The 144,179-nt window shown below is 28.5% G+C and overlaps 5 protein-coding genes and 1 non-coding gene across 8 annotated transcripts; 4 read left to right on the top strand and 2 right to left on the bottom strand.

Annotated features, from left to right (window-relative positions):
* The first annotated feature begins 20,224 nt into the window (after nucleotides 1–20,224).
* LOC123294637 (TBC1 domain family member 9) lies at nucleotides 20,225–29,584 on the top strand. The gene is made up of 13 exons (XM_044875733.1): nucleotides 20,225–20,372; nucleotides 20,476–20,642; nucleotides 20,927–21,097; nucleotides 22,025–22,121; nucleotides 22,201–22,464; nucleotides 22,973–23,029; nucleotides 23,206–23,410; nucleotides 23,906–24,482; nucleotides 24,852–25,483; nucleotides 26,296–26,667; nucleotides 26,764–27,283; nucleotides 27,980–28,104; nucleotides 28,166–29,584. The coding sequence occupies exons 1-13, from the start codon at nucleotides 20,329–20,331 to the stop codon at nucleotides 28,373–28,375; spliced, it is 3,441 nt and encodes a 1,146-aa protein (XP_044731668.1). The 5' UTR covers nucleotides 20,225–20,328; the 3' UTR covers nucleotides 28,376–29,584.
* An 8,827-nt stretch (nucleotides 29,585–38,411) lies between these two features.
* Nucleotides 38,412–41,736, bottom strand: LOC123295921 (polycomb group protein Pc). The gene is made up of 3 exons (XM_044877383.1): nucleotides 41,469–41,736; nucleotides 40,320–40,731; nucleotides 38,412–39,229 (listed from the first exon to the last, which is right to left on the bottom strand). The coding sequence occupies exons 1-3, from the start codon at nucleotides 41,529–41,531 to the stop codon at nucleotides 38,412–38,414; spliced, it is 1,293 nt and encodes a 430-aa protein (XP_044733318.1). The 5' UTR covers nucleotides 41,532–41,736.
* An 11,792-nt stretch (nucleotides 41,737–53,528) lies between these two features.
* On the top strand, nucleotides 53,529–53,689 carry LOC123297033. The gene has a single exon (XR_006535218.1). It is a non-coding gene; the product is annotated as a U12 minor spliceosomal RNA (small nuclear RNA).
* Nucleotides 53,690–55,527: 1,838 nt separating this feature from the next.
* LOC123294960 (ras-related protein Rab-37-like) lies at nucleotides 55,528–88,349 on the top strand. 3 transcript variants are annotated; one of them, XM_044876148.1, is made up of 8 exons: nucleotides 55,528–55,611; nucleotides 57,783–58,013; nucleotides 66,602–66,712; nucleotides 84,357–84,465; nucleotides 84,897–85,007; nucleotides 85,513–85,654; nucleotides 86,537–86,753; nucleotides 88,164–88,349. In XM_044876148.1, exons 2-7 carry the CDS (start codon nucleotides 57,795–57,797, stop codon nucleotides 86,643–86,645), a joined length of 801 nt encoding a protein of 266 aa, XP_044732083.1. In that variant the 5' UTR covers nucleotides 55,528–55,611; nucleotides 57,783–57,794; the 3' UTR covers nucleotides 86,646–86,753; nucleotides 88,164–88,349. The 3 variants fall into 3 exon arrangements, with proteins under 3 accessions (XP_044732083.1, XP_044732081.1, XP_044732084.1); XM_044876146.1 differs by lacking the exon at nucleotides 55,528–55,611 and adding an exon at nucleotides 55,806–55,921; XM_044876149.1 differs by lacking the exons at nucleotides 55,528–55,611; nucleotides 57,783–58,013; nucleotides 66,602–66,712 and adding exons at nucleotides 82,722–82,965; nucleotides 84,107–84,217.
* An 8,042-nt stretch (nucleotides 88,350–96,391) lies between these two features.
* Nucleotides 96,392–101,216, top strand: LOC123296878 (zinc finger protein 271-like). The gene is made up of 4 exons (XM_044878566.1): nucleotides 96,392–97,022; nucleotides 98,220–98,411; nucleotides 98,714–98,791; nucleotides 98,871–101,216. The coding sequence occupies exons 1-4, from the start codon at nucleotides 96,894–96,896 to the stop codon at nucleotides 101,127–101,129; spliced, it is 2,658 nt and encodes an 885-aa protein (XP_044734501.1). The 5' UTR covers nucleotides 96,392–96,893; the 3' UTR covers nucleotides 101,130–101,216.
* Nucleotides 101,217–115,857: 14,641 nt separating this feature from the next.
* On the bottom strand, nucleotides 115,858–132,046 carry LOC123295069 (protein Tob1-like). Its single transcript, XM_044876282.1, has 3 exons — nucleotides 131,902–132,046; nucleotides 116,876–117,814; nucleotides 115,858–116,602 (listed from the first exon to the last, which is right to left on the bottom strand). The coding sequence occupies exons 2-3, from the start codon at nucleotides 117,634–117,636 to the stop codon at nucleotides 116,110–116,112; spliced, it is 1,254 nt and encodes a 417-aa protein (XP_044732217.1). The 5' UTR covers nucleotides 117,637–117,814; nucleotides 131,902–132,046; the 3' UTR covers nucleotides 115,858–116,109.
* Between the last annotated feature and the right edge of the window lie 12,133 nt (nucleotides 132,047–144,179).

Here is a 144,179-nt window from a genome sequence, read left to right as displayed (position 1 = left end):
TTACTTAATTGCATGTTTATTAATTATAAATCTGAGTTCACGCTAATGTTATTTGGTACCTTGAGTCCGACCTTTTCTAGAAATAATTCAGTGTATTTCAAATAAAATCTTGTAATCATAAATACAATCAATTGATTAACACATACAAACGAAAATGAATTCTATCTCTTAATCGGACTTGACAATTCGCAAACCTTACAAGAATATTTTGTCGGGCATCACAGTATACAATTTCATAGTTTCGCTTGATGGAACAATTCTAAAATACTTCTTAAATGCGGAAAATTGACATATTTCCTTAGAAAACTTCTTTTTGCCATTTGCAATTATTATACATATAATTTTCGAATGCTACGTTTCAACGTAAAATTTTTTCAATAAATCTGCACGAAATTCTCGGATTTTTTTCCTCATTCTAGTCAAGCAAATTGGTATATTTTTCTGCTTCTTCCAAAGCAGAAGCGAATAAATGAGGCACCACGACGTTATTTTATGGATCTAACAACTTTTCAAAGAACTGGTCCTGTATTATATTAAAACAACAGATATGAGTGTAAAGCAAAAGAACGTCTTCTCTTGCAGCTTTTTCCATCAATGTGGAACTATTCACATTGTACTTACAAAGGTAACTGCATAAAAATATTGATGTAATGTTCTCTACTTGGAAATTCAATTGGAGTTTTCAACGGATCTTAGTCAGTAGAGGCTCAAAGATAGAAATTATTTTTAGTATGATAAAAGCTTTCCTCTTAAAAAGTATTCTTATAAAAATTTTCAAATTTTTGGGTTTCTAATCGGACAACCTTTTGCATGGGAATCAAACCCTATACTTATTAGATCATTGTTTCGATTAGAATAGTACAAATATTTCAAGATAGTATACAATTAAAAAAAATTCGATTTGGACACTTTTTTCCCGTAAGTTCCTTAAACGCCAATCGAACAATATGAAACATAATCCCAAAATGCATGATTGAGGATAACTGAGGATAAATTCGTCTCCTAAAGGGGTTAAAATGAGGGTTGAAAGTTTTCATGAAACTTGGTCAATTTTGAAGTAAGAAAAAATGATGTATGAAGTTTATGGTTCAAAACAAAAGTTTACTGTTTCAGTTTTTTTGTCATTCTTTACAGAAGGTCGTGTTATTTTTCAAGTGAGCGGAAGTCAAATTGATGTTTAGGAGGAGGACTAAGCGAAGACAAGCGGGTTGAAGGATACCATTCGAGTCTTTAAAGTCGGCGTAGCCTATAATGCGCGTGGTAATTTGGGGGAATAAATGAGGTAAGATAGGTTCTCTAAATGAATCATTAATATTTCTTTACGGTTACATCGATTATGATCGATTTGGCGTATATGTGATACCTAAGCAATGTGTGGTGTTCATATCATATTTAAAAAACAAAAATTATTAAATAAAAGTTTTGGTAAGACGTATAAAAATACTTAATGCGACAAAAACAATTCACATATTAACATAAACAGATTTTCATAATTTTGATTGATTTACATACAACCAAACACATATTTATACACTTTTAGAACGGATGATGATGAGACGTCTCTTTTTTTTTGACACACAAAACACATTTAATTATACATCAAATAAAACTCAATGTGAATAATACTTAGTATGAAGTAGTACCTACCTTCTAAAGTGTATCTATCTAATATAGTAGTATGTTAGTTCTTTGCTTCACTGCCTTTATTTTAGTGGACTGTAGAACGTACTTAACAAACGACAGACGCAATTATCTAAATGATGCAAATGATTTACGTATGCTTTCAACAAACTGACATATTCGTTGTGTGCGTAGTCATGGTAGGGATAATAAAATCGATGCCAGCGCTTTAAGTGAAAAATTTTGGAGATAAAGTGGGCTGTTATGACTAATTTGCAATTCTTTACATGTTAATGATATAGAAACTGTCAAATTAAAATGATTGAAAAACACTAATTAATTAAACTTAATGCATTAAAAATTGTGAAAATAAGAAATCAAATTGTACAAATATTATTTTTCAAATGTTAATTATCGTAATTATTTATTTAAATTTGTGAAACAAGAATATTAAATTTTAAATGTAAGTTTTCAATGCAATCCACACAATTATATATGCATCCATTAATTCTATAATTAAAGTAGTGTATCGTTGTCATGGAAACGAAATTCACGCTCGGAGCGAATATATTTCGTTTTTACACACATTTCTTGTAAATGTAACGACAACCAAATCACGACATTAAAATATGAAAAAAATATATAATATGTATTCTAGGTATGTTTTACTTTATTGAGTTTGTTATAGTTACCCATTGCCTGCGGGACAGCAACCCTTTTTGTAAAATGATTAATATAAACTTGGAACTTCGTGTGTGGTTTCCTTTTAGCGAATCTACCAAACTTTTTCTTTACGACTTTTTTCGAAACTATGTATCTTCGATCTACTATCTCAGAAACTATGCATCTAATCAATATAAAAACTCGACTTTTCTCTTCGCACCCTTTAAAAAAATTACAAAAAATCGAGATAAAATTGATTATGCAAGATAATTTTGAAAAAAATTCAAAAATCGGACATGAATAGCGATTTTCTCAGAAACTATGTATCCAATCGATACAAAAACCCGATTTTTGTATTTTTAGGGTCAAAATTACCTTATATATAGAGTTTTATCGAAATCTGAAACAAAAATTTGTTCCCGATTTTTTCTAGTACCCCTTAAAAAAATTTCAAAAAATCGAAAAAAAATGTTTGCCTCCGGTATCGATAAAATTCAATATATAAGGTAATTTTGACCCTAAAAATCCAAAAATCGGGTTTATTTAATGATTGGATGCGTGGCTTTTGAGGTATAATCCAAAACTGAGCACAAGGAGCGATTTTCTCAGAAACTATGCATCCAATCGATACAAAAACCCGATTTTTGTATTTTTTGGGTCAAAATTACCATATATACAGAGTTTGACCTATTTTGCCCCAGTTGACCTATTTTGCTCATTTACGCACTCACTGTTTACGTCTTGAGCACGATATGAAAATTTCGTTTTTGAGTTATCGTGTTGGCAGACAGACAGACAGACAGCCGAAAATGTACTAACAATTTATTTTATGCACACCCATATCAAAACTTTTGAAGTAGCATCAATATTTGTAAGCTTTAGTTACAAACTTGAGACTAAACTTAGTATACCTTGATATATTTCATATATCCATGGTATATAAAGAACAAACTGAAAAAAATTCACAAGAAATATATATTAAGATAATGTAGGTAAAATTGAATGAAGCCTCGGAAACTATTTTTTTTTCTTACTATATTTGCGTATCGGTCCGATCGATGTGATACATGGGCTATAGTTGAAACTAAATGTTTCGTTTGTTTCTATCATATCTTTTTAAAATATTTGAAAATATTTCTAAAGTGTCAAGAGGACAGCTGTTTCACCATCAAAGTCACAAACAAATAAATCATTTTGATTTACACCGTTGTAACACTGTTTAAAAATATATATACATTGAATTCTATAAATATTAAAAGTTTATCTGTAAAATTTATTACTTTGATACTCTTGTTTTTTTTAATTTTATTAAAGACCATTTTTAAAATAGAAATTTACTAGAATTAATTAATAAATTACAATTTAAAGATTAGTCTACTAATTACATGGATTTAAAATAAAAGTTATTAGTTATTTATGGTAAATAATAGAGATTTTTTATTGATCATTATTCAAGATCTTAAATTTCGATTTTAAAAAATTCTTTATCAGTAACTTTGTAGTTTATTTAAAAAAAAAAAATTGTATTTACTTGTTAACTTTTGAAGATAAATATTCCGATAGAGAGAATTTATGAAAACTAATCATTCTAAATTCCGAAGCAATTAATCGGATCAAAATTTAAATTCTCGAGGGTCATTATTTCCTACTAAAAACGTATACAATGTAGATTAGGAATGCCAAATTTTTGATCGATCATTTTTTTGAGCTTTCGTCATAGGATTGTAATAATCTTGAACGCTAGTATAACGCATATTATAGTATTTGAGATAATACTAGATAGATAAAAGATACAAAATAAATTTAGTTAACCCTGAAGCTACCAGAGACGATATGTTCAGTACGTCAGGTAATTAGACTTCGAACAGCTATGTTTTGAAGAAGATAAGTTTTTCTTCAGTATTGACCAAAAAATCATTAAGCAACGTAAGATTGTATCTCGAGTGGGAATATTTTCGATTACTATTCAATTTAGAGCAGAGCTCACGCGGTACCGAAGTCAATGCCTTAGGACTTCAAACCGACCAATCATACTCGAAGATTCGTTATTCTGATTCCGCGGTCATAACAACTTGGTCGTGAGAATAACTTGGTTTGTTTTAAGAAATGTAATGAAGCAAACCACATACGTTTCCCTTTAAAATATTTATACTGATGGTTTTTGCCATTTTTCGAAAGAAAAAAGTATTGAAACCTTATTTTATGCCCGTCTTGTTAACAACACAAAAAACAATGAATAAATACGCAGCAGCATGTGTATAATTTGTGTACGTTACAATGTCTTAGTACTATACACAAATTTTAATAGTGCACGAAAATAAAAGCACTTTTTGAAGCACTTCTTTAGGGACGTTGCAAACTTTTTGGTAGGGGAAAATGTTATTGGTTCGCATCACCGAAATGCTGTTCGCGCGCCGACATGCTTATAGCAGTATATCTGTAGCTATACAGCTGATGTATTGTGTAACATTACTGCTGCGTATATAAAATACTATCCACAAATCATATGATTGTATATTAATTATTATTTCAATTGAACTGTATTTATATTTTATCATAATCTTGTACAGCCCGTAATATATTTAAATAATAATAAGCCATATAAACATGCATATAATTGTTGCTCGGAGTGTCAATAGAAGTGAAACCAGATTGATGTTGATAATTTTAATTCAAATATTATGAAATTTCAAATGTTTCTACTAAAAGTTCTAAGTTTTCACTTCTATCGGCAGTCTCTATGACTGATAATTTTATTTTTTATGAACTTGATTATAACGGTCAAACTTTTAATATGATATGTAATATTACCTGAAAATTTTAATTGCTTATAAAGTGTGTGTAAAGGTTTGACCCTCATTTTTACCCGTATTTCCATCACATTATGGTTAAACGATTCAACTTATAGCCCAAGTTACCTTTTGTGAATATAATATACAAACAAATAAAATGCATATAAACGGCTTATTATTATTATTACCTACAAATACATATTTGTATATATAAATATAAATATTTAGTTGATTTTCCACACACACAACACACAAAACACAACAATTCAAGTAAACTTGTCTGACTATCACATATATAAGTAATGATCTCATAACAATTAATGTCTTTATTACAACAAATAAATTCTAAAAACTTTATACATTTTACGTTCTTATCAATATTGTAGGAATAAAATAGCACAACTTGAATATAAAATGTTATAGTTTCGTATTTCGTCATTATTTTGCACATGTATTTGTATATGTATATTTCACATTCCGTTTCAAATTTAAATATCGAAATTTGGTGAGGTAATCTTAAAGAGAAATTCAAAAGACCAGATTAGATACATCGGTATCCAAAATCTGACTATCCAAATATATCAGATTCAAAAGACCAGTTCAGATACATCGGTATCCAAAATCTGACTATAGGCGACTTCTCAATATGTTATTATACCATGTATATATGAAATCTATCAAGGTATACTAAGCTTAGTCTCTATAAATAATAATAAAATTTTGGTATAGGAGTTCATAAAATCACCTAATTAGTCCATTTCCAGTTGCTCGCCCGTCCAATAACTCAAAAACGAAAAGAGATATCTAGCTGAAATATTTTATAGCGTGCTCAGGACGTAAAAAGTGAAGTCGAGTTCGTAAATGAGCAGCACAGGTCTTGAGTCCGTAGGACCCATCTTGTAAGCCGTTAGAGATAGAATAAAAGTTTAAATATAAAATATGTTCTTTATAAAAAATAAACAACTTTTGTTTTAAACATTTTTTCGTGAACATCACTTTTTACCCGTGAGAGCGCAAATTATATAGTATGTATTATATGGAAATATCAGTTATATGTGTGTGATTTGTATGTATGTGTAGCTATCTTTCTGTATTTACAAGACGTAAAAAACAAACAATTGCTTAATCGACACTGTCTTTACATGGTATTTCAACAATTAATTCAATCAATTGTTTGTTTTCACTTGTTTTTATTTCAATTACAGTCAATTTTGACCGTAAGCAGTAAATGACATTATGTCTTTGTATACCTACTTATAAACCTTTTAAAATTAATGATTAAGACAGGAATAGTAGAAATTAATATTTCTTCTAAATTCTAATGTTTTGGCTTATTGCACGGTACATACATATAAACCAAGCACATGCTTTGTAGTCAAATAATTTGTAATTTTTAGCTTTACAATACCACGCAACTACAAAAATATATAATATATTGTGTGCAAGTGCGGCTTATAAATTTTATAATATAGATATGTCTCTTCAATCATCAATACTCTAATTATAGTCGTCTCTGTTCATCAAATGATGAATCTTCGATGAACTCATAACTAAATTTAAATTTTGTATCATCGACAACCTTATATTTTTATGGTATTATTATAAACTACAAGATTGTCTTAATATTTTAGATAGTTTTTAATCACACTCTCTAGATTTTTTGATATAGAAATATCCAATTGAAAAGGATCAAGTATATGATTCATCATTTTTTCAGCCAACTTTGAACGATAAAATAATAATAAAAAGCCCGATGACCTAGGAATTTTTTGTGATTTTTGGAAACTTTGTTAATCAAAAAAATGTATTTATAAAGTTTTATTGAAATCCCTAGTATTATTCAACCTTTGCAAATCTCCTTAAAACATGGTATGATTTCAAAGAGAAAAGTGCACACAAGTACTAACAACCTTTTATCAGTCTGCTCGGGTGAATTTTTAGTTTCTCAATCCTCAAAGTATGATATTACAGTATCATATAGGTAAAATAATTTTCCACACCTGTTCGATTTTTGTATATGATATGATATGCACTTTTATTGGTAGAGATACATGGCACCAACATTTCATTCTCTGAGTGAATAGTTGGTTGTTATATTCTTATAGTATATTGGTACTGGTTGTAGCAGATATGTATGTATTTACCAGACCTACAGTGAGAGATGCACAGCACAGCATACATACATACATATTATTATACAAAGAACATCTCATTTGCATTTTGTCTGTTGTACCCAAGTGTACTATTTATTTTATTACTTTTGAGTAACTAACGAAGTAACCTGTACTTATTATAATAACATTTTGTGCTCTTGACTTATTACCTATGCAAAGTACCTGTGCTCAACTTGTTGTGTTTTGTTTTTTTAATTTTATTTTTACTCATTTAAATAAATTATAATTACATTTTTGTTTTTTTATGTCATATAAATTTTAACAGATTTGCTTTTGAAGAAAAAGAAATTTCCAAACATGGATAATATTCAGGTCACACCAGTAAGTTTGGAGATTAATCTGAAATGTTATAACAATAAAATGTATAACACTCAGAGAAATTGTGCATATTGTAAAACTTTGGTGGTATCTGTAAATAGGAAAATACTCGTACACACTCATATAGGTAAAGAATACTTAGAAGGATGGAATAATACTAGGGATTTCAATAAACCTTTTTTAATACATTTTTTGATTAACAAATTTTCCAAAAATCACAAAAAATTCCTATGTTTTTATTATTATTTTATTATTCAAAGTTCGCTGAAAAAATGATCATATTGGTTATCCTTGTCTATTGGATATTTCTATATCAAAAAAAGAAGAGAGTGTGATAAAAAACTACCTTAAATATTTAGACAATCTTGTAGTTTATAATAATACCATACAAATATAAGATTGCTGAAGATATAACAACAAAATTTTAAATTGATTATGAGTTGATCGAAGATCCATCATTTGATGAACAGAGACGACTATAGCTAGAGTATTGATGATTGAAGAGCGATATCTATATTATCAAATTTATAAGCATCACTTGCACACAATATAATATATATTTTTGTAGTTGCATGGTATTGTAAAGCTAAAAATAACTCAAATTTCAGCTTGATGCCTATCTTCGTTTTTAGCCCCCGAACTAACAAAAGTTGTGTTATAAGTTTGACCGCTAAATGTGTGTGTCTGTCTGTGGCATCGTGGAACCGATTTTATTATTTTTGGTTTCTTTTGAAAGGTAATTTAATGGAGAGTGTTCTTATAATTGTTTCAAGTGCGAGTTTAGGGTTCCAAACAAAAAAAAATTGTCGGGGGCTTTTAAAATTTTGTAAATTTTACTTGTCGAGTTATCGTGCCAGAAATGGACTTTATGAACACCTATAGGCAGCCAGTGAAAATGTCTACCTTAATGTTACTAAATGAAAGAGCCGTTGAAAAAAGTGAAGTCGAAATTAATAATATAGAATTCGACAATCATTGTGATAGATCTCTCAGCTTGTGAACTAAATTCCTACAATATTTCTATAACATATACTCACTGTCAAAAAAAATGCAACAGTTAAAACATTCTAAGCGTACTCATCATATGTTATGATATAATAGTAACACTTAGAATGTTTTAAAACGAGCATTTTTTTTGATATTGAGATACTTACATAGGTATTTTATAAAATGATGACATTCAAAGGCCATTGATTCAATTTGTTTGTTAATTGAAAATTTTCATCTTAAAAATATTCCTTATTTATGAATATTGTTTATTTATTTATCAATCAGGTTTTGTTGTTGTTGTTGTTTTTAATAATTTCATTTATAAATGACCAGCCAATCTTTAGTTTGTTATTACATACCAGCCATTACAAGTTTAAATTTTAACAAGATTGAATGTCACGCTTAACTGAATGGATAATAAGATTATTAGCATAAATTATAAGTCTGAATTTTTATCATTTTGTACAATATTTATGTATTTAATTCAAATTATAGTAAAACCTCAATACTGACTGTATAATATTTTAGAAAAAATTTCTTTGGTTTTCTTTTCATAAATACTAATAGGAAATTTTTCACGTAGTTCAAACAATAGAGACTTTGAATTAAAATATTTCTCGAACTCGATGAGATAATTGGTTTATAAGTCGTTACTGGAATGCACAACAATAATATCAGTGACTCTGTGTCGTTAAACTGAGGGAAAAGATGAAAAAAAAAAACATCAAAAATCCCATATAAAGAAAGAAAAAAGTGTATTTTAGCTAAGACCAAGTGAAAACAAACAATTGACTGAGTTAATTGTTGAAATACCATGTACAGGCAGTATTGATTACGGAATCGTTTGTTTTTTCACGTCATTTAAGTAAAGAAAGATAGCCAGCCACACATAAATGTCACACACGCATGACTGATATTCCCTAATAACCTAATTTGTGCCCTCACGGGTAAACAGTGATTTTTATAAGGAACATTTTATAAGGAACATTTCTTATATTTAAACTTTTGTTCTATCTCTAACGGTTTACAAGACCGAATTGGCCTATGTTGCTCATTTACGAGCTCGGTCTCACTTTTTACGACCTGAGCACTCAACATTTCAACTTGATGTCTTTTTTCGTTTTTGTGTTATCGTGATAACAGGCGGATAGACAGACAGACAGACGGACAACCGCAAATTCACTAATTAGGTGATTTTATGCATCAATATTTTTAAGCGTTACAAACTTGGGACTAAATTTAGTATACCTTGATATATTGCTTATACATGGCATAAAAAATTGCATAAAAAAGTTTTAGTTGACATAGTTTTTCACATTTTCGTTTTTATTCGAAATTGGAGAAATCTTTTTGTCACAAAAACCTTCTGCAAACATTTTACTTTCGGTATGAAAAATGATAATACTTTTAGTTTAGAAGTGCTGAAAAGTAATATACATTTTAATTTGCTATACCCAACTGATCAACATTTTTATAGTTCATGAAATCCGTTGGAATTACTAATATTCATATAAATGAAATCGTTCTTTAAATAAAACAACTTAATTATTAAAATAAATTTCAACAAACACAGTCGTTCCATTATAAATTTAAATAAAACAACAGCATTAAAATAAATTTCAAAAAAAAACCCAGGCGTTCCATTTTATAATACCTGCAGATTAGTTTGATGTGTGCAGCTGTATGATAGACAAGTGTTGTATATTCATTTAAAAAAATACATATACAGTTTTACTGTACACAATTTATCACAGTGAAATAATATTATTATAATAGTGTAAAGATAACGTTTAAAAAGTACAACCATATTATATAAATATATCTCACATATACTCAAAGTTATAAAAGTCTATTCTGAATAAAAAGAATATTATGCCAATCGAGTAATAATCAAACAAGTAAAATTTACAAAATTTAAAAAACCCCCGACAAATGCGATATATTCCTTGTAAACCGATTTTTGGAAACTTAGCTATAAAATATTCTCAATCAAGTCGGTTCGATCGTTTAGGGGCTACTATGACAGTAAGCACCACACAGACGCACAGATAAACACTTTAAACTTATAACACTCCTTCTTAAATCAATATGAAAGTGATGGCCAAGGACATCGGATGAGCTGAAAAGAATACTTAGAGAGCTATCATTTTTTGGGACAAATTTTTGGAAATATTTTAACTGAAATTGAAATATTTGAGTTGACCTTGTTCTTTTGAATTATTGCTTTGAATTACCTAATTATTTTACCATTTCACTTTTCGAAATGAATTGAACCAGGTTTATTTGACCATCCATTTCCATAGATCGCACTTGAAACATAGCTAAGAATACTCTCCGTTTAATTACCTAGTCACGCTAGTTTTTTTACCTCTGATTTTTCACGGTTAAATTCTGTTTTTCTTAGTTCAAATTATACAGCTCAAGGAAAATGTTTTTGCCGTGAAATGTTTAGTTGGTCTCCAAACTTTTCCGACTTTCTAAAAGTGTAAGCAGCTACAAAGTTTTTAACAAAATTTTACTCGGAAAAATTGAGAGTTAAGCTAGCGTGGACAGTTTTAATTTAATCATAATTGGAAAAATTTAATTTCCAAATTTTCTTTAAAGCAACAAAGTAGCAACAAATTCACTCGCATTTACGTTAAGTGTATCACCCCTTTATTGATTTTTTTCACATTAGCTTAACGTTAAGCTAGATCTGTCGCCGATTTTTCTCAATCTGTTCGAGTAACAAAATCGTTTTTTCGCAACTAATTAGCAACTAATAAGCAATAAATTATGACTTTTTTTCATTTTCGCCAATTTTACATTACCAGTTTTACAGGAGTCTTGATCTTGGTGTTGCTACTGTGGATATAGTCTGTGTGCTGCAGTTTTAGCGAGACTTAGATTTTGCTCATCATTAGTCACATTATTTAAAAAACACTATATTATATACATTCTCTCTGGTTGCATTGCAGCTTTTTGTAGCAGAGTAATGTAAAACGAAGTCGTATTTATAAATGTATGTAATAAACTATGCCCCAATAATAATAATAATCAAAATTTATTTGCAAATAAAGTATTAAATGTATGAGTAGTTGGTATGTTAGTATGTATGTATGTATTTATAAAATGTATATTAGAGTTTGTTCGTGGTGTCTACTTCTTCTCATTATTATATTGTACCTACAAAACGATGAGACACAACAAACCTAAATTAAATGCACACACCGCACAGTGAACACAACACTACTTACTACCCCAGTAGTGACCTAACTATATGCAGGTTGTCCTATTTAACTTGAGACTTAATAATAGATACTCGAAAAGAAAATTGATTTTACAACAGTTTTTATACAAAAAGTTGTACTGAGATTGAATTTTTAGGCTAAAAGAATGAAAGAAATTGACCTAGGATTGCAACGTTATTTAATAGTCAACTTTTTCTCAAAAATGAAAAGATTTAGACTTTATAGCTTAAGGTTGTTCTTACCTACAACGTATACATTCACCAGAAATCTATTTTCTGTGTGACCAATAGCTAATTGTCCATTGTGTACGCCCAATTATAACTTATACAACTCGTTGCGGATTGTTTACTACACACACGAGTGATAAAATTACTCACATCATTGGCACTTCCAGTTCCATTCTCGTGTTCAATTGACTTATTGATTATTAACGGTTCTATTTTTTAAGGTCATTCTGGAGAAATTGTTTATTTATTTGCCCTTAAAAAATGATATCTAAGTATGTACCATCGGTTATTTCTTTAATAAGATTTGGAACAAAACGAACTGAGGAAATATTCTCGGAATTTTTATTTGAAATCTTTTCTTATTAATTATGACTTTTACATAAGCTGAAAAATAACAGTTGACTTTTACATGAACGGGATATTCATGGTCAATTTTATGAGGATTCTCGGTACAATTTTTTAAGCTCTAGAATTTTTGAAAAAGATAAATTTCTTTAGGTAAAATTATCTTTTTTGTGTAACAACTTCTCAAGTTAAGTCGGTCACCCTATATCAGTGGCGGATTTAGAGATTTGCCGCCCGTAGGCTATTCAATTTTTGCCGCCTCTAAATTTTGATATCTTAGTTCACAATCATATCAATTATCTATCAATAAAATTGCAACTTTATGATTTGTGCTCCATTATCCTCATTACATCAACTTTTCCCGTATGGTTAGTATCATCCGGAACTATGGTACCGTGTTAGATCCTTGATTATTTTTACAGCAAAGAATTATCAAAAAACAATATTTTATGCAAAAAATATCTCAAACATGTACCAATAATCGCTGAGCTCATAAAAATTATTTGTATTTTCTAAAAAAGTTGGCTTTGTGAAAAAGTTAACAAATGTAAACATTCAATTTAAATAATTCGTGTACGACATAAGCGCTTAAGGCATGATCATTTGGATTTTCCAAACTTTTTCTTACTACAAATAAAATAATTAATTGATAAAATGTATCCATTTTCTAATCCGCAAATTGTCTAACTTCATATTTAGTAGAGGGAATTTTTTTATTGTCATGTTGCAATCGTTCAAATATCAGTTATTCGATTGATTTAAACAAAAAGACTATACTTATTCTGAATCTCCATAAGATATCGAACTAGTTTTTTATTTAATAAAAATTAGTCAGTATTTTTTACGCATAAAGAAATAACTTTCTGGAATAGAATTTGACAATTTGCAAACTTGCTGCAGCAATCATGATTAGACCATCGATATTGTATCAAGATTGAATTGTGTAAGGAGATCTCATAATTATTAGGTACACGGAGAAAAAATTATAGTAATTATCAGTGAAGAAAATATGTAAAAATAACTAAATTTCGACTATAATATGGAATCGCTATTGCGATATTCTAAAAATTCATGATCATTACATTATAATCAAAAGCGTTTAGCAATTGTTTATGCAGAGATTTTGAGATATTTATTATTTAGCACTGTATATAGGACTATATTTCGGTTTTTGTTGAATATTTTAATTCCTCTATAATTTTTGAAATTCGTATTTTGTGTGTGTATTATAATTTTTTCTAAATTTTGTCAATCGAAATAAAAAATTTATGAACTAAATTTGCCGCCCCTTAAAATTTGCCGCCCTAGGCTCCAGCCTACTCAGCCTGCTGGTAAATCCGCCACTGCCCTATATGATATTTTGGTTTGATACCTACATGTATACTTGTTCATGAATAAAATAGTATGTAAAATAAAATGGGATGTTTAAAACTAAAGAGTTTTTAATTATTATTTTCAGATTAATTGTATGGAATAGCAACTCGAAATTTATATTAGTACAAAAACGTATCTAAAACTTGATACAGAAAGTTGATAAAACCGGGTGCTTATAAGTCTAGGCGCGTTTGTTATTGAAAATAATCAACGCATTCCGAAAACGGAACCCAGGGGGACAAATTGCTTAATCTTATATATATAGGAGACTTTCTATAGATATAGATAGATAGTCACTCATCACGATATCTCTGGAACTATAAGACCTAGAGACTTGAAATTTGGCAGGAATATTCCTTTTGCCAAGTAGAGGTCAGCTAAGAACGGATTTTACGAAATTCTACCCACAAGGGGGGTTGCGGGGGTGTTCATGACTAAAAAATTCATATTTTTAAATTATGGCTTTTAATAGTTCAAAACTTGGTCAGAATGTTTTAAATTACATTTAGAAATTTTTTTTACCTTCGGTGGGTAGAAAGTTGTAGCGAGAAAGTGGGAAGGAAATATCGAATATTTACAAATATACCTAAGTGGGGTATCAAATAAAAGAGCATGACGTGTACATTACAAAACTGTTATCCAACGCAAGGAAATGTGGAGGGAGGGGTGCAAGTGGGGATGTTGCCCAGCAAAGCGGGTATATTTTACGCCACGCAAAGCGGGCGGGTAACAGCTAGTATTTTATAAAAATATTTTTTTAAATATACTGAAAAGACCCAATCAGGACCCAATATTTTCTATAACTCTCGTTTTTGAATTCAAGGCGATAGATTAATGAGATATAATTAAATAACTGAGGATTTTATTTGATATATAAGAAAAAATGGTTTTAAGCTAAACTGAGTAACAAAAGTTGTAAACAAACAACTAACGGATCTTACGTAGACAAATTAACCAAATAGCCAATCAGAATCAAGTATTTTATCTTCCCGGCTATCAAAACGTAATGTATAAGAAATATGATTGGTTCAATATGCTTATGGTCTCCGCTTACGTCTTACGTCAACGTAAGACCCAAGAAACATGATTGATTCAATTTGCTTACGTTATCCGCTTACGCCTTACGTCAACGTTAGACATAAGAAATATGATTGTTCAATATGCATACGTTACAGCTCCAAATGGCTCATGGAGTAGTAGCCGGGGATGGGCCAATCCTTTTTTGGTATCACAACGAACCCTATGGTCTAAGTGTACCCCATCTCTAGGACAGCCACTCTAATCTAAAATAACCTAATATGCTTACGTTCTCCACTTTCACCTTACGATGATTGGTTCAATTTTCTTACGTTTTCCGCTTACGTTTTACGTTTTTTATATGCGATGGTCAAAAAAGTGCATTTTAGCAAAATTGTATATTCTTTTCCAAAAAAAATATCCAAATACCGCCCAACCCATGCTAATTCAACCTATCTTAATTAGTTATGTTTGCATGTGTTGAGATTTTTGAAAGCCTATTTTTCCATTTTGAACAGTACCTTTGGGGATTATTTTCTCCAATCTCTCATACCAATTTTTTCTCTATTTAATGAATTTGGATAAAAAATATCGTTATTATTACAATTTTAATTGTACGAAGTAAAACATTTCAACCAAATTCCAAATATCACGTATTATATGAATGTTAATCGGAAATTAAAAATAAAATCAATAGTTTTATCAAACCATAGCAAATAATTTATTTATTAATATAATAATTATAATTAAATAAGTCATAAAATAGAAAATAGAACAATAATTGATTGAAATTCATACACAAATCCTATATAAAATATGGTATGGTCCCTATACACAAGTGATTTGAGCTAGAACTAGATAAATATACAAAACTCACTCACCCCTCAACCTTTTACAAACAAAATATATATCAACTAAAATATTATATAATAATATAATTATTAAACAAAACAGCATTAATATGTCATAGTTATGTCGTCCTAAATATAATGTATAAGTGACATTAGACGTTCTCATCGAATATTGGTGTATATGTATATGTTAGTCCATCGGTATATATCACCATCACCATTGTATCGCCTGACGCCTTGCCTTATATTTTACTTGATTATTATCCATCGTTTTCGTATCCCTATAACATCTAATACTCATTCCAAATATGACAAACAATGGTGGATTTGACCATTAGTGGTCAAATAAATAAGAAATTTTGTGTTTTAGAATATGGTGGGAGCGCAAATAAATACATAGTATATAGTAAAATGTAATGTAATATATATTATATATGCGTTCCCACCATTTATTTCATGAGTTTTAATTTTTTTGTGGTTTTTGGTGCAGAACCCTCAAAAATACTTTGTAGTGGACCGAATTCTAAATCCAAACCATCCTTGTATTCACTTGAAAACACACAAGAAATTTCATCAGATACGGACTAAAATCTGAAATATTGCGATATCTCAGAAACTCTGCTTCCAATCATTAAATTAACCTGATTTTTATGCTTATTGAATTTAAATTACCCAATCCACCGAGTTTCATCAAATTCCAAAACAAAATTTTTTTGCGATTTTCTCGATTTTTTCAAAGGGGTACCCCTTAAAAAAATTGCAAAAAAACAGAAACAATTTTTTATCTCCAATTTCGATAAAACCCAATATATAAGATGATTTTGACCCAAAAAGTGCAAAAATCGGATTTATTTGACGACTGGTCGAATATTTTTTGAGATACGGACTAAAATCGATCCAAATATTACGATATCTCAGAAACCTAGCATCCAATCATTAAATTAATCCGATTTTTATACCTTTCGGATCAAAATTACCCCATCCACCAAGTTTCATTAAATTCCAAAACCAAATTTTTTTTTGTGTTTTTTCTATTTTTTCAAAGGGGTACTCCATAGATTCAAAACCATTTCTTCAAATATTTCGTACAACGATTAAATATAGTTTCAGATTTTCGATTTATAAAGAAGCAATTATATCATACCGCTTGGGAAAAGTATGGTTATTTTTTGAATATTGTAAAACGTTGATTTATATTTGTCTATAAAATTATTAACATGCAGTTCTCATATACAAAATTCGCATCCCCTTTTGAGCTTCTTAAGGGATGAATTTCCAAATTTTTCTTAATGCTCACTTACGTTACTTAAGGAACGTATGTACAGCTGTGCTTTTTTCGTTTTCGGGTGGAAAATAATAGCTTTCCATTAGAAAGTAAATAATATCAAATTTAACAAGGAGTTGATGTGCTGGTGTCGTTTGTTGTGTCCCTTTGTAAATATATACATGCAAGCAAGCCAAGCAGTAGCATTGAGACTATATTCTAATAAATGTAGACGCTCTCCTTAGAGACTGACCATCCATTAAAATTACGTAAACGCTGGCTGTTACTATACGTTTTACTTATACTTAGTACATGTATATTCAACGTATAAATAGTGGTTTAACATTAACACAGTATTACATATTTACTGTCCATCGTTAGTTTTCGTTTAGAGATATTTCAAATATTATTATTGTGTTATGTTTTCAAGACTTAAACGAAATTGTATATGTATGGTGAAAAATTGGCAGTACATAGTCGGTGTGGTACTGAAGTCGTGTGAGTGCGGCCCTTGTAGTCCACACGACTAACTTCCCAGAGAGGGAAAAATCATTAAAAAAAAGGTCTTGTTAGCCTTCATAGACTATTCTTCGAACATGTACTATAGGTTATGCTGGAACGATCATTATCTCCATAGATAAATGATGTTTTTGATCCATTTTTCAGATTTTCAGGGTTGAGATGTTCATTGGGTCAAGTTAGCATGGGTTATAGTAGTTTTTGGTCCTTTTTTGGATAACATAAATTTACAATCTTACTAGTTGGTACAATCTGACGTAAAAATAAAAATCTTATGATGACAAATTGAATCTAAAATACTATATAACTCCATTTGAAGCTGACTCCCGACTCACTCACTGACTAACTAACATACCGATACAAATTCTGAGTCTTTTCTAGGCGTGCTTAAAAAATGCGGTTTTTGGCATTCGACGTTAAATTACTTGAACCCTATAAGAAAAATCGAAAACTTCAACTTTTTCATTCACACCACTACAAAATTGGATAAAGCCAAAATTACGATGTTCTATTCTATACATGCTAGAAAGATGAGATTTTCAACAGTCGATACGAAATATAATCAAATTAAGAGAATTCATTGAAAACTACATTGCGACGGGGGTCAAGGAGCAAGCCCCCTTGCAAGTAAAGCGAGTATCAAATATAAACTATAAGCATAAAGAAATTAAAAAAATTTGATGTGTACAACTTTGATTTATAAATATGTAATTTTACAATTCATAACGCCTATCAACTAAGGATCCATTATTAATTCAAAATGTCACCTCCAAACGTCTAACTTTATATTAATGTCTCTTCTTTCAAATACCTCTACCCTCGTATATAATATTCAACTTCCTATATCACCAATGTCCTGTTATTATTGTGTTAACTTCAAAGGATAATTAAGGATTGGACGGGTATAATAACTGCTTTTAATGTCAGATTCATCATAATTTGTTGATTTACTTTCACATTACAAAAAAACCGACAACAACTTTCATTCTGAATTATTTAATTAACGAATAAGAAGAGATTATTTTTAAATTCTAATGTGTTTTATCATAAATTATTGTCTTATATTTCTACATACATAAATTATTCCAATTAGAAATAGGCTGTAGGAAAATATTTATTCACATTAAATAATTTTCTCGAAAATTCACAATCTAAAAGTTTATTTCTAACCGAATTACAAAATTTCCAAACAATTCCAAAACAGTTGCAGGGAAGCTTAATATCAGGTGTCCAGGCTTGTGTCTAATTAGGTCCAGTTATGCATAAGGAACTGATTAACCTCCAAAATCGAAATTTTGTTGATAATAAATAAAGTAAATAATACAGAGTAATACAAACAAAATTGGATTAAATATGCAATTATTATTAATGTATTCGTTGTTCATTAAAAGGTATTAAAAAGTATCATATTGGAAATTTTGATCAACTAAGTATGTGATCCTACTAAATTTGTGTCATACTTTTCAAATTTGTGATCAAAATTACTCTAGCTCTAATAAGTTTCAAGAATGTGGAGTCCTGGTCACGGAATTAAGCAAATCAGTGATAGCTAGAGAAAATTAGCATCACAGCTGAAAAGAATGACCCAAAATTAGTGGGTTTCAAAAAAAATTCAAATAAAATCGGATCAATTTTGCCTGTGTTATCAAAAAAATCGAATTTTTAACTTGATGACGTCATCAGAACTCAAAAAATTTTATTTTGCTCGGTCACATCCAAATTTTATCCAATTTTAATAAACGAAGTATGTATTCCTACTAAATTTGGGCCAATCTTTTCAAATTTGTGATCAAAATTACCCTAGCTCTAATTGGTTTCAAGAATGTGGAGTCCTGGTCCCGGAATTAAGCACATCAGTGATAGCTTATAGGGAAAAATTGACATCACAGCTGAAAAGAATGACCCAAAATTAGTGGATTTCAAAAAAAATTCCAATAAGATCGGATCAATTTTGCCTGTGTTATCAAGAAAATGGAATTTTTTAACTTCATGACATCATCAGAATCCTAAAAATTTAATTTTGCTCTATCACATTCAAATTTTATCCTATTTTAATAAACCAAGTATGTAATCCTACTAAATTTGGGTCATACTTTTCAAATTTGTGATCAAAATTACTCTAGCTCTAATAGGTTTCAGAAATGTGGAGTCCTGGTCCCGAAATTAGCACATCAGTGATAGCTAAGGAAAAATTGGCATCACAGCTGAAAAGAATGACCCAAAATTAGTAGGTTTCAAAAAAAATTCTAATAAAATTGTATCAAATTTGTCTGTGTTATCAAAAAAATCGAATTCTCTAACTTTAGCCAGTGGCGGGTATCTCCTTTGCCACGCCCTAGTTACGGACCAGTCAAATTCATCTATTATCAACATTGGATTAATAACTAACGTCAAGTGAAATCGCACCTTTAAAATTATTCATGATACGATCAAAATTTTGGTATTGATTCATAAAATCACTTAATTAGTCCATTTCCAACGCTATAAATGAGTTGAATTTTTAAACTTTTTTAATTTATAAAAATGATGCAGACACTGATATTCAACTCTATCTATACAGAATATTTTAACAATTAACTCAGTTAACTGTTTGTTTTCACTTGTTTTTAATAACATTAGTAGTGTCATCTATAGAGTGTATGTACAAGTAAAAATGAATATCAGTATAATACCAACTTTTTCTTCTCTCTCTCTGAGTACCCATCAAAGATGTGGGACTTTAAAAGAGACGATTACAGAGGTCAGCCAAATAGAAATAGAACCAAAAAAATATTTCTGTTATCACAGTTGCATTAGTAATACAATTTTAGTGACATAAAAATAATATATAACTAAACAAATAATAAATTATGTATAATAAATTGTGGAAATATTATTTAAAAATTTGCATAATGTAAACAAATAGAATTAAATATTTTTAAAAATTGTGTATATTTTGTATAAAATGTGGGTGAAACCAGAAGAAGTATTATTAGCAAATGCTCTTTGGTACGTAATTTGACATATTCCAGCTGATAATGACAATAGACACTGTAGTCCCATAATAATATGAATCGTAATAAAATTTTAAAATCATATTTTCTTATTTTAGGGAAACAGAGGAATCAACACTTTATTTTGTATTGCAACATCGTAAAGGGCATGGCAAATCAAAAAGTTTATCATCGCTTTTAGTTGGCACGATAGATAGTGTTTTTGATAAAAAACCACCACCGTATAGAATTTTACATCAAACACCATCCTCAGAAGTTTACTATGGTATTATATTTTTCACAGCTTTATATTCATTTCTATTAAATATTTTCTCCGATCACTATTATTTTTTATTTAATAGCTTTGTTTATGGCATGCAATGAAACTGATAACGTTTATTTTCAAGGACAGGCTTCAAATAAAATTTTATTGGTTTTATTCACTTTACTGATATATATCTCATTTACAATAGATATACATTAATATCAAAATACATTTTATCATTACCCCCAAACCAATATTAATTAACAAGTTTTATAAAATCTGTAATATCCGAATATTAATTCCAGTTATCGCTTGTGCATTACACAAAGATGAGATATTACGTGATTGGGAATGGCTCTTTAGTAATGTTTCGGAGACGTTACACTCATTTGATAGCGAAGATGAAATATCAGAATTTGTATTTTGTAAAATACGATCAATGATTGCAAATAATCAAGACCCAGCATGTATTGAAGGTTTGTTTTGTAAAAAAAATATAATAGGAAATATTCATGTATTTTTTTAATGTTTTTAATTCATTGTTTACACCGTTATAATAAAGTAAAAAATATAAATACTGCTTAAAAATGCTGTATTTAAGTGTAAACAAATATTTAAAATACATTATAATTTTGAGATATTTAAACGCAGTTTTTTTGCGCTCTCTGTTGATGACGTATAAGTACGTGATCTGTCAATTTTTGACAGTTCAATGTATAATTTACACTTTAAAAAAATGAATTTACAACACAGAATTTACACTCGTTATTATTAAATTTTCTAATAAAAAGCCGTAGAATAGTATACTTTAATGAAATACCATATAAAATGTAAGTAATTAATATCATACAATATGTCAACAAGTTTGACAAGCCCGTACTTTGTAGTCACGTCCGTAAAAAAATTTGAATTGCCGTTTTAAAAATTTTTAAATGCCCTCACTGAATTTGTACTTTCATCAATAAATTTTAAGTAATTAAAAAGATATTAATTACTAAAATAATGGTTTAGTTGAAATGTCCAGTCATTAAAGTTACGGAAGAAAAATATTTGAACCAAATTGAAATTTCATGAATATTCCCTATTATGGTACCAGAGTTGACTGTAAAATTTTGAACATATAAGGTTACTGTATAATTTTTTCCCCAGTTTTAATTTAAACACTGATTCCGGAAAAAATCATTTTGTATCCAAGCGCGAGCTGTACAATAAGTTATCAAAGTAATATCTTTCTTATATCTAAACAGACTTCCTCTAAACTAAAAAATTTATATCGGTTTTTTAGATACTCGAAATTTTTTCAAAAAATATGCTTTTATTTGAGCAAATCTCAAAATTTTTCGGTCAGCTCTTATTGTCTAATCAACAACAAAATTCATTTAACTGTTTGTTTGCATTTATAGATGAAGATACAGAAGAGTTTAAAAGTACATCCGAAAAATTTCATCGACTTTTTAATTTACCTGTTGATGAGAAGTTGGTAAATTATTATTCTTGCAGGTATATTGTAGAATAATATGTAATAATAATAATTGATAATGATTGATTAAAATTTTAAATTCATTATGATACCTTGTAGCTATTGGAAAAGTAAAGTGCCAAGACAAGGTTGGTTATATATGACTGTAAATCATGCATGTTTTCATTCATATATATTAGGTAAAGAAACAAAATTAGTAATACGATGGTCGGATGTAACACAACTAGAATCAACAAATAGTTTACTTTTTCCTGAATCAATACAAATTGCGACTCGTGATAAAGTACATTATTTTTCTATGTTTATGCACAAAAATGAAACTTTTCAGTTAATGCAACAAATTGTTAACTTAGCTATGAAACAGTAAGTTCGCAGATTTAAGTCTAATCATTTCAACTTTGGTATCAAAATTTTTCAGTTTAGTTGAGTTTATTAGTCGAAATCAATCCGGCCACCAAAAAATTAGATTTTCATTTCACAGTTGTAGTTTTCGAAAAAATATTCCCAAAATGAATTTAAGAGTAGTTTATTGTATTTTACCCTACCTTCAGGTCAGTGCCGGAATAACCTATGTCGGGGCCCTTAGAGCTCCTTTTTGTGATGCCCTTCTCATAAAAATTTGTCTTGTTTCCCCTTTTATTTCCTTTTTAGTCTTTCCCTTCTTCCTTTTTGTCTACGTAAATCAACTTGCAACGCCCTTGTGGTGCCCTTCTCGTACAAATTTACTTACATATGTAGTCGTTTAATCTGTCTAATACTTAGTCCGGTACTACTTTTGGCGATGGATAAATTACAACTTAACTGAAAATTTTAATTTCCAAGTTGAATTAATTAAAATTTGTATATAATATTGAAATGTTTTTTTTTTAAGGATAATTGATGACAAAGGCGGTTTTAGTGAAGACAGAGATTTACTAAATAAGCTCAGGTTTGTAATTTAAAATCAATATAAAAGATTGTGATTCATCAAAAACTTTCTATCGTATTTCTCATTAACATGAATCATACAAAAACAAATTATACCATCTTATATCACATGCGCATTAAAAAAAAATAATACAACATCATGATTGCATTAAATTATTTTAATTTAAATATTTTTAGTAAAAATGTTCCAAAGAAGCCTTCATTCCTAAAGCGTGATTTGGACGCGAAAAAACATTCCGAAACTTATAGAATAAAATTTCGTTTACCGTTTGTTGAAAAATTAGATGGAACTACAGAAGCAACATTGTGGACACCATATAATAGAAAGTATATATGGGGTTGTTTGTATTTGTCACAGAATTTCATATGTTTTGAAAGTCGGGTAAATATATTATTTTAAAAATTTATAAGTTTTCTAAATGAAAAGTGGTTTATTGCATAATTTATTGACGATTTGATTGTTTAATATTTTTAAAAGTTTTTAATTATTCCTGTTTGTCAGGATCGGATTAACCATGTCATGGCCCTTAGGCAATGTAATTTTCTGGGCCCCTTTTCAGCCGTTTGAAAATCATCAGCTCTTTTCAAGTTGATGAAGGGATGTGAGTGAAATGAGAAACGTTATTACTTCTATTGTCTAAACATAAACGAAACAAAATTCTAACAGAAATTTTAGACAAATATCTGAGAAAAATATCCCAAGTTAAACCACTTAAAGCCTTTGCACTCAAAAAATTTTCGGATTTTAAATGCTTGTTTTTTCCGCTTTGACAAAGTTGATTCTGCATCGAATAACTGCAAATGCTTAGAGAATTCGTTATGTACATTGGTATTGTATATTAAATATTTAAAACTTAAAATTAATTTTTTAACCTAGGTAAAAAAATTGGTATCTTTGGTAATTCCACTACGGGACGTACGTTTGGCTGAAAGTGTTCAAAATCGCAATACAAAATCAGAAAGTGACAATGCAATATTAATAACAACTTATGTCTCAAGCTTTCTATTTGCACAAATACATGATCGTGATTTTGTTGTACAAAAAATATCTGAATTATTATCACGAACAAAATTATCAACAATTCAACCACAATTGGGTGGTGATAATTTGAGTTTACGAAGTAGTGCCAGTAGTTCAAGTGTTATTAGTCATTGTGATGAAGTGAAACCATCTGAACCATGGAAATTACAACCGCCGTTAATGACATTGTATCCGTTAGATAATACGAAAGAATTATCTGAAATACAAGCTAAAAAAGAAAAATTGTGGATTGATCATTTTGAAGAATATGGCCGAGGTGTTAGTATTTATAGAACCACTGAGACAGCAAAATTAATACTGCAAGGTGTACCAGATCGATTACGAGGTGAAGTTTGGTTGTCGTTTTCAGGCGCTTTAAATGAAATGGCAATGAATCCAGGATTATATCAAACTTTAGTCGAACAGTCTTTAGGTATACAACATTTACTTAATATTTTGTTAACTGATGTTATAATTACTATATTCAGGTTCTAGATTGGACCATCCAGAACGTATTTCTTACTAACATATTTTGATGTTCTTAAAAATCGTATATTCCCCTAATTCAGTATCTTTACTAATGTGATTGGGTTTGATTGTCATTCAAAATTACTTACAACAAAACATTTCTTATTGGCTGATCATTGATCGCGTCAAAGTCGCGATCCATTATTTAAACGGACCCATTATTATCATACAGTTTTATTTGGGTTTTCAAGTGCCATAAGTTTCTTCGATGTGAAATATGGTTAAGAAAAAATTTAAAATCATTTAATTGAACTATGTTTTTTTTACCTTACAGGAAAGCAATCCATTGCTAATGATGAAATTGAAAGAGATCTACATCGTTCATTACCTGAACATCCAGCGTTTCAAACAAAAACTGGTATCGATGCATTACGACGAGTTCTATCCGCATACGCATGGCGTAATCCACAAATTGGTTATTGTCAAGCAATGAATATTGTTGCATCCGTATTATTAATATATTGTTCAGAAGAGGAAGCATTTTGGCAGCTAGCTTTCTTATGTGAGAACTTACTACCATATTATTATAATACACGTGTAATTGGCGCTCAAGTGGATCAAGGTGTTTTAAATGATTTAGTATCTGAACACTTAAAAGGACTTCATGATCGTTTAGATCAATTAGGTTTAATTAAAATGATATCGTTATCATGGTTTTTAACAATATTTTTAAGTGTGATGCCATATGAAAGTGCTGTAAATATTATGGATTGTTTCTTTTATGATGGTGCTAAAGTTATTTTTCAAGTAGCGTTAACAATTTTAGAATGGAATAAAACAAAATTATTAACATGTAGAGATGATGGTGAGGCTATGCAATTATTAGCTAATTTCTTAAGTGGTGTTTACAATGAAGAAGGTGGTGGTGCATTACGAAGTTGTTATGTTACCCAAAAATTTGTTAAAGTAAGTCAATAATTTTAATAATATTTTCATTAGTTTAATAAAAAACAAATTGGAAAAATTATAGTATGAAATTATAATTCTTTTAGAGTGTGCTTCATGTCAAGAAATTGTCATTTTGTTTTCATATTATTCTCATGTCATATGGGTGTGTGTGTGTCTTATAAAGAAAATGTTAAATACTACTGATATTAGTTCTTATTTTAGCCGTTTATTTTAAACAATACTTTTTTATAAGTTTGACCGCTATGTGCGTGTGTGTGTCTGTCTCATGGATATAGGAATATTTTAAAAGGGGTGGAGTATAACAGAGTGGGATGAGTCTCACTTAGGAGGAAGAGGCAGGGTATCATTTAGTTCTTAACTAAGTTTTAAGAAAATTGGTTCAGTTTGGTGAGAGCTTTTAAATTTCATTTGTATGCATAAATGGTATAGCACCTCCTTTCGTTATGAATTTTTAAAAAGTATAAGAGTATTATTTAAGCTTAAAAAACAAGTCGGAACACCGTTTACAGGATATATCTCAACAAATAATCAATAATCAAGGGGGTGGAGGAGTACATTGAGAGAAACATTTTAATATCTCTAACACGATTGCGATAAAATTTTATTATAATGTATTTTTTTTTAATTTTGGTTATACTTAAGCTTTGAAATTAGATGATTAGATGCAGATAGATATGATTAGATATTTTAATACGCTTGAAAACCTGTACTTCTTAACTATAAAATAATAAAAATTTTAAGCAATTTCTATGTTTGTTAGAATATCTTTACTTTGGCATTCTAAGTAATGTTTCCTTTTTTGGTTACAGAGTATTTCAATTCATACTTTAATATATGAAGCGTACAGTCGATTTGGATTTCTTGCAACAAGCACGATTGAACGACAAAGACTCAAACATAAACTATTGGTAGTACAAAATTTGGAGGAAGGCATTGAAAAAAATGCAATTCGAATTGTTGCTAATGATGGATACTTTACACAAGATGAACTAAAAGATTTACTAGGTCTTATACGTGAAGAATTATTAGCACAAAGACGACATAATACAGATAAACATGATCCACTGTATCCATATGAAGCGTATAAAGTTGATTTTGAATTTTTCCGTTTATTATTTTTGGGAATTTCACCGTGGGGCAAAGGAATACACTCTGAAACAATTGCTACTCGTTTATTCCGAGTAAGTGTTTTTTTTTTTTTTTTTACTTTTCTAAAAGAATCAAACTTTCAAATTTTATTTGTTTAGCCTTATCTGATATTTATTGATCTTTTTTAGTTAATGGATAGTGATAACGATGGATTTTTAAACTTCAGAGAAGTGGGTACAATTTTCGGAATAATTTGTGCAGCAGATATGACTCAAAGATTAAAACTACTATTTATTATTCATTTACCTCCATTACTTTCGGCATCAGATTTCGATTCGCCCACAAAGTCACCAAGTGAAGCTGAAGTAGCTGCTGAGGCTACAGATTTTTTCAATATTTCAACTACAGTGCCATTACAAGAGTCTCCAGAAAATGCAATAAGTGCAGGTGATATGCTTACACCAAGTACACCATTAATACCTTCGTTACCACAATCTTCTTGTACCACACCTTGTCAAGCAGGATCTGGTGAATGTTGGAATATGAAAAGTATTTGTGGCTTAAGAGCCATAGCTGAATCTCGAGAAAGTAAGATTGATCTGAAAACAGTACCAAAAATGTCACAAGTACATTTTAACATTTTATGGATGACATTGTATGACATGTTCCACGATCAAAGCGAAGAACAGGATAGCATTGCCACTGTCGGTATGATATTGGTTTTGTTTTTTATTTATATATCATAATATTAAGACCATTATATTTTTGATCTTTAAAGCCTAGTATACAATTGAAATTGTTTATTGGGTGGGAAGAGGAATAGGGTGAAAATTTGGTTAAGGCAAAGGGCCTGGGCAAAGGGCAAAGAGCTATTTTATACCGACGGATCTAAGTTACAGAGGAAGGTAGATTTTGGGTTTTCCCTGAAAATCTAGATTTACGGATATTATTCCGATTTGCCGAATTACTGTAGCTTGTATCAAAGCGTAAGTAACGGTTATTAACAGATTTATCGAATAGCGCATAAGACTCAACACTCTCATATATATGGGTACCAGGGCACAGAGACATTTCAGGGGATCGTGGAGTCGATAAAAAAGCCAATCTTAGAGGGAGATAGGAACACACTTGTGGTGCTACAAGACCTTCTGTTCTAAAACTGCTCCAAATGATTCATGGAGTAGTGGTCTAACCTAACCTTGGGTGGGAAATTTGAAAGTTTTCTATGCGTCCGACAAACAACATACGAATTTCATTGTCGAACAGGCTTAATGTTTAACGATTAATAGAAATAATGATTCAATCGTTTCATAAATAATCAGGATAACATTACCGTTGTCAAAAATATCATTTTGAGAACAATATAAAAATTTTGTTTATTTATTTATTCAAAATTTTTTGTAGGAACTTTATTGCTACAATTGGGAGACGTAGGTAAAAAATTTTCTTCAGAACGCGATGAATCCACTGATAGTTTATTCGCAGTGGCTACTGCAGCAAACAGCTGTATCGCAATATCACCAGAGGATGTAAGTTATTAACAACAAAAGTAAAATATTTGAATACATTTTAAATCTAATGGTATTTCAGATTCCCGATAAAAATGGAAATCCAAATTCAAAAGTCGAACCTCAATGGAATATCTCAGTTGAACAATTTTTAGCTACAGCTTTAACATCTGGTCCAATATCAGAATTTTTCTCAAAGCGGATCAATTTATCGGAAAGTATTCAACATTTTCGAAGTCATCGTTTTAATCGATTAAGTAGTATATCAGAAACACCTGTTTTGGTTGTTTAATCATTCTTTCTTGATTATGTATTCTACAGTAAATATTATCATTTTTTAAATTGTACTTTATACCTTTTAAGTTTTTTTTTCAATTTATAGTACCTAAACAATTTCAATATTGCTTAGTTGTTAGTCATTCACAAATGAAATTTACAAAATTTAAGAAACTCCCTGACTAATGCGGCCTCTTCCTCGTAGCTCTCTCCAAAGTGAGCCGATTTTCTCGAAACATAGATAAGAACACTCGATTAAATTATCTTTTAAACAAACAAAAAATCAAAATTGGTTCACCTGTTTAGGAGCTACGATGCCACAAACAGACACACACACATACCGACCAAACTTATAACACCCCTCTTTTTGCGTCGGAGGTTAAAAACTGAATTTTTAAAACTAGAATCTTAGATAAAGAATAAAAATATAAACATTTTATTATTATTTTATAAAGTCTCAGTATTTTTAGAGTTATGTACGGGCCATTCAAAAAATCGCACCAACCTACAAGAAACTCAATTTCGAATAGAGTATGTAGAAATTTTAATATATGTTGTTAGCTAATCTTTATAAAAAATCGGTGTTAACGTAGATAGTAAAATGGATATTATTAGAAACATTTTACTGAACACCCCTTATCAAAATCGATTTTTACATAAGTTTCTTGTAGTGTGGTGCGTTTTTTTGAACGGGAGATATGTACGAATTTCAACATAATTTTCTATGTACAATTGTCCTCATTTGATGAAAAACTGTGACAAATAAACTGTGTACTTTTCTTTAGTTACTTTTATCGTCTAAATAATTTTTATTTTATCATTTTCTATTAATAAATAATATTTCATAATTTTCTGTTTTCTTGAACGTCTTTAAAAAGTAACATTTACTCTTGAATAGTAATAATATCAGAGCCAGACGTATAAATATTCATGCATGGGATATATAGATAATCATGCGTTTGATAGTAATACTATTTTTGACCTTAAAAGCAGCCTTCTTGGGAACAAAAGTTGATTTTCCCGCAACATGAAAAATTAATTAAAACTAAGAACGGGACATACGGAGCGTTTTTTAAAGTAATAATAGAGGTAAATGTTTTTAAAATAATCTATAAATCCAATAGTTGTGCAATAATTAGTGGATAATGGGAGTAATTTTTGCTTATTTCAAAAATAGCCCATTTTAAGGAATGGAATTTTTTCAAAAAATATGTATACGCCTGACTCTCGGAATACAAATATAATATAACTGTTATGTATACTAAAAATTTGCAATATATTTTTTTTTTCTAAAAAAATAAATGTTACCTTACTTCCATTTTTATTTTAAATACAATAAAACTTTCCCAACTGATGAAAAATCTTATATAATAATCTACAAAAATAATTATAAATAAACTTCTATTAATTTTATTTTATAGTCTAAGAGACGGAATAAGATCGAACTTCACCCATCTGATAACCAGATGAGATATATTTTCTATGAAATTTTATTGATTGATAAACACGCCTATGATACCTTTTTCAAACAAAATATGTCTCACCTGGTTATCAGATGGGTGAAGGTCGATCTTATACTGTCTCCTGTACTATTAATTCTGGCATTGAAAAATTTTTCCTTTATTTGAAGACTTTACTGTACAATGTAATGCGCATAAAATTTACCTTAGATGCTCTAAATTACTTAAATTTTTAGGAATATAACAAAAAATTAAACTTATCTTTTAAATATACTTTTGGATATATAAATTTATAAAATATTTCTACATATTATCCATTAGAATTATTATTAAATCTTCAAAAAGAGGAGAACAGTTAGTGGGACCTAATATTTGTTTGTTTACGTTTTTTTAGATTTTAGATAATTCTTTCCTAAAGTTTTACCTAAACAAAATAAATCAAATATAAAAATCGAAATAAAAAGATAATAATTTCGTGTGAATACTACCAATTTGTATTTGATCGGACAATACGTTAAAAATCGATACAATGTAGCGGAATACGATTTTTTTTAGTAAATTCAACCGGGTTATGAGAGGTCAAACAGTTTTTAATTTATCCCACTTTCTATGTCTGATGATATTCAGAATCAGATGCCGGAGTAAAACAAATATTATAAATAAGAAAAATAAATATTTTTAATTAGAAAAATGTACCCAATTTTAAAACTATTTTCGTTTATTGTAAATATAAAAAAATTCATGTATTTGAATTAATAATATAATTCCTTGTTCATATAAAAAAAAATGTGTGCAATATTTTTAATTACGAAGAACTCAATTGTTCCAAGAAAAATTGTTAAAGTTGTTTATTTTGTGTGGCATTTGTACAGAACTATTGTAATAATTAATTAGCTTTTTAATAGTTGTATTTCAATATTTTTTAATAGCTTTTTATTAAATTAGTATTTTTAAAATAAAAAACTATAAAAATCAAGAACATGATGTGTAATTTTTTTTAACGTGAATAAAAGGTGTTGTATGTGAGATTTGGTTAAATTTTGAGGAGATACTATATATGCAAATTGTTTTTCTATTAGCATATTTAATGGTCGTATTTAAAAGGTACAAATGGCGACGACACCTTCAGCGCTCTCCCCATATATGATCTAAGCATACCTTTTATATTTATTCTTACTGTTTTATCGCTTAATTTACTTTTTATGTAAAATAATATATTATAATCGATATATGGATGGAGTACTAAAGGTATAAGAAAGAGCAATTAGAGCGTAGCTTTTGACCACGGACATTTTAATAACGTTGTTTTGACTTACTTGCCTTCGAATTTTAGTTTAATTGGCTCTGTTACTTACAGACCCCAAATTGACTTTAGTTCCAGAAAGTATATGATATGAGACCGTAAAAAGGGCTTCAAAATGACATTTCGACAATCGCTACAAAGCCGTTTTGTACGGAAACTAGAGCTACAAATACAGAAAAAACGAATTTCAAAATCTGGAATGTTTAGTTATGTTTTTTTTTTTTTTTTTTTCATTCAAGGCTCAGGATTCTTACTTGTGTGTTTAGTATACTTCGCACAGTGTTTCTAAAGTGGTTGAGTACTACGGCTTCCGTTTTCATTGAACACGTGCTGAATTGAAGGAGCCATAACTTGGTGTTGTCTTAAACTCTTTTATATTTTAAGATTAGTTTTGTGTAATTACACGTAAATGAGAAAATGAAAATCAATACTGATCTTCAAAAGTAGCAAATCTCATCCAAGGTTTTCATAAGGCGGTTGACCTCTGTGCCACAGATTTGTGACTGTAGCGTCTGTATTAAATGTAGACAAGGCGCTTATCAAAATAAAGAATTTTCCATTTAAAATGATAGAACTGAAATTGTGTAAGAGATGTCATAAAAATTTTATTTCAAAGTGTATTTTATGGCAACTTGTGTAATATGTATGATGCGAATGCGAAATTGTATTTGCAGTGTTGCTTAATGCCCAATTATTACTATCGATTTTATTGAATCCAATCTATTCGTAGTCGAATAATAAAAAAAAATGTAATTTCCGCACGTCTTTCATATTATATCACACAAACGTCATAAAATCAATTAATAAAAAAAAATTGCATATCTACACAAATTTTTTCAGTTGAATCATTTTAAATGGAAAATCCTTAAAATTTTAAGAAAAATATCTAATTCTAAATTTGTAGTTCAGGTTTATTTATAAAAATAAAAACATTCCAAATTCTACATACTATTTATAATTTTTATTTTACAAAAAATTTATATTACATATGTACACATTTAAACATCACTTACTTAAAAATGGGATCTTTAAAAATTCAATCGATTATGCAGAATACAGTGTGAGGGAAAATTTGAAGTTTTTCGTGATTTGTATTTAAAAAATACATAGGGGCAATATTAAACCAAATCGCAACGTTAACATTTACACATAAATTAAATTGTTAGAATTTTATTAGTGAACTTTGATTGCTAATCTTGAGAATTTTATTCTATTCGATAGAAAACTGATTTTCCTATTTATCGGAATTGAGATAATACAAAGAGTAGTTCAGTGTTTTTTTTATTCAACTTCAATAGAGTCAACATACATTTATATTGCTTTTACAAATTGCTTTCTTTTTAAGAAGTCACAGAAATATTAGATTGTATAGCGATTGTGGAACGTGAAAAATATCTGACGAGTATAAGTTGGGTGCATGAGCTGGATAGCTTACAGTGACCTCAAATACAGATGTCGTTAAACGAGTACGGTGGTTTACACGAACCACTCAGAATTATGCACCCATGGAGACTACACTCTGTACTATAACTCTCCCATTTTTCTCGAAAATAATCATTAGTAAGCAATCAATATGGTCTAAGAGTCAGTGGTCGGCAGACTTACGATATTTTATCAAACCTTATACTTGCCGTACATGAAATGGGGACCCATTTGTCTAACTAGTGATATGCCACTATTCTTTTCACTAACCATAATAGAATATCATAAAATATCCAATTGGTAGATTTGTTACTACAACATTGATATCAGTCGGAGTTTTACGCCATTCTAATGTGTTTTTCTCAACAGGTATCACCGATTCGAAAAATGAGTTACCATTTTATGAACGGCAATTGTACGAAAGTAACTGACGAAAATATAGATATTATTAAAATATCGTAAGTTTACCGGCCATTGGCTCTTAGACCAATACGAAAAAACTCCATATAAATTGTCGTATGTTGAACAGGTTTTGTCTAATTAGTCTTAAAATATCAGATGCGTTCTTTAAACAATAACAAAATCGAGTCAGACATTATAGTAGCAATCAACATAAACTTAATTTCAAATAGAAATACAATATTTTTATTAGACCGCTCCACTTTTAAATGGATGTAACTATATTAGCGTGAAGCGAAAACAAACAAGAATAAATTAAATAGTATTCATAATAGTATATTGTACAGAGAATGCAATGTTGTTAAATGTACACGAGAACGAAAAGGAACGAATGAAGTTGCCACTCTAGTGGGTGAGACACTTTTTTGGTATTTAAAAATAATATATTTCTTTTGGTTTTGGAGAAAAAAGCGATCAAATTTTACATATATTGAGGCAAATCAAGAATAAATAAATAAAAATATATAAATAAGTTTTTACTGAAGGAACAAATTTTTGTTTTCGCTTCACGGTATTTATACACATAAGGGAAAAATTACCTTAACGTTCATAGGTACGTAAAATTAACTGAGTATACTAAAAAATAACCCACGAGTAACTTCTTTATTAAATAACATTACGTAAACGATAATTTAAATCGTCTCGGTCACACACACACACAAAATTTTTCACAGCTCCACCCCTCTCTTTTTCTTATTACTCATATAAAATACGTACCAATCTGGGAATTTGTCTAATATCTGAATTTTCCTATTGATAATACAATATAAAAATAATCTATTACAAATATACAAACAGGATTTTAAAAAAATAGTTGGTCAATAAACATACATATTCGTTTGACAAAAACTTGAAAGTTTGTTTGATTTTATCAAAAAGTAAACTTTCTTATTAGATCTATAATATGCTTAATTGCAAGGTACTTGCAATAGTAAGTCACATTTCTAGTGTACTCATCACATTGTTAACCCTTATGTGAATGACAAAAAAAAAATTCATCGGAGTGACGAGGCACCTGGGTACCATCATATCGGTGATATAATATAAACAATCAAATTATGTTTATTAATAGTTAAGTAGTAAAGTGAAGGCACCCGGTTACCTTGCTATTACGGGAATGAAAATATTTTGGCTTCTTCAAAATATAGTAAATGGATTGACGGGACCAAACCATAAAAATATGATATACAAAAAGAGCTCTCAGGAAACCACAGCTATTTAAAATGCGTAAAAAATACTATTTCCTTTAATTGAAAATGCAAAAGGTACCCAGTAACTTGCCACTCTATTCTGGGGATAAAAAATGTTTTAGCTTCTTCAAAAAATTTTGAAGTTGTTGACGGGGTCAAATCATTAAAAAAATATATGGTTTATAAAAAGTTAAAAGTTCTTAGGAAACCACAACTATTTAAAATGCGTAAAATATACTATTTCCTTTAATTGAAAATGCAAAAGGTACCCGGGTGCCTCGTCACTCACATAAGGGTTAAAAAAACTCAACAAATTTTAACAAGAGCGTATCATCATACTTACTTAATTTTCCTATTTCTTAACCTCCGTCGCAAAAGAGGAGTGTTATAAGTTTGACTGCTATATATCTCTGCCTGTCTGTGGCACCGTAGCTCTTAAACGGGTAAACCGATTTGAATTTTTTTTAATATTTGAATGCAGGTTTTTTAGCGACGGTTCTTTAAATGTTTTATCAAAATCTGTTCAACCCCCGTTGCAGAAAGAGGGGTGTTATAAATTTATATTTATCAAAAAATAATATCTAATTGTAAAACAACTATATTACATTTGAAACTTGAACCAATAAATAATTATTTAAACTTTTAACAGAATTCCAAAAAAATTATCAATAATCTATTATTTTAAAATTCTTTAAAATTTACGTACTGTTTTCCTATAAACGCACATATCAAAACAGGTTGGCGAATGAACGTCCTTAAATATGTAGATTTTGAAACGTAAACGATCCGATCCATTTCTTGAACGATTTAAAAATGTATTTCGTTCATTTTATCTTCAAAATAAAAGATAAAAATAAAAAAACTTAAATCAAAATACGAATATGTATGTGACCAACCATTTTTTACACCCTGTATAAATTGTGTTTGTGTATGATTTTGTGTGTAATATATTAAAATTTCCAAAATACGATAATTTCAAAATATAAAATAATGGAATCGATTTACTGGATTCACAAAAACAAAAAGTATTTATAAATTAATACAAAAAATAATAATTCAGTACAATAAATATAAATAGTAAGTATGCATTTTTACAATTAAAATTTACAAATTTGGAAAAATATTTTCTGTTTAATTAAAACATTTGTTCAAATAAAATAATAATCAAAAAAAGCCCTCATGATTTACTTGTGTGTAGTTTTTTTCTTAATATTAGCACCATTATGATTTAGATGCAAATAAACGTTATTAAAATCTACCCTGTTGCAATTGAATTCACTTTCATTTGAAATAATAAAATAAAAATAATTCTTAATATTTTTAAAATAAATTTTTGTGATTGTTTTTAGAATAATTTCCAATAAAATACTGTCATTGTCAAATATAGCCGAGTAATAATTTTCTTATTTCGTTAGGAATTTAAGTATAAAAATCAAAATGATCACAATTTTTTGTTTTTTGATAAATATTTCGTCGTATTCTATTTCCGTTTTTCTTGCAGAATCTATAAAATTTTGCTCAAATTCAAAATAATTGTTCAGTCGGAATCAAAATGGTGTTGAAATTTTTGCACTAATCTTTGATTACGGTTAAAAATCTCCGATTTTTTCCATTTAATAAGAATCTAAGATACTTTTACAGTACCCATATAAATATATATTCGAAAATTCTATAAATTTCAATTTTCGACTGTAATATAAATAATTTTCCAATGTTATTTACGGTATAACTAATTGAGATTTTGAAAAATAAGAAGTTAAAAAATTGTGAAATTTTCAAATATTGAACGGTATTTTGCTATAAAGTCATTTTTTAAGAAAAATAATTAGATAAACATTATTGTAGACGAGAAAGCAGTGGCCAAATTCATTCAATTATACTTGATAATCCTTTAAAAAAATCGAGAAAATTAATATTAATTTTCAAAACATGATTTTGTAAATTTTTAAAACATGATTTTGTACTACAATAAATTTGTTGAAAAATCTATGAAAACTGTCTAACATAATTTTACCTGCCACGGACTGAAATTAAAATTCCCTGACAACGTTTTGTCTTACTTAACTAATAAAAATTCATTTTCGAGATATAAATAATTAGAATAGTTTCATGAATAATGTTCAATTAAAATAAATAATAATATTTCATTAACATTTTTTTGTGCTCCTATTCAAAGCATTATTTTTATTCTGGAAATTATTCAACGAAAAAATATTGAGAATTATCTTTAAAAATTGAAGATTTTGGTAAGATATTTTCCAAACCATTCTTTTCAGAAAAAAAAAAAAAAAACATCAGCCTGCTGATCATAATTTTATATATTAACATTGTATATACTTTTTAAATTAAATAATACAGTTATTTAAATAAATATTATTCAAACTTAATCAATTTTTGAAAAATAGAAAAATTGATTAAATTGAAATTGTTAATACCCTGACGAAAGTTTTAAATATATTAAATATCTGAAAATATAAGTCTCAAATTTACAAGAAAAAATGGCTTTCAATCTACCTAATTCTTCAATGGCCGATTAATTAAGGGAAACAATTGCACTTTTTAAATATTTTTTATTCCGTATATTTGTCAAATTTATACGGGGTGTCCCGTGTTTCGCTGGCCATAGTTTGAGGGCGTGCTTTTTTGGAAATTTAAAGACAAATTTTCTTATATACTTTTGTCCAAAACCAAATAGTTAAGGAGTTATGTGCAGTATTAAATTTAACAAATAAATTTAAGATATTGTGGCGCAAAGTAGTTTAATGCTTTATTAATTAAAAATTTTTGTATGACTAACACAAACGTAATTAAAGTTTTGGTTCAAAATATCCTCCCGCTGCCTCACAACAAATTATTGCTCTTCTTATGAATTGAAGACGTCTCTTGTTAGCCATAATATTTTTAATTAGCTCATCTCTGGTTTATGGTTTATTTGAAAACACTATACTTTTCATCTGTACCCAAGATAATAGTCAATACAAGCTAGTTCTGGTGACCTCGCAGCCCAACTTTATAAAAATAATTAACATTAAACTACGTTTTCAACAATGTCTTTACTTTATTGGTCAAATTTTAAAATGCACTTAGTTCCTCAACTATAGGATTTCGGGCAAAAGTATATAAGGCACTTTCGATTTAAAATTTTTAAAAGAATACGTCCTTAAATTATGGCCATCGAGTCACAGGACACACTGTATATTTTTATTTATACCTTTCTACAAATAAAGAAACTAATGCTGGATAATTGACCTAATTCGTAATTGTCAATAGAAGGCATTAATTGACATAGTATAATGAATTATTGTTGACTTCAAGAGAATACACGGTTATTCAAATAGCAGACCAAGTACTACAATATTTTCAATAAATTTCATTTCGAGTATCGAGATATTTGATCTAGTATTTAAATGAATATGGACATAGCTTTTAGAAGCTTTTGTTTAATACTAATGGTTTAAAATACAAAGTTTAGGCATGGAATTGAAAGTTACGAATTAGGTGAAGTGACATTGTGAATCTCTTAGTAATTAAATTTATATCAACAAATAGTCACAGATATTAGAGCATCTAATATATAATTTGTTTAATGATACGTCGAAAATTTTTAAAAAACTTTGTACACTAATTTTTAGAAAAGATAGATCGAATATCTGTGTTTATTTTTTTTTTTTTCAGTTCAATCACTTCAAATCTGTATTTAAAATTTTTATAATTCACTTGAAATCGAAGAAATTTAGAGAATTAATTGAAGCTTTTTATGGAAGTATCTTTCTACTTTTGTTTGTTTCTCATTTGATGCAGATTCTTGATTCGTAGGACAATATTTCTACAATTTTTATTTAAAATTTTACTTCATGATTCGTAATTTTCGATTAAATCTTCAAAACTTGATAATGTTTTTTTTTTTTTATCCTACACCAGTAATCAGAGTAGGGCCATAAATTTATATGGCTGCAAATTAAAAGTTTTAACTGAACTGAAAAATTTGTTGTGACTGAACCATTATTCAACTTTTTTTAAAATAAATATTAACATAAAATGAAAAATAAAAATGCAATTATTTCCCGAATTTTTTTTTTTAATTAAAAATATGAATGCAAGAGAAATTGACAACAGTATCCTGCATATTCTTACGCAATACCATACATATTATTAAGTAAAAAATAGAAAAAAAAACAATTTTTTTTTTAATATACAAAACAAATTTGTAAAAAAATGTCATATATCACTATTTTTTGTCAAGTCAGTGCGATCACGAAAAAATCCTTTTTCAGTTTTACATTCTCTAATTGTAACTGTTTCTGTATTTACAGTCACATCTGTAATAAATACTTGATCAGCTACTGGATTTCTAGCCAACCAATAATCTGAACCAGGACTTGTTAACATATGATTCACAATTGTTGGAGGACTCGGCGGATCCTTATCCTCACTTACCACTGTATTATTATTATTATTATTGTTATTATTATTACATACTACATGATGTCCGTTTATCGGAAGTTTTTCACTGGAAGCAGTTAATTTACTAACACTGTTTACACTGTTACTCTTTTCATCAATAGGTTTATCTGTATGCCCATTTGTTTCAGTTAACCTGGATTTAGCATTATCAGGTGTTTCTGTTGATACTGGACTTTTAGGTACGTTTTGTTGAAGTGATTCAGAATCAGCTTTTGTTGCGGAAGGCAACGGTAATGCTGCCGGTGAACTCACTGATCGTTTGTCACTATTAGAGCGAGGAGCTGTAGCTGTTAAAACTGCAGGAGGAGATGCTGCTGGAACTGCTTCACTGGCCTCTTCAGTTGGTTCTCTTTCTGACGCTGACCGAGAACTTGATGAAGAAGGCCTTCGACCATTGACTCGTTGATTAAATGTCGGTGATGTAGGTGATGATATGGGTGACTGTTTGACTGGAATTAATCGAGGAATTTTATTCGGTGGTGGACTGTGTGTTCCGCTAGGACTACTGGTAGTTATTGTTACACCAATTTTACCAGATTCTTTGGATAATACTTCTGCTTTACGTTTAGTACCTATAAAAAAGAAACAGTAGATATTTTAATATAAAATGATCTTATTTCGCGAGCCGCCATGAAATTAATAATGAATAGTAATGTTCCGTACACACGAGGTCAGTATTTCAAGCCAACAAAACAATAAAACTGACTTTGCGTAAAAAAAATTGGGTTAGTTATTAAGCCAGCAAGCTAGTAAAAAAATATCAAACCACCGCAGTAAAATAGAATGAGTTATATTTTTTAAATTGCTGGTTTACTCCCAACTAATTTACTAGACGTATATCACTGCAATCATACTGGTTTAAATTTGCACTAGCCTAATTTTAAGCTAGCAAAATAATACAAATCAGTATGATGGAATACTGGCTTGCTCTCTTCAAAAATTTTGCTCCTGTATCCGGAGCATAATTAATACATGAAAGATCATCGAGTTAAATCGTTGAAAAAAGTCGACGTTCCTGTGGCCAAAGTAAAAAATAAAAAAACTAAACACTCCAAAATCAAAGCAAGCTAATTCAGATACCCAAAACGCGAAATAAAAATTCAAAATATAAGTTCCCAAAATTCAAACCAACTGTGGTTGAATCACAGGATTGAATCACGAATTTTAAAACCTAGGATTGAATCACGAAAATGAAGTAATACATGTTTTGATGTATTTCAAGGCCAAAAAATAGCAAACCTGACCAAGTTAACCCAAGCTATGATAACCTGATCAACTCCTGTTTAATATTATATTTTATTATCCAAAATGCCAAATCATATATCAATTATTCAATCTACTTTTGGAAAAGTAACACAAAAATGAAGTAATAAATGTTTTGATGTATTTCAAGGTCAAATTACTCGTAAACCTGACTAAGTTATTCTAGGCTGTATTAACTCGACCAACTTGGGTTGAGTACAAAATTTTATTATTAAAAAATGTGTATTACATAATCTTTTTTTTTTGGAAGGGAAATTTTGTTTAGATCCTTCTCATTAATGTGATTAATCTCTGATGCAATTATAGTAAACATGTAAATTGTTAAAAAAAAATTATGACAGAGCTCGTGCATATCGCAAAATAAGAATATTATTTTTTTAAATTCATAATATCCATTACCTGCAGGTTCTATTCGTCGAACAATAGGTTGTTCATCGTCACTACTTCCACTATTACTATTTTCATCATCTCTCGTATCTGTTAATTCTGGTTTTTCATCAACAGACTCTTGACTTGTATCTTCGTCTTCAGGTTTAACAGTAGATTCCGCTTGAGAGACATTTGCGCTTTTAGTACTCTTTATTAACGGTTCATCCTGAGACGAATCTTCTTCTACTTGATCTTCCTCTACCTTAATCTGTACAGGTGGCCGTTCTTTCTTCTTTGGGCCCCTTTTTGCTGGAGGTCGATCTGCCCTTTGACTTTGCTCATAAATATCAATTAATCGTAAATCTAAAATATTCTCCTCTGGTTCCCAAGTACTATGTCGATAACTCCAACCCTTCCATTTTACAAAATACTCCACTTTGCCCTAAATTAAAAATAACAATAATAACTATCCCATAAAGTTACGATATTAAAATAATATTTACACAAATACATAATGTTAGACAAATCATTTTTTAACAAAACTATTTGATTAAATAAATTTTAAATTTAATTTAATGCAATACTAACAATTTAATGCAAATCAAATAAAAGATTTATTCGAAACATTGGAAACAGGTAATTTAAGTATACAATTTGAAGGTTATGTTTATATATACCAAGCTTGTACAAGTTTGTTTAATTATGAAAATGTTTAAGTTCTTGAATATTCCACAAAAATACTTAATTTTAATGTATTTAAAAATGATTTATAATAAAGAAAAAATTGAGTTGGTCAATGAACCAAAAGTATAACTTTCAAATCAAAACAATACCAATATAGAAAAATGCTTTGATAAAATTTATACATTATTTGCTAAATTAAAGGGCAATTAATTCATTTTTCGTTCTAATTTATCGCATGTTATGATTTTTTTTTTAAATTCTTCAAATAAACGTGTGTTTATATTGAAATTTCTAAAAAAATTATTGAAAATAAAAATATGATAAATAATTTATTGTTTTTATTTGAATATTCGTTTGGAAAACATCATAAATAAATCAGCTGACGTTTATACAAATATTTTTAAATAATCATAAAAATAAAAACAAAAAATTAAAAATAAGTAATAATATGTCATTGTATGTTTTCAAAGTTGGCAATCAGTAAATTTCACTTACTCGTTTCGCCCTTTTCTTCATAATCTTTTCTGCAGCATATACACGATCCATATTCGACTCCATGTTGGATATTTATATTAAAAATCACACTTTAGTTTTGTACAATTATAATACAGATTTGAATATTGAATTTTAATACACTTGTAATATTAACAAATACATGATTTTACATAAGAATTTATGCACCAAATAAATGGTACGCAAAACCGATATTTCGGTATAACACATAAGAGAATTCCGTCCATCTAGACGCAACTCTAGTAACTGGCTTTACTGGCCTTCGTTAACACTATCTATCTCTTTCTAACTAATTTCATCTCTAACATGCTCTTCCCCACTTTTAAAAATGATATTTATCAAACTAATATTCGTTAAAATAATATTTCTTATAAAATATTTTATATTAATTTAAATGTTAATATAATTTAAAAAATGAATCAATTTTAGTTTTCCTTAAAAAAAAACTTCATATATTTTTAAATAATTTAAATTTTAGTACTTCGTGTAACAGTTCGGGTATGATCGGAAAGTTTAGTTTTTTAATGTTGAATACACTTTTGTGTATAGTGTTTAGTGGATCACCCCTTCTAAATAATAGACTGTCCCAACATATTTTATTTTGTACTATAAAATACTAGGAAGAGGGATATAATTATTGTTTTTATAAAAATAGATAAGGGTGTTTTTTCATCCCTTAAAACACATTGCAAAACAATGTAGGATATTTATTTTATTTAGATATATATTACTTTAATAATTTGTTAATAAAATTCCATAGTTTTAGATAGGTTTTATGTTATTTTAATTTTTTTATGTTGTTAAAATTCGATGGCATTGTTTTATGTACAATTTATGTTGTAAATACTACATAGTAGTTTACAACATTAAATGCTTTGTCCTTCAAAGTGTATTAACGTTTATAAGTAGGCATATATAAATTGATACAGTGGCTGTTCCCCCGTAAAATATTTATCCAATGAAATACATAATGTTCCCTCTTGGACTTCCCACCTGGTCATTTCCCCTTTGAAAGGCGGAGTTGTATTGCGCACGCATTATTGTTTATTGCGCGCTAATATATAATGACACGTGTAACAACTGTTTTCTCTATACAAGTAGCGTTGTTATAATGTCCCTCTAAATTATGTTTTTTAATGTTTTACTTTTTTTTTTTCTCTAGTACATAAATTATTGTTGGAGATCATAAATTTTTTGTATGAGTCATGATGTCGGGCCGTATTTTAAGTTTATTATTTTGTATTTATTTATTCATATTTTTTTAAATTGTGACAAAATAAATATTTTTTTTTACCTTCGTAGTATTTGTTTTATACTTATGTTTCCAGAAATTTTGGGAAAATTTTTTTTTTATGACTTCAAAAAATGAAAAAAGGTTTTGGGTTACCAAAACTTTCGAAAGCATTTAGCAACAAGTTTCTGAAATGAACAACATAAACATTATGTACCCCTGTCAGTGTGAAATTTGCTTTCGAACAAAACAATGATTCGAAGCTTACGAGCGAACAAAATTGATTTTACCACAAAAACCTAATGTAGGTGTAGTAATAATTACCTAACCTTTGTTCAAAAAAAATGTAATTTTTCGTAAGCTTTATTTCAGTTAGTAGGTAAGAATATTTAAACAATTAACTACTTTAATTGTTAGGTCTTTTGTTTTACAATTCCGTAAATAATAAAACTGATGAGAAGGGTACTGAACATGGGTCACTTGCTTCTTTAGACCAAGAGGTCTTCTGTGCCCTTATCTACCATTATTGATAAAGATAAGTTTAGTACTTACCTAATACAAAAAAAGAGATTTTGTATTGTGACGCGAATGTCAATTTAATGGAAATCGAGTTTTACAATTTTCCTTTCCGACGCCCTTTTTTGCCTGTTTTATGCTAATCAGAGACAGCTTAATGGTAGTGCGTGTGCACAAAAATGAAGAAGGCCATGGACATTTATTTTAGTAATCGTGATCATACCCGCCATCCATAAGTTTAACCACTTTTAGAATATAATATAGGCAGAAATTTAAGATATTATTTTGAAATTTCTGCTAGAATTTTCTGTTAATTTGAGGATACTGGTAACTTATTTTAAATAAGCGTATTGTTGATAATGTGACATAATGAATCTAATTTAAAAAAAATTTAAGCCGTTTTATTTAAGAGCATTAAGTATCCATTTTTTTTAAATTTTCTGTTTAATTTGAGGATACAGGAATAGGTTTAACTTCTTTTAAAGTGAATAAGCGTAGGTATTGCTGATTTTGTGACATAAAGAATCTAATAATTTTTAAGAAATTTAAGCCGTTTTATTTGACTGCATTATGTATCCATTTCTTTTAGATTTTCTGTTTAATTTGAGGATACAAGAATAGGTTTAACTTCTTTTAAAGTGAATAAGCGTAGATATTGCTGATTTTGTGACATAATGAATCTAATAATCTTTAAGAAATTAAGCCGTTTTATTTGAATTCATTATGTTGTATCCATTTCTTTTAGTTTGTCTGTTAATTTGTGGATATAGTTTTAACTATTTTTAGAGTGCACGAGCCACGCATCCAATCATTAAATAAACCCGATTTTGGGATTTTTTGGGTCAAAATTATCTTATATAATGAATTTTATTGATATCGAAAGCAAAATTTTTTTTTCGATTTTTTGCAATTTTCTTAAAAATTTGTGTGTCCGATTTCGATAAAACTCTAAATAGATTTTACTTTTGACCCAAAAATACAAAAATCGGGTGTATGTATTGATTGGAGGCATAGTTTCTGAGAAAATCGCTATTTGTGTACAATTTTGGATTATATCTCAAAAGCCACGCATCTAATCATTAAATAAACTCCATTTTTGGATTTTTTGGGTCAAAATTATCTCATTTAAACAATTTTATCGATATTAAAGGCAACAAAATTTTTCGCAATTTTTCTAACGATTCCATAATCAACACTATCTTTACATGGTATTTCAATAATTAACTCAGTCAATTGTTTGTTGTCACTTATTATAAATAAAATAAGTTAGAAAAAATTCAGGTAGAATAAAATGGCGACCACTTTTTGAAAATACTACATTGAAAATTTAATATTATTGTCTCACAAATTTAAATACATAAATAATTATGATAATTTACATTTAAAAAATAATATTTATGCAATTTGATTTCTTATTTTCACAATTTTTAATGCATTAAGTTTAATTAATAAGTGTTTTTCACTAATTTTAATTTGACTTTTTCTATAACATTAACATGTAAAGGATTGCAAATTAGTGCTAACAGCCTCCTTTATCGCCAAAATTTTTCAGTGGAAGCGCTAGCATCGATTTGATTGTGCTTTCCATGACTATGCATACAACGAATAGAACAAACAGTCTTAAATAAAGCTTCGTTTGATCAGCTCTTGATCTGAAAAAAATAAAAATCTAAAGAAATCAATAATTTTCTTATATCATTTTTACATCGGTTTATTTCTGATTCATGCATTCATTGAATGATGAATCACGCTGATGAAGAAATTGCAGTCATTCATTTTCACTTAGTTATAATACATTGTGCAATTGAAAATATTTCATCTATTGTGAAATATTTTTACTTGATGCAGATATAGTATAACTAGCAGATACCCGCCCGCTTTGCTTGGCAATTTCTCCATTTTAAGGACGTTCATGCGTCAACCTGTTTTGCTATGTGCGTTCATAGGGAAACAGTATGTAAATTTTAAAGAATTTTAAATTAATAGAAAATATAAATTTTTTTTGAAATTCTATTAAAAGTTTAAATAATTATTAACTGGTAAAAGTTTCAAGTATGGTTATCGATAAAATTTTTGAAAAATATCGATTTATATTTTTCATTTAGTCCCATGTTAAAACTCACTTTTAGTCATTTTTTAAACTTTAAAAAAATTTAAATTAATTCGATAACATATTGTTTTTTATTTCTTTACTAATATTGTTGACGCATGAACGTCCTTAAAAGACTATCATCACGTTATAACCCTCACTTATCTTCCCTTTTGTTCACAATTTTATGGATTTTAATTTTTCGGTGGGGACCTCTAACTGTTTGAAAATGAAAAGTTTGCCCATGATACTCGCTGACATTGTAACTTTCTATAGGTCGAATCTTTAAATTAACCTGATTTTTATACTTTTTGGATCAAAATTACCCCAGCCACTGAGTTGCATAAAATTCCAAAACAAAAATTTGTTTTCCGATTTTCTCGATTTTTTTAAGTAGTTCAACTTCATATAAAAAGAAAACTCTTTTATTCAAAACTGCCCTGGCGCTCGTACTTCCTTAATATTTAATATTTAAAAAAATTTTGCGAACTGCATTTTGCACTACCTAATTACTTCTTCCGTTCTAAATATTGCTATCTTATGTTTACAAAATGCAAACTCTAAATTCTTAGAATAAGTCAATAGAAATATTTTATTTTCGAATTAAATTCTTAGAACATAATTTATTTAAGTTTTATAGTACGATTATTCATTAAACATTCCTACACTTCCATTCATACACTTAATTATATGTTCGAACGAAATTAATTTTCAGTGCAGATTATTTGTCTCGAAAAAAAAAGGTAGGTAAGCAAACTTTAGCTTTGTAATTACTTCTTATATTTTCATGAAAATGATCAAATTAAAAATTTTTTCACTGGCCTGAAGAGTGTTTTTTATTTATATAAAACTTTTATATGCAATATCATGAAAGTTATTTGAAAAAGTTTCGTGTCTTCATAAAAGAGTGAATCTCTAAAAAGGTTTTTATACCATGTATATATGAAATATACATAGTATATTAAGTTTAGACCCAAGTTTTTAACGCTTAAAAATATTGATGCTTCGAAAAAAATTTTGGTTTAGGTGTTCATAAAATCACCTAATTAGTCCATTTCCGTATGTCTGTCTGTCTGTCGTCTGTCCGTCTGTCAGCACAATTACTTAAAAACGGAAAGAGATATCAAGCTGAAATTTTTATAGTGTGCTTAAGACATAAAAAGTTAGGTCGAGTTCGTAAATGAGCAACATAGGCCAATTGGGTCCCTGGCGCTCGTACATTCTTAAACTAAAGACCTATAAACTAGTTAAAAGTATAACTTTGAAATGGCTCGCGAATGGTATCATATATAAAATATATATTTCTAAAATAAAATTATACTTCAATTATTGACAAATATTTTTTATTTAATTGTTCCTCAACAAACGTATATTCTTTAAAACATCATGTTGTAAATCAGGATCCATGTTATTATTCGCTGTGAAAATATTCAATTCATTTTTTATTTTAAATTTATGAGAAACACAACAAAACCCATCTTTATTAATTTGTAAATCAAACCAACGACGATGACATACATTACATACTTCAAAACTCAAATTCTTTTGAGCAATCTCAAAATTTTCTGCATAAATTTTAAAATTAATATCATCTCGATAAAGATATAATTCTTCTTGATCTTGTTTTCGTCGTTTCCGATCATCACCCATTAATGATCGATTACGATCACCCTCTTTACGACCCGTCAACGTACGACGTCGTGTCATTTTATTGCTTTAATAACAATTAATTAATAACTTTAAAATTATAATAACTATAATTAAAATTTTTTCATTACTTGTATTAATATCACTTAATTTTTTTAGTTATTCTACTGTAGAACTGCAAAAATTAATTGTTTATGTTTTGTTATCACGTTTTTTGTATTTTTCATTATGATGTATTTTAATACTTGAAAGAATCTACAGATGGCCGCTCAATTAAAATTAATATTAAATGTAGCCAATTATATATTAGTATTAGATGAAGCTCATAAATGGTGCCACTGTCTCTGCATATATATTGATATATACATTGTAATAAATAAAAAATACTGTTGTTTTTTATTATTTATTATTTATATAATTTTTTCTAAAAATAATGATTGATAACACATCTAGACATAAATAAGGAACTACAACATTTCATTTGATGTCTAAATCTTTTGTATTTTTTTAGTAAAGTTTACCACCAAAAAGTTACATTTTAACCTAGTAGAGGCTCGCTTCGCTCGCCTAAAAAAAGAATTTTGAAAACGATATTTATTTACAAATTTATGTAAAATTTACTAGATGCATACACTGATTGCAATGTAATGGGTAATGATTTAAATATAACCTACTTTCACTAAAACGTTCTTTTATAAAAACATTTATTATATATTGTTCATTATTAAATAAATCATTTAATAAAATACTTGCATATATGATATGAACATGTCATCGACATTTTGTGTGCGTTGAGCGATCCAGACTCAATAAAACATCTATATTAAGATAACTGACCACTTTTCGAAATTCTCCATACAACTTTACCATGTAGAGAATTTGCCTTTTTTTTATCCGTAAAATATTCGTGAGATTTTTTATTTTGCCGTTTAATTATTTTAAAAATATCGGAATGGTCCGTTAACTTAAAATTTAGTTATCACTATACGAAATAACACAAATAATTTTGACAGATATATTCATAGACATCTGATTATAATATAAATATTTATCTATGTATATATTACACCCAACTGTCTACACTGAACTAACTGATGGTCTATGACTCATACCGCTATGACATCACAGCAGGGCTTACCCGCGTTTTAAGTCACGTGATATACAGTTTAAAAATTACGGTTTTTGATTTTAATATTTTAAAAGAAAAAAGTGCTTTTATGACTCGAAATCAGAATATTTAAGTATATTTTTTACATAAATTTTAACTTTTTTCAAATTTATGTTTACGGACAAACAGACAAGCAGAAATGAGCTAATTAGTCAATTTTATGAACACCTACACCAAAATTTTGTTTGTACAATCAATATTTCTAAGTGTCACAAACTTGGGACTGAAATAAGTATACCACAGGGTAGGGCATAAACTTTTTTCATTAATACTTTGTTTGATTATAATATTGTTTAAGAATCATTAAAATTAAATAAATAATTATGAATGCAGCCATTTATGATTTAAATCAAGACGTATTTATTCAGATGATATATACGCGCCAAATGAAGAATGTCATTATTATTATTTTTATGTTGTTAGAATATTATTCAATAAATAATCAGTTATTTTAATACGTGAAAGACTACCTTAGATCATATATTTTAGTGAATTTTCAAAGAAGACTACTATCCGAAGAAAAATTGAATATGCAAAAAGCAAGTGATATTTATCATGTAATTGAACAAGTAAAAATACAATTAAGTACTATAAAAGAACCGGACGTAAAAGAAATATATGTTATACGTTCACAAAACCAAAAACAAAAGATGCGTAATAAAAATAATTCTAATAAAAATACCGAAAATAACAATGATAAGTATGATTGCAAAAGATGTTATATAAAACATGGGAAAAATGGGAAAAATCATGTCCAGCGTTTGGAAAAACGTGCAATAAATGTAAACGAAGAAAACATTTCACCGAATGCTACAAATCAAAACAAGTAACTTCGGTAGTAATAGATGAACAATGTACGTCTCATCATTGGAAACCGATATGCAGAAAAAATGTAATTGGTACGAAAATTTACTATTACCCGAAAACCAAAACATAAAATTCAAATTAGAAGCAGGTGCGTTATATCAGAGACAGTTGCAAGAACATAGAAATACAGCCATCCAAAATAAGAAAATTGATCGTGTTTTCAAACCACCAACTAAAGGTGATACTCGTGAACTTGGTGAAGCAAAAGTTAAAATAAAACATAGAAATAAAACAAAACATTTAATGTTTATTATCGTAAAAGAAAAAACACCACCTATTCTTGGTAAAAATAGTTGTGTAGAATTGGAATACATCAAACGTATAGACACATTGGAAGTTGAAGATTTGTATGAAGGTGTAGGTTGTCTGAAAGAGTTTCGAGTATGACATAGATTTAATAGATAAGCCAAAATTACCAATAGTTAACGCTAGAAGAATTCCACATAGTCTTCGAGATAAAGTGAAAAAAGAACTGGATAACATGACAAAAATGGGAGTAATTGAGCCAATTAATGGACTGGATAGTGCGGCCAGAAGTTTTCCAACAAATCATGTGTAGATTTGATTAATAAAATAATTCAAAAGTTTTGAATGGCACACGCCTGTCTAGGCTACCTACAAACATGTATGTATCCATAATTCCATACATTAACAACAAATTCAACCTATAAAGTCCTAAATCTATTATCTATTCACTTCTGCTTTGTTCATTGTATGTCAACGTTTTTATTGTCTATGTGATGTCTAGAGTAGTGAGTAGTGACTGACTGACTATTTACTATCTAGCTACATATCTTTGTCTGTACAACACCAACCTATTAGTACCATCATTATTTGACACTATTGAGTTCACACATACATACATTTACAATCGTTGAATGTCAACTAAAGTCCACATCATTTATATATGTATAGTTTAGTGCAATAGTATTCTATTAATAATAGTTTTAAAAAACTAAAAAACATGTCGTTGGATAAAATGCGCTCAGATTTATGGTTTTCAAGATATCAATCCTATAGTAACGAAACTCAAATCCAGAAAAATTGGCTGCCGTGATATTTTGAAATTAATAAGTCGGGCATTCAAATGGATGCGATTTTTGTAATATTTGGGTCAAAATGACCTTAGAAAATGATTTTCATGACTATCAGAAACAAATAATGTTTTTCGATTTTTCGAATTTTTCCAAAGGGGTACCCCTTAAAACGAAGAATTTCGAAAAATCGATTTTGTCTCCTATTTTGATAAAAACATGGATTTAAGCTAATTTGGATACGGCGAAAACGCTCCCGTTGGATAAAATGCGCTCAGATTTATGGTTTTCAAGATATCAATCCTATAGTAACGAAACTCAAATCCAGAAAAATTGGTTGTCGTGATATTTTGAAATTAATAAGTCGGGTCAAAATGACCTTAGAAAATGATTTTTCACCAGAAACAAGTAATTTTTTTAAGATTAATGTTGGTGACTCAAAAAAAATTACTTCAAATTACTCTTTGATTGAGATAATAGGTACACATTTGTATTTTAATTACGTATACTCCAATCATTTACTGTTTACATAAAATACAATCGAATAAATGAATGATTCCACATTCAGTGTCTACAATATATTGAGATAAATACAACGGTACACAAGTATTTATAACATAAGTACGTGCATTTGTGTGAGTGTGTATGTTATATCACGTCATTATAAAACCGAACATAAACGATTTGATAAACTTCGCTACGACGAAGTTCATGTATAACATAAGTTATATTATGAACTTATTAACATGTGGTGTAGTACGAGGTATTTGCTGAATTTATTGCATTGAAAAATCATCTTAAATTGCTTCTTAGTAAAATTTTTAAGTAATGTTTTATTTATTGATATTCATTCAATACGGCTACGACTAAGTCATTTTGTCAATACGACTGAGTTATTATTTCTATCAAATTCAATGAAATTTCATATGATTTACTGAAGTTTTCAAGACAACACCTATGCCAAGTTTAAGCTTTTTACCTGTAAAAAAATTTTTATTATGCGCAGGAAAGAAAGAGTTATTTTGGAAAAATCAACGATTATGAACTTATTTCCATAATTTTTTGCAATTTACTTGAAAACTATACATTTTAGAGAAAAAATATAGGTCAGTCTAAAGTTCGGGTGTATAATTTTTGATAGATTTGTATGTAAAAACTTTTCCTAATCTTTTATATTTTCTGAAAAACCTACATAAGGTAATATAGATTCTCGACTATAAGCCTATGCTAAAATTTTTCGGGTGAAATGACCCACCAGAAATTATGTTGAAAGAGATGTAAAAGTAAGTTTAAGCACCATTCCATCAGTTTCGCGTGGTACAGGTGAAAATTGCGGGGTCACAGGTACAAATGGGAAGTAACAAATACACAAATAAACATCCTTTCTTTCACATTTATAAAATAGAGGGATGACATATTATTAAAATTGACGGGTAGTGAGGGGAGTTGTGATGAACCCGGAAAAAATCAATTTCTTGTGTTAAAGCTGAGGTTAATCTTGTTGATTCTAAGAGTAATGTTTATCAGTGAAATCAAAGCAATGTATGCGAGATGGTAATCATGGATTTAAATGATCTTTGATCAATAAGATCAATAAGAAAGAAGAATCACCAGGACGTTACAGAGTCTTAGCTATAAAAACAAAGTGGCATCTTATTTTTAATGTTGAATGACTTTAAAAAACCGCACTGCTGTTCTCTTATGAAATTTACAAAATGTAAACTTTTTAAATTGTTTACATGTATTTGGTATAGTAAATTTCAAATAAAAATTATTGGTTAATAACCAATTAGGTAACCTTGTTGGATTAGAAATTGTTTGAAATTGCATAAATCATAATTTTTAAATATATACGAATCATATACTTATATTTCTTCATCATATCTTATTGTATTAATAAAGTACCTAATGTGTCATTACCATGGAAACTCTTGAAATAAAACTCATGCATGGTGCGAATATATAATTAATAATAAACTATGGTACAATAAAAAATTTTCAGTAGCTTTTGTTAGAACTTGTTTTAACCTGAACATCAACTCGTTAATCTCTGATTTTGTGTATACCTACGTATACTTAATAATTTGAATAACACTTCTATATTTGTTATTTTAAACAAGAAAATTTTATAAGTAAGAACTTCAAAGGATTACCATATCAAGTTATTGAAATAAATTAAATTTTAAATAAGCTATTTTGCTGAAGTAAGAGTAATAAACTTCCAAATATGAAAAAAAAAATCAAGGTTATCAATTTAGCAGTGATGAAGTCAAGTAAGTAATACACAATCATAGTGTAATATTGAACTTATCAAAAAAAAAAATTTGGTGTGAACGGCACATAATAATCTCTTTATATCACGAAGAAGACGTATTTTTGAGTGTATTTGAATTTCCATCGCTTCCAACAAAAACGGAAGTGTTTATTTTTAACCCCTGAACTAAAAAAAAGGGGGGTTATAAGTTAGATCGCTACGTGTGTGTCTGCCTGTCTGTGGCATCGTAGCGCCTAAACAGATGAACCGATTTTGATTTTTTTGTTTAGTTTGAAAGGTAATTTAATGGAGAGTGTCTTAGCTATGTTTGAAGTTCTAGTTTAGGTTTCCGTACTCGCAACAACTAAAAAATATGCAATATGATCTTCAAAATCGGTTCAGTTTGGAGAAGGCTTTGTAAATTTCACTTGTTAGAGGGTTAAAAATCAGTATGGGCTCAAGAATCGAGGGCTGGAGGAAGAGGCTACAGTTAAAATATAGCTTTGTTTCAAGTTTATTGAGTATTCAATGACTATATCGCTTTAGGCAAGCTGTGATATGGTGCCTATTTTTTAATATCGTTCCTGTTGTCTGGTTGTTAGATTTATTTTGTATGAATACAAAATTTGGAAAATGTTGATTGTATGCCGTTCTTGATTGTTATATTTGGGATCTGCGAAAAAAATGTAATGTAATCACATTAGATCCGTGAATTTTATTATCAAACTTAAAAAGAAATTTGCTTATTTTATTTCATAAAAAAAATTTCGTGTTCTAAAAATACTTTGTTTCAAGGTTAAAATAAAATTTACTTGCTTTTATATTAACGCATTCAAATATAATTTTACACAACAAAATTTTTCATGGAAATTAATATATTAAATAAATAATATTGTTTTCAAATAAGCAGTTTTTTAAAAGATTATGTTGAATGCAAAACAATTAAATAAACGCCTTAAAAAGTTAGACATATTATAAATAAACGAAGTTATTCTTGTATCTTTGAATTAAATACAAAAAAACTGAGTGTTATGTTAAATAAACAACTCCGATTCATGTTGTTTTGATACACGAAACACGATACTACTCTATTTGAAGTTATGTTATATGAATGATAGACAGAAAACACTACTCGCTACGGTATAGAAACGCATGCGTGTACGGTATATTGATGCTCTCACAAGTGGTACGATGAAGATCGTAGTATAAATAGCGTTATTTTATCATTCATTCTTCGTGCCTTAAACTAATGAGTAAGGAAAATATTAAGCCATGGTAACGCTTGGCTTTACCTGGCATATTTTGTCTAGGACTTAATAATTTTTGTAGAGGTCCAGGTCGTCCTCTAGAGTGGTCTATCTACTTTATAGACTATTCGAGTGATAGCGATCTGCCTCATTTAATATAATAAAGAACAAAAATTATGGGATATTACTGCCAGTAATGTTACCAAACCTACTGTTTAAACAGTAGATTTGCTGTTTTAACATTGATGCCCTTTTTATACCATGTATATATGAAATATACATAGTATATATTAAGTTTCGTCCCAAGTTTGTAACGCTTAAAAATATTGATGCTACGAAAAAAATTTTGGTATAGGTGTTCATAGAATCACCTATTTAATCCATTTCCGGTTGTCCGTCCGTCCGTCTGTGGACACAATAACTCAAAAACGAAAAAAGATACCGAGCTGAAATTTTTACAGCGTACTCAGGACGTAAAAAGTGAGCTCAAGTTCGTAAATGAGCATCATAGGTCAATTGGGTCTTGGGTCCGTAGGACCCATCTTGTAAACCGTTTGAGATAGAACAAAAGTTTAAATGTAAAAAATGTTCCTTATAAAAAAATAAAAAACTTTTGTTTGAAACATTTTTTTGTAAACATCACTGTTTACCCACGAGGGCGTTAATTAGGTGCAAATTTTATAGTATGTATTAATATAGGAATATCAGTTGTGTGTGTGTCTATTTAAAAGTGAATATCTTTTGTTATTTACGTGACATAAAAAAAAAAAAACAAACGATTGCGCATCAACACTGTCTATACATGGTGTTTCAACAATTAACTCAGTCAATTGTTTGTTTTCACTTGTTCTGTTTCATTTCCCTAACTTCCTCTGTTTTTAACTGCCCTAATTAAGGAACTTATTGTAATGGATCAGGCTTCAAAAAGTTTGCGAAAAGCAGTCAATCAAGACGCTTTTTAATCATACTTTATTTGTCAAATTATGATAAGTAGTTTATAGGCTATGTGGGTACAGACGAAAATACATACATTTAAAACTAATTTGCGGTTATAATTTCGTTATTTGGTATAACAATAGATATATTTGTGAAAAGTGCTAATTACGCCCTTTAATTTGATACCAAACACACTATAATTAAATCGAAATTTGTTTTTCGATCATAACTTTGTCCTCTAGAAGGCGCCATATTCCATTTAAAGTGACGCTGCATAGTTTATAACCAGCGGGCGATCAAGACTCTTCTAACGATACCTTATTTGTCAAATTATGATACGTAGTTTAGAAGCTAGTTCCGAACAGATGGAGTATACATACATATCGGTCAAACAGATAACCCACGCCATTGTATAGTCGGGGTAATAGAAAATAAATTTCTATGAAAAATAGAAAGTAGGACTGGGGAAGTAAAATTATACTTTATTTGTTATTATGGTGTTAAAGTTTAATGATCTTACCGCAGTGTTTGTCTATGCGGAAAAGCCGTTTACTTTTCATGAATGCTTTTAGTTTCACACAACAGGTTAAATATTAAAGTTCTCAATTTAGAATGAACCCACAATATTTGAATGAAAAAGGTCATGTGTCGTTATTTCTCCCTAATGATGCTATCCTTTTTTTTCCAATACATTTTTTGATGGTTTCGAAAGTGATTATCTTTCATCTTTATTTGTGATACATTTCAAAACATATTTTTTCCTTTACAATGGGAGCTATATTTACATCTTTATCTAGTGGTATATCATATTGATTACTCTTTCTAACATAATCAATTGAGAATATTACTAGCTCTTTTCATGACATAACCTATTTTAATTTTTTATCCTTCTCGTGTGTATAAGAATTTGTATATAGCTTATATTGTTGTGAAAATAATTTTCGTGTACCATAACCTGAATAATAAAATTCTCTTCTCCATTGATCTTGTTCTCTCAAACAGTTTTTCTTTTTTAATACAACGAAAAAGTTTATATACATCTTAGTGACAATAAATAATTTTTTTATCGAATTTCTATCGAATTGAATAAAATTGTTTTCAATTTTCTTAATGTGCATTATTCAGACTAAGAATGGGTAGGAGAGTTAATTAAAATGCCGCTGTTTTCAATGTTTACAAAAAGTGTATTATCCAGATATGATTAAAATTGTGTTTGTGCATTTCTATTAAATGTCTTCAGAAAAATTTTCTTCTTTCATCGTACTCGACAATTTCATAACATGTGTTTTATAAATGTTGCATGATTTGATATATTATTTTAATTTTTGAAAACTTTTCTCATCATTTTTCATTCTTAGAAAATTTCGAATATTTTGTTATGGGTGTGTGTTTGATTTGATTTCTAAAGCAATAAATTCATAAGACACAATCAAAATGAAAGTTTTGGTAAGATTTACATCATAAATTATTGTTTTTATTGAGATTTTTTTTTGAGCTTGGGTAATGTAGATGTTTTCCTTTCCATATTGTTAATACCATTTTCATACTGTTTGATGATATTTTATATTTGATGACTATAAACAATTTATTGATGAAATTATTATTTGTTAGTAGAGGAAAATGCACATAGATGGCATTCGTTAATGACATTCTGATTAATTTTAACATTTAAAGTTTCATATAAATATGTTTTTTTAAATTTACAACCTGTTACATTGTTTGTGGGTATACTTAGTATTCGTTTCTCGTTAGTTCAACATCCTCCCGCAAAGTGGCATTTTAGAAAAAACTCAATAAATTACTACCTTTCTACTACAAACATAATTATTAATTACTACATAGTTTCTGTAAAATTAAAACTAAATGGTTAAATTAAATATCTTATATTTAACTAGCATCCACGGTAGCTCTGGCCTCGTCCCCCGTACAGAGAGATTAGTTTTTTGTAGCTCCTTCATTTAATTAAATAATTACAGTTACACAAATAGGTAGTAGCAACTGAAAATATTTTTAAAGGGAATATTTTTACATATCGTTACCTCAATTTGCAAAGCCGCCAATTCTATATTCGTAAACTTTACAGAAGACACTAAAAACCGTTTTATTATATTATCTTGATGGTATCTAGAGTTCATGGGAAGCATAATAAACTTTGAAATTATGTTTTAAAGTTTTTGGATAATATGTTGTGCTATTTTCAATCTGCTTTTCAGAATAAAAAAATTATTTTTTTAGTTTAAGGATGTATGAGCATGACAACAATGTTTGATTTAAAAGCTCAAAATTTTTTTATAGGCAGACTTTTACTCAAAGAATATGTGGTTAAAATTTCAGCATAGGTATCTGTGCAAAGTCATTGAAAATCGATGTATATTACATTGGCTCTTATCGAAGAATCTCAAAAAACGACACATTTTGAAAATTTTTGATAATTTTCACTTGGAATGAATGAAAACAAATTTAAAAAAAAAAAAACTTTTTAATAGAAAGTAAATAAATATATATGCAATGGCATAGAATAGAAAAAACACCAAGTGTCTCCGTCCATATAAGGGATATAAGAGTAGGGTAGATTTAGGGTTGAAATTATTTTTATCTTATTTTCAACTTTGATGATGAATTTTGTTATAACTTCATGAATGTAGACGAAAAATAAGAATATAATTTTTCGATATGTGCCTTGGTTTTCGAAATAATTAAAGCTGAATAATTTAACAAAATTTTCAATTTTTTAATTTTGAAAACTACGCCAGATATCGAAAAATTTTATTACTAAATCACGTAGGGCTTTGCAAATTGGCGGGAGACCAAAAATTTTATTTCTTATTTCTGTACGGTATGTATCGCTTCGAATACTTATGCAGAGTAAGTATCCAGCGAATCCGTATATATTTGCTGGTACAGGGGTGAGACATCAAGAGGTGCGACATTGGTAGTCTCACCTATACTCAACTGTACCGCGCATAACTGGTGCTTAAAGTTACTTTTACATGTAGGAGCATCTTTTTCATGATTCCTGATAGGTCATTTCACCCGAAAATTTTTAGCATGTGCTCTTAGTCTTTAAGTATCAACAAGGGATCTAATAAAACTGAGGAAAACTTAATAGTATACAGATGTTTACCGTTGTCTTCATCGAAGTTTTTGTATATTTCTTTCTTTTAATTAACGTTGTTTCATATAATTTCAATTAATAACTTTTACCCTTATAATTAATTAATTGTATAATATTAAATGTAAAAACTTAAGAAAATTTTTTTAAACAGAAGTATACATCCTTATTTATTTTTTGTATATATTCCTGTAGTCAGTATCCAGAATGGGCTCAACAGACGACAGTCTAGAGGATGAAGTATTTGAAACACAACAAGAATCAATGACGTCATTATCTGTAAATGATGGTGTGAAAGGGGGTACAAGTGTGAGTGAACAAAAAACACCCTCACCAACAGGATACCGCAACTATAAGCCCCCTGCGGAGGTGTTACGCCTATGTGAAGAGGAAACGCTTGATGAAACTGAACAGATTGTGCATAAGGTAATGTACCTAAGTATTTTGTATCTATCTATGTATTATACCTACAACCATGTTACAGTTAATATTGTAGATGTCATATTTAATATAATAATTCAAGAGCAAATATTGTTATTAGTGTTTATAATAATAAATTTATTTATCATCTGTTCCTTTTTAATATTAGGCGTATAAAGTGTCGTATTATATGGGGAAGCATTGGTAAGGGAACAAGTGGGAAAGTTAAAATGGTATTTTACAAAGTTTTCACTAATTTTACTACAAGGATATTGCTAATTTTTTTAGGAAAATTTCTATCAATAGCAATTTATTTTTCAATTTATACTTACTTATACATTTATAATTCAAAATGTTATAATTGTAGGTATAGAATAAATATGGTGGAGGTGATGGGTTTATCCAGTTAATACGAAAAAGGGATATGTTCAATGTATTGACTTGCGCTTCCACCATAATTGTATTATACCATAATATGTATAATTGCATCATTTTATGTCTTGAAATAATAAGTCAGCAAAGTCAAAAAAAAAAATTTTTAATTTCATAACGGCTGTATTTTGTATCTCTTTTCATATAAAAATTAAGAATGAAGTAGGCCTGGTAACTGGGATTGATTGCGTTACTGCATTTCCGAAAAAAAACTGATTTTAAAATCATTTTAAGACAATATTTTTGAATTCGTTTTTCAGGACCTTTATATATTTATATACAGTTTTACCTCCTCAACTTGGACAATAATGCGTCGTTTTGGTGCGTTATAAGAAACTTCATAATTGTCAGGCAATCATAATTGGAATTGCCTGACAGTTTTGAAGTTGCTAATATCGTACCAAAAAGACACATTATTATCCAAGTTGAGGAGGTAAAGCTGATGAGTTGCTGTTATGGGTGATTTCAAAGAAATAAGGGATATTTCTTATGGTGGTATTTGTTTTCAAAATTGATATTGTTCAGCGATTTTTACTAAAAGTAGTTCAGACAACCCATTACAGTGATATTTCTCTTATCTTACATTTCATAAAAAGTAATTTTCCTTCCGTAAACAGATGAGTGTAGGTTGACTCTAATTCGGCACTTGTACTATATGTTAAATGACTCTAATATAGGGTAGTCTTCTGAATTATTTCTACTGATGATTTCAATTTTAACTCGCCAAATTCTGGCTACTTTGGAACCTCTCCCTCCCTCGATGTATCCTACCGTTTATTATGATTCGCTAGTTCGAACGTGTTTTACCAATAGAAGCCGTACACTATACAAGTACAAATAATTTTTTGTGACTTGTATAACTACAATTCACGCGGTATTGTAAGAATATTGCAAGGCTAAAAAGGAATGAATTTTTCATTGAAGTTAATATTTAAACTAACGTCAAATAATTTTTAAAGTAAAACTAATACGTGACATTTGCAAACAGAATTTTTTTTCTGCAAACAAAAGACTATTGTATATTCTTTTCTTTTCATTCTATTTACGATTGACGCATAAAAAAGTAACAACTGTCACTCATATGGTGTGCCCTATGCCTTAATCCTTTTATATTTTAACATTCATTTATTGTATTGTATTGGTAAAATGTTATATTGTAATGGTAGCCAACATTGGACTTACACAAAATTCTGTTTAATTCATTTTAAAGTATATTAAATTTTATTATAACTAGATTGTGACGTCAATTCTGTTATTATTTTGTAGTGACGTCAATTGGCATGATTAGGCAATAACTTATTGTTTATTGTTTTTATATTCTACCGTATATTTTTCATGAAAATATGGACTTATACACTGTATCGAAGGTCAACGGAGTAGTTTTTTGTATTTATTTTTTTTCAATATACGCACTTATTATGCGAGCTATCAAAAAAAGGTCGGCTAATGTTATAAGCTGAGACTGAAACTATAAAAACTGGAGGTACATAATGGTACTGAAGTCGTGTGAGTGCGAATCTTGTAGTCCACACGACTAACTTCCTAGAGGGGGAAAAACATTAAAAAAAGGTCTTGTTAGCCTTCATAGATTATTCTTCGAACATGTACTGCAGCTTATGCTGAAACGATCATTATCTCTATAGATAAATTATGTGTTTTATCCACTTTTCAGATTCTGTTCATTTAGCTTTTTCCAGTTTTTTTTATTACGTTGAATAAGCCCAGTCATGTGTTAATTTCATAACTGGTTCGCGAGATAATCGCGGAAATATGTAAAACTGGAGATTTTCAAAATCGCCCCCATTTTAAAAATTCCCTCTGGGAATTTCATAATGCAATACCAATACGAAGATTCAGTCCTCTAGATCAAGACCAATATCAAGATGATGATCTTCGTCTTGATTATGGTATCGCTGATCACTAAATGGACGCCGTAGTTAGTTTGTTTTTTTATAAAATCTGTAGATAGTGTTTATTGAATATTGAAAGAATTTTATTAAAAATCACTCTATACAGTGCATGAATGATTGCATTTGTTAGTTTTAAACTTTTTTTTTTATATTCATTTAGCTCTTTTGTACTAAAAAACAACAAAAGTGCCTATACAATATCTATTATGTATGTATGTATGTATCTGTATAACAGATACATTATATTTTGTATACGTAATACATTGTTTGGGTATGTACAGAATGTAGCAGAATGTAGTTCTTTCATTAATATTTTGATTGTCACTGTGATCTACCAAAATGATACTGGGGTATTTTGCATAAGGAACTGATAAATGTTGAAAATCAAAATTTTGTTGAAAATAAATAAAGATCATGACGTCATCAGAAATAAAAAAATTTAATTTTGCTCTATCTCATTCAAATTTTATCCAATTTTGATAAATCAAGTATGTAATCCTACTAAATTTGAGTCATAATTTTCAAATTTGAGATCAAAATTAACCTAGCTCTAATAGGTTTCAAGAATATGGAGTCTTGGTCCCGGAATTAGCCACATAAGGGATAGCTAGTGAAAAACTAACATCACAGCTGAAAAGAATGTCCCAAAATTAGTCGGTTTTAAAAAAAACTCCAATAAGATCAAATTTGCTTGTGTTATCAAAAATCTATACATAAGAACCTTTGCATCAACAATTTCTTAGCGTTTACACCGCCCAAGCGTATCTGTCTGTAAAGACTGAAGTGTGATAACATTGTTTTACCGCGAAATTTGAAATGTGGGCATTATTATTCTCTCGGTCTTATTCTCTTATTTATCTCTGATACCTCATCACTGTGTTCCATAATGGTATGAAAAGAGAAATCCAGACAAGATCATCCGATTTAAGTTCTGTGACACAATGTATGCATATTATTTAAAATATACATACAAATTACAAAAGAGGTGTTTATTTGTCAGTAACATACATTACTGACAGGTTTGATAAATAATAAATAGTTAATATATACAATTTTATTATTGATTTTAATAGACAAGTTCAATCAAAACAACAAATAATTAACTACCTACAATGATGTTATAATTATTATATTTTTTTAATAACTTTTTTATTTAAATACTCTAATTATCTGTATGTATCTGATATTTAATATTTATGTATGTTTGTAATTGCGATCGGAAATTTATTACTTTAAATAAGAAGAACTATCCATATAAATATTATCAAAGATGAGAACTCTAGGATATTTCGAAATAAATTTCGATTTTTGCCCCAATTTCCTAGATTAATTTTTGTATTATATAAAAACGTATTTCGAATACCAAGTAGTCATCATCAGTATGAATTACAGTGGCGTAGCTCGCCTTGGAGGGGCCCCGTAACAAATTATTTGGCAGGCCCAAATGAAGGGTAAAGATTTCTCAAAAAGAAACAAAATTGCTTGTATTAAATTAAAATAAATATTTATTGATTATAAGTTATCACTTCCTCCTAGAAATTGAGCTAGCCAAACAATTCAAATTAAATATACACTTTTCTTGCCTTTTTTCGGAAAATTGATTTATTAAATCTGAAGACAATACTTAGGTGACATTGTGGATAACATTTTAATAATTTTTGCTTGCATACGTAAGGGGCCTCTGTAGCTCGGGGGGCCCCGAATCATTAATACGGCAGTAACTACGCCCCTGATGAATTAGCTAATCGTAATTACTCTTATTGTCTATGTTACTCGCTGCTCATTTGGTGGCGTACTGCACATTGTAAGTAAGTAAGTATCAGCCAAACTGTAATTTCTTTCTGATTATTCTAGATTTTACTTAGCTAGAATAATCAGAAAAGAAAAATCTTCTGATGATCCCATCCTACAACCATAACCTTAACATAGGTAATAGGCACGTTGTTTGTGTGAAATCAGAGGATTTTCTTGCAGGTTATTTAAAAACTGCCACTCCTCTCCTATTAATTAAGATGGAATTTGATTTAAATCACAAAATACAATAGGTAAATAAACGTGTAGTAAAAAAAAATAATTTAGTAGGTAGGTATTTTGAAACACTAAAATATGTTATATTCATTTTTCTTGAAAATAAACGCACATGGACAATCATTCTATTCGTTGCGTGCCTTTTAGTAACCCAATATTGTCGTGATATAATAGCTATCCATTAGTTATCAAATTCTGTTGAGAAAATAGGGAATGAACCAAAATACTTTGTATCCTTACTACTACATCATACCCTATTACAAAGAAAGTATAGTGCCTCTTAATTATACAATTCGTTGTTTACATGAAATTAAAATGAGCGTGCTTGTGTATTCCTCGAAATGATTCTTCTTTAATTTTTAACATCACTCGACTAATGATTCTCTATTTATGGTTTGAAATAAATTTAAATCCATAATTCAATGCATTATATTCCATATTTGGTTGTTTAACACTTTTTCCATTATTTTATAACATCACAGCATCTAGATATACCTACATGAATAAAACAAATTATCATTCTAATTAGAATTATAAATACTACAGGATGATACAAGTTATAACAGCAAGATTTCATCAAATGGCTGAAATAATTTAAACGTTAAAATAATTTCTTAATATACTTACCGTATGAGCTAAGGATCCACAACACTCTTTAAGGCTTATGATGATAAATTACGAAAACTATGATAAAAACATGGGTTTGCCGTTACCGCGATACGAGAAAAAAGAATCTCCGACTGACTTTATCCCAAAAGTGAAAATATTCACAGTAGTATCGTTTTTGAAGCGAAAACTTCTTTAGCGACGTTGGGCACTTTTTGGTAGGGGTAAATGGTATGGGTTCGCGTCATCGACACGAACAAGTACATTGAAATTTATGTAAATACAAATACTATCCACAAATCGATGATTGTATAATTAATTGTTATTTCTATTGAATTGTATTTATATTTTATCATAATCTTGTACAGCCCGTAATATATTTAAATAATAAAAAACCATATAAACATGCATATAATTGTTGCTCGGATTGTCAATAGATGTGAAAACCAGATTGATGTTGATAATTTTAATTCAAATATTATTAAATTTCAAATCTTTATACTAAAAGTTCTAGCTTTTCACTTCTATCGGCAGTCCCTATGATTGCCAATATTATAGAGATACGTTTTCTGCCATTTGATAAACTCCTGTTGTTATAACTGGAACCATCCGGTATATTTTACTAGCTATCTAAGTTATCCCACAATGAAACTTCTATGATTCTTTTTATATACCGTTTGATGGATTGATAAATGTAAGTTTAATAATTTTAACTAAGAGGTTTTATATACGAGCAAACAAATTGTGGGAAGTTCACATCCATCGAACGCTTTCAAAAAGGTTCAGTTTTTTACAATTTTTCATCACTTGCAAATTTTTTGATTTTTTTCTAAAATATATATCTTAGGAAACATTGTCGAAAAAAACTTTATTTCGACAAAATGAAAAATAAAATCATAAATTTCGCCTCCCTTTTATGGCTCATGAATGTTTGATACTTAAATTTCTAAGCCTTTTATATATATTTGGTAAATATCAGTTTGTTTATATATGTTATTTTTACTATCTTTTACTATAGGTAACATATTGGCTTATATTACTTGGTTTTAGAACTGAAGATCCACCAATTCAATACATATTAAAAATATCTACAGATTGATTTTTAAATAAACTGATTACATATTAAAAATAATATTAACATATAAATTTAAAAGAAACCCCTGACACAAAATCATGTTTAATCGATTCATTTGTGGCATCGTAGCTCCTAAAAGGTCAAACTCATTTTTGTTTTGCGTATTTTTTAGTACATTTTGGAATTGGATGAAACTCGGTGGATGGTAATTTTGATTCAAAAAGTATAAAAATAGGTTATTTTAATGATTGGATGCCGAGTTTCTGAGATATCGCAATATTTGGATCGATTTTAGTCTGTATCTCAAAAACTATTCGACCAGTCAACAAAATGCACCCGAATTTTGTACTTTTTGGGTCAAAATTACTTTATATAAAGAGTTTTAGCGAAATTGGAGTTAAAAAAATTTATCGATTTTTTGCAATTTTTTTAAGGGGTACCCCTTTGAAAAAATCGAGAAAATCTGGAAAAGATTTTCGTTTTTGAATTTGATGAAACTCAGTGGTGGGTAATTTTAATCCAAAAAGTATAAAAATTGAGGGGTGCTTTTTAGATATTTTACAATGACTTTACTTTTATACAATAAAATATGTATAATAATTGAAATAAATCAACCCACGCTTTTTTACAAAAGTGTGTCTTTTGAATTTTTGAAACTAATATTTATTTTGATAAAAGTCATTGTCAGTTCCTTAACTATAATTATCATTAAAGTTTATATCGTTATAAATAGTGTTGTGTTTTCATTGCATATGAAAAGTTTTTGACGTTTTTCTGAAAAGTCATTTTTAAATCAACTTGTTTAAAATTACACCTATACCTTCACCCCTAAGCATCCAAATCTCTACCGAGGTATTACATAGATAAATAGATATAGGAACTGGTATAGTTTTATGAAAATTAAATTATAATTAATATATTTATTCCGTAGGTACATTATAATATAAAGTTTCTAAATTGTTTTTGTTTTCAACATATAACCATTTGTTAGAAAATTGAAAATTATTTTATTAATAAAGTCACTAGGTAAATATTATAACTAGGAGAGAGCCATATCTAGAGAGGGGGGGGGGCAAATATGGAGGCGATTTTACACGAAAACATTTCTCTCTTTCTCGAAATCTATAAAGCATAGCAGGCAGTAATGAATCTATTAACACTTAACCAATTATCAATGTTTGTCTTCAAGGCCAAGGCATCCGTGGCTTCATGCCCACCTATGAAACCCAGCCTGTGCGTGATTATGACATTATTTTCAGACAACCACTTCCATAATTGATCCATATTGTTTGTTTAGGGTTTTCTATCTTAGGAACTCAAAATAGCTGATTTTGAAAATTGGTAATTAGATCGAACATTACCTACATTTGTTTTGATCAGGATATTTATTATGACGTAACATAAAATTTCCTTCTACTTACTTTAAATTATCTCTATTATCTTTAACTTCTGATAACTCACAACGCTTTTTTCTTTTAAATGAAAAAACTTAAAATTGGAACAAAAAAAATTGACAGATTATGTAAATTTTTTTTGCATATTCTAAAAATTCATGGCAAGCTGAATCGACTGAGAAAGTTTTTGTTTCCTAGGTAACCATGCCCGTTTTTGATATCGTTTTTTTTTTTTTGTTGTTGCACTTTTTTTGATTTTACCTTATACCAACCAGCAAACAAATCGGAAACAATAGCGTGCGATAAAGAACATAGTTCCAAAAATAAGAGAATGTTTAACTCAATAGTCGTTTTGCGGATCTATTTTATTAATTATTAAAATGAGATTAGATCCAGTATTATGGAACGTTTGGTCGCATTATTTATACCGAATATACGAATTCTTTCATAGTTTGAATAGGAATGAATCGGAATTAAACAGACTATAATTATGATCTATTTTAATATTAATGACGATAAATTTAATAAAAATTGCAAAATAACCTTGTTTGCAAATATTTTTAATTAATGTAGATGATATATACAAGTAGAGGCTGCCTGTTTGCTGAACTAATGACAATATATGCTTAGTAATTACTGCGTTATAAACTTTTTTCATAACAAAATGGTAATATCATTTTTCAATGTGTACAGAAGATTTTTTTTTGTCAAATGTTATGTATTATTTACTTTGATACAAAAGAAAATCCTATGCATTTTTATTGCAGTGAATATATTATAAAAGGATAGTCGAGCGCTAGGGCAATTTTGGATAAAAGGCATGTTTTTTTTATATGAAGTTGGACTAAGGTCAATTCTGAAAATTTTAGGGAAATGACATCAAAAGTAGGCATATTTAACATAAGAAAACCGTAGGATAGATGATAGGTTTCATAGATTTCTCCAAAACTAGTCGGTGGAAATTAAAGTTATTTAAAGGGAAGTTAAAACCTTATTGAAAATAAAAAAAACCGTTGTGCCCGACTAATTAAGGATGCATGAGAACGGTAGTGGGGACCCAAATTTAAAAATATGTATATATATATTCAATTTTGGTGGTGAATTTGCATCATTGTTTTTGTTAATATTTGATTTTTTTTTTTGTTACAGACGATTCTATTGGGAGATAGTGGCGTGGGAAAAACTTCACTATTAGTGCAATTTGATATTGGAAAATTTCAAACTGGAAGCTTTTCAGCAACAGTAGGAATTGGATTTACGGTAAGTGAATTATTTTCAATAATTTATTTGTAGATGTTATATTTTGGATTCAATGATTATTTTTATGTTAAAAGAAATGAAAAGTTTTTAACTAACATAGATTTTTGAAAAATTTGAAATATGTCTAGTTCTTAATTGATGCATCTCTGAATATTTTAGTTCAAAATTTTTAAAACAAAACTGGAAATATGAAAAAAATGGGAATCGGCGCGTAAATACCAATATGGAGCAAACCGTCCTTGGCCACTGTACTTATAGGACCATGCAAAAGAGAGTCATAAACGCATCTACCTAATCTGTAGGCAGCCTGAAAAAATAATTAATTAATTATTATTGCTATTTTTATTATCGAATTCTTAGATCGATTGTACTCATTTTAGTTAAGGTTAAAGTATCACAATTTAAAAAGGAAACTACGCGAATCATTTTACGCCGTTCTATTATGAAAACACATACTTATAGGGAATTTTTGATTTTCAATAAGTAGGAATATTTTTTATTATTTCTGGGAATATTTGTTTTCCAATATGCGTTTACCTTGAATTCATTGATCTTATAGTATTTTTTGCTGCCCTGATTTATTGATTCTATGTCGTTATATTCTTTTTATAGAATTAAATTAAACCTCTTCATTCAAACACAATATATTGTACATAAAAATTTATAGTATGCTGACTACGATTTTAACTTTAAATACAAAGTTGAACATTGTATTTAAACATTTTTTTCTGTTTAGAGTCAAACAACAAGTTGATGAAATCAAAGAAAATTCTTTTTATTTATACTTTCCTTATTTCCTAGATTTTTATACTATGCATAAATGTAATATGCAAGGTATACTAAGTTTAGTCTCAAGTTTGTAACGCTTAATAAATATTGATGGTACGCACGAAATTTTGGTATAGGTGTTCATAAAATCGTCTAATTAGTTCATTTTCGGTTGTCCGTCCGTCCGTCCGTCCGACTGTCAACCCGATAACACAAAAAAGAAAAAAAGATATCAAGCTGAAATTTTTACAGCGTACTTAGGACGTAAAAGGTGACGTCGAGTTCGTAAATGAGCGACGTAGGTCAATTAGGTCTTGAGTCCGTAGGACCTATTTTGTAAACCGTTAGAGATAGAACAAAAGTTTAAATGTAAAAAATGTTCCTTATAGAAAACAAAACAGCTTTTGTTTGATACATTTTTTCGTAAACATGCGCGAGGGCGCAAATTAGGCGTAAATTGTAATGTATAGTATGCATTATATGGGAAAATTAGTATGTATGTGTAATGTGATAGAGTAATCAACATTGTCTATTCATGGTATTTCAACAATTAACTCAGTCAATTGTTTGTTTTCACTTGTATAATATGAAAATTGAAGGACGTACATTCATGGCACTTGTTTATACCTAGATAAATAAAAAAAATTAAGTTACTATAAAGATGTATATAGATTTGAATGATTTAAGAAAGAAAAAATATTATGGTTATCGAATTAATTTCGTTGGCTTTTTAGTTTAAAAAGTCACAAAAAACAAAATTATACATGGGAATAAATGGGAAATAAATTATTATTTCTCAAAAATAGTATCGATAACTATACTTGAAACTTTTACCAATTAATAATTATTTAAACTTTGAACAGAATTTTATTTAAATTATCCTTACGAGACAATTCGCTTAGTTTACGCAGATTCTGCGAGACAAATTTTTTATGTATTATATTTTCTATATTGATTATATCCAAAGGCTTCAATCTTTTACATTTTCTCACAAAGTATGACTCGGAGAAAATAATTAAGTGCATCAAACGCTTTAGAAAGCTTTTTTTCCAAAGATGTTTAATTTAAGATTATGTGGTGTAGGTATAAAGAAATGTGGTTGAAGCGATGATGGGTATCTATCCATTATCTTCCACACTGGTTATAAATAATAAGTTTAAAAATGATATGTCTATTTATTATATTTATTTCCGTTTCTCACCTTCTCAAATAATTTTGACTAATATAGCTTTTAATGGGCCTAATACCGATCTTGCTCGTCAAAGCTCTGTCAAAATGGAATAAGCCGTTTATCAGATTATTATGAACTCTTTGGTATTTTGAAGTGTTTTAATCTCACAATTTTTTTAAGCGAGTATATTTTTTGTGAAACACTTTTAAATGTAAATATTTTATTATAAGAATCATTTTTTGGTCTTTTGGTTTTTGTTACATCGAAAAATTTACTGGAAATGTCCATTAAATTTTATTAATATAGATAAGCTGATAAAGATTTTCCTACAATCAGAGATAGGAACTTATTTCATAGATGTACGCTATAAGAACATGCCATGTATAATCGGATATACATTATATAATGATTTTGCAAAAGAGTCGTAGAAATTCATTACAAATTGATTGACTTTATAACGCTCACAGGAAGCTAATCATAAAACTATGTCTGCTATTTGATTTATATAACATGTAACAAATTGATAGATTCAGGTTGATGGGGTTAAATCATGAACAAAATAGACGAATATGACATTTTTAAATTTTATATATACTTTAAAGTTGTTGCCACGCTATGACCATATTGACCCATGTCACCCTAGACCCCCCCCCCACCATCACAAACTAAATTGGCTCTATCTAAAAAATTTAGTTGCTTTTATTTGCTAATTAGCTATTAAACTGCTGGAGCAGCAAAATCGGGAATAGAGCAACTATGTGCTATTCCAGACTATAATCTATCTCTGTTCCAAATTTCATCCCGATCCGTTCTGGCGTGATTGAGTGACAAACTGAATTCCAGCTGAGAGACAGTAATGAAGCTTTTGTAATTTTCATTGAGGTGCCCTGTACCGTTATTCCAGTTATTCAAACTAAGTATATAAGTATACTGAAGTTTGTGAATGCATGTGACTATGAAATTCAATATTGTTCTTACACAACAAACAGTCTTCGAAGACTTAATATATTAATTGTTATACATTTCTAAGTAATTCAGAAACTCAGAGAGACTCGAGGAAATCAGAATCTTTTATGAGAACACAGACAAATTTGATCCGATCTCATTGTAATTTTTGAAACCCTCTTATTTTGGGTCATTCTTTTCAGCTGCGATGTCAGTTTTTTGCTAGCTATAACTTATGTGCTTAATTCCGGGACCAAGACTCCAAATTCTTGAAAGCTATTGGAGCTAGGTTAATTTTGATCACAAATTTGAAAATTATGACTCAAATTTAGTAGGATTACATACTTGAATTATCAAATTTTATAAAAACGTGTGATCCATGGTACATTAGTTCGTTATATGGAGTAATATCATAATGTACGATGGGTCATACTAAATTAGTATTGATTTAGATGGAATATAACATAGCCCACTGAACTGTTTTACTAAAAAACAAATGTACACAAAATAATCATTCATTCGAATATTTACCTGCTAGTTGGTAAACGGTTTTTCATCTAATTGGTATCTTATAGAGAGCAATATGGAAATTAGAGAATAAACCAAGATAGTAGATTGTACTCTTGGAGTGTTGGTATTACATCTTTCCCTATAATATTTTTATATTATTTAGAAATTAAAAAAATACCTCACGTGTAATTAATGAATAAATTCAGTTTCATCAAAAATAATTGTAAAAATTATTACATAGATTAATATTTAATTTTTCATAATTGAATTTTATATCATTTTTTTATCAGGGTTGCTGAAATATTTTCATATGTAAAAAAAAAACACTGCCGTAAAGTGATCCAGTACATGTCAACAGTACATTCGTGGCCAACTAGTCGATCGCGATGGACCAGTGATACGATTAATCGTAATTTCCGGTTCGAGCCTATTTTGGTCGATTAATCGCAGTTATTTGACTTGATGTGTTATATTTTTAATATAACTTATGTGTGTTTTACTACCCAAAATTTCTCAAGCTATCGTCTATGTACTTGTTTTCTAACGCTGCGGATAAAAGTACAAATTCATATCTTTAAATTCATTTCTTAAAGATACGCTAAGACGGTAAAATTGTCAAATATAACGTATCTTTTAGAAAATATCGTGAGAGAAAAATTAGGGCAAGACTTTCCATTCATTTTCTCAAAAAATATAAAAGATAGACAGATGAAAAAAAAAAGTTATCTAAAAACTGAAGGAGACAATATAATCGATCAGTCAAAAGGACAATATTTCTATACTTAACGTCCTCATCATTTTACATTTATTGAAAACAATTTGTTTTGATATTAGACCATCCTATTTTTACAGGTATTCTATAAAAAATGTTATTAATGTGTAATATGTACCCTACAATATCACTCCATCGTTATTTAAAAATAAAATGGTTTTTTATTTTTAAATGAAAAAGCAATTAGTAAATAAGCTTTATATGTTTGATTAACTTATCAATTTTTGGACATAATAATAAAATGTAGGTCAAAAATATTATTAATTTTATCGAAAAAACAAAATCCTTTGATTTTAACTAAAGGTATGTTAAAGTATGGTTTAAGGTATGTTGTACTTAAATAGCGAAAACAGTTTTTATCGAAAATTTAAATTATTTTGTACTTTTTTAGTTCACATTTTAATGAAGCGTGTCTTTTTAGTTTATTTTTTTAAATTAATAATTGGCCTCCGCAATATTCGATAGGAAAATGGCTTTCTGTAGAACTTTTTCAATTCGTCTCTAAAATGTTCTTCGGATCGTTCTGATCAAAAGTTCTCACGGCCACAAAGATTTTTAATGGGTAGTTTTCGAGCTACGGGTGATCAAAGCTACACATACATTATAGCTTTATAGTCCGCAACTTGAAAGTACTTATTAAAAAATTTTTTGCAATTTTTGTAAGGGGTACCCCTTTGAAAAAATCGAGAAAAACGCAAAAAAAAATTTTGTTGAAACTCGATGGATGGGGTAATTTTGATCCAAAAAGTGTAAAAATCAGGTTAATTTAATGATTGGATGCAGAATTTCTGATATATCGCAATATTTGGATCGATTTTAGTCCGTATCTTAAAAACTATTCGACCAGTCAACAAATGCACCCGATTTTTGGACTTTTTGGGTCAAAATTACCTTATATACTGAGTTTTATCAAAATTGGAAATAAAAAAAATTTTTCGATTTTTTGAAATTTTTTTAAGGGATACAAAAATCGAGAAAAACGGGAAAAAAATTGTGTTTTGGAATTTGATGAAACTCAGTGGATGGGATAATTTCGATCCAAAAAGTATGAAAATCTGGTTAATTAAATGATTGGATGCAGAGTTTCTGAGATATCACAATATTTGGATCGATTTTAGTCCGTATCTTAAAAACTATTCGACCAGTCAACAAATGCACCCGATTTTTGTACTTTTTGGGTCAAAATTACCTTATATACAAAATGAAATAAAGACGGTTGAACCAGGCTATAAAGTAAATTATTCTGTGGAAACGAGAAGCTTCCAATTGCGTCCTTTTTCCTTTTATCCGGTTACCCATGTATCCGGTTACGCATGTTTAACCTTGCTATACTCATTTCTAGTATACCGTCTGTATTATAACACAATTTTCATACAATGAATGTTACTTTGCTATACGACAAAGAAGTCAGTATATACATTCATTGTATAAAACCATTGAACATATACGTAGTTCTACGTACATACAACCTAAAGTTAATAAATACTACGTCATTCACACAAGAATTCAATGTACATTCGTTTGTATTTATGGCACCTGTAGTCATAGTAACGTGCATTTAGTAACATTATTGTGATGTGATCTATACCGATTAGATAGGTGATTTTAATAGAAAAAAATCTGGAGCGAGCTACATTTAACTTTACCATTATAATAAAATTAAAGAATTAAGATATACTAGTTGTTTAATTTACATTTTGGAATAGTATAAATCTCCCAAGAGTATGAAAGAGTACATATGTATACATTAAGCAATGCAAACAAGAAAGAAGTGTTATAGGTATGCATTCTTGCTATGAGTTGAATGTAGCTTCGATTCGCAGTGAGTTGTACACAGCAGCTTTAGAACCATCGCACTGCCTTTCTTTTACATCTCTTTCTTGGGGGATGCCTATGCCAAGATGTAAATTAAACGCATGGTATACTCTGTGTGAGTGGAAGAGAGTTTTACACAGTTTGTCAACCATCTCGTTAGCCATTTATTATACATATATGAAGTAAAAAGAGTATAATATATGAAGTAAGACGTTCTTATGCATAAGACAAAGAACTCAACACAGCACAGTTTTGCATAGCAATCACATAGCAAGGCAGGTTTAGTGTGTCTATTGACAGCGGTCTAATAAAAATTCGAGGATTCTAATAAAAATTTGACTCTAACTCCTACCAGAAAGATGTCACACTTACGACCACATAAAATTTCTGTATAAGGAAGTATTACCATTTTGAAAATTCAAAACGAGAGGTGCCGTGGGAAACCCAGTAGAAACTATGTTATTATTGTATCTTCGTATATTATAAATGTAGCGCTTACTTTTTTACTTAGAAGAGACATACTTCTGATTTAGTAGTCAACCCAATATGTGCGTACATTACCTTTATATTTGGCTTGATCAAGATATTTATTATGACATAACATAAAATTTCCATGTACCTACTTTAACTTTACCTGCATGTCGGTTTTTGGGGTCGCGTCGTTAGAACGTGCGATAAGGAACATAGTTCCAAAAAAGCACACTGAATTCTTATATTCTATTTTTTCTGTTAAAACTGTCTGACTTATATGGATAGTTATCGTGTCGTATAGATGGTTATATCAGGCCAGTGTACACGGTCAGTGAATCATTTTGCTTGAAAATTGCATCTATCAAACGAATATGTTGCCGTACACACGTACAGTGGTGGATTTACACTAGGGGCTTTCGGGGCTAGTGCCCAGGGCGGCAAATTTTCTAGGGCGGCAAAATTTGGAAAGTGGAAAAAAATTTCTTTTATAGTCATCAAAAGTTCTCTATAGGAATTTTTTATTCTTTCAATTAATCATTATTTAGGGGATAATTTAAGAAATTCAACTTATACATTATTTGTCAAATCGAAATTACATGCTGATGAATCGCGGGATGGAGATGTACAATTGTCAGGTCGAGACCACTTTAGAATCAATACTTTTAATGTCATTCTTGACAATCTGGATTCTGAATTGCGAAAAGGATGCGTTGCATATGAGAAGATTCAGAAAACGTTCTCAGTTTTAATTGAATTTGGCAATCTGGATAATAGAGAGATTCGAAAACGAGCTAAACATTTAAAAAATATTTATTCTTCAGATCTTGAGTCCTCATTAGATGATGAGTTTGTGCACTTCCATGCTTATTGCACTGAAAAACAGGTGGAACGAAATTCACCTTCTGATATTCTGAAACTTTTACGAGCAAACGACCTTTACACTGAGTTTCCGAACGTAGAAATTGCATATCGAATTTTCATTACTTTAGCTGTAACAAACTGTAGCGCAGAACGATCTTTTTCTTGTTTAAAAAGAGTTAAAAACTACTTGCGTTCTACAATGAGTGCAAATAGACTCAATAGCTTAGCTATTCTATGCATCGAATCGGACGTACTTCAACGTTTGAATTGTGATGATTTAATCGACCAATTTGCAAATCAAAAAGTCAGACGTGTTTGTCTGTGAAAAAAATTATTGTTATATAATTATGAGTCAAGCTTAGTGCAAAATTTGTAGTTCTAAGAACAAAAACATATTTTCTTACATTATATTGAGTATATAATAAGCATAATAAATTATTTGCAATTCATTAAATATTTTAATTTTTTTTAAATAAGATATCAAATCTATATAACTTTGAGTGAAATTTCAGTGATGGGGCGGCATTTATTCGACTGCCCAAGGGCGGCAAAATTTTAAATCCGGCCCTGCACACGTAAATGTTATACTGTTACATAAATAAAATAAGAGGTAAATAAAAAAAATTAGACTGCAAATAGGTACAAAACTCGAAATATAGCCCTTCTATCAGATACAAAACGTATGTATCTCGATTTCATTAAAATCGCATCAGTTATGATCAGTTTTAAATGTATCCATGCACATGCAATGTTATAGAAATAACACTTAAAATGTTTTTGTTCTACCTTTGCCAATATAACAACAAATCTATTACAATGAAATTTATTGCAGATAAATTTTAATTTATTAATTACATCTCATAATAAATAGTGATGAAAAAAATTACTCTAGGTCTTAAGTCGTGATTAAGAAAGATTTGCAAGACCAAGATTTCTTCCATGCGCCAATATCAAGAAGAAGACCACGATTTGGTCTCGAAAGACTATTGCAAATATTCAGAATACATTATATAATTTGTGCATTTAAAAAAAGTATTAATTTCGAGTTTAAAAATAAATAAATATAATGTAGGTGTTTAACCATTTTTATACCTATACAGGTAGAGGTGGTAGATGACGTCAAATCATTTATTTAAATTTTTCCAATAATTTAAATGTTTTAATTCAATAATCCAACCTTAAATATATTGATAATTGCGTTATTAAAGTATAATTAATAAATACATATTTTTAAATGTTTGAGCTAAATTGAGTGTTCTATTTTTATTACAAATATATTTTCATTTAATAAATTTATTATTTATAAACGAAGAAAATTCATTGAACATAAGAGTAATTCTTTCTCGGGGTTTTTGCTCTACCGATATACTGAATAGTGCAGTTCTTTAAATGATTTTTTTTTAAATACCCTCGATTGGAAAAGAGCACACATTGTAAGAATTTTATTTTTGTTTCTTGCATGGTTTGTAGGGAAAGTATGTAATCCTAGTAAATTTGGGTCAAAATTAACCTAGCTATAATAGGTTTCCAGAATGTATAACCCTGGTCCCGAAATTAGACATATAAGTGATAGCTAACGAAAAACTGGCATCGCAGCTGAAAAGAATGACCCAAAATTGGTGGGTATCAAAAAAAATTCCAATAAGATCCGATCAAATTTGCCTGTGTTATCAAAAAAATCGAATTTTTTAACTCTATGACGTCATGGGAATCCAAAAAATTTAATTTTGCTCTATCACTTCTAAGTTTTATCCAATTTTGATAAACCAAGTATGTAATTCTACATAGGTTTCAAGAATGTGGAGTCCTGGTCCCGGAATTAAGGACATAAATGATAGCTAGCGAAAAACAGACATCGTAACTAAAAAATGACTCAAAATTAGTGGGTCTCTATTTCTGTTGCGCCGGTGGCGCAATCAATTGTTTGTTTTCACTTGTTTTCTTTCGAAATACAACAGTGAATGTTAAAACTGCAATTGAGCTGTTATTTGTTGACGCAGAGCTTTGGCTGGAAAGCATACCCATAAGTGTGTTTGATTACATTAGTCATGCAGTGTACAGTTTTCAACAACATATTTTTTAATAGAGAAAATGTTATTTATGACGGTTTCGATTTGATTAATATTAATCGTGAAATTTTTCAAATGAAGAAAATTTCAGAAGTCAAAATTCGTTTAGAGACATTCAATATACAAAAAATTTAAAGTGGAAACTTTACAGTAATTGGATCTTAACTACCTTTTTGTTGGAAATTCGGTGTATGCATTCCTGCTCTTATGTTGTTTGTAGTCGTACTACAATTCAACTTAAACCAGCTAAAAGTAATTTTCTCCTTATTTTCTAAGAATATTGATATTGATAATCATCTAACAGGAAAATGTTCATGATTTATGTAGAAGAGAACCATTTGAATTGTAATAAAAAGTAAAATATTTTGTACCTATTTATATATTTTATACCTACCTAATTTGTATTTGATATATAGTGCGCGCGTGCCACTCTCATGATTGGAGCACTTAGTTTCGATGGAAACATTGAATCTCCACACAGCCCTCTCATGCTCATCACATCATCATAATCGTCAAGAGTGTACTTTCGCTTCATCATAAATTATTTAGTACTTGTTAGTGATGCTTGTTGCAACTCTTGTAACCGATTTTATTTTTCTTTAATATAACAATCATGAAAAGTTTTTTGCAAACTTTTTGAAACTATTCAATTAATTATAAATTATATTCTTTTTAAAGTGACAATAAGTAAATTAATAATGGTAAATCAAAATTGTAAAATACTTTCTTTTAGTTCTTTTTATTATTATTTTAGGTAAGCAAATTAGTTGTTTTTCTATTTTTTGTTTTGTGTTTTTAGAACCTTTCTCCATGGACGCAATTATTGGTTGTAAACTAGTTTGCTATTAGTTGCAAACTAATTGTCGATAATCAATTTTCCAACCAAAATGAAGTAAATGTAAATAACCACAGAAACCGACTGATTGCAAACTAGTTTCCAATAGTTCTGCAACCTAAATTGCAGTCGTATGAGGAAAGACACCTTACTTTATATTATGGTTTTAAAGGCTGTTGTCTCCATACAATATTGTAAATATATTGTGCACTATATGCAAAGCAATGGTATGCTTAGTTTACATACATAGTCAAATAGTGTTCTTTTTAACGCGAGGTATTCTCGTATTAAAGTTTGTATTATAATAGACATCTCTCTACAACTACTTATACTCTAAATATGATTGTTTCTGTTCAACAATAAAAATTAATTATTTTGAGTAATTATATCTCAAGAATGAAACGGTCAATAATTTGTTTTTTTTTCAAACTCAGAACAAATACATGAATGTTCAGTTAGTTTTATAAAAATATTTTAATTCTAATTTTTTTTCTAGAATTAAAAACTGTTTAAAACCCAACTTCTCCTATGCTTATTTTTGTTTTTGTTTACTTTTTTAATCATGTATACGATATTTAATTACATCATGGTCTCTCGATTATAATTGATAATTTTTAATTTGATACATACAGCGTAAACTAAATATTGACAAATATTTTATCTAGTAATCTTAATTAAAGAGAATTGAAAAAAGAACCAGATCCTGGTTCGAGTGTATTTTTCTCTCCTATGCTCTTCATGTTAATTATCCGAAATTTAATTAAATTTATCTAGAGTTAGAGATGATCAATCGGTTTCCAATTTTGATGGTAATTGTATTATTATATTCTTAATAAGTATACACAAATTTAGAATTTTCTATCACTATGGTCATAACGAGACAACAGCTTTAATACCTATTTATTGTTTTATAAATATTTATTTTATTTGTTTACTTTATTGGTGTTATAAATTTTATAAGTTAAGGGAGTTCCCAATATGTATGTTTGAACTTGACTGTTGTTGTTAATACAGTTAGCAATGATATTTTATTACAACATCATTGTGTTCTTATTGTCCTCTTTTATGATCTTAACTTCTGGAGTGTCATAAAATAAAAATAATATTCAATTGTGTCATGAAATAAAGATTTATTTATGTTAACTATCATTTTGGCTCTTTTTTTTTACCCGACTGTCAAGGGGTGATGTTTTTCGCACGTAGCCTGTATGTATATTATGGAGTGTTTACTAAATTATTACAAATAGTATTTTTCCGAATTTATTTTGAAATTTTTTTTTTTTGAATTCAGTTATAAATTTGTTGAAAATATTAAAATATCTTCTAGTCTACCTATCTACACGTAATAAATAAATACCGATATCGCCCGTATGTTTATAATAACAATTATCAGTTATCAATATATTTCCATATATTACGACCTGCATTATACAATTTTGCAGTTACAGTCAAATGTTATGTGAGTCAGATAACAAGTTTCGATTAAAAAAAAGTTTAAACAATCAAAAAAACCCGACTTCGTTAAATATAAACTGAAAAGAAAAAGCAAGTCCGGCAGTTTACATAGCGACTTTAACGGAAAATTGGTATATGGGTATAAAAAAAAGAAGCAATTTTTCTAATAATTTTTTTCGATATCTCTAACCATCTGAAGCTAGGCAAAATATTTAGCATCGACCCTATTTGTCATTTTATAGTTGGCTGAGTTGAAATTTTTGATTTCGGTTTAGTATCTTAAAAAAATGTAACTCATCAATAAATAACGTAAATGTCTTCATTTTAAATGCGTCACGCTGTAGAAAACCGATGCCAGCATCTTTTTATTCTGATATAAAATTTATATCGCTTTTAAATACACTACATAGGCAGATATGTATAAAATATTTGTATATTTGTATATTCATTAATATTTTAAGGAGATATGCAAGGATTGAATAAAACTAGGGATTTCAATAAAACTTTATGCATACATTTTTTGATTAACAAAGTTTCCAAAAATCACAAAAAATTCCTAGGTCACCGGGCTATTTATTATTATTTTATCGTTCAAAGTTGGCTGAAAAAATGATGAATCATATAGGTTATCCTTTTCAATTGGACATTTCTATATCAAAAAATCTAGACAGTGTGAACGCAGCTCCTGCACTACAATTTTACTTCATTTGCATATTGAAACTTCTTACTATTTTCCTAATGCCCACAAAAATATACTTTTGTGGATTCTATGGTAAGTTGTTGTTTATCATCGTAACTATAGTTGTTAGTAACTTCATTTCCCACATTGTCAGCAACTTTGTTTAGAATTAAATTAAATTCATGTATAATTTATAGTACAAATATTATTATTTTAAACAATAAAACTAAATAACAACGTACACAAGATTAGTTTGCTTATTTATAATTAATTGCGTACTTTGTTTGCATTTCTTTATGCGCTTATTACGATATGACTGCTAAACATTGTAAATTTATAATCTAACGAAAATGAAATGTCAGAGCGTAATTCTTATTTTCACAATCTAAATAAGAATTAATCTCTTAAATAATCCGGTGACATACGCACGCCAGTAATTTTTCTAATTTCAGCAATCTATATAACCGATGACCACAAATTCGTATTCAAAAAGTAGGCAGAAAGTATTTCCCTTATCTTCCATATCTACCCTCTGCCCCTGTTCCAACATCTTGTGTAGAATTCTCAGACTTTTACTTTTGTTTAATTTATCAAACAAATTTTTTTAATTTGGATTACAATAAGTATATGGTAGTCGATATTATATTTTAATAAAATTAAAAATTCTAAATCAGTGAATTTTTATAAAAAGAAAACACGTCTCTTCATAAATTTAATCACTTTTTCGTGATGAACGCACACAGGGAAAACAGTGGTCCTTTTATAACATAGATAAATTCAATTTATTTCTATATAAAATAAGATTTTCTCTATTTCCGCGAAAAAGTGTGCACTATAATTAAGAAAATAATACAGGGTTGTACAATTAGATGTTAATTTTGATCTAGAGGTTGGTTTTTATATGTTCAACTGTTTTTTCGTCTAAGAACATTTTTAAAATACACGTCTATGCCACTTAAATGGTAATGTCTTTTTGGACAATTTGTATTTCCCTTTAAGTGGTCTCATTTTTTTAACTAAATTCCATCCATTTATGTGATATTATCTTATTGAAAAACTCCCTGTATAAATAAATGTACATGATTACATTTATATTAAACTAAAAAAGAGTTTAACGTATATAAAAACAGTTATGGTTTCATTAAGAGAAAGCCTACATAATATAAATTTTTCCTTTGAAAAGTAGTTAATTATACAGAATGACCCGAAAAGATCGTTTACAGAAACTTAAATGCTATATCAAAGATAATTATTACAATTTTGGTTTAAATTTGATAAATTTATGTTAAAAAATGTGGAAAAACCGATTTTCTTGGGGTTGTCTCTTCATTGGCTTATTATATAGATAAATAAGCATCCAAAACGAGAGATTATAAAAAAAATCGTACAATAGCTCTTTAGTAAATAAATTTTCTTAAAATCTACAGATCTGAACGCCTTTTTAGTAGGATAACATACTTAATGTGACCAGTACGCCACATTCTTGAACCCTATTAGAGCTAGGTTAATTTTTTCACAAATTTGAAAAGTATGACCCAAATTTAGTTGGATTACATATTTGGTTCATCAAAATTGGATAAAATTTAAATGTGATAAATCAAAATTAAATTTTTTGGTTTCTGATGACGTCATAAAGTTCAAAAATTCGATTTTTTTGATAACGATATATATAAGGCGCAATCTTAATACTTGCCACCGGCGCTATGTACCCTCGTTACAGCCCTTAACTAGTATTATCTGCCTGTCTCTCGAATATATATCTAAAATCAGGAATTTATTTTTCACCTATTCTCTTGCTGACTAATTATCGTGTTTTTTTGTCATCTCTCGTGGCATCACTATTATTAATAAATTAGCTTTCAATAAATTGTCAGGGTAGCTGTATCGATTGTAATAATAACGTCAAAGTTTTTAAAATTATGTAATAAGTAAATCAAAGTTTATGTATAGTATGTGATAAGTAGATGTATAGTTACATAATATCTCTGATAATATAATAATAATAATCATTTATCCCTTGAAGCTAGGAACATAATATTCAATATTACATCAAATACTTCTGGTTAAAAGGATATTTAAACAGGAACGTTAATTGACATTCATACTTATTGTAAATAAACAATTATGAACATTGAACATGTAAACCGTGAACCCATAATAAAGCGAAATTTTCATGATTATTTTTATTTGGATTTTTAGGATTGATAATGGTAGTTTAGATATAATGAATGAAAGGATTTTGAACGTAGCTCGAACATAGAAATTAAGATCATTTTTTCAATTTTCATGTTTTTCTACGATTTTTTTTTGTCTGCCATATAATAGTAGAGGGCCATAAGATTTATACGTCAGAATCCAGGGCCAGTGAATGAATCTTTATAAAAACTATTCGACTGTTTTGTTGAAAGCTTACTTGAAATAGCTAAAAACAAAAATTTGTACGATCTTGGGTCCGTAGGACCTATATTGTAAACCGTAAGAGATATAACAAAAGTTCAAATGTTCCTTGTAAAAAAATAAGCAACTTTTTTCAAAAGGGTTAAGGGCAGGTAGTTAGCAGCTATGGAAACGTCGTTTTGTTTTTATACCCTATATGCAATATATATCAAGATACGCTAATTTTAGTTTCAAGTTTGTTACGCTTAGAAATATTGATGTTACGAACAAAATTTTGTTATAGGTGTTTATAAAATCGCTTAATTAGTGCATTTCCGTTTGTCCGTCTATCCGACTGTCCGCCAGTTAACACAATAACTCAAAAACGGAAAAAGATATCAAGCTCTAATTTGTATAACAAGTGAGTTTAAGTTCGTAAGTTCATCTATGGGAAACAACAGTAACGAAAATTCATTGTAGGCTCACGATCTAATACTCTTAATCTAAATATTGTAAATGATTGATACTATCTGTAATAATATATTTATAACAAATATGAACGAGAAGCATTTATCCGAAATAAAATTAGTCTTCAGAAGATATGATAATTACCTAAGGGAATAATTAGTCAAATATGTTAATTAGATGTTTGAATATTCTAAATTTTCATAGAGATTAGATTTTCATACTAGATTTTTTGATATAAAAATATCCAATTGAAAAGGATGACCTTTATGGTGTATCATTTTTTCAGCCAACTTTGAACGATAAAATAATAATAAAAAGCCCGGTGACCTAGGAATTTTTTGTGATTTTTGGAAACTTTGTTAATCAAAAAATGAATTTATAAAATTTTATTGAAATCCCTAGTATTATTCAATCCTTGCACATCTCCTTAAAAACCTTTAATCTTACGAAAAGAAGTAATTTGATGGTTTTTGTAGGAAATTTCTTATTAACCAAATCACTGTTTTTCGATAGAAATATTCGCCCCGGGTAACTTTTGTAGCGGCATACGGCTTGATGGGGACTTTTAGGTTTTTATTTAGAACTACAAATAGAAGGTTCGTGCAAAAATCCAGCTTTCCGCGAATTTTTCCAAAGTTGGATCTTTATTTATTGTTTATTCCCTGGATTGTTTAGAAACATTGAAAATTTCCTTTTTTTTTTTATAGAAATTATTCAAATAATCAAAAAATGACAGTACAACATAAATAAGAGTTCAATGTAGTTTGGTTTATCAAAAAATGATTACCGACTTTGTTGTAAGATTGTGGAACAGTACACATAATGATTTACAAGAAGAACGGCGTGTCGTTGTACGTCGTAGTTCACGTCCATTAGATTTAGATCCAGATGATCCAGCTGTACAACAATTATTAATTGAATCTCGTAATTCAACGTCCACTACTGAGTTCACAGACATAGTCAATAGTACATTTCGTAATGGTGAATATAATAATTTAACACCGCCATGGACACCACGGTTAAAAGCACCACCAGAATCTTGTGATATCACTTGTAAGGTGAATTGAAATTATTAAATTTATTGGTATACTTGGGCAATGTTAGTTTATAAATTGTTTGTTTTTACCCGCTCTTTCATGTAATCAGGGTGGGGCAGCGAGTTGTGCAATTTTGAAAACTCTCCAATTTTTTCAAATTATTTTTTATTATATATTCAAATTTGCATCCTGTGTCGTTTTGTCTTCGGAAATTCATGCTCCGGTCAATTCATCCTTGTAAAATCATACTTGAATCATTTTGTGCTTAGGTATCCTACACTCAAAAAATTACACCTCGCAAAATGTCTCCGGAACTCTCATAAAGCTAATGGCTAAATGAAATGTCTGGATATTTCATCTCATAGTGCGAGGGTTTAGTATCTTTGTCTTACTCATTAGTCTTGGTCTTGCAAGTCCAGTTTGGGCTTGCATATGTGTAAAATCAAGGTCAAAGTGCAACACCAAGTATGCTTCAAGCCTAAATGTGTAAGATAAAGACAGTCAAATTAGCCTCGTTTTGGTCTTGGTGCTTCAATAGAAACATGTCCAACCCTTAGCATGTCTGGTTATCCCAATCAAAGGGTTAACGCGGGGGCCAAAAAAATACAAATCCCATTAGAGATTTGGCCAACCAGTAGAACGCCTAGGTATTTCAATCACATGGTTACGGGAAGGCAAAAAAATTGCATACCCGTGCCAACTCAACCGCGTAAGAGGTATGACCAACCCCTAGAACGCCTGGCTACGCCTTTTAATATGATATTTGTGCATTTTTTTGTATAATTAATAATTAAGACGGCACAACTAGGTATGACAGGCTGGAAATGAAATAACTAACATTTCTCGAGGAGCAATTCGAATTGTAAAAGGATGTACAAGGATGAACCGCTTCAGTTACCGGTGGTGATAACATAATCAAATTAAAAAATTAAATTTAATTTAATCAAAATAGATGAAAAACAAAGTTCTTGCAAAATTGATACTCCACAAAGACGTCACTTTTTAAGTAACTTCCTCTTTGTCTAATTCGGAGTTTTAAACGCTTATATTTTGCGTATTTCTATCAACTTCATTTTTCTGTCTTGTCTGTAAAAATTTACTCATCATCCCAATTACCTATAGGCATAACCCACTTATAGTCTTTTTTGTTTTTATCATAAAGGTTATGCTCCTGGGAGATTCTGGTGTTGGCAAAACCTGTTTACTTGTTAGATTTCGTGATGGAACATTTTTGTCTGGTAATTTTATATCAACAGTTGGAATTGATTTTAGGGTATGAGCATATTATATAATAAGTTGATGTGTTTTTGTTACCATTTACAAAAAAAAATCGTATTTTAATAATCATTGAATCCAAATTTTATGTTTTACATTATTACAAGCAAAAACTAATTTTTCAATTTTCAACTTAGAATAAAGTTATTAATTTGGATGGATCAAAGGTAAAATTACAAATTTGGGATACTGCAGGTCAGGAACGATTTCGAAGTGTTACACATGCTTATTACCGAGATGCTCATGGTAAAAATTATAACCAAAAATTACATATGAATGGTGCTTAATTTACTCTATCAACTTCACACATCGATAACCTCAAAAAAAAAAAAGACCCTAAAGAAAGTTATTGTAAGGTTAACCTAATCAGGTTGTTACAACTTTTCCTTATTATTGTATGAAACATTTTTTTGGAATACTGTATCGATTCCCCAGGAATTAATTTTTTTGTCTTATTTTAATCTATAACCGCTGAAATTTCGTTTATTAGGACTTCCTGTGGAATCCAAAAATGTCTATCATGAAAGTTTTTGGTATCAAAGAGAAGGATCTTTCTGGCACCTTCAATTTGACCTTGACCTTTATTTAATAGTCTACGACAAAATGGTGAAGTTGTTAGACTAAAACGAGCCACCTGTATATATGAATTTTAAGTAATTTTAATGAAATTTTTTTAGCTTTATTATTACTTTATGATGTTACCAATAAAACAAGTTTTGACAATATTCGAGCATGGCTTGGAGAAATTCGTGAATATGCCCAAGACGATGTTGTTATTATGCTCTTAGGTAGGTTATTATTCATCATTTTCTAATTTAAACTATAGTTTCATATTTAAAAACCTTAGTGTGACAAGTCTTAAGATCCAATTAAACCATTAATATAACAAGAGACCTTTGTCCTGATGTCGATTTGAATGTATCTTTCGTTAAAATTTGAAAATGTGCGAGAATAGATGAAAAGATCTGAAATCAAAATTAAAATCGATTGATAAAAACATAAAAGATATAAGCAATTAAATAATTCCATCTTATTCTTGCAAAACAACTTTTGATATGTAGTCTCTATTGCGCAATTGCAGGCTATGACGTCACCAAGTGTTATTTTCCTTTCTTTATATTTGTACATTTAAATCCTTCATATTTTCGTAGTTATTTATGTTATCTAAAAATTGATTTCACACGATGCTTTGGCTTTAAAACCATCATCTTTTGAAGCAATAAAGAAATTTTTGGACAAAGGCCCATTTAAGACAATTTTTATCTATAATTTACAAATACCTAAATATTCCAGGGAACAAAGCTGATTGTACAAGTGATCGAGTTGTGCGTAAAGAAGATGGTGTAAGATTAGCAAATGAATATAATGTAGCATTTATGGAAACATCAGCAAAAAGTGGTTTAAATGTCGATGTTGCTTTTATGGCAATTGCAAGGTAAAATATTGTTTATATTATATATGTATATAAAATGTTTTAAATAATTCTCTAATTGAAAATAATTTAATAATAATATTATTAACTAATTAATTAATTTTATTAATTATAATTAAATGAACATGTTGAATGTTATATAATTTTGCGTATATATCTACAATCGAAGACAATCTAGTATTATTTACATTACTTATAATATTACTATCTTGTTTATTATATCAATATACATGCTTTATATAACTGCTACAAAGCAAATTAAATTATTTCCTTTGCATCAATACCTAGGGGAAGATGTAGTACCTAGAAATAAAATTTACATTTATATATTTTTTACATTCGCCTGTGTTCAAGACTTTGATCTGAACTCGTTCAAAACGAGTCCAAACTCGTTACCCAGGAATTTGAGAGGTCGCTGAACATGAATATCTCGACAGAATCGGATACCAAGCATCTGGTTCTCGGGGTATCCTGAACACCCGAGGTTCCCTGGGCACTTGGTATCTCAGAGATCAATTCTGTCGCAATATTTGTGCTTAGAGGCGAGAATTCCATGAGACGGCAGGGATACCGTTTACCCTGGGCACCCGATACTTTGGAGATCAATTTTGACGTGGTATTCGTGTTTAGTGACCCCAGAAACGCCCGAGTAACAAGTTTGGAACCATTTTCCCCCATCAAACTCTACAACTTTTGTTTATTATTTTTTGATTGATTAATTACAAAACGAGCTTTTAGCACTAATAGATTAAAATGGTCCACCCTGTATATTGACTATTGATCTATGGTACCTAATTATTTACGTTATCTAGGTACTATAAAACATAAGTTAACAATGTAATAAACATCTACTTACTGAATATACATTTCTTTTTTTTATTTCAGAGAATTAAAAATTCGTAGTAGTGGTAACATGGATGAAGCACGCTTTAATGTACAAGACTATGTGCGTGATCAAACTCAACGAACCACGTGTCCCCCATGCAACACGTGAATACAAATAATTATATTATTTAACCCACGCACAGTACACACATTTATACAGAACATTCATTTATATGATTGATGTTTTAATACAGGAGTATATTATTCTATTTTGTGAGTAAGTATTCATCGCGATCGGTGTCATGATAATGTTCACATCAATTATGCAAATTTTGGAGAAAACATACATAAAACAATCAATTTTACTTTTTTATTGGAATTCATCATTGTTTATTGCAATAAGAAGCCTGTCCTGGGGGGAGGGGCATTCCTTAATTACGTAAGCATAATTTTGACAATTTTAGACCCCTCCCCTCCCTCCACGTAAGCATACATAAGGTTTCTCGAATCCCCCCTCCCATCTTACGTTAGATTAAATCTCATTTTGCCGAATAATAGAACGTTGTTAGAAAAGGACCAGTTCTTTAGCACAGAGACTTTAAGTCGCGATGTATACTCAATGTCAAAAAAAAATGCTCGTTTTAAAACATTCTAAGTGTTACTATTATAACATAACATATGATGAGTACGCTTAGAATGTTTTAACTGTGGCATTTTTTTTGACAATGAGTATACATACATTATTTCTAATAATAAATTTCAACTCTTACGTTACGTTACTTTTTTTAATTAGCTTTTTGAAAATATTATCAAAAAAAATTTTCGTCCCCCCACTAATCCTGTATAAACGCCTATGGTTTATATAAATACACAAATAATAATATAATGTACAATATTATTTGATTTATATATATTTATTGAAAAACATTATAAATTTATTATATTATGTTTCATATTACGTAAAAAGGAAATCTCTCACAAAATGATGAACGTGATTTTGATTTGATGATTCCTATTAGGTACCTACTAAGAGTACCTATAAAAAGACAAATCAACAGTTCCTCTTCAAGAATATATATTTACCTATTTTTTTCTTAAGAAATTGTATTATATTGTGATAATTTTGTTGTATTATATTAATTTAAATACCAACTAGATTGAGTTTCATGGGTACAGCGTTACTCCTTACCCTTGAGATTACTAAATTTGCAATTTATAAATTTAAAGCTCAAACTGTCTAAAAACATAATTTTATTCAAATATAATATTTATACAGATGATCGATCATTCAATTAGTATTGGTTAAAAGTTTAAAACTTTCGTCCTAGTAAAAGTTCCGACAAAGATACTTTGGTCGTCTTACGTTGCCTTTAGCATGAATAGAATTATGTAGCGTCTGTCATTGGATCATGTTGGTCATCATCATTGGTCATATTTTCTTTAAAACAATCTTCATTTTAATAAAAAAGTTGTTTCCGTTTTAAAAACAACAGTTTGACTTTATATCTGGGAAATCAAATTGAAATTTTGAATGAAAAGCCACTATAAAAATTTTCAGAAACATATTGAGCTAACAGCTTCTTGTTCAATATCAATTTAACCAAGCATATATTATTTCTAAATTTATAATAATCTATAATATGGTTTTTTGGAAATCAATTATTATAAGTCTTTTTTTTCTTGAAAGGTTTTACAACAGCTATCGCACATTAACCAGTTTGTTCAAGGACTAATTTTTTTGTCAGTATCAACATACATAAATACAATTCACCTTTACGAAAACGGTGCTCAGATTACATGCCTGGTCAAATATTCAAATACTAAATAAGATACATTTTAATAACAGGAAGTACAGACAGGAAACATCTAAGTTAATCTGATCAATTCAGGAAATTTATAAATGTGTAATATAAAAATAAAATCTGACATAGAGTGCGAAAATAACAATCAAATTTGTTAAATAAATCGAACTAAATTTCTTTGATAATTTTTTTAATTTACAAACTGTTCATTTCTATTCAACACGTGAATCTTTGTACTCCTGCTATATTACTGGGTGGATGTAAAACGAATACGAACTATTTATTTAAAAAAAATTTTTTGTATAACTATTTCCACGTAAACAGTCCAAACATTCACGTTTAACGTACTTTATTTTAAACATAAGAACGATAATAAAAATATATATGCATCATAAAATCTATTGCAAGTAACCATCAGTAGCAATTTGTAAAATCAATATGATTTGTAAAATAAATAAAAAATAAACGAATAATTAATTAAGTACCTTTAATTCTTTAATGAATATCATTTGTCTTAAAACGTTTTATTACGTTCTTATGTATCGTAAATGTATAATTACATTACTGTGAAATTATATACAAAAATAAAACACTTTCAAACAGTTTACCTAAGTTTATTTTGTGCAACAAAAATTTATTATGCACTAGTGCTTTGGTATCCTAATCAGTAAAAACTTCGCGAATATTGTCTCTTATCCACGAGACCTCATTCAAGCCAAAACATTGTAAGCCAGTGTTGGACCTAAAGATTCTCGTCTATATAAACAAACGTGCAACGTTGAAGCACCTAAAAGGTAACATCTGCCAATTTAAAGCCGAAATAACCCCCTGAAACTTGCGAAAAATCACAGAAAATTACCTCGAACAAATAAACTGCTGTAAAAAGTCCAGAGTCGTAAATTTAGCTGACATCATTTTTCTTATTAAATAAAGTATACTTACTCAATATTCCATTAGTAAAAATATAACTAAAATAAATATTACATTTTATATTATATTTATGTTTATTTCAAAAGAATTCACCCTTGTTAACTCTTGATCTGATGTGATATTGTTTTGAGTGAAAACACGTCGATTAACTTCTCCCCAACCCACCCCCAAACTTGTGATACCTCATTTTAAAGGAAAAAAATTATCTATTCCACCAAAATAGAAAAAAATAAAATCGATCCATTGCATTGGTTCTTCACATCAGGTCAAGAGTAATTATTTAATTTCTGTGTATCTAAGAACCAATCGATCTATTTCAATTTTTTTATCATGGCTGACATAGAAAATTGTATGCCTTTTCAAATGAGATATCACAAGGTAGGAGGTCCTCTTTGAAATTTCAAAGTTAAGTGACTGGGGGTGAAAAGATGAAACCTAAAATTCTCTATATACCATTTTTTAACTTCTCCCTCGACATCTAAATCGAAGTGTTTTCTCTCAAAACAATAATGACATCAGATCAAGAGTTAATAAAGGTGGATACATTTGAAATGATGTTCTTGGATAATTTTCAGTTTTTTCAAACATTGTAAAACCTCTATCGATGCATTCATAGATAACTTTACACAATCAAATGTATCAAAGCACTAGATCATTGTTATTATTGGTATAATTAATAATATTTTATGTATTAAGAATAATTTTATGACATATCAATTTTGTTAAGGAGTCTTGCATACTATGTTTGTACAGTTTGAATCTTCCAACAATCAGAATTCTAAGTGCGAGGTTCTTTATCGTGTATGTATAATTATGTAAACTTATCACTCAGACTTACAGTTATGATTCTGGTTGTTGTAGATATGATTAAACAAAAAGTTAAATAGCCAAAGAAAAATAAATGTTTATTAAAATTAAGTTACATGTATAAAAAAAAATATTGTAAAATTGTTTTAACTTTAAAAAGATTTTAAATTATTAATACAGTTATTACTACACATATTTAACTTACTTCTAGTCCTAGCACACCGCGGAATACATTTGGAAAAATTTTAACTTGAACTTTTATACATATATTATGGCTTTAATATCTCTATTTTCTGTAATAGTGTCTCATTTTTTAACGCAAGGGCTAAAAGCTTCAGAATCCAACCAACTCTTCTATAGTCGACAAACTCAACCTAACAAACTCGTAATTAAAACAATACAGAGTTATCAAAAAAAAGGAAGAAACTTTCAAGATTCAAAAACCTAATAGATAAAAAAAATCCAATAGGGTTACATATAATAATAACTTTTAAAAAAAATTATGCTGCTGTTGCTGGATTCGAACTAAGTAAACACTAAAATAACATAATAAATAGCCGTGTTCTAAGGCTCACAGCTATCTTGTGCTCACGGAAATGAACATAATATAAGATATATATTAAATATAAATGTCACATATTGTGTGTACAATGCGGCGCATGTATTTTGCAGTGTGCTAAGACTAAAAGTAAGTCATATTTATTAGTAAATAATATTATTTGTTGAATTATTTAGTAGTTAATTAAATCAGTACAGATTTTAACCTATATACAATCAAATATTTGTATATCTCAATTGCTAATTTCAGTTACATTCAAATATTTTTTAATTTAGTGGTTTTGACCTTCCTAAGCATTAATCTAAGAAATGAAGACGGATAAAGGCCGAAAGATAGCAATTCTATGGAAAAATATGATTTTTTATGGGACCGGCTCAAAATGTTGAGTGTTATATTTATTAGTATGTTCGTATGAATGTCATATTGATTAGAAAATGAGATTTTTCCATGCGCGCACTTAGAAGTTCGTCCAATTCTGCTGAAAATTAATTGAGAAAACAGTCATTGTACCTTATATTTTGGGCTATTCTAAGCACTTTTGTCTTGTGATATTTTTTCCTAAAACTCACCGTTTTTGAGATACAAGGCCTGTTTACCGAACACAGCTGAATAGAATTAAATGTCTAGAGATGCGTGGACATTCAAAACGAATTTTTATTCGGCAACCACAGCCGTTCATATTGGTTTATTTCTTGTTAATTAAATATATACAAAAATTTTTTTTAAATTTTAATATTAATTTTGCACTTTATGTATATTGATGTATAACCCTAATAAATTTAATCAATTACCCTGAATATTATTATAATACGGGATACTTTAAAATAGGTTTTTTAATTTGTTTTTTAACGAAAAACAGCTGATTAATTATGGACCAAACGGTGAAACAATAACTTGCATGTAAAGAAAAATTTAAATAAAAAGTTGAAGATATCAGAATCTTTGTGCATGTTAAAAAACAAAACTATTTAATCTTTGTGTCTCCATACTTCCCAAGAAATATTACATGTTTTTTATGAAAAGGTTGCTTGTTTTGAAAAAATACCATTGACTATATCACGACTATCAATCTTTTCTTAAGATGTAAGCTCATGATAACGCTTAACGCTGGCTTTGTGCGTCAAGTTAGGATTCCACGGCTCCACCTACCTAAAAAAAATAGAGTTATGTACAGCCCCAAATCGTAGAAATGAACGACAAAGAAGTTTATTAATATCGAAAGTCGGTATCTCGAGATATACCTACTTTATTTTGCCAGTACTGTCAAAATTAATCCTGAGAATAACTTTTTACGATGTGACGCTACTAAGTTTTTTCCCAGATGGCAGCACGATCTAAACTGACCTCATGACATAATTTGACGTTCCAACTCAACGTCAAGCGTCAGCCACGTCAAACACATCTTTACTTACTTTTCTATCAATATAGTGAAAACTAAGATTCGGAAATAGAATAATGATTGTAGTCAGGTCTTCGCAAAGATTACTATTTTTCCAGATGTTTAAAGCTAGTGTAATTCTTACTAAAATTTATACCTCATTGGGATTTATTTTTACAATCGTTTTGCAAACGCCATGTTGAGTCCTAGCACAAATGTACATTGGAAAGACCATATTCGATCAATTATTCTATCTACGGACCTTTGGTAAAAACACTGGAAAACTGATTTACGTTTCCAAAAAATATTTTAGGAAAATAATATTTATGTATGTATATATATGTTTTGTATAAACGTCATTGAAAGTATATGTTTGTACATTAATTAAATTTGCTTTTACGGTTATTATAAAATTGAGACTTATAACAAGACCTATAATGAGACTTCATTTCTTCTTTTATTTACAACTCAAAGCAGTACAAATAATTGCAGCTGGAAATATCTGGTTTAAATAATCTTTAATAGCTTTTTCAGTAATCACATTAATTCTTGAAATAAAAAAATAAATTATTAAAGAATGAATTTATCGTAATGAGTATCTCAAATTTGTAATGCCTTGTCATAAATTTAACATAGTTGGGTTTTGGACTATTTGAGCTAAGAAATTTTGGATAGTATTTATGAAGACCCCCTGTACGATGACGGTTAGATTACATGTGCCCTTACTGTAAGAAGTAAATGATGAAGTCAGTAGTAGGCGATAAGTATTTGTTTCAATAATGAAATGAATTTATATTTGACATCATATAAATTATTTGATTGATTTATATCAAGGGAAATTTTGCATCAAGGGAAAATGTTTTTAATTAATAACTGTCTGTAAGACTTATTGTTATTGCCTAGAACATCACAAACGATGTTTTTGCAGGTTGCAACACCGAGAATCTTATTCGTACTTATAAATACGAATTTCGATCAAATAAATTTATACCAACTTTCTGATGTCAATTGTACAAAAAAGATAAATTATAAAAGAACTGCTAATACATTTGTTTTCGTTGCCAACACTTTCTGCAACAATCAATAGTAGTCCAAGGTATATGCCAAGTATACAAAGTATTTCCTATAATGATACAAATGTTTGCCATTTAGTCGCTAGTTGAGGAGAAGGCTTCCATTACTGGGAATGTTAAAAAGAGTATACGAGTTTCAAAGCCTCTAATGATTGTGTTCAGTCATAAAAATGTAAAATGCGCGGGATAACCCATTGAATTAAATTTAAATTTAAAAGTAGGAATATGCAAAAAGTAATTGATAACGAAAAATTGAAATTATTAAAGTTTATTCCATTCAATACAAAAGAAAAATATAAAATTTTATGTAAATACAGATTTAAACTGGTTTGACAGTACTTTAGTACTTGGACACAAATACCAGATGGCATTCGTGCCTGTATACGCGACCTTCTCCTCTATCTTTTCTCTTTGGTTGTTACTATATTACATCCAATACTAGTTTTACTGCAGAGAGGAGGGTGCCGGAAAGTCCTGAATCGACGGATTAATGAGACTCTACTGTAGTGTAATGTAGTCAAAAACTACCGAATGGATTTGGATGAAACAGTACAACAATATAGCTCATTTGAACCATTTACCATACATTAAAGATTTCTGTAAAAATTTAAAATAGTAAAAACAATTCATGGCCATCTTTTCTGATCTACTCAATGAATTATGACTATTTGAACTTAAAAAAAATGAAAACTGTGCATATATTTTAGCTGTGTAAAATAATCCCTTTCCATGTTATGGAAGAGGAATAAGTGAGATTAAGAGAGGTGGAGGCTAAAAAGCAGTGGTTTTTACTTTTAAGCCCAGTGAAGCGGGCGGATACCAAGCTAGTTTATAATATTAATATCCAAATAATCACAAAGTATATTAGTTTAACCAATTCCGTAGCGAATTCAGCTGCTTCAGATAATTGAGGATATGAGACAATCAGCGAAAAAGGTGATAAAACATATATTAAGTATCGCAATAGAATTCTGACCTCCGAGTCCATATTTCCATACATAATTGATCAAGCTCAAAAAGCAACATTTTTGAAAAGTGTAGAAAGTGTGAGCAGCGAAAATTTTTATTATCAAGTATATGTTTTTGTTTATGTACATTTGTAATTAGTTTGTTATTGGAAATACGAAATTTTAATAAAGTTGCAGAGTGGCCTATATTATTGCAAATTTTAAATATTCTTGTATTATTTACCTATTTCTGTTGATAAAAGTAAAAATTTATCAAAAATAACAATGAGCCTTTTCAGAACAATTTAGTACCTACGGTAAAATCTATGTTAGAAATTCAGCATATCTGAAGAATAGCATTTTAACATCTACAACTTCTGTTGTAGTCCTTTAGTGGATGGTCCTTTGACCATTGAAACAGCTTGACAATGTTCTTTCATGCCACCAAAATTTTGTCCGTGGCTAAAAGCAGCTTTGGCGTAAAGCTTCAATAAAAACATTATCAATAGGCTGAAAAAATTTCCAAATCAGTAAAAGCAGAAATCTATATCATCATAGATCTATTTTGAGATAAATTAACTATTTTATAGTAAACTGTAGGGATAACTATAGTATATCACTCCCCTAAACCAGAATGTTGAGTTTTTCAATATTCTAGTCATGGACTGCATACTATTTTTCTTTATTCCATAGCCGCAAGTAAGGAATTCCTAGCCATATTTACCAACTTCTGAGTCACATAAAAGCCAGCCTCAAAAGTCGCTCTTCCCGGAGACAAAAGCGTCCGGGAAGATAAAAATAATTTTTATTTAATTTTTTGGGAATCGAACATTCTGCAATCCAAGTTGTACTAATTCAATCAAAGAAATTTATCAAAGTTAAAACGTGAAATCGCTTTTATTTAATAAATGTAATTCCTCAGGTATGGCGAGATTCTAACCTACCTTGTTCTGAGACCCATTGATGAAATAACCAGTTTGTTCTTTTTCGACTCTGTGTAGTACACTGAGTGTAAATAGAAAAGGGTGGTGCCATTACAGTGTAATAAAACTACCCTTCTTTATTCACAATCAGTGTGAATAGTGTATAAACTATTGTAAGGGCGGCGCTAGTGCGTTGACCAAAGGGAGGATGAGCAGGCTGGAGGATAGATAAAAATTATAGTTGTAAAATATAAAATTAAAAAATTCTAAAAGTAAAAAAAATCAAATTCGAAGGATTTGCGAAGGTCAAACATGATGCATAATCCCACAGAGATACAAAGTTCCATCTTTCGTGGAAGTTTAGAGGAGTATAGCTGCCCCTCCTTCTGGCAACGTCCCAGCATTATTGTTAAAAAAAGAACATAATCATAGTTTAATAAACTGATTTTGATTACGGATAATATATACAATTAGCTAGCCAAATAATTTGTGTATACTGTACATTTATATTATAGATGTAAAAAGCTTAATTTATTAAATAAAAACAACATTATATAATCGATAAACTAACTTTCTTTTTCGTTTAATTTGAAAAAATAGTTAACACAATTGTTTAAACGTTTTTAAAATTGTACACCTTAATCTACATTTCAGGCGAAGTTCCAAATGGGAAGAACTGTCGATTATTAGCTGCGATTTTCGTTACCTGACCCTATTCAACCTAATACCCAGGCAAACACGATTTATCAACAACTCTAGAAGACTAAGACAATTAAAACCACAGATAATATTAATAGTAGGTAAATAGGGGTGGGGAATAATAGATTGGAGAACTAGACTTTTCGAACAAGTTTTCGGTTTATGTAGCGTGAGTATATGATCAAATCAGATCCAATAATTAAACTAAGATCGGTGCAAAACAGGATAAATTAAAATAATTATTTTGATGTAAAAATTTTATTCAAATTAACTACATAAACTAGATAGTCGATGATTCTGCGCATACAAGTCTAGCGTACTATATAATGCTGCAATTTGCAAAACTGCAAAATTGCAAAAAATTCTGTATCAGCAATAATAATAAGCAGTTAATATACCTACTATGTGACAGTCAGCAATACTTGGCCAATTATAGAGCTCGTATTGACTGGAGTTCAACTGTGCATTATGTTTCGATTTCAAATATCTTGAAAGTTCACACTCGTATATTTTCTTGCTAATTAAAAAGTTCAAAAAGACCTCCTAACTATATCTGTCAATACCCGATAACTGGTGATCAAGTCTGGAGAATAGCACTCTTGAATCTTGATGCACGATATTGGATCCAAGGTCTTTAATCATGATGTACGATATTCGGTCCAAGGTCGACGCATAGCTTTAATTTTCTTATTGTGCGATATATGAAATGCAGTGAGTGGGTAGTATTAATAGTTTCTGCATTTCTGAGGAATGAGAGACCCGAAAATTTGAGTGAAGTTCAAGACAATTGAAATTCTTTATTTGTTCCTAAATATTCATTCCTGCAGTGCTGAATTAAAAGGAAATAACAAAAATATCTCCAAAATAACGACCGTTGGTCAATGCCGGCTCACAATGTGAATGGAAGCCTGTATTCCAACGACATCTTGCATGTTAACACCAACTATGATGCATGTGGCAAGCAACGCAAATCAGCAGCCATCTCTATTCTCAAACAAGACAACGATGTAAATAGTGTAAATGCCAAACAAAAGTGCGGTTAAGAAAAGGGAATTGTTTTTCTTTGTAAAATAACTTTAAATTATTAAAATATTTTAAAGAATTAGTTTCGACATTGTAAAATAAAAATTATTTCACTTTTAACAAATTTCTTAGCAACTTGTCTTTCTTCATGCATCAAAGCTAAGTATTTTACCGCCAACAAAGTTATTTTTTTTATTAAAACAAGAATTTTTCGTAATTTCTATAACTTGGTTTAAATGTTTTAATTGAGAAAGTTTTCTGGTATGCTCTATTAAAATGGTTGAAGAAAATTATGAGTCTGCTTGTAGGCTGTGTTTGAATTCAAACTCCAAGAATATTAATGTGTTTGAAAACAATTCTTATGCTGAGATTATCACAACAATTTCCACATCGTTATCGATACAGGTAAGTTTTTCTAAATCATAAAAGTAAAGACTGTGGCAAAGTGAATGCCGATAAACTTAGTTTACTTAGTGACTTATTAATTTATAATATGTCAAATTTGTTTGCGTTTTAATTCATGCTGTCATTATGTCTTCGAGTACCTAAATAAATTGTGCGAAAAAATGTTCGCAGTTTGCTGTTTTTAATACGAAAGGTTAGGTTCAGGTATAAATAAATTTCGCCGTATAGATTTTAAAATCTTGAGGTGTTAGGTTGCTTCATTTTTCCACTTCTGCCTGGAGGGGGGCTGAAAATTATTTCGGTGTTAAGTAAGATTGGGGGGAATTTTTGAGTGTTCCTTGTGAAAAAGAAATTGAAAAATTCGTCAATATTTTATGTGGTATTCATCTGTATATTTGGTAGAAACTTCTAATAATCCGAAAAATATCCATGTTCTCTTACAAAAATATGTCCTTATTTTGCCATTTTGCCACATACCTCAGTTACAATCTTATCGCCTTTACTCGCGTACAATTTTAGTGAAAAATAAACTGATAAAAATGTAAATATTTCGAAAAAAGAAAGCTTTTTCCACCCTAATTTTCCACCCCCTTATAGTCTAGAACGAGAAATTGTTCATGTTCCTATACATTAGAAGTTGCAAATGATTTGATTTCGATTTTCGTGGCACCGAAATTTGACTAAGAGATTTTTCTCTTAATCAGAATCTTTAAAATTTTCTGATATTGTAATATAGCGAAAGCTAGTAGCCGACTAAAGTGTCCCCAGAAAATACTATATTTAGACGAGACAAATCATATTCACTTTAGGAAAATGAGCAACGAAAATAAAATCCAAACTTAAACCAACTACTAAATAAATTTGATCTAAATAAAATAAAAAGAATTGCTTTAAAAGTGCAATGTAAAGCAAATAAACCCGAATAAATTGCTTTATTCGGGGACACAATTTTAGTTCAATTCAAATCGTATCGATACAGAAATCGATTTATGTTCAATAACTTTGCAAATTTTGAAAGTTTGAGACAAGCCCCTTGAAAAATTCTTTAGTTTGCAAAGTTCTTTTTCTAAGTTGAAATAAATTATTATCGATATGTCATTTAGTTTTAGGAAAAATCTTATAAAACTATACATAAAAAATACATTTGTATTATTTATGTTTTGGTTTAGAGAATTTTAGTGAATTATGCTGTTTCAGATAACTCAAAACGATGATTTCCCGAAATTTTTATGCACTGTTTGCATTGAGAAAGTTGTTTCTTGGGATTCTTTTAAAAAGCTGTGTACTGAGAGTCAAGAGCAATTATATCAATGGCGGGAAAGAAAACTGCAAAAGCAACGTGAAGAAGAAGAAGCAAACGCAATTTTACCAATCTCACGGCTAGAAACGGTATTTATTTTCTTTTACCTTCATTTGAAAATGTTTAATAACTTATGTATATATAAAATATCCAACATAATTTTTCTTGGGACAAACAATAGGTTAATATTTCCCAAATTTGATTGTAAAACATATAATATATTTGCGGCTTTAGTTGTGTGAATAGTCGGATCTGGGTAATTGAATATGCAAAGTTTTTGGATATTACTTTTTATCTATTCGGAAAATTGGCTTATTTTAATGCAATTATTCTGAAGATCTCAATATACCTGGCTCAATAAAAATACAATTTTGAAAAATTTTATTTACAGAGCATTCACATAAAAGAAGAATTCATTGAAGATGACTTCGATGATAGTTTTGAATATACTTATGAAACCTTTACTCCGGTTAGTAAAATATTTTATCATAAGTGAAATTTATTGATTAATAATATGAGAGAATTAATACGAGATCAACAATTTTCAGGAATTTAATATCAAATTCGAATCAAGATCCGATGCAGAAAGTTATCAACATTTAGAAAAGAGTATTTCACCTAAAAGTAAAAAGCCTGTTTCTTCTAACGTATCATCAGAAAGAATACCCTTCAATTACAAGTTAGTTGTCGAAATGTATAAGGATAATATTTGTAAATTTTGTTCTAAACAGTTTAACCGAAATTCGAATTTAGTGCAACATTTACGGCTATTTCATATGACAATACCAATGTTTACATGCTTTTGCTGTGGAAAATCATGCAAAACAAAATTGGAAGTACAAACACATCGCAGTATATGTAAAAGAAAATCCTTGGAAAACTCGAAACATTCTAACGAAATTCAATTAAATGATCCTTTAAATATATCTGAAAAACAAGTAGACTCAACTGCTGCCGATTACAAATTTTCGTGTAGTCTTTGTGGAAAACTTTTCAAAACTATAGAAGAATGGACATCGCATAGAGCAACACATGTTCTGAAAATCAATGATGCGACTTCAAACTTCGATGCTTTTAGTGATGAAAAAATTAATTCAGATCCTATCAATACGGAGATGGTTGTGGAACAAAGTTTCTCGGAAGTTTTGAATGGTGTTAAAATTGAGAATGTTCGTTCTGAAAGTGCTGTAACCGAACAGGTGTTAGATATTCCTGAAAAAGTTTCAAATTTGACAGAACCTAATTTAAAACCAGTTAAAAAATCATCAAGATCTAAAAGAAAATTTAATTCACGGCCTAAATTTAGTTATAAAACAAATGATTACACTCGCAATTATCATTGCGAATGTGGTAAAAAATTCATTACAGTTCAAGGCTTTGCATCTCATAGAAAATATCATATGAGAAGAGGTGAATTTTTCTCTCTAAAATCCACAAATAAAAAAAACAAAGATGACGTCTTGGAGTCTCACAAAAAACCTGAAGTGGTTGATGATAAATTTAAATGTAATGGATGCGATAAAGTATTTTCGTTAGCCAGTAAATTTCGCTTTCATAAAAAACGTTGCCCGAATTTAAAACAACAGCTGCCTAATAAAACTGAAGAAGTATCGGAAATTAAAGAAGACAAACCTAAATTAGAAGAAGATGATATCAATGCGGAAACAGAAATTGAACAATTGAATGTCACTGATAAAAGGGACCACACTAGATGTTCATTTTGTAAACGTAAATATGATAATAAACATCGATGTTATAAACATGAAAATAATTGTTTGCAACGACCTACGGATTTGAGAAAATTTATTAAAATTCATCCAGGTGCAGTAAAATGTGGAGGATGTGGTAAATGTTACATTAGCAAAAGTAATTATATGAAACATCGATCTCGTTGCCCTAATGCAGTATTAATTGAAGCGGAATTCCAGGATGAGAATCCTTCATCTTCGACAAATTCATTGCTTTGCTTTTTATGTAAACGGCCATTTTTATCAGCAGGTGCTTTGACTGAACATAAGAAACGATGTTACTTTCAACGTACATCTAGTTGTATTGAATGTAAAAAAGTATTTGATTCATTTATTAATTTTCGCATTCATTATGGACAAAATCATGACAGAAAATCCTTAAGACATGCAAAGAGATTAAAACAAATGCAAACGAAACAGCAGAATAATTTAAATATACCTGGTCCAATAAATAATGGTGTTACAAATACATGGAGTTGCAAAAAATGTAGAAAAGTCTTTCAAACTCTAAAAGGTTATAAATATCATATGAAAACTCATGTTACACATACTTGTCCAAATTGTAATAAATTCTTTTATCATTCAAAGCACTTAACGAAACATTTAGAAGTCTGTCAAAAAATTGAACCTGAAAATCATACGTTTAATTCAACACTTCAAGATCCTTTAGACACGACAACAACATCACCATCGTCTAGTAAACAGATCGTTGGGATTGCCGCACCTTGTGCTGTATGTAAAATGTCATTTGCAACGATTAGTGAATTACGGGAACATATTTTAGTGAAACATAAACCAGCATTTATTCAAGAACGTAAGAAGAAAACTTATTTTTGTCAATTTTGTAAAATGGCATTTGATCGGCATTCAGATTTAAAACAGCATTTTAATGAATATCATGCTGGTAATATACAAAGTGAGTACCCATCGCCACCCGTACTAAAACCAGAGGAACTACAGGATGAAAACAATCAAATATGTTCGTTATGTCAACTGTCTTTCGAAACACAAGATGAATTATTTGAGCATGTTCATTCTCTTCATAATATGGAAATGTGATAGTAGTCTGTTATTAAATCAACTTTATCGACTTGTATATAAATTAAATATTAATAAAATACGTGTGCGAAAACATATGACTTTTGTGTTTAAGTATAATTATTAATAAAAAATGTTTGGTCATAAAGTCACTCTATGTATTGAATCGTGCCAAACTTAAATTTGAACTATTCATAGTGTGTCCCCGGATAGAGGTAACTATTCTTGTAAATTTCCTTATTTTGCATTTTAAGAAAAAAAATCATTCTTTAAAAGAAGTTTTGCTTATTCTGAAAAGTATGTAGGAATATTTAAAACTTCTAAATAATGTATAGGGTGGCCAAAAATTTGGTATCACTATTTTTTTTTTGGGTAAACTACCCTTCGTTTTTAAAAGTTGACAAAATGTTACTAAAAAAAGTTACACGAAATTAACAATTATGACTCTATACAAAATATCAAGAAGATCTTTTCAACTTTGACAATTCCATTCTTATTGAATGTTTATCCGAGAAAATAAATTTTCTTCTTAATTTTCTAAACTAGTCCACAAAAAATTACACTCTCGGATAGTACATGTTAATTGATTTATTATTATTTTCTTTCTTACGTTTTTTTATAAATAGAGCTTTTCTTCAAATAAAAAATTGTGCTATAATTAAAGTACACGGATCTTCTTGATATTTTGTATAGTCATAATTTTTGGCTACCCTGTACATTATTAAGAAGTTTTAAATATACATACATACTTTTCAGAATAAGCAAAACTTCTTATAAAGAATGACTCTTTTTTCTTAAAATGCAAAATAAGGAAATTTACAAATATAGTTACCTCTATCCGGAGACACACTATATATATTGGAAGTCTCACAATTTGGAAGAATGTATAAGATATGTTGAGCCTAAAATATACAGCTTTAATCCATTATTTTACAATAAAAAACTAAAATAGCATTTAGTTAAAAAATTTTGTTTGAGTGTACTCAACAAAATCATGTTTATTGAAACGAGAACAATTTATCAGAAATTGGTAACAAATTATAGGATAACTTTGAATTTTGTTTTCTATGTTTGTAATTTTTAATGTTTTCTATGTCAATCAGTAAGAAAATGTAAACTAAAGAACCTAAAAAGAGCTCATGTCCCACCTTCTCTAAATACCTCAAGGTAGGGGTTTGAACACTGGAGCTTTAAATCCAATTTTCAACTGAAAAAGTATGTATTAATGACACATGTAATTAAATACTAAATGATTTTACTGTGTCCACTACGATATCTTGCTCGTTCACTCTTAACTGCTAATAATTTAATGACTACTCGTATTTTTATCCTTTGTTCGTGTTCTTCGCCTCAGGATTAATTTATTGTTATAGAAATACTAATAATATTAGTAAACCTAGATAAATTAATGTTTAATTTATCGGATAAAGATATCTTGAGGATTATAACGGATAACTATCTTGAGGATGAAGTTGAGGTTTATTCTCAGAGGTTAAAAATTATTTAAAATTTATAACGAATTAAATTATAATAGGTCTAAGAATTCCTTATCAGTATGAAGAATTAGAAAAACGCATCGTATATTATGGAAAATGACAGTTAAATAAATACATTTAACAAAATTTTATAACAATTTCTCTAAAACTGTTTTCCGTAAAAGAGTTTTGAGTGTTTTCTTTTAAATCAGACGAATGGATTTCACCAAAACTTATGAATCGGCTAGAATAGTTAATAATTTGTAAAATAGTTATTAATTTGTAAAATAATTTTAAATTTTGAACTGAAAAATTATTTATGATTTTTGTAAAAGAAATAGAATAAAAAATGGAAATTGATTTTCGGATAAACTTAATATTTTAAATTGATCTCAAAAATAAAAGTTGTAAAGTTTTTGAGTTTTCCCTTCTGATATATGTATTCCCTTTATATTTTGTAGACCTTAAAATTTTATCTTGTAAGGCTGTTGTGTTGGCATAATATGTATAGTTTTCTTCATAATTTAAGTTACGGTAAGGATATTCGGACACTATCGTGTATCTAGCGGCTATCTAATGTTAACAAGGTCTTAGAACGTCAGATAAAAATCTAAATTAAAATATTTTTTGTGTAGATTACGAATTCGTTGTCGGAGTTGGTGAAAAATAAATAATTTTTCTTTGATTAAATAATCGTAAATTTTCATTGTCAATAAATGTTATTTTTAGTGTCAGGCCCGAGCATTCTAAAACTGACACCCTGCAGATTTGTGCATGTGCAAATAACATGTATGGAAGTTTCGTCATCCTCCATACAGGCTCTACAAATGGGATCATAGGAGATTCCTATGTTATGAGGGTGGTAGTTCAATCGACAGTGTCCTGTCAATAGAGCCACCACTCTTCTCAACTGTGCTCTAGTAAGTTTCAGTCGAGCACAGTCGAATGGCCTATCTGTGATTATACACAGTTTGGGCTGCCGCATGCCCTGTGCAAAGTCCTAGGTATCAAAATGGGATTGTCGTAGCCATTCTTTGATTCGGTAAATTACGGATAATTTTGCTATGGGAATGGCAGACTCTGATGAAAGGGGCGTTTGAGACAACCCCTTTCGTTCCAACAAGTCTGCTGCTTCATTCCCTTTATTGTCAGGGTGACCCGGTACCCAAATCAGCCTGACTGTGTTATTCAGTGTCAGGTGATTCAGCTCCTCGAAACATTCATACACTATCTTAGATTGGAATCTTGACGCCTCAAGAGTCCGAAGGGCGGCCAGACTATCTGAGATGTGCCGTACTGTATGAGATGTAAGATACTGATGTGTGCCGTACTGTAACCTTTCGAGTTACAGATCTGGGATCCTCTCAGCATGACAAAGATTTCCGATTGGAAAACTATAAACACACGATACTGTCCGAATAACCTCAGCCTATAAGTAATAATCTTTTGAAATATGATTCAATATAATGTTTGTTTCACGTATATTTTTTTGTGAGAAATAATTTTGTAGTTCCTGATTTAAGGAATTTTTATATAAATGTGTGAATTATTCGAAATTTAATTTTTGTTCAGATTTTTATTTCAGATATTAGTGTATTCTGTCTTGTTGTTCAATATTTCTATGATAGTCTAATCGATAAGTTCAAATTAATGAAATATAGAAATACTGACCGCAAAAGTACGTGTGATAGCTCGTTGGATTCGGAATTATATTTTATGGAATATTTGCGAAAAACGAAATAGCTTTTTTTACATCTTTAATTGTTTATAACTTTTGTGAATTTTTATTCATTTTCATTTTCTAAGCATCATTAACAATCCAACGAGCTCTCACACATATTTACGACCATTATTTCTATATTTCACTAATTTGAACTTGTCGACTACACCATAAAATTAGTTTTATAATGTGTTTTTATACCTTTTTTTAAATAAAAAAAAGAATTTATCGTTTATAATATTTATGGTTTTTATTTATGCTTTATTATTATAATTTAAAAATCTCCAAAATCATCGCCCAAAAGTTGTTTAATGGCGTCATATAATTCGCAAACGGAAAATCATAGACTTTTGAGTGTGTTTTCTATTTAACTGCGATGATTGACATTTTCGATCGCATAAAAATATTGAATACAGAACTGCAATCTCAAGTCGAGTCTCTGCGTCATTGAATCGAATGTGAAAGGGATTTTCTGGTGTCGTAAATGCGTTTAGCGATTCCAAATTTGAAGAAACCTCCGCTGATTAGCTTCCCAACTGGACTGGCCATCTTCTGCCGTGCCTGGATCAAATACCTAATAATGGATCAAAATAAATTTCTAATGTTTTATTGGAAATTGGCATAGGTGAAAGCTAAATAGATGAATATTGTAATAAAAAGTTGTCAAATTGAATGCACAAAACATTTTAATATAAACTTAAAAATCGTACAACAATATGAAAAATTAGAGACTATTATTATACACATATGTTTTTTTCATTTTTATTTTACAACGGGATGGAAAATTCGGTTCTCACTACGATATTTAATTTTTATTCTTTTTTTAAAAAAATTTGATCTTTTCTCTGGAGAATCTAAATATGTATTTTATTTTTTTTTATATATTTTAAATAATGTGCTTTCTTTTGAGATTGTTTTAAATTTTATAAAAAACAATAATTTTTGTTTAAAAAATATGTATATAGGCCTGTTGACAACTTCAATAATTGTTTTGCTTTTGAGAATACACCTTTGACTTTTTTTACTTATATTTTGAATTAATCTTAATGTCATGTTTGATTTGTGTGTTTGTGTGTGGATTCAGGTCTAGGTAATCATCTTATGAGAAATTTATATGATTTAGTTTCAAAAATTATCTATATGGGGTGTCCGAAAACTACCGGATTAGAAGATCAGAGTGATTTGGAAAATAAATTTCTAAAAATAAAGTTCCTTTACATTTTTTGGATCTTATCTACCATTAATAAAATAAAGCTCCACTAATAATCATTTGTTATTTTGAGAAATTGTCTATGAATATTTTTCAAAATGAAATTTTTATAGAAAGCATATTTACTATAATTTACCAATTGCGGTAAACTTTGCTTTCAATTTGGCGAATGTTAATCGAAAAATTTTCAAAAATAAAAACGATAATGAATGAAGCGCTATCTGGTTTATGATACATCGGATCAATCAACTGTTAAGAAACTTTCTTTTTAGAATTGTATCCTCATTTTGCTTTTCGTTTACGATAGTATTGGACACCCTGTATTAACAAAATTAAACTTGTCATGATTTTCTGACGAATGATCACATTCCGTTGGGCTTTTAAAGTTTTTTTTAACTACTTATTTTACGCACCAATCATACTTTTTATGGCAAATGTACAAAATATATATTTCCTTTGTGAGAATACTTTTATTTATGTCTTTATAAACTCAATTTTTTTATTTATTTTATATAAGCGTATTCATTTTTATTTGACGTATTTCTTTTGAATTTTTTTTTTAAAACCGTATCCTCTGTATATTTTGAACTGTTGCCAAATATTCTGGCACCATTGCTATTAAGGTACTTGTAACATATTTGTTGAAAATTTTGGTAAAAGTATTACATTTATTTTTTTTGAGCAGTAAAATGGATTTGGAGTATTGTTTTCTAGTAAGCTCGATTTCACTACTAAAATTGAAACTTGTCACGGCGTCAAATTGATTTTCATTTTGGAATTGATTAATCTAATTACTTTTGAAGCGTTCCTTTTTCTGATCATTCTGGTATAAAAAATTCCACTTTTCGACAAAATAGAATAGCGTATAAATTCAATTCATTTTCTCGCTCTTTTAACAAATGCTTTGGTTTACGAAAGAGTTGCAACTTCGGAGCTTTTTGTAAAAAATAATACACTGAATTGAATATTAATAATGAATTCAGATTGTTAAGTTACATCAGAAAATTGTTTTCAAACAAAAGTTGTTTGTTTTTGCAAAACACCCGAATATTTCAGCTCCTTATCTGCTTTCATTTTAACAGACACAAGAATATATGGAACCGGGATTATAAAATATTGATATGAAAATTTGGTTTTTTTTATACGGTAAATATTCTCTCAATAAATGGATTTTCCGCAGATTTCTTCCTTTTGTCAGTTTTATCCGTGAATATAGAACTTTATATATATATATGAGATCCACGCGTGAATGGTTTTCGGATTATCGAAAAAATTAATCGAGCTCTAAATCATAATCGCCCAGTTCAAACATATTTAAGTCAAAATCGCTGTATCATTTTTACCCTGAATCAAAAAATATAAAAACGAAAATTTTTTAAGGTTATAAAATGCAATACTCTTTTCAAAAAGTTCAATGTTTTTGAAACTAGAAGACATTTTCCGAAAATGCTCTTTTCGTATATAATATACAATTATTATTGTTTAAATACTAAATTTTTTTAATTAATATAAGTCAATACAAAGTGGATTAATTATTTTTTTAATTAATATTATTTTTCAACAATTAATATTTTTATAAGTACTAAAAGTAGGTTTTTCTTTAAATACAAACGTTATACAAATAGTTGTTATGTATAATATATTAATTATAATTTTTATTATAAATCTACACTTTTTTTTTTGTTAAATTTTTTTTCCATTATTTTCTGATGGCTATGCCAAAGTATTAAAATATCAATCAATCGATTAAAAAGTTCTTTTCCTACAATAATTAATTATTGGATTAATATTAATAGGTAAATGATCTAATTAATGAACGACTATACCGTTTTTTTATTTTAAATTTTAATTCTAAAATTTAATTATAATTGTTTGGATTCATCCAGATTTCAGAAAATAAATAAAAAAAAACTAAAGAATGATTCTCATTTTGATACAATATCGTTGATTAGTTGTGTAAGGGTGACTATCTTTCTTTACTTACATGACGTTAAAATGGTATTTCAACCATTAACTCAGTTAAGTGTTTGTTTTCACTTGTTTTTTTTCTGTATTGTTTTAGTTTAAGCAAAGCTTTAGCGAAAGCTAGCGATGGAGCTGATAGAAATGCAATATAGTATTTTAATTTGCCATCCAACCTTAAGTTAAACTGACAAATTCATTTTTTTGTAAAAAGTGTAAGCAGTTATTTGTTTTTGTATTTGTTAAGGAAAAAAAGATAAAAGTTAAATTAAATGATGGCAGTATTGGCAGTGCAATATTTGCGGCTTAAAAAATCGAATTGACCTTGAAATTTATCCTTCTAGAACAGTCATCAATTTTTCGAACTTTCAGTTCCAGTTGACAATCGAACTTTGCGACCATGAATATTTGTTTAGGATGTCGTAGACTACAGTTACAACCAATTTGACAGGTCTCAAATTTTCTATATGTTGAGTACCTGGTCCTTTAAATAGTTTTTATTTCGTTGAAAGTCATCGTTTAGCTATCTTAATTACTTTGAGTGGTTGCAAACGTAATTTGTTTTTCGTCTGGAGCTAAATTTTAATTTTCTAGTAAAAAGAAAAGAAAATTCTGACAAAATTTGTTCTAGTCAAAAATACTGTATCAAAATGAAAGATGAAAAAATAAAATAATATACCGTTTTTGGTTATTATAAGTTTTTTGGTATTTACCTAAAGGTTTAATCTTAAATCCACAATATTTGAATATTTTTGGTATAATTATTATATTTATATTTATAAATACGAAAGTATCTATAATTAAATTTAAATCAGTTATAAGTAAAATATTAAAAAATAGAAACTGACATTATAAATATATATATATTGTTATTAAATATGAAATATTAGTTATATTATATCGATTTTTTTGGTTTTTATTTACAAATTGTTTTAATTAATGAGATAAAATGCAAGTACATACAAGCCCGTATATAAAATAACTTTATGATCATCTATATAATATTTTCATGTACATTTTTGTAGCGACGCGCTGATGAGTGCTTTTTTTTCAAAATTGTTTTGGTTTTTAATTGGAGGATCATTAATCGATCAAGATCAATCGATTAAAAACTGGATCATTTTTTTTTTATAAAAATGCAACTCATGCAACCCGCATATATCCTTTTGTTGCGTAATAAAATAAGTTTTTATTTTTAATCAAAAAACCATTGATTTTACACGGATATAAACATATACATTTTTATTAAATTGGGTTCAGGCACCCTTTCAAGAAAGGCATAAATAAGTGTCAAAAGAGCTCTTCTTATTATATATTAATAAGTATACAATTTTGATTTTTTTTTTTGTAAGAAAAGTATAAATTTTTTTACGTTTAGACAGCGAGTAAAAACAATTTTTTAACGAGAATTTTTTTTGGTATAGAAAATATTTGAAACATTTTCGTGCTTATATCTCAAATTTTGAGGTTATGAAGATTTTTTTTTACTATTTTAGAGCGTATTTTAAGAGTGCATTTAAATATGTGTAGAATTAAAAAAAATATAGCGTATTTTTATTAATTTTTTTTGGTTTATTTTCTTATATTTTTTTGAATATTTAAAATTACACATAATTATATTTAATATCAATTTCTCGTTTTTTTTTTTTGTATTTTTTTTATATATTTTTTTCTTTATAATTTTCAAAAAGCCATGAAAAAATATACATGGTGGAGGGATATTATTTTATCTAATATCTACAAACTACTTTACAAAGGGATTTGTTTAATTATTGCACACTTTGTTTTTTTTTTTGGAAAAATACCATATCATTGAGGAAAAATCTGTTTTATACATTTATAACATTTATATTACAAAGACAAAAAACATAGACATTAATATCAACTCGTTTTTGAGGAATATCAATTTTAATTTTGTATTTTTATTTTTTATTTGTTCGTTGACAGTTCAGAATATAATAAAGACTAGAAACAAACTGTTTGTGTCTTATAATTATGATTTAAAATGTGATTAATTTTAACATTTAGTTAAAATTGCCCATTTTTATTATATTTTTTTAAATAGTGACACGTTGCTCGCCAATAAACAGTGTGGTTTTATACTTTTTGTAAGAGGCCACAGGAAAGACCACAATGGCAGATTGATAGTACTATTTAACATTATAATTACTTTGGTATCAAAAATATTTCATATACTCCAACTCTACATTGTAGTTTATTATACTTCTAAATTTTTTTGAATAATAATATCACAATGCTAAATAAAATTTCGATAAATGGTTAATAAATTAAAAAAAGTACACTCACTAGTCATAAAAAATGAACCTATCTGAATCTATGAGTCTGGACATTTGTTAGAAATAATGTTTATCAAATAACTAAAATAAATATAGTTGGCTGTGTAAAATGTGTTCTTTGATGTTGAGGTGACGAATGTGCTATTCTTAAATATTGTGAAAAAAGGAGCATCCCCTAAGAAAAAGAACGAGTCCTTTAAATACATTTTATAGATTTTTGAAATAAAACTTCTTTAAGCACGCTTGACTTGAGGAGTAAACTGGTGAATGTATGATCAGAATGTTACGAAAATGTGTGATCAAGCTTGTTACGAAAAGTGTGATTAAGTTGAGAGGAATAAGTTAGTGAAGATAGAAAGAGATCAAGCTTGTTACGAAAAGTGTGGTCAAGTTGAGAGCAAGATATATGTTAGTGAAGATAGAAGAACAACATAAGAATCATGTCATACTGTAAGTATATAAAATATTATACAATTATACAGAGGCCCAGTAGCTTAGTGGCAGAACACTGGACTCCAATAACCGGAGACCAGCGTTCCAAACCAGCTCATGTGTATTAAATTTTTGTTTTGTTTTTATTACTTAATAATCTTATAAATAATATTCTATTTTATTTGTAACAAGTATTTACACCAAAAGATAGGAGCTAAAGAAGTTTTATTTCAGTCGTTTAGTCTAAAGCACATTCGTTTGAGCTCTTTTGTTTGAAGTTTATTTTTAATATAAGAAGTCTTCTTTCAGAATATATTCTTCTAACTTTTTCGATTATACTTTTATTGCTATGCCTTTAATCACGTGAAAATAATTTGCACATCATTCTAGATTAAAATTTTACAGTGGGTTAATATTTTCTAATTTTATAAAAGTATAATTCTGAAACTTTCTCCTCTTTTTTCGAATAATTTAATTCAATTGTATTGACTATTATAGTGTGTTTGTCGTGTGTCAACGTACACAAAGTCTTAAACTTCGAAATCGAAGAAAAAAGAGACGAAATATCTTACCGGCATCAAAAACAATAACTTAAATAATGATTGTCTAACTAAATTAAAATTCCCAGTAAAAAATTATTCAATATTGGTTCAATTTTTGTTTACTTTAAGTGTACAACGAATAAAAATACATTTTGAACACTGCATTTATTAAATGAAATTAACTAGTGCAAGTGTCCACATTGTCGTAAATAAAATCCTATTCTTGTTTTTAGTATCCACAATACAAGATTGTTTCTATCTTAACAAATTTTTTTAAAATATTAATTACTTATTTAATTATTGTATTCAATTAATAATAATATTATTTTGTATGTCTCTGGAAAAATACCAATAAATTAACACAATTTAGTAGTATAATATGCAACTTGTATAACATATCTGCTATATATGTATAAGTTTTATGTTTATATAGTCATTATCGAATACTGAACGTACGTAATTTTTCTATGCATATTTGAGATTGAGACGGATCCGAATCTAACAAATTTCAATTTGACTGTCGTAAATCCAAACATAGATAAGTCATTTGTAATATTTTCGTCGTGTGTCATTGCCACCAATTTTGTAAATAAATCGGTTATAAACATATTGACGAACGTCGAATTAGTTTGTTTTCAGTTTTCATCAACCAAAAATGTTACTTAACTATTAATTTTGATTTTTGGAAGAATCGTTGCAAAAATTTATGACTTAGAATCACTGATCAATTATTTACAAACGGATGGTAGATCACAGTGAAATTCTACCACGTTCTTCATTTAATTCATTTTCAAACATTGATTCACAGAATTTAAATTAGATCTTAGATTGGATTTCAAGGTTTATAACACTAAACAGACGTTATTCCTTACCAACTACAATGTCCTTGTCCTATATAACATTTTTTTAGTCCAAAATTACTGCATTAATATTTTGAGCAAGTAGGCCGGATATATGTATCTGCCCTTTATTAAAAAATAAAAGTTTTGGGTGAGTAAGTAGTGGTTAAATTATTATTTTATCAATATTTTTGAATTTATATTTTACATAAACATTTTCCAATGAATTTTTATGGAAATTTAATTAATTAATAAATAAAATAATAATTAAATGCAGTAAGAAATAATATCCGTAAAGATTATAACCTTGGACTCGATCAAACGAATCATAAACTATGTTTGCATTTAAAAATATAATTCAAAATTTCATGCAAATAGATGATAAAATTTTACGATAAGTTTTTCATATATAAACAAATTTGATGATAAGTTTGGAGTGCTATTTATGTATTTATTTTATTTAATGCTCCCAAATGTTTTATAATCTCAAAATAATTATTTGATTTTCAGGTACTTTTAAATATTAATTAGTAATCAAACTGCCCAATCAATAATAATATATCAAGATCATTATTTTTTAAATGAGTTCAACACTGCCCTGCAGTAATTTTTTTTTTCAATATAAAAAAGGGGCTTAATATTCAAGTTTAAAATATATTACACAAAACTTAGACTTAAAAACAAATTCAGATAACTTACATATCACATTATATTATTGAGAATGAAATACGTTTATATCGTCTGGGGATATCTTTTTTAAAAGTATTCCAAAAATAATAAAGAAAAGAAAATAATAACTGAAATGAAAAAAAAGTCCATTCAGATTAAGTTACATACACTTTAAATTTAATTGAATGTAAATCGCGGTAGGTGGACTGCAAAATGAGCGACGTTTCGAATCTGATTGATTCTTCATCAAGCTCTGGAATTATAAACGAAAATAGCAATATTGAATATACAGTAATTTACTTAATTTAAAGGGGACTATTAAAATCAATTTCAAACAAACTGAAATTAAACTAACCTGAGTTTTCAAATCGTAGTAGTTCAAATAAAATATTTAATTACTAATACGACAAAAACTTTAAGGTTAGTTTAATTTAATTTAGTTTGAAATTTATATTAATTTTCCACTTATTACTAATGTTATTTTTAATTCTAGTGCTTGATAAAGAATAAACAGGATTCGAAACGTCGCACAGAGTTTCATTAATTCTCTCAAGTCCATCTCTTGTGATCGATTTTATCTTTAATCAACATGAATCTGACTAACAATTTCATTGAACTTAATTTGAATGAATAATAAAAATAAAATAAAACACAAATTAATGAATTATTTAACAAAATATATATATTCAATAAAAATCAACAATGCTTTATAAAATACATTTAATAAAAATCCATATATCAACGGTGAAAAAATAAAATAAAAGTAGTAACAAAATTCATTATAATAATAATAATAATACAATATATAATTCAATCAAAGCTTCAATCTAGTCATTATTTAAAAAAAAGTATCTTTTAAAAACAATTAATTGAAATTATATATTTATTATGCTGTGTTAGAAAAAATATGAATATATTTATATAATAAAAAAGGTATTTTTTTATCTACAAAAATTTTTTTTAAATAATAAGCGACTAATATAAAAAAAATGAATAATCCGACGGATATATTTCACAGAAAGCCTAGCACATTTTCGGATCATGCATACAAATATTTTTTCATTCAATATTTTTGACATTCCATTTTATTTTAAGTTTAAGATTTGTTTATCCGCCGGATTGTAAAAAATGACACAACGACATAGAACAATACTGACTGTTTCAATTTGAGATGGTGTCATCATAGTTTATTAAAAAAAGAATAATAATTCCATACTTTGTTTTTTTGGATAAAGTTTGAGAATTTTGAAGTAATTGACTCTATACGTATTGAATTTAAATATTATTAGACGTTTTATTTTTCCCGCCAAAATACTTTCCAAAAGTGTTTTATCCAATGAAATACATAGATAAGAATTATTACTTTTTTTGAAAATACATTTATCCCTACTTAAATATTATACTTCACTACAAGTTGTGGCCCTGACGCCTGTTTTTCCATCAAAAACTATAATTATTTTCAATAATAAAAAATATATATTATATATTATAATCACATCTAAAATTTTATTAATTATTTTTTATTCTTAAAATCTAAAATCTTTTTTTTAATGAATATTGTATTTAGGTAGTTTAGGTAGGTAGTTTTTTTTTAAATTTAAATTTTAAAGCGCAGATTCTGCTAATTTTTATTGACTCCTAGCAGTCATTTTTTTTATACAGTGCGCTTTTTTTTTTATACATCATGATGTTCAATTATTTGGGTCATTTTTTTATATAGCAGGTACTTTTTAGCTACCACAGGTGATACGTATCATTTTAATATTTTCAAAAATCTTTTTTTTTTTTTTTTGTAAAATGTTTTTATATAATTTTTGTTTCATTTTTTAAATACATTGTTTTTGACGGATTATTTTGAGGCAGTTAAACCTAAAGAATATATAGTTTTGTTCCAAATTATATAAAAACATTTTCATACAAAAAATTATTAAATAATTGAGATAGTGCTAAGTTAACGTTGTCGATTAACATGTATGCAGTTGAAAATACTTGAAACCTGTTTTTAAAAATAATTTTCTGCCAATTTAGATCCTTAACATAAATAAAAAAATGGTACTAAAATATAAATTATAGAAATAAGACCAAAATTAGCAGATTGGCTATTGTTTGTATTTTTTTTTTAATAAATTCAGTCTACGAATTTAAACTAAAATATTTATGTTTCTAACGACACAAAACGAATGAACCCGCTTCGCTTTTTTTTTTAAAAGTCTCAAGATTATAAAATAGCAAAAAGGTATAAAAAGTATCGACGAAGTGCGCTCCCCGATTGGTTACGTTTTTTTATTTTATTATTTGTTTTATATAAATATTTTTTTTTTTAATTATTAATATATTATAAATATTGTATCATAAAGCTATATTAGAAACTATATAACCTGCTCATATATTAACGTAACAAATCACTTTTTTTTTTTTTACTAAAACATCACTAGTGATATGCCAATGTATAGAAAATTTTTGGTTTTTTGGTTTTTAATAAAAAAAACAGATTTTTAATTTAAAAAAATTCAAATTAAACTGAAACAATTTAGAAGATAAAAATATAAAATTGTTTCGTGAAATTTTTAACTATTGTGAAAGAAAAAAATATTTGATTTGTTTCAGTTTAATTATTGGCTTAATTTAAAAAAAATAATAATTAATAATATTTAATATATTGCATGAAAAATTGAATAAAAAAATTGATTTTTTTATATAAATAATTATTGGGACTAGAAACACTTCGTGAGATATACATATACACAATAAAAAAAATTGTTACAAAAATTTAAATATTAGTTTTGTTTTATTTTTTTACTTTTTTTTTTATATAATAATTAATAATAATAATATTAAATATTCTTTTTTATGTACAAAATAAAAAAATTCTTCTATAAAATTCTATTTATTTTTATTATATCGAGTTTTTTTTTTAATTACTTTTCGAATATAGTATAAATTTGTCGCTAATATATATAATATACTAGTAAAGCCCGTGAAAAAATAATATACAAAATTTATCTAATGTATAAAAAATCACCTCAGATGAAAGATAATTAATAATTATTTTTATTTATAAATTTTATTTAAGTAGACAAAAATGGCCATCACACACCGAAAAATTTCGAATTTTAAGATCTTGATATTTGGTAAGCAATTTTTTTTGTTTTGATTGGGTGTATGACGTTGCATTGTCTTGGTATCAATGTAGCATTAACGTTTTATTAATGATACATTAATTTACATGAACAGATGTAATTTCTTGAATGTATATCACATGTTCCTGCTGCTGAGAATGTAAATTAATTTTCAGAACATAATTTCAACCAGCCATTAAGATGTGATGATGCGCAAAGATAGCAAACATAAAGTGCATTTTTGTTTGGTTATGTTTTTTTTTTTAAATGGTGTCATTTTGAAACAAAACAAATGCAATTGAATGCGTGACAAATAAACGTAGAAACATTCCCAGAATTAAGAACAGGGTTTTATGTTTGAATGATACTTTTAGAATGATTTCTTAGGACTGTCTCAAACAGTAAATGAATTTCAATAAAAATCAATTTGTGTTTGAGATAGAGATAATAAATTCATTCTTCATGCATTAAGAAAACAATTTGGTAGGTTAAAAAATTGATTTAATAAATAACTTAACAAACAGTATATATTGAGTACAACGCGATCCAGTACTCCTGAGAAGTCAGTTTTGTTTGTGTTAGCAGCTAGTAAGTATTTGCGCCCATGGAAGATGTTTGTCTGTTGTTTGTTGTCAGTTGACTGTCTAGGAGCAGAAATTATATGAGGGAGAAGGAAAATGTTGATCCGGTAAAATGTGCTAGGCGTGCACTTGACAATTACCTAATAGCATCAGAACTAATTTGCAACAAGTAAATGTTGATATTGATTGGCTGGATACGAGCCGACACTGCCCAAACTAAAGTTATTCAAACCGTCAAGGAGTTTACTGTCTTGTTGACCATTGTTGGTGTTGTTTGATGGTGTATTAACTCCAACTGGTGAGCCATTGATACCAGCATAGAACTGTTGGCCAATACTTGGTTCCAGGTACGAAGATGGAAATTTAGAATTATTCGAATACATTTCAGGCATATACTGATTATTAGGTGTTGAATCAAACATGTTACGATGTGGGAATTGTGGATGATATGGACCAGGTTGGAAGAAGTATGCAGATGGATCGTTTGTTTGATGTCCACCTGACAATGGAGATAATGAACGGCCTCCTGGTGATGTTTGAGATGGAGCAATGCCACCTTGAGGATGATGTTGGTGATGGTGATGATGATGTATTTGTTGTTGCATTGCTCTTTGCTTAATATAATTTGAAAATTCTGTAGGTGACATTCTGAAAACAAATATTTGGTAATTAGTACATGGCTTGATCGAATTCTGAGGTAAAAAAAAGAATAAATTGAAGCAAGAATTCAGTCTCAAGAAGAAGGAAAGGGCCGAATGCCAATAATAATGATATTTAGTCATACAGAATAAACTTTTTGGTTTAGTTTAAAAAGAACTTCTCAAAATTTCTCATCTATTCCTGCACAGATTGCGTATTTTTGCAGGGACCTTTTGCTTAAATCCGATCAGGTTATAGTATTCTATGGAAATAAATACATACCTGTTGGCACGTTTACTGCTTGTTTTAAGTTTGGTGCTGCCAAATTTGGTTTGTGCAAACGTGGCAGTTGTAAAGGTTAACGGTTGTGTAGTTCTTGGTATGAATGCTGGTACAGGACTAGGTGACCCTTTGAATGATGTATTGAGTGATGTTGGTGATGGTGCAGACGAAGATGTTGCAAGATGTCCAGTAACACCATTCGGTAAATTACCAGCTGCACTCGTTGACACGGTCGATATCAATTGAGTTGGACCAACAGGTCCAGCTTGATTGAATGGTGTATTCGATTTTGGTGATAGACTAAGCCCGCTTAGACTACAACCAACCGCATCAATTGGCCGGAAACATTGAGCTTCAGGGTTAAATGTTTTAGTCACCTCACGATCAGCAGATGTTTCATCTTGAGGATCCGCCGATTCACTAAATAAAACTTTAACTGCACCTTTTTCACCAATACGATAACTCACTTCACCTGGATCAACCCAAACAGCTAACTCTTGTGGTAAATTTTCTAAAACATCCTGTATTGGCACACCACTTTCTTTAGCTGCACGTTCTAATACTGGATCGACTGGATCACCGGTTTTCAAACAACGAAATGCTGATCCTTTGAATGGCTTTTCTGGATACCAATGCCCTTTAAATTTGTCTTTTAATGCTTTTTCCAATTCCTCACCGAATATATTCACACGCCGCCTTGGTAATTTATTATATAAATATGAAATTACAAAATTTAATGCGACTTGTACTTCTATATGCATCTTTGGTTTCTTATGGTTTTGTATCGATAGTTCGTTTGTTCTTTGAATTATAAAGTCATATGCCGACGGGGGTAGAATTTTTGTTGATTGTATGGACTGTATGGTGAAGCCGTTTATTTTTGACACGGTGAAATTGGTGCAGGAAGTGGTCGTTGTCGATTCTTTTAATATTTCTTATCTGTAACAAATAAAGAAACAAAAATTAGTTATATATTATGCTTACTTTGCAATAAACTAACAATGCCAAGACCTTTATGTATTATAATAATAAATTAAAGATAATAATTGGCCCTGAGTGCAATTTTACTCCACTGCTATCATGTGTTTCTTTGGATTTAAAATCTGGAAAGTTCCTAACTATTGTGGACGCAACTTAACTTAGGCTTTTCATTCTGTCATTATTACTAAAATGAATTGACTCAATATCTACACTGGTCCTACATTCTTACCTATAGTTATATCAAAAAACTAGTTGCTATATTTATTATTATACAAATAAGGAAAGTAAAGAGAGAATTGATTTCAAAAAAACATAATATTTTTTATGATAAAATCAAAATTTTTTTAAACTGATAAAACGCTTGTTAGCCGCTGTGAAAATCGATCTTAGAGTAACTGTCTCCTTGGTTAGGTAAACACGTGATTCATTGTCAAATTATACGTAAGTATAAAGAATTGCGTATATGCATTTATCTGTAATAAATTCTACAATTGAGGCATATGCATCTATAATAATTACAAATATAATTGAAAATATATACAATGAATGAAAATATAATAATAAAAAAAAATAAATAAATGGCGAATTCGATATGCTTCACATAAAATTGATTTTTTTTTCTTATTAGAATCTTAAATTGTGTATGGAAACCTAACAAATTAGCAACGTCAATTGCATGGAAAGTCACTTAACAAATCATATTTGTACAGTATATTGCATATTTATGATATTATGTACGATTTTTATGACGTATAAATAATGATTTTAAGTGGGTAGTAATGGATTATGTTTTTATTATCGACAGAAGTTCTTTTATTCAAATACAGGCATGGGCAAATGTAACTTAGAGAAGTCCCTCGGACTCCTCACTTAAAATACGAGTAAGATAGTGTCAACCTAACCAGCGACAACCTAAAATACGAGTAAGACAGAGAGATAACATTTTTTAGAGAATTAACTATTAGAGAAACTGAGATAGGTAGAAGATTCGTATACACGTCTCGCTTGCTCCTCTTAGAGTAATGCGGACTTGGATAAAGAGATACACAGTAAAGTTTATGTCAAACAATAAAGTTATAACAATGGTGACTTCGACTTCAAATAACTCGCCCATGCATGATCTAAACCATTACAAGAATGGGCTTTTTTATTAGACAGTTCAATTATACATTTGAACAGTATTGTTGTAAATTACTACCGTTTTATAATGCCCATCAATTTAAACCAGTTATCATAGTTCTATTTTAAGACATCGAGGAAAAATGATATTCACAATAGTCAATATAAAACCTTCTGTTTAGCTTTTTGTCAGAATATGGAAGCGGTGTCCTCGTTGGAACTCTCATTCACATTAGAATCTTCTAATTGAAGGACTGCCATTGCAAATATTTAGTAGGACGCCTAAGGACTCGAAGGAGTATTATAATCCAATCGTATAGAAGGCCATCGCTGTATAACTATTAACTAGTTTAAAAGCAGCGGCATTTATTATATACTTGCTAATTTTAGGTTTTTATTGATCGATCATTATATAATATATTATTTATAATAATTATTTACATAAACTATTTATCAATGGTAAAACAAATTATAATCTAAAAAACACTGAAAAAAACTTTTGATTTAACTTAAAAAACAGTGTAATTCTTGATTGTCTATTTGAATTAATTTTTCGACCAATTCCTTAATACTTTAGCGTTAGTTTTTGGTTCTTAAGTTTTTAGTGTGTTTACATATTTAATTTCTGTTTATAGAAAAATACAAAAACCTATCAAACGAATGAAACTATTTTATCAGAGAGAAAAAAAAACAATATTTACACCCACTTTCAATCTGACATAATCAATATACTTATTATTTATTAAAGTTTAATAATAGACGATAATTATTCCAGCCATGCATAAAATGTTATTTAATAATTTGATATTCCCAAGTCTGTAAAATATTAAATAAAATCCGTTCCGATATCGTAATAATGATAATAAAAATTCTCTATATAATAAAACGCGCTTATTTCAGTTTAAGCTATTTTTATACCATGTATATGAAATATATCAAGATATATTAGGTTTAGTCCTTCCAAGTTTGTAACGCTTAAAAATATTGATGCTATGAACAAAATTTTTATATAGATGTTCATAAAATCACCTAATTAGTCTATTTCCGGTCGTCTGTTTGTCCGGTTGACAAGACGATAACTCAAAAACGAAACAAGATGTCAAAGTGAAATTTTTACAGCGTTGCTCAGGACGTAAAAAGTGAAATCGAGTTCGTAAATGAGCAACCTAAATCAATTGGATTTTGAGTCCATAAGACCCATCTTGTAAAGTGTTAGAGATAGACCAAAAGTTTAAATGTAAGAAATGTTCCTTATAAAATTGTACCTACAGCCAGAAAACTCTTTTTTATCTGTTCTACAAATAAATTGTATAGGTTTATGCTATTGAATGAATCGTATATGTATGTGAACTTTCATGAACTCTATTGATTTTCAGTTACAAAATTAGGCTAAGTTCTCAGAATTTGTTTAAACTTTATAATGTGTTTTACATAGCTATCACAAAATATATTATTTATATGGGGGATATGCATTAGCCGCACTGAAGAATCTATTTTATCATTATTATATTATGCTTTCAGCTTCAAAATTTCATTATTTTATAATTCGTAATCCGCTTTAAAAACGTGTTTTACTATAATTCTATCTATTTTTTAATGATAATTTTGCAATGACATCTGATTTACATCTGTTCTGTCTCTATTGCATCGCGAAACACTTGAATTTTCACATTTTCTACGATTTTTAGGAAGAAATTTTTGGTAGGAACGCTGAATTGAATGACAAATTTAATCAATTTTTTTACCCAATACTGAATATGAAATTTAATAAATTATTTTTATTCGGTAACTTTAGTATTTGTACTTTCTATTAGTATAGATTACAGAACCACGATTATTGGTTGACAAGGCGATAATAATAAACTAACATAGTCGTTATGTAATATCATTTTGTTACAATATTCAGCTTTGGTGAAGTGTCACTATACATGTATAGCAGCAATATTTATTATTTAACCATAACACGTTTCTTTCCACGAATGTATCATATATATGATACATTAATAAAAAAAACAATGCTTTCTGTAAGCTTTTATAGTTGATTCAGTTAAAAGGCTTTTGGCTTTGATTCTGCAAAACCTTTTAATATCATTTTTAATCTTCTATTTTATTCTAAAAGAGGAAAAATATAGTAAAAATTATGAAAGTAACATAGTAAATCGGTCCTAAACTTCCTCGCTTCTTTTTTGAAAGGTGCTAGAAAGTATTTTAATTGAATTTCGAAAAGTTCGTTTAACATTTTTCGGGTTCATATTTTTTTGTGAACCTCACGATATCTATTTTGATTCATTCGATTGACTTGTCTGGACAGGGAGTTGCCTTACTTTCGTACAAAAACTATATCCTTATTTCAACCTTTTTATCAACACTTATATTTATCATTTTCCGATGTCAGTTGCTATCAACGAATTTATAAAGTTAACATGTGAACTATCAACGATATCTTATATTACAGCTTGTCATTGCAGAATAATGAAATTGTATGAAATATAAAAACGATTTAACTAAGCTATAAGATTTTGTATGGGGTACTTTTGCACATCACTACATAGTATAAAACAAAGTCGCTTTCTCTGTCCCTATGTCCCTTTGTATGCTTAAATCTTTGAAACTACGCAACGGATTTTGATGCGGTTTTTTTTAATAGATAGAGTGATTCAAGAGGAAGGTTTATATGTATAATAATATCCATTAAATAATGGAGAAGTACTGCTATTTTTGAGATAAATAGTTAAAAATGTAAAAAGTAAATAAGTAAAAATGTAGTGTATGAATTTAGATATTCCAAAGATAGCAGGAAATCTTCATGGTATAGGGAAAGGGGGATTGTTTTACTCCAAATTTAACTGCGGGCCACGGGCAGTAATGAATAAATCAAAACTACTGGATCGATTTTAATCACATAGGCTATATATTTTATACCCGTGCGAAGCCAGAGCGGGCCGCTATGTTTTTATATACAACGTTCACAGTTTTTCTGTAGTGTATTTAGTATCAGCATTGCACCCGTGCGAAGCCGGGGCGGGTCGCTAGTTTAACATATGTTGAATAATCTGTACAAAGTATCCAACGTTTATCTTATACTAAACAATGCAATTGATTACTTATGTAGTTCCCATAATTCAAGGCCTTAGAATTTCTTAAATTACATTTATATATTTAAATAAGTACTTAAAACATAATGACCTTTATAAAAATACAAATAAGAATACTGCAGTTTGTAGTTTCATCTTCCAAAACCAGTATTAACCACAAGAAAAATATCCTGATCAATTAAATTGTGGGTAATGCAAACACATATTGGGTTGACTACTAAATCAGAAGTACGTCTTCTTTAAACTAATATTACAATGCATGCATAAAGTATAGAGTTAAAGTAGCTATAACATTTAATTCTCTAAAGAATAAAATAAGTATTTAACTTTTTAAATTAATACTTTAAATTTTCAGAATTACAAATGCACAGATATGCAAATAGTATCGTGCAAGAAAAAATGAAAAAAACAAATTAGACAAAGCAGATAAATGCAAAAGTAGCGAAAAAGGAAAAATAAAAAAATTTGCAAAGTAGCCTACCACAAAACTGATATTTATAATTAACTAGCAGCCAAACCCGGCGTTGCTCGGGTTAAAATACATCGCATGTTTAATGGTATAAATAATATTTAAGGATCCATTTTTAACGTAAATATTATAGATTTCTATCTTAGATATTGAAAGACTTATTCGACCATTAAACATACGGTGTATATAGAGTATATCAAATGAATGCTTAAGTTCTAGTACCAGAACACTCTAGAATATTCAAATAGTTCGTTCTTTTTCACTTGTCAAAATCACTTGAATTTGTTTTATTACTTTCACTCTTAATTTCAATTAATCTTCTCTCGACTGTAAACACGATCAGACTGACGGAAAGTCACTGGATTTTGGTTTATATATCGTCGAATTTCGCAATTTCTAGCACCAGAACACTCTAGAATATTTAGTTGTATATCAGAAAGTTCGTGACCGGTTCTGGCTTGATAGTTTTACTGGTCGTAAAGCTTTCGGCGGTCAGTTTAAAGTTCATCATGATTATAGTTGTCGGTTTAAACAAACTTTCTAGGTCATTTGTAGAAATTTCTAGAATTTCCTAGAAAATCGATTTTGACCGTTACACACATTTTGGAACTTTCTAGATCATTCCAGACAATTTTTCTGGAAAATTTCCGAATGCCACCCACAACCACCCACCGCAAACAAACATCCGCATTTTATATATATATTAGATTGCAATTATTGTTATTTGTACGAAAGGAACATAGTTCCTACCGGGTGCTAACGACACCTCTCGTTCTTTTTAATTGTATCAAGTGGTCATAGGATCCGACAAATTCCCTGCTTAGTTCTCTAATCATTTGACAAAAAAGGGTACTGTCTCGTGGGCTATTTGTTCGAACAAGCAATGTTTCTACTCATTACAAACTTTGGACAAAACTTGTAATATACAGAGTAATAATTATTTGGTACACAATGTTACTATTTGTACCGAAGTGTTTAACATTATTTGCTTGTAAATATCACACACCAAAATGAATACATTACAGATTACACACACACAGCTCAGAGTTGATGGTTTTGTGTATGTGATGTGTGTGTTTGTGTGGTCGTTTTATACTTGAGTTTCCTGGATCAATATTATACGACCTGAATGTGTACCATACATACGTTACGTCGTTACATGTTACATGTTACAACGTTACAAACATTACACTCACTACACTCCCGATTGTAATATATTTATCGTGTGTTATTATTACATAAATAATATATTTTCTTTAATATTAAAAAAAAATGATGACTGTTATTAAATGTTATTTGTGTTATTATATTTAGAATGAATGAAATTGGAATTATTACGATTATTATTTTATTTATTTTAAAAATAAAATGGTATTATGCGGTTTATTTTTATTTTAATCTTTATACAAAGAGAATATTTGACTCTTTTTTTAAAATAAAATTTGCATATTATTTAATTCAAAAAAAGGTATAGAATTTAATTCAACTGGATTACGTGATATTTTTATTTGTGTTATGAAAAATATGTATTAAATGAAATGTTGTATACTGTGTTCATAAAAAAATTTTAATAAAAAATAATTTTTACGAGACAAGCTTTCATTGTACTAAAAAGTAGAAAATAATTTTATCTATGAGTCACTCATACCAGAATAATTGTAAAAGCTTAAGGCGTTCAATTTAAAATATCAAAAATGAATCGGAACGCCTCATCTACTCCACATGCCTAATTATTTTTGGATTCATTCTTGATATTAAACGCCTCAAGTTTTTACAAATAGTCGGGTATGAGTGACTCATAGATAAAATTATTTTCTAATTTTTAATACAATACAAGCTTGTCTCTTCAATTAAAATTTTTAATTTAAGACGAAAAAAAATGTATATATATCAAATATGGTGGAAGCGATTGGAAAATCAAGACGCCACAACCTTACCTTGCATTGTCATTCAAACTAAATGTGCATGCAAAACTTCATCTCAATTGAAAACCGGGAAGTGGATCAAATTTGGCTTGAAAGATTTGATTACAGGCAGCCAACGGGACAGGTGATAAATGAATCTCAAAAAACTCATTTTTTACCCTCAGAAAAAAAGGATTTGCTGACGCAAGGAATTTTATCTTGAATCAAGAACATTTTTGATATTTAATAAGAAGAATACAAAATTCTTTAAGAGATTTCAGTCTCGCAAAACTTCTCACAGTTTCATTCATATCATAAAATATTAATGATATAAGAAAACAAATGTTTTCAGAGTAATCTATAATATAAAAATGAATCACTGAATGTGTTTCCAATCTCGGGAGCAGCCGAACCGATTTTGCTAATTCTTTTTTTATAATATTCCTTGAAGTACGAGGATGGTTCTTATGGAGAGAAAAATTAAAAAAATTGCCTGAAAGTCTAAAAACAACACTTTTCTATATTCCCATACAGAAGATACGTAATAATAATTAAAAGTCAATTTGAACTTTAATACCATACCATAAAGTTTAAGTGTTAGTAGAGGGGTTAAGTGTTAGTAGAGTGACGTTAATATCGTATAAATATCTATTAATGCAAATATTAATCAATAAAAAAATAAAGAATCGACTGTTAGGCGGTACGAAGTTCCCCGGGTCAGCTAGTTAAATTTAAAAGAGCGAAATTGTCAAGTTTGTTATTCATAAAATTTAATGTGATAAAAATAAATCATAAAAATTTGAAAAATGATTCTAAAATCCTTGACTAAAAATAATAAAAAAATAAATTACAGGTCACAAATTAATGAATTTTAATGAGTCAATATAAATTTAGTACGATTTAAATAATCACATATGTTCCAATAAACATCATTTCGAAATCGTTAAAAAAAAAACAAATGTTGAAAATAGAACTTGAAAATGTCAAGGAAGAATTTCAGCTGAATGATCTGAAGTATCTATATCGCTGCTGCAACCTCATTCTTATAAATATACAACATATACATACATATTTTAAATAAATATTATTTAAATAGATATGTCTATGCCTACTGAATGCCAATAAGACATCACAAATAATATTATTAGCTAACAAATTGAATTATATTGATTTTAAAATTATAATCAAAACTAAATTATCAATTTTAATATTGGAACTTTTGAGAGTTATGTGTTCTGGTCTTTTAAATCGGTTATGAATTTTAAAATTAGGTCACCCAAGAACTGTGAAATCTCAGCAGTTTGTCCCAAATGAATCAAAATTCACAATATCATTAAATAATAGTTTATCAGTATTTAAATAAGTTAATGTATTTTCCTACAATTTTCCTTGATGATAAATCCCTATATATTATAAATGTGAAAGTAAGGATGCTTGTTTGTTTGTTTGTTTATTACGCTTTCACGCAAAAATTAGCGAATGGTTTTTAATGAAACTGTACAGCAAGCAATATAGCTCATACATCAGAAAATTTTGTCCAAACAGTTCATAAATTCAACAGTATTTTGGCATAAATGCATACTTAGCTAACTAAATCAATGGTAAATTTAAATCCATGGCAGGGAAACGGCCTCAACCTACCCCCCCCCCTTGGTATGCTTACAAAATTATAGGTTAATGTTCATATCATATTATTCATGATGAAATATTATCAATATTAGATTACGTGTTATATATACGTTGTGATTTTAAAAAGACAATCATTTAAGTTTTATTCGCATGTTTGAAATTGATATGCAATTTTGCGCAAGACAATTTCCAACAAACCAATGTCACATATTATTATTTCATAGACGATGAAATATGGATGATATATAATGGAAGAGCCAGGCCCTAGGAAATTCGTCAAATTTACTAAAGCTGATAATTTGAGGATTCGTTATAGAAGTTACGTACACACACATACTGCGGCCAGCCAAGCGAACGGTAGAACAAGGGTCAGATATACGCTATCGAATCGATGCAGAATGAATGAATTTACTAAAGCTGAAAATTCTTATACAAATTGTATATTGTATATAAATAACAGTTTTGATTGTCAGCCAGTTAGGTGTTAGAACAGGGCTGGTCAGTCAGTCCTTACCTATGAATAAATAAATACCACGGAAATCATAAATAAATCTTATCTATCCGCAGCATGTGTGTGTACACAACTACTATAACCAATACTCAAATTTTCAGTTCTAGTAAATTCAACGAATTTTCTTTGGCCTGGCTCTTAACTATGTAGTCTTTTTAGTCATAAAATCTATTCTTCAATTTAAAAATGCCAAAAGTATTTCTTGTTCATCAAAATTTAATCACGTTATTTTTTTCAGAAAAGAATGAATTTGTATGTAAAAAAAAATTCACAAATTAAAAACAAAAAGTTCATTAATATGCATCAGTATGAACATGGTAAATTATACGGTATAATGACTGTATAAATAATAAATATTATATGTATTTTTTTTATTTGAAATCCTTGACCAAAAATAACTGACAGATAAACACGTACAACATTGTAACCAATTCATCTAAATTTGTGTTTATTGTTTATCAAGAAAACAATAATAATTTAGAATAATTTTAATACTTGCATGCTATTTTTTAATTTTCATCATTCATTACTCAAATTGGGCCAAATTTAATGCATTCGACCCCTCATGGATGCAAAATTAAGGGTAAAAATATTATATTTGGTTTTACAACCAAAAGTTTCATCCTCGATAAAGACCATAAACTGAAGGAACTGATCAAAGTAAGAAAAAAATTATTTTTATTTGAAAAAAAACTAAAGAATCATTTTTATTGTTAGCCTATTTCAAGTTTTTTTTAACTCTTTTCTTTTTGAAAACAATTTTTAATAAATATAGCTTAATAATTAGTTAGAAAGAAGGAAGTTGCCTATAGAATTCGAGGAACTTGGGATGTTCTGGTGGTATACTTGTCTATCATAAAAAAATTTAATAGTTTTTCTCTTTCAGGGTTTATGAGTGCAGAACAACTGTTTAAATTTTTAATTTTTAGCCTCCTCAAATAATTTTCTTTCACTTTTAAGGCATAATGATCTGAAGTACGTGCTTTAAATGCGAAAAGGTTTACTTTACTTTGATTTACAATTTAAAAAAAAGTATTGAATTTGATTATTAAAATAACGGGAATAACGGGATCAATAAATCGAATATCAACCTCGTCAATAAATTAAAACATGTATTATCAAATGCATAAATTTTGATTTGACGAGAATAAAATAGATTCATTGAAATTGGATACATTTTAAATCTATATCTAATGTTGACATAAAATAATAAAATTTACGATTGACGAAATTACAAAGACTATTGTGTTCTTGTACACCTGTATTGGATATTGATTTAAGGTTATTAAAATTATTTTTGCTTAATATTGAATTTTCATTTACTCGTAATATATATTGATTACTATAGTACATTAGCTTAAGATTCGTTTTTGTTTAAGAAGATTTGGGTCGACGTTATCTATTGTCAGAGAAAATAGCAATTTGAAGAATAGAAAATCCATTACAGCCAGTAAAATTTTAACTACATAATATATAATAACCTAATTTAGGAGAATATGACCCATTTAAATATTGCAGAAATATATGTGATCGTCATATTTTATGACATATACCATTAATATAAATTAAAAAGTATGGAAATTATATTTGATAACATAGTCTTTAAATTATATTAAAACCTGCAGAATGGTTATTGAATGTTCCCGATAATGCTAAAAGATTTGAAACAATCTCAATGATTTCTGCAAAAAATTTTTTGAAAATCATTAGGAATGAAAATACCCATCTGAGAGATTCTGGTTAGATTAAATGATGTATTAAAATGTATTCCAACTTTTTATTTACTGTCATTTTACCACACTATTGACACATTAAATGTAATTGACAAGATGTTTAGTTATGATTCTAATATTGGTTATTTATTTTTAAAGCCAGCACAACAAAACTATCGGGCTTGTAGCTTTATACATTCCCAACCTTTTTATACCACATGTATATATGATTGATATACCACATGAAAAATTTTGGTATAGATGTTCATAAAATCACTTAATTAGTCCATTTTCGGTTGTCTGTCTGTCCGTCTGTCATCACGATTACTCAAAAACGTATATAGATATCAAGCTGAAATTTTATAGCGTTTTTAGGACGTAAAAAGTGAGGTCAAGTTCGTAAATGAGCAACATAGGTCAATTGAGTCTTGGGTCCGTAGGACCCATCTTTTAAACCATTAGAGATAAAACAAAAGTTTAAATGTAAAAAATATTTCTTATAAAAAAATAAGAAAAATTTTTTTGAGAACTTCACACTGTTTACCCGTGAGAGCGTAAATTGTATAGTATGTATTATATGGGAATATCCGTTATATATGTGTGACATGTATGTATGCGTGATATGACAGAGTAATCAACACTATCTATACATGGTATTTCAACAATTAACTCAACCAATTACATATTTGTTTACACTTGTTAATCATTAGAATATGCCTAAAAATTTTGTTGTGATCAAAATTAAATTTAATTTCGAATTAAATTTTCCCAAGTTATAACAAATTTGATTTTATTTAGTAAATTCAAAAATTGAATAAATAATATTCATGAAAAATAAAATAAAACATAAATTTATTTTTGTTACTAAACAATTTTGCATCATCGCAAATGTATTACACAATTTTATAGGATGAGAAATATCATCCGATATATTCAGCTCTCCCCTGGTGAATTAACGTCAACATTTCATTATAACGATGTTCAACAGTCATATATACGTCTGACATTATTATTTTATATGTATGTAGTACGTAGATAGGGTTATCCAAAACGATTTAAAATTCAGTCAGTATTGATTCTATTTTGAAATTAAAATATTAAACATTCATTTAGATTAAAAACAAATTACTGTTGGGAATTAATAATAAATTGAGAAGTTAACTTCCAAAAAGTAGAGATTATTCAAAAGTCAATGGGTACATCGTCAAGACAAATGGTATTATATTAAAATCCCCAAGAGCCCCAACTGTGAAAAATATGCGGAACTATCCCAATTGCTTTAGTGTATACGGTTTCTTATAGCGAAAGTAAACTGATATTGTTTCCTAGCAAAACAGAAAGATATCAAAATACGACGATTCCAGAAAATATTACTTTAGAATTGAATGAAAATTGGTTTTATCAATAATAGTTTGAAGTATTCGAAATAAAAGTTTGTATATTTTTTAACCGACTACGAACCAAAAAGGAAGGTTATCAATTCGACTGTATTTTTTTTATGTGTGTTACCTCAGAACTTTCAACTGTGCGAACTGATTCTTTATCTATTTGAAGGCTAGTGCTTCTCGTGTTGTCCCATTTGATTCTGGTCGAGTTCTGACAACGACATCCATGAGAAGACCATAAAAGTCTTAAATTTGCATTAAGTATGCACGACAAGAAGGAATGAATAACTCAATATCACGCCAACCGATTTCGATGATTCTTTTTTTAGTGAAAAATTAGTTACTTCAGATTCATTAAACATCACAAAATAAAAAAAATTTTTAACAAAAAGAAAATGCAGTTAAAATTATTGTTATTTTTGGAGTCGGTGTCAGCCAAGCTATTGTAGCAAAATGTTCTGTCAGAGTTGTTTCCTTGGCTGACACCGACTCCAAAAATAACAATAATTTGAACTACATTATATTATCGTAATTTTTTTCCTATTTAGTGCATATTAATTTGTTGTGGAAAAGTTTTTCTGTTGAAGTCGTTTTTCTATTTGTTAAAAGTTTTTTTGATCCATTCAGTACATAATACACGCAAGGTGTACACAATTTTGATTCTCCAATTTTAATATCTTTTCAAAAGTTTTAAGTTTAATAACAGAGATATAATATTTTTATGTCAAAATTTTTAATTATGTGAAATCAAACTGCGATTCAAAGTATTCTCCTCAATTTTAACACATAAAATCAACAGAAAGTTTATTATTGATTAATAATAGTAATTTTGGTTAGCGGTGTACTATAAAATAGTTATAGTTAGCAAACCTGGGGATATACTTTTAATATGTTTATTTGTGAAGGAATGCGCGGAAAACATATTGTATTTTTAGCTGTGCTTATTTTATTTTATTAATAATATTAAAAGTAACTATTTTTAAATTTATGATGAACCACTATGAAGTAGTATTTGCTAATACATACTATGTGTTTTAAAAAAAATTTATTTAATATTCAATTATTTGAGATATTTTTGAAACTAAAATACACTTTTTATTAAGAAATTACTAATTGGAACCTAAATATAAATAAAAAAAATCTACGAATCGATTTCATATTTAAAATTTTGCATATCTAAAACTGTATAAACAAAATATAATAGCGAATTAAATAATTAAATTTGTCACATTTGATAAGATTGATTTTTTGTTTAAAAAAATATAATTAAAATATGTCAATCTATTCATCATTCTTTTACAACTATGTAAATATGTTTTCAATTTTAAACCTTTTAATTTTTGAATATATATTTTGGAAATATTTCTCAATTATTTAGTCTAGAATCAGAAAATTGTATTTCCAAGATTCTATAGCCCCAAATATTAATTGTTTTTTCACAAAAATTTAATTCATTTTAATATTTATAATAAATTTACATCAAGAATACAAAATACACGAAATTTTATTAAAAAAACGATTAAAACTATCGATCGTGACAAATATCGTGATAACACATTTAAAATGATTTTAAAAATAATTATTATATTATAATATTGTTTGTATAGAAACAATAATTCACTTGATTTAAGAAAAAAAAAATTAATTAATTTGAATTCATGTGAAGAAACTAATTATTACCTAGACACAATATCTCTTTATTGTTTATATCAAGGGTGGTGTTTTTTTTTTTTAGTGAAACCACAAAAAAATTAAAGTCAAGGTTTATATATCTACTTAATTTAATTAATCAAATTTGTTGAAAAAAAATTATGGTACTTCCATATGTTAATGAAAGTTATAAAAATAAATTAATTAATAATAATAATATTTATTTACTTACAATAAATTTGAATAAAAATGAAAAATGAAGTAAAAAAGAATATAAAATTAAGCTGAAATATTGTTTGACACAATTTTCACAAACGAACCATTGTTAAAACATATTATCTAGCTTCATGAAAACTAATCGATACGACAATTCGTTTTCTGGGTTCTCTTTTTACTACTCTATACTTATACACCAAATATATATAAACCAAACATATATATATATATATATATACTTCTAAATACATATACGTCCGTTATATGTGAATGTATATGTAATACAAATTTATATTTTCATATGTTTTTTGATGGTGGTGTAAAATAAATGTCATGTTAAAAAAGTAGAACTTACTTCGGAAGAGCTTCATTCACATGTACCCTTAAACACTGTAAAGCACAACACATTACAATACATTCAATTGTAAATGAATCTCTTGTCTTTTATTTTATTTTGTATTTTTTTTTATTAAAATAAATAAGAGTACATTTATATATATTTATTATTTATTAAAATGAATGATTTGATGATCATAAAAAATGGAATTCACTTTTTTAAATATTTTGTTGTGTATGTAGGTATAGTTTAAAAAATTATTTTATATAAAAAAATGAGGTGACTATATTTAATTTTAAATGTAATGTCGTTATATGTTGTTTTTTTTAACTGACCACTTCCATACCAAATACAAGACTAAAATTTTAGTATTACTGATACATTATATGAGAGCTTTACACCGCCCCAACCTACGCAGCTGCTGTTATTATATGATGATGACGTTTACGACGCCTTCTTCTTGGCAAAAGCTCCATTTATATATTTAATGCGTCTGCGCGTTTATATTATATTATATCTATTCGTTGCGTAAAAGCTAGGTCACGAGCACACACTCCACTAACACACGGAATAAACGAATGATTCTACTTACTGCTCACTGCTGTTGGTGGCTGTCGGTCGATTTGTTTGTTCACTAGGTAGAGGTATAATATTGTGAGTTCTCTAAGAGTATCACACACAACAGTAGTATTTTAATGTGAAGACCCCTTCTTCTTCTCTCTTTTGCTATATATTATATAAATGTATACACACTACTACCGTATAAGAGACCTACAATAATGATGCTACAACACGGACACAGATCCACTACACAGAACACAGAACATAGAACACTCACAGCCTGACTGTTTCACTAGTGTTATGATGTGTGCTTTACTGCCAGAATGCTAGTGCTTGTAGTGTGTGCCTTGTGCCAGTCTATAGCACTAATATTTGTGTGTATGTGTTTTGTTTCATGATTCCATGTGTTGTTTTAAAAGACACATATACACACAAATATATATGATGATCAATGACAAACAAGGATAACACTTCTATAACCATGTTATATATATATAAATATATTTTATAATTTGTATATCTCACTTTAACTGATGGTGACCTGTTTACATACTTTGTAATACAATTTTCATTTTGGATACTCTAACAGATACATGTATACAATTTTACAGAGTTCTCTGTATAAGATATATACCCTCTTCTGTCATGATTATTTGGTAATGGATTTTTGTGACGTATTTGTGTTCACCACATTCTCTCATATTATGCTATGTTTGTTTGTATACAGGAAAATTATAATATATTTATCGAATTTGTAGAAGAGGATATTTTATATTATTTTATTTCATTCTGATTTTTGCTTTTTGATAAATTATTATTTTTTATGTAATTATTTCTTGTTATTATTTTTTTTTTTTTCAGTGTATTTAATTTCCTATTTATTATGAAACTATCATTTATTTTTAATGTAACTTAGTGAAATGAATATACAGTGGGTGCATGCATACATAATTATAAAAGGTGTTACTGTCTTTCTCTAATAGTGTGTCGAATAGTTTTTGATTTGTAATGGTCTTTCTAGTTTCTATCAATTTATATATATTTGAATGCCGATCTATTGATTTCCTTGAAAATTCGAGAAGTATACAGTTTATTATTTACAATAAACAATCATCTAGCAAAGTTTGCAGAAATAATTTGTAATTATGGTGTTGGCGCAGGGAAATTATTAAAATTGTTTTAAAAAAACTACAGTCTCGATAATCCAAAACACTTCATACCGTCATTCACACTTTCCATACCGTTGCAACAGTACCTCCTACTTTAACTTAACTTATAAAAAAGTGATATTGTATTTGATGTAAAATTGTTAACTTAACTATCAGTTTTTATAAAAATGTAATAATGATAATTTTTTTTTCAAATTACATTCTTTTGATAATTTTTTTTATCAAAGAAAAATCCAGTGTAGTAAACAAATTCCTACGTTAATGATTTAATGGGACAGCAATTTAAATTAAATGAAATTTTTTAAATAAAAATACAGGATGTGATAAGATATCGACCTAGATAAGAGATCGAAACGAAACATAAAACTAGGTATCTGTGTTCGAAAAATAGTTCGACAATTTGAACTCTAGTTGTCTATTTTTTTTTCGAAATAAGTTAATAAATACGTTTTCCTAGGCTGTGATATAATTTTTAATTGCTAACAGCTTGAAAAGATTTCAAGCAACAAACGAAATGAAAAAACCAAAAACGTGCTCGGAGCATCAAGAAAAAGAATAGAATGTTTCAAAAACGATAAAAGTAAACTGACAACTCAGGGGTCAGTACTATCCCTAGTGGCATCTAATTTACTTTCAGGGGTTAGTGCCATTCCTATTATCCTCTTTAATTAATCAAATTTTCGATTTTTAAATGAGTTTTATAAGAAAATTTGTTGTGATCGAATATTTTTGTATAATTTACCAAAATATAATAGACCAAAAAATATTCCATGCAGCTATAAAACAATTTTTTTTTTGCAAACGAACTAACAGGTAAAGCCGCTTATAATCGACAGGTGACCGTCCATTATAATCTACTTAAAAGTTATTACCAGACGTAGCGAAGAATACCTCGATTTAAACTTAAAAAGATACATTTGAAGTAATGGAAAAATGAATGCGTACTTAATTTGGGAAGCTTTAGGTTTATAATATTGGTTTTCACGGATCGAATAAATTAAGATAAAAATTTTTTTGATTGAGTAAACTTCTTTTGTATGATAGTTTATCCATGATTTTGTTCAACTGATCTGCATATTTTTATTTTTTCATTCATTAATTGTTTTACTGTCTTTTTCTACCTTGTTTATTTATTTTTGCATAAAGTATTTGATCTTGGCATAATTTATAATTTAACAATGAGCCAAAATTTATTGAAAATAAATTACGTGAATACGTTTTATAAAATAAATCTATATTGAATTTCTATATATCTGAGATTCTTAATACAAAAATTATTTTCAACTTATAATGCGAACCGTTAGCAAATAGTCTTGTCGACTGGTTCAAATTGATGATAATATAGAAATTAAGGTTCTAAAAATAAGTGTGTCATCTCGTTGGATTCGGAATGATGTCTAGAAAAATGTATCGGAAGCGTTTACCAGCACATAAAAAATTGCAAAAGTTATAGACAATGGAAGATGGCTTATCCACAAATTCAAGCTATTGATAAGTAAGATTTTACTGTATAATCTCCCGTGCTTCATGATTTTAAAAATTCCATGAGATTTCATTTAAGTGCATATCTCATTAAAAAAATTGTTACAAGTTTGAATCATATTTGTATCTTTGCATTTATCTGAAAGTTTCTTCATTATGGTGGGAGCGCAAATAAACTAAATTCTTTTATATTGTATAATGAATCGTTTGCAAAAGAATCTGCAAGTTCTACATTTTTATTTTCTTCTAATTTGGGACATAATTTTCAAATTTGTGATCAAAATTATCCTAGCTCTAATAGGTTTCAAGAATGTGGAGTCCTCGTCATGGAATTAAGCACATAAATGAAAGCAAGTGAAAATCTGACATAAAAAATTAAAAGAATGACCCAAAATTAGTGGGTTTCAAAAAAAATTCCAATAAGATCGGATCAAATTTGCCTGTGTTATCAAAAAATTGAACTTTTTAACTTTATGGCGTCATCAGAATCCAAAAAATTTAATTTTGCGCTATCACCAAATTATGAAATTTATACTATTGTAAATTATAGAACTTTTGTTCTTGTCTTTTGGTTTTGTCTTGAACTTTTGTCTGCCTTTTACATGATTCTTTGCCTGTTTACTCTTGTTTACGGACCTGTCTTAATCTATGACTACATGATTAGATATAAGGCTTCATTATTTGGTATTCATCGTTTCAGAACAGTTTTTCAACTTAGTTGAGTTTTTATTTATTTTATTATTTGAAAAAATACCTACATTATTATACTTTTCTTTTAAATACGCTGTGTTTACAAAATACATATAAAAAAAAAGTTCTACAATTTCCCTTATCAAATTTTAACCTTGTGAAAGTAATTTAACATTGCAATGAAAATCAACTTGTTCTAATTTTCACTGTTCAATGCAATGAGGGTATTAAAATTAAATTTCAATTATTAATGTGATAATGTTACCGCTATTAATGGAAATAAATTACCATAATTAACAATAATCATTTTGTTATAATTTTTTTAATAAAATGATTTTACTTTGTAATATTTAAATAAAATAATTAATAATTTGTTACAATTCAATTGTGGTTTTTAATTTTGTGTGTACAAATATTTAAATATAGTGTGTATCTCACTGTCAGAAAAAATGCCACAGTTAAAACATTCTAAGCGTACTCATCATATGTTATGTTATAATAGTAACACTTAGAATGTTTTAAAACGAGCATTTTTTCTGACATTGAGTATACGTACTTCGTACATGTTTGGTTAAAAAATACACTTAAAAAACTCAATTTTTTGCCTAGTTAAAAATATTTGCACGCATTTAATTTTGTTATCCTTGGTTCTCAGTGTTACCAGATGGGGCTATTAATCGGGTTACTTATCTTATTGTGCGGCGATAATATTTTATCAATTGGCTACAGCTAGCCAATTAAGGATGTATGAACATGGCAACAATAATTGATTCAAAGGCTCAACATTTTTTTATAGGTGGACTTTTACTCAAGGAATATGTGGTTAAAATTTCAGCCTAGGTATCCATGCAAATTTTTCAGAAAAATATCATTGAAAATCGATATAAAATACATTGATCTTGTGGAGAAATCTCAAAAAACGACATATTTTGAAAGTATTTGATAATTTTCACTTGGAACGAATGAAAACAAATTTAAAAAAAAAGTTTTTAATAGAAAGTAAACATATTAGCAATGACATAGAAAAGAAAGTGTCTCCATCCATATAAGGGATGTAGGTACGAGAAGGCTATATTTAGGGTTGAAATTATTTTTATCTTATTTTCAACTTTGATGATGAATTTTAGTATATCTTTATGAATGTAGACGAAAAATAAGAATAAAACTTTTCGATATCTGCCTTTATCAAATATCGAAAGCTGAATAAATAAACAAAACTTTCAATTTTCGATATTTTGAAAAATACGCATTCAATTCTTAGGTCAACTCTTGTATCTTCGAGCATTATATGACAGAAATTAATTTCTGAAACACCCAACCAATTATTGTGATCTGAATGGCTTTTCGATAGGAACCGATTACCCACTCACCAATTTACTTGCAATTTAAACTAAATATTGGATTGGGATCTATTTTGACTAGCTACGTCCAGTGAAATAATTAAGAAAATCACAAAATATATTTTTCAGTTTTTCCCCTGCTAAAAGTGAAATTTGAAGCTTCTACTCAGTCTATTTTCGAAGTTATATAAATCGAGGACTCTGTAGTAATATTGAATTTCAACAGGTTGAATTTTTTCTTTGCTCATGATTATTTTATTGATAATTTTGTAATTTTTTTTTAATATTTCCATGATACACCGACAGCCCAGTTACAGCCATTACGTACTTACGTCCGTACGTCCGTACGTACGTTGTATATACATATAATTTATATTGTTTATTCATTTGTCCTTGTTTTTAATTTGAAAAAATATATTATTTTATTATTGTATTATGAAATCTTATAACATATAAAATCAATAAATATATTTATCACTTATTATATAGTTTAAATATAGCTAATTAGAGTATTTATACTAAAAATATACATACGTAGTATATGTACAAACTATTTTAAAGTAAATAAAAAAATTGCTAGTTGAAATTCAAAATAATTTAAATTTGGAGCAAGGAAATGTGCGATTTTGAAAACGCTATATAACAATGTAATCGCTTACCAAAATAACTGAAAATAAGCGATTCCATGCACTTATTCCATAGACATATAATAATAGACCACGTGCTAGTAACGGACGATCGTGTAAGTCGGATTCTAGACTCGGTAAAAAGAGAATGATGCTCTGACGTACGTTTTGTCTCTTTTTTGGGCGTAACTTACTGGCGCAATTGTCCATTTACAGTAAGAACTTGTCCAAGACTGTTAATGCGCAAACGCAATTAAAAAGAAACAAAACGTACGTCAGAGCATCGTTCTCTTTTTATCGAGTCTGGGCAAATAACGCCCACTTCTTCAGTCTATTCTTATATGTCTATGATTTATTCAAAGGCAAAAAAAAACTTACAAAAAAGGAAGGTTTTTTCTTCTAGTTAAGACCCTACTAACACGCAGTCTCAAAAGTGCTAGGGTATTTTTGGCCAATATCTTGGAAACCATTAACTTTATGAAAAATAGTTTCAAACAAAAATTGTCGCAATAAATCTCTAAAAAAAATGTTGAATTTAAAATTTTGAAATCTTTAGAAATTTTCCCGAAAAAAAGGCCAATATTTCATATCCTAATTAACAATATCTTGAAATTTGATTTGATAACAAAATTTTTCATCAAAGTGAACAATTTCGATATATCTAGCCGTTTTCAAAACGATCAATTTTATATATATTTTTCGTTAATTATCCAATCATTATTATCGAATTATGTGTAAAATGTCCTGAATTTTATTACTCGGGAGTTTTTGAGTTCGCTGATTACGAATATGAAGATAAAAAAATTCAGAGCGCACCCAGAGGTCGGTTAGTCCTGATATCGACGTCGTCTGTAGCTATTACTACCCGATTACTACCCGATTTTTGACCGGTGGAAATCTACTTTTCGCTTTAAGGAATTAAAACTTTTGTTGTTAGATTTTTATTAAGTTTATTGAAATACGAATTGAGAAACTTCCCCTGAGTATCTTTTTCCTACATAGTTTTCTTATCTTTTATAGAACGGACATGCTTTAGCCATTATTAAATTACATTTTATTACCTCTTCATAGTGAAACTGATTACTATTTCGAGTATTCTGATATTTGTTGATTAAAATAAATTGAAATAATTTAAAATAAATATAAAATTATCAACATACCTTAACGAATTCGCAGATATATTTTTTTTTAATACTGTGGTAGTTGATCTGTAACCAAAATATGCAAAAATTAATAAAACATAGAAAACTTATCAATCATTGTCGTTGTAATTACTTTTATGAAATTATAATATTTTATCAGCAAATCATATTATTTTGATTAAAAAAAAAATAAATAAAATAATTGTGTACACGTGTGCACGATTCCATCGTGTAAACTTCAACAACCTTCAATTTTTTCCCCATTTTTTTTTTATAAATAGATGTTAGAGAGTATCCAACGCTACACGTAGTAATATTATGAACTTCCTATTATTAAATGGTTTATTATTATTTATTAATAATATAGGTACAAGTTTGTGGCAGGTAGATGATAATAAAAATATAAAAATCAATGTTTTTATTGTAAAATTAGTTTCATTAATTAAGCTTGTTATTTTTAGTAGATGAAAAAAGGGATTTTACACAGTAAAAAAATAGTCTTATTAAATGATACATGCGTATTACCGAGCTTAGTTTCGAATTTAAGGAGATATGCAAGGATTGAATAATACTAGGGATTTCAATAAAACTTTATAAATTCATTTTTTGATTAACAAAGTTTCCAAAAAGCACAAAAAATTCTTAGGTCATCAGGCTTTTTATTATTATTTTATCGTTCAAAGTTGACTGAAAAAATGATGAATCATATAGGTTATCCTTTTCAATTGGATATTCCTATATCAAAAAATTTAGGGAATGTGATAAAAAACTATCTAAAATATTTAGATAATCCGGTAGTTTATAATAATACCATAAAAGTATAAGGTTGCCAATGATATAAAAACAAAATTTAAATTTAATTATCGAGTTCATCGAAGATCATCATTTGATGAACAAAGACGACTAGAGTATTGATGATTGAAGAGCGATATCTATATTATCAAATTTATAGGCAGCACTTGCACACAATATATTACATATTTTTGTAGTTGCGTGGTATTGTAAAACTAAAAATAACACATTATTTGATTATATACTGTAGGTTCACAATCACCTTAATTATAACATCTTCCGTGCGTTAGCCCATTTGAAAAATAAAAGTAATTTATGTTTTTAATCGAATGTCAGCAAATGGCTAACAGCACCTGCAAAATAGCAGCTTACAGCAGTAGAAATAGTAGAAAACATAAAAATCTTCTTCTATAAAATTACACTTAACATTTGAGCCACGAATGACAGGTCCATTTTCTATTTCTAATACTAGTGCCAGACAAAACTAATCACAGAATTCTTGCTTCAATATGGGATTCCCATCAACAGCACTCGAGTTATGTCTGGTCTATAATTTTTCGTCAATTTACCATAGATTTATATTATTTACTTTATATGTTGTTAGCGCGATACTTATAAAAACATATTTCATTTAAAATATTTTATTTCATCATTTTTATCATTTTTGTCAGATAAAGCAAATTTTTTTAGCTTAGTTTTGTTCTTGTACAAATAAAATTTTTATTGAATTGTATAAAAATATTTACAATTTCCTTGAGATTGATATTGAAATTGATATTGTAAATGTCAAACACATTTGATTCAATTATACGCGTATACAATATATGTATTAAAAATATATTTATATATTATAGAAACATTGATTACATATTAGAAAATTGTATAATGATCACGTGTGTGAAAACATGATAAAGTCTATTTGTCCGTACGTATAATATATATTTAGAGATCTATAATACATAAGATGTTATCATTTTCCTTTAATTTCACGATTGTCATCATATATGTATACTTACATCTAGAACGCAACATTTTATTACGCAGTAATCTATAATTGATTCAATGAATTTGTTTACTGTCAATAGTTCAAATTATTTTTATTTTCTTTAATTATATTAGCAACTTTTTATACCCTATACATATGAAATATATATCTAAGTATACTAATTTAAGTCCCAAGTTTGTAACGCTTAGAAATATTGATGATACGAACAAAATTTTGATATAGGACTTCATAAAGTTACTAGGTAACCATAACCAGTTACTAGTCCATTACCTTCTGTCCGTTCTTTATCACTGTAACTCAAAAATCAAGCTGAAATTTTTACAGCGCGTTCAAGACGCAAAAAGTGATCGATTGAGTTGTAAACCGTAAACCGTAAAAGATACAGCAAAAGTTTAAATGTAAAAAATGTTCCCTATAAAAAAATAACTTTTTTTTGAAACATTTTCATCGTAAATATTCTTTGTTTACCCAAATTAGGCTAGAACATAAGTTTCCTAGAAGCCTGAAATTTTGTACACGCGCTCTTTAAATGGCGTAAGTGAGCACTAAGAAGGGATTTTTGAAAATTCATCCCCTAAGAGGTTAAAAAGGGATGTAGATTTTGTAAATGGGAACTCCATCTTAATAATTTTATTGACCAATATAGATCAACGTATGTTGTATTGTAGCTTAGGTTTTTCTAATATACAATATTTACAAAATAATTATTCTTCTCACAAGCGGTATGATATGAATACTCCTTTAAAAAATAATAAAAAATCTGAAACTATATTTTATCGTTGTACGAAATATTTGAAACAATGATTATGAAACAAAACTCCCGGGGCCAGGACTATGTAAATTTACCTGTGGGTTTTTTTTTTCCACTATAGATGAGCATTGAGGAGGGATTTTTGAAAATTTAGCTCAAGGTGGTGAAATAGCGGCTGAAATTTTTTGGATACATCAAACAAAATAGATCAATTGAAAACTACTTAACCGATTTTAAAAATTCTTTGACCTATAGGAAGTTAATTTATCAACGAGTTACATGAGCAAAATTCTATTTTCAAAAAAGTTACAGTGAACAAAAGGGAGGGTAAGTGAGAGCATGGAAAGTGAGGCCTTTTACGCGGTAGTCTTTGTTTTTAAAGTGGAAATTGCCCAGCAAAGCAGGCAAGTATCTGCTAGTCTAATTATAAATGATTCCAATTTTATGATCTTGAGAAGTAATAACAAATAACCATTAGGTGGTATTATTATTTTAATGCACTAAATTAAATTTATTTGCATTTAAATAAGACTTTGTATGTACACTGTAAAAAAAAATTTTAAATCTAAAGCAATCAGCAACAAAACTGATATGCCATAGCTAACACATTCAACAATCAATGTTCATGCCATGCTATGCTTGCTAATATGTATGCTATTGCATGTACGTCATGAACATGTGACTGACTAAACATATATAATAATTATTATTTATCTAAAAAACTACGTTATTTAATGCGTCATTGGCATTGGGACTGATGTGAAGACTAAAGAAGTACCTAATTGTAAAATATAAAATTTAATAGTTAATAAACAGTGTGTATTCTATTATCATATGATAATGCTGTTTGTTTATTTTTTATTGTTTTTAATGCAATAAAATGTTGTCAGGTACGTAATCAGTAACAGTGATGGTGGTCTTATTCACATTTAACTCAAAATTATACTGAAAATATATTAAAAAAAATTATAGACAGTCAGCGGGAACTGCCCACCGAAGTGAAAACTTAAAACTTTGGAATAAATTTTGAATTTTTTAATTTATAAAGCCTAAATCCTAAACCCGACTACATTTCACTGTGATTTTGTCTGAAAAAAATAATCTAGAAAAACATTTGACATTTATACGACTTTTATCGCTTTTTTGAATTATTTTAAATATTCGTTCTACCAAGAACTTGGGAATAAAGATGTATAAGAGAGAAGTAAAAATTTAACAACCTGTTAAAATTTCAAGTCATTATATCGACTACTTTACGAGTTTAGCGATCATAAAATCAGGATCAGGACAACATATGGTCTCCATGAAAGGAAAGAAAAAATTTAGTAGGTATTTTATAAAACCGTAACTATTAGTGGTTCTGCATCAAATATTCATTCTATGATATTTGATTTTGTAAGAAAATATTTTATACTGCCTTTCCTTTAGAAATCCGTTAAAAAAATTCAAGTTTCTATATCTTCAATGGTTTGCCCTCGACCATTATTTCAAATTTTTCGTACAACGAATAAATATAGTTTCAAATTTTCGATTTATAAAGAAGCATTTTTAAGTACTGCTTGTGAAAGGAATAAAAAGAATTCTCGTTTGTACATATTATAAACCGCATGTTATAAACAAAAAAAAAACCTTAGTAACATGACATTATAGCAAACGTTGATTTACATTTGTCTATAAAATTTACACGGATTTTCTATATACAAAATTTTCACCTTTTTAACTCCTTAGCGGATGAATTTCCAAAAATCCCTTCTCATTTGACATTTACATCATTTAAGGAACGTTTGTACAAAATTTTACGCTTCTAGATACAGCGGTTTCAGCTGTGCGTTGATCGATCAGTCAGTTTCTTCTTTTATATACAATATAGATAGATAAAATATACAATGTATATAAAAAGTAATAAAAAGGCTAAAGTAATGTTCTAAAGTGGTCTTCCATCCAAGTAATGACTGTGCCCAATGTTGTTAACTTCAGTGATCGATCGGTCGTGAACGAGTGGCTTCAACGTGCTATAAATGTAACGTGGTATGAATGTCGCTTCCGAGAGGACGTAGATAATATTTTAACAGAACTCAGGACACAATAACTCACTTCTTCTGCAAAGTGCAAACAATAGTCAATTTTTACAGCTCCATTTGATTGCATAAAGATTTCTTGAAGAGAAGAATACAGAAGCCATGAACTACTAAGGTCTTTTATATAATAATAGACATCGATATAGACAGACTTATATTTAAAAACAATTAATCTTTTGATTGTAATGATTATTTAATCAATTTATAATCATACACTAAAAACAACTGTTTCCTGAATTTATAAAAAAAAAGTAATGTTTGGTCCTTGATTTATTTTAATTATATTATTTTAACAAATGGCCTGATGAGTGTATATTTATTTGTACAACATAATAGAATAAATTTAGTGTTCAATTGTTTTGCATGGATCATATATGCATTCTTTGAATAATTGCTTTTATTTCTTGAACTGAAAAAATAGTATTTATTTCTCAAAAGACATAAAAAACAAGTGAAATCAAACAATTGACTGAGTTTATTGTTGAAATACCAAGTATAGACAGAATTACTCTGTCACATTACAAATACATACATGTTACACAATATATAACTGATATTCCCATATAATACATACTATCGGGTAAACAGTGATGTTTACGAAAAAATGTTTCAAACAAAAGTTATTTATTTTTTTATAAGGAATATTATATTAAAACTTT

Source organism: Chrysoperla carnea, chromosome 3 (genome assembly GCF_905475395.1).
Source record: "Chrysoperla carnea chromosome 3, inChrCarn1.1, whole genome shotgun sequence".
Classification (NCBI taxonomy): domain Eukaryota; kingdom Metazoa; phylum Arthropoda; class Insecta; order Neuroptera; family Chrysopidae; genus Chrysoperla; species Chrysoperla carnea.
The sequence above is the reverse complement of the archived record's forward strand: the minus strand, read 5'-3'. Positions and strand labels throughout refer to the sequence as shown.

Excerpts from the sequence above, each read along its gene's own strand:
- LOC123295069 (XM_044876282.1), bottom strand. The coding sequence starts at position 117,636 with ATGCATATAGAAGTACAAGTCGCATTAAATTTTGTAATTTCATATTTA. Across the intron at positions 116,603-116,875 it reads AGCAGTAAACGTGCCAACAG|AATGTCACCTACAGAATTTT; the intron begins GTATGTATTTAT and ends ATTTGTTTTCAG.
- LOC123295921 (XM_044877383.1), bottom strand. The coding sequence starts at position 41,531 with ATGGAGTCGAATATGGATCGTGTATATGCTGCAGAAAAGATTATGAAG. Across the intron at positions 40,732-41,468 it reads TGAAGAAAAGGGCGAAACGA|GGCAAAGTGGAGTATTTTGT; the intron begins GTAAGTGAAATT and ends TTTTTAATTTAG. Across the intron at positions 39,230-40,319 it reads TCGACGAATAGAACCTGCAG|GTACTAAACGTAAAGCAGAA; the intron begins GTAATGGATATT and ends TCTTTTTTATAG.
- LOC123294960 (XM_044876146.1), top strand. Across the intron at positions 84,466-84,896 it reads TTATTACCGAGATGCTCATG|CTTTATTATTACTTTATGAT; the intron begins GTAAAAATTATA and ends AAATTTTTTTAG. Across the intron at positions 85,655-86,536 it reads GCTTTTATGGCAATTGCAAG|AGAATTAAAAATTCGTAGTA; the intron begins GTAAAATATTGT and ends TTTTTATTTCAG.
- LOC123294637 (XM_044875733.1), top strand. The coding sequence starts at position 20,329 with ATGTGGGTGAAACCAGAAGAAGTATTATTAGCAAATGCTCTTTG. Across the intron at positions 20,373-20,475 it reads TTATTAGCAAATGCTCTTTG|GGAAACAGAGGAATCAACAC; the intron begins GTACGTAATTTG and ends TTCTTATTTTAG. Across the intron at positions 24,483-24,851 it reads TTTAGTCGAACAGTCTTTAG|GAAAGCAATCCATTGCTAAT; the intron begins GTATACAACATT and ends TTTACCTTACAG.
- LOC123296878 (XM_044878566.1), top strand. The coding sequence starts at position 96,894 with ATGGTTGAAGAAAATTATGAGTCTGCTTGTAGGCTGTGTTTGAATTCA. Across the intron at positions 97,023-98,219 it reads CCACATCGTTATCGATACAG|ATAACTCAAAACGATGATTT; the intron begins GTAAGTTTTTCT and ends ATGCTGTTTCAG. Across the intron at positions 98,792-98,870 it reads CTTATGAAACCTTTACTCCG|GAATTTAATATCAAATTCGA; the intron begins GTTAGTAAAATA and ends AACAATTTTCAG.